This window comes from Daldinia decipiens (genome assembly GCF_022478715.1).
Source record: "Daldinia decipiens strain CBS 113046 unplaced genomic scaffold F4813scaffold_3, whole genome shotgun sequence".
NCBI lineage: Eukaryota > Fungi > Ascomycota > Sordariomycetes > Xylariales > Hypoxylaceae > Daldinia > Daldinia decipiens.
The window spans coordinates 122153-224529 of record NW_026054546.1 but is presented as its reverse complement, the minus strand read 5'-3'; the positions used below and the strand labels follow the sequence as shown (position 1 = coordinate 224529).

Here is a 102377-nt window from a genome sequence, read left to right as displayed (position 1 = left end):
TGTAGCACGTTTCGCGTGATCGTGTGCTGAGGATCCAGGGACAACCCGTGTTTCTATACATAGGAGACTAACATCAGAGACTAACATGGTCAAGGTAGCATGGCTCAAGCAGTTATGGAATTTGATAAACGTAGTGTGGGGGAGAGGAGAAACCGTCGAGAGAAGCCGGATTGCTAAAGAAATAAAAGAACTAAAGAGGGCGCAGAAGCCGTAGGACCCGTGACTATGTAGATGCAACCGAGAATCGGATCCAGAGTCTCGTTCGCCTAAAGGAAATCCGATACGATAGCTTGATATAGCGGTTATGGGCAGTTATGGGCAATTATGGGTAAGATGTCGTCATTCTCGTCGACTTCGTAAGCACCGCGGCACTACCGCGCCTCTCCCGATACATACAGGACACATTTTCTAAACTGCCAAATCGGTGTTAACGATTCAACGGGAGAGGTTCCTTAGCTGTTGAATTCTCCATAGCTTTCTCACCAATCATGCGTTTGGATAATCCCTGTTCCGAGAAAAACTCTGAGAATGGGACAAGTGGGAAGCGCTTGATGAAGCAACTCAATTAATTCATCTGGTTTAATCAGGGAAACAATATATGAATATAAATTGTGAGATTGATTTCGCGAAAGAGGCGAGAAAGTCGGGCCCTGTTGCGCATATAAGTCTCATGCACTTATCGATATTTTAATATATATAATAATATTGCAGAACAACGGACCTCTATCATTTTCGTGGAATGAACTTTAGAGGATAAAGATATAATAATGAAGATAATAACGAAGATTTGTTGGAGAGGAAAGAAGAGGGCTTTCAAGTCGACGCGCAGGGCGATCCCGTCGTTTCAAAGCCTACATGCGTCTTTAGAGCGTTGATAGGTACATAAATATAGGTGCTGATAGACGCTTGCTTTAGACACTTTTTAGGCACAAGAAGTACTAAACAGGTCTCTCCCACTGTGGGAATTCTTTTCAATATACCTAGCTGGGTACCGGCGGGGTACGGCACGGTACAGGCAAGGTACCTAACGTTCCTAACGTTGTAAAGAGATACTCGTAACCCAAACTGGGCGCAGAGGGCATGGCCCCACTAAAATCCATAGTACCTTCCACCCATTCCCTGCTGCACCTCAACCTTCGCACACCAATCCATTCGTCTTCTTTGAACCTCCTGAGAATTACAGTCTCCAACCTTCCTCCTCTTCCCTTTTTTATGCCCTTCTCCAGGCTCAAGTCTCCTTCATATCCCCCGCCTCTAGATCATACGTAGATCTTTAATGGAGCCTGTATATTGATCCTGATCCGTTTGGTCATTTGTTTCCGTCCCGACAAGCCCTTCATTTTTTTTTCTTCCTTCCCACCAATTCTTCTTCAACGGGGGGTTTTTGCTAGGAAGGAGAAAAAAAAGAAAAATACAGGGAAGGCTAATCAAGAAATTGTCCTCCGTCAGAATCGGTATTTCACTCCTAATTCGAATTGGACATTGTCCTCGGAAGACTACGACACTCCTTGTATTTTTCTGCCTTCAAACCCTATTATTTCAATTGTTTTATCCAAGTCGACATAGCTTCGACCTAGCCCGGTCGCTTGCCTCCTTGTAATAACCCCCAGGTGCCGGGAAAGCAGAAGAGAACTTGTGGGATCACTATCTTCGATATTTTTTTCTCATTCCTTTGACCTACATTTCTCCTACGACGCCGTGTGCGATATTCTAATCTACCGAGCACGCCTGGCGATCACTGGTGCGGCTGATTAAACACCCCGTCGCTGTAGTTGTCAAATTACTATAGGACGAGATCCAAAAAAAAAAAAAAAGTTGCCCACCAGCCTGACACTGCGTCATTACGAACTTGGTCGACTTCGTTACCTATTTACCTCACGAAGTAAAATTGCCCTTAACTATCATCCGTGGAGAGCCATTACTATTGCTTCTCCTGATGAGGGTCGGATGAAATAATCGATAATGTCAACTGCTAGATCTGAACATTTGACTATTGGCTACCCCCCTAAGACTGCCAACGGTCGCTCTACCTCACCAACTACCAACATATCTCCGGTCGATCCATCGGGTGCATCTACCGTTAGATCCCCATTCGGCATGTCTGGCGTCTTAAACCCATCCGGCAAGATGGCAGGTACCACGCGTTCCGGGGCTGGTTCTCCTTCGCACGAGGCTGCCGGTTCAAGTAGACTCTACTCCAAGAGGTAAGTTTTATTGCTACCTTGGATGCATTGCACTAGCGTGTCCTGACAAACTTTAACCGTGATGCGTCTAACTGTCCTAAATTAGAGCGAGAGAAATCCAAGCTCAAGAGGGTGTTGCTGGCTTGTCCAACAACCCCTGGGGTGGCCCGCCGACTAGTGGTAACTCGACGCCTTTACGAGAGAACATTCCCGAGTCACCGACCGACGGATTCCCAGACTTTGCCCAACTACCTACGCCTGATAGTTTACCTTCGACGCGGCGGGCGCGAGCAGGCACTGTTCCATCTCGATTCCCTGCTGGTGGAATAGGAAATGGTCTTCTCAACATCCCTTCAATTTCTTCTCAGTCCACTCGACCCACGCCGTCTCAGAGCCCCTTTAAGTCACCATCGCCCAACTTGAATGATGGTTCCGACTCTGCTCGATCCTCGAACCTTTTGTCAAGACTTCGGGCTGGTTCTATGCCACAACGTAGCCCCTTTGCTCACGGCCCCGGCAGTAGCTCGCCATTCGGTCCATCAGTCTTCAGTACTTGGAACCCCAGTGGTGGGCGTGACAGGGGGAACACCCTCGCGAGCATAGCGAGCATTGGATCTAATGGGCCAAGTTCGCCAGCTCAGTCTGCATTTTCTAAGGAAGGACCTGGAGACAATGACGTTCATATGAGAACTCTTGATTATCTAGGTCTGGCCGAAACTCCGCAGCCAGCCCGTGCTCAGTTGGCCACTCCTTACCTGCCTGGTCTGGCTGATTTCACTAAGCAAGCTAACCGATTCCGTTCTTATTCGGTCAACAACAAGGATAAGTATGCGGACGAAGAAGACGATGGTTATGATGATGATAGCATGGCGCTCGAAAGCCAATATGCCGCGCACCTCCAGGATCAGTTGGCCGCCACTAATGCTGCTATTCACAGTCACAATTTGGCAGTTCAAGGGCTTCAAGCCTTTGCGTCCCAGGCCACGGTCACTCGGCCCCGTGCCCGAACAGCTGGTGTTTTAGAGCTGCAAGGAGCAGGTTCGAGGTTGATGCGAAACTACTATCCTACTCCTTCCCGTCTTGACAGCTCGATGACAGCTGCCGAGATTCGATTACCAGAAGAAAAGGAGTACGACGACCTTCCCACAGCCGTAGCAGCGATGAATCTGGGTAGGTCAAACAGCCGGAACAATGGTCTTCTGACGGCAGAGGAGGCTGGCCTTGAGGGTCCTACGAGTGCACTCTGGCTTGGCAGTATCCCAACTTCGACAACCACGTCAACGTTGACCGAGATGTTTAAGTCGTATGGCCCAATTTTGTCTGCAAGAGTTTTGACGCACAAGAATTGTGGCTTTGTGAACTTCGAGAGGGTTGATAGTGCTATTTCGGCGAAAGCTAGCATGAATGGGAAGGAAATCTTCCCTGGAGCTGGCCCGATTCGGATCAACTTTGCTAAGCCACCTTCTGCGTCGAACACCCCGGGTCACGACGGAGTGTTCCCGAGTCCAAGCCCTGATCCCTTTGCCAAGAGCCAAGATGGAACTGCTTCTGGTGGCATTGCTTCCACGGCTGATAATGCGGCAAACGCCTCGAACGCGGCGAATGCAGCGCCGGCAATCGCACCTTTGCACGAAATGACGGCAGATATCCTCCAAATCGTCAAGTCCTTTGGCGCCACAGACGAAGACACATACCGTATCTCTCACAATCTTCAGCAAGCTATTCAGTTCAATACGTTTGCTGACGAAATTCCTCCAATTCGAGAGCCCACACATACAAGAGTGCATGATGCGCCGAAATTGAGGGATATCCGAAAGCGTATTGACAATCAAAGTTTGTCTCAAGGGGATATAGAACACATTGCCACCGAGATGCTTCCTGAGATCGCCGAACTATCCTCGGACTATCTGGGCAATACCGTCGTTCAAAAATTATTCGAGCACTGCTCAGACAACATCCGAGATCTCATGCTAGCCAAGATTTCTCCGCACATGGCAGAAATCGGTGTTCATAAGAACGGTACCTGGGCAGCTCAGAAGATTATTGATGTGTGTAAGACGCCTCACCAGATGACCCTGATCGTTCAGCACTTGCGAGCCTACACCATTCCGTTGTTCCTAGACCAATACGGCAACTATGTCTTGCAAGGATGTCTCAAATTCGGCGCTCCATTCAATGATTTTATATTTGAGACTATGCTCAGTAAGATGTGGGATATTGCTCAAGGCCGATACGGCGCGCGAGCTATGCGGGCGTGTCTTGAGAGTCATCATGCTACTAAGGACCAGCAAAGAATGCTTGCAGCAACTATTGCGCTCCACAGCGTACAGTTGGCGACCAACGCGAACGGCGCCCTTCTATTGACCTGGTTCTTGGATACCTGTACATTCCCCCAGCGGCGTAGTGTTCTAGCTCCCCAGCTTGTCCCCTACCTTGTACATCTCTGCACACATAAGGTAGCGTATCTTACCGTTCTGAAAGTCATTAACCAGAAGGCGGAATCAGATGCAAGGGACGTCATTTTGAAGGCTTTATTCTTTACTCCCAAGGATCAGACGCTAGAGGCTATTTTGAGCGACCACTCATGCGGTGCTACATTGATCTTCAAAGTTCTCACCACGCCGTTCTTTGACGAGAATATAAGGGGTCAGGTGGTAGAGAATGTGAAAAGTGTTCTCGTCCGCATCAAAGCACAGCCTAATCAGGGCTACAAGCGTCTGATGGACGAGGTTGGTCTATCTACTCGCAGTGGTGGCGGAGGAGGCGGATCCCGCGATCATTCTGTGGGCAACAACCCGTCGACTGAACGGCAACGACCCGCATCTCGCCAGGCTCAGGCTAACAACGCTGCTGTGCAGCAAAATTCTCAATATGGGAACCAATATCTGAACCCGCTCAATCCTACCAGTAACACCTCGAATTTTGATATGGGCGGTTTCCCGGTACCCAGAAGTGAGAGCACGGAGTCTGGAATGTCTGCATTCCCGTCGTATGGACCTCAGGGTCCTATGTACAATGCAACTGGCGGATCGATGGCACCACCGGTTAACATGCAGCAATTGCAGTACCAGCAAAACATGCTCCCGCGCGGAACACAGCCTATGAACAACTACTTCCCGCCTATGCAAGCAGGCTTCGGAGGGTACAGCAATGCAAACCCCTCGATGGATCAGTACCGTGGGCAGAGCGCAGCCAACGGCAGTCCTATCCAACCGCCCGGGGCCCCCGCCGGCTTCGGCCCCCCTGGCTTCGGAATGGGAATGGGCATGGGAGGCTATGGCTACGGCAATGCAATGCCCTACATGCAAGAGCAACCGGTCAACGCCAGGCGCGGACGCGTAGGTCAACCCCCTCAACGGAAGAGGTCACCTCGACCGTAATTTCCGACGGTGCTGACAGATGACTTCAGAGATGATCTCAGAGGTCATCTTGACTGTTTCACACGAGATTGGATGGCTCATCTACGTCCTTGTGCGTTTTACTATTCCGAATTGCATGATTGTACAGATAGGGGTGTTGGTAGGCTTGGCATGTTTGATTTATATTCTGAAGTTTGTGGCAAAGCAGTTGTGGGCAATCCACCGAGACCCATCTAACAGCACGGCCTGGTACGCTGTGGAGGGCTGGAAACCACCCTGGCAGTACTTGGATCTCTCTATACGGTTACCTTCGTTGAAACGTGACCGTGACCGTTGAGCAATTCTTAGACGGGCTTTATCTCGCGGCTATGTTTTGGAACCGCGGTGAGTGTTTATGGACGAAGGGGTATTCCGCCACGTTTATTATGTGTACGAAGTCAGTTGCTCCGCGCGGGCCAGCCAAAGTTCAACCGGATTTCTTGAACTTTGACGCGATTCTATCATCAGCAGGCGATATAGAGAAAAGCAACTAGGGTTGACGAAGCATATGTGGCACGGAGTAAGAGATGTGTGCGGAGAAATTGGATCTCTGCTCTAAAAGGCTCTCCTGTTGCAACGGAAGACTTGCTCGCAATTGGCTTTCGCTTCGGCTTCTGTGACGACCCCATCCTAAGCAAGGGAGAGACACCAACTCCTGAGTGGCCAGAGGGACTAGCATCACTAAGCCGAGTAGATGGATAGGAAAAATATTTTAAGAGACGAATGATTTTTATTTTTTTTCCATTTTCATGTCGCCTATTCCGGCTTCGTTCTTTTCGTGATACTAGAGTTGTGAATGGCGGTGTGAGAGGAGGTGCTTTCTCCTTAACTCTAACTGGAGGGTTGTTTGTCACCGCTCCGACTATGTGATTAGGTAGGCATTCAGACCGACGATCCTGGCATATTTTCGTATGGCATACATACTCTCTAGTATCACCTTGCGGACACCGACAACGCGATACGGCGAAGTCACAAGATGACCGCCTTTTCTCCAGTGTACTGTTTTACTTTCTCTTCGATGCTTTCGTAGTTTATTGTTTATCTTGCGCGTGTACTTAGGTATGATTAGTATGCACCACGATGTTGTAGTAAAGCCTCGTTCGGCTATAATTCGATACTGCCGAGACATATTGCATCATCGCCGGCAGTTTTTGCTCGGGCTTACTAGCTAGCTAGCTATATGTAGGTAATGAATACTCACTTGCTGATTACTTGCATCCTCCCTTGCCTTGCAATGCCCATTTTGTCGTCGTCGTCGTTGTTGTTGTTGTCTAGGCTAGACTCTACCTACCTCTACAACCACAAGGCTACCTACCCTGCGTACGTACCTCCCGCCGGCCTCCCGCCGCTGCTCTTCGTGACTCGCGTAGGGTCTAAGTCGGTAGGTTAGGTACTTAGCTAACCTAAGCTGACATAGGGGCAGGGTAGAGTTTAAGGGGGCGCTGTGCTTATTGCTTGTAGGCTGGAGTTAGGTATGTATGTATGTATGTATGTATGTATGTATGTATGTCGTAGATAGCATGTAGGTTGCGGGTAGACACGTACATACGTAACGTATATATATCTTAGGTAGGTTAGGTAGGTAGCCAACTATTAATTACTCCTATTCCAGCCTCCTTATATGCTATCTACCTAACCTGGGCACTATGTAGCGGCGATGATCCATGGATGATGATGGCTTGGGTAAGTCGAGTCGACTAACCCGCCATCTCGATTTGGGCCCAGCCCGCCGGGACTCGGGGTTACGGAACTCGGTGTAGATCCGGTTGTATTTTTAATTATTTATCTTTTCCTCTTAGTTGCGTACCCCGTTCGAGACAAGACACCGCCGGTTTGCTTGCTTGCTTGCTCGTCTCGCAGAACTGGCCTAGGTTGCCTGCTTAGAATTACCTATAATTATAGGTGCCTAGATATATATAAGTTCCGATCATACTGTCGGGTTAGTCAGTCTTGATTCTTAGTAGCAGCGCTATGTGCTAGAGGGACCAGCCACTTATTAAAAACCGGTCAACGCAATATAAGTCCGGGAATTACAGGGAGAGAGAAAAAAATCTGCGTTTCCTACTACCTAGTATACGAACAGGCGACTATAGTTACTAGGTAAAGCTAGCTCTCTAAGTGCAACGATCCAGTTTTCCCTCCCCTCACGTAAACGCCGATCCGCGATCCGCCTGTCCACTCGCATGGGTTTTTGGCTTTCTCTTGCTTGCTCTTGTCTTGTCTTGTCTTGTTTTTTTTTCTTTTTCCGGGGCTCCGAGAAAAGGAGGGACGAGACAATGATGTCGAGAGATCGGTCGGGCAAATGGAATTAAAAAAAAAACAAAAAACAAAAAACAAGAGAATCAGGTCAACGAGGAGAAAAAATCCCTGGGCCCGGTCCACACTCGCCGAGTTATTCCCTCTCCGACTGCTTTCCTCTGGACTGGGCTAGCCTGTGGAGGTTGTCGAAAAGAAACCAAAATCTATGTTGACCGAGGGCTTGCAAATATGAACAGAGTGAATGAATCCGTCGAAAAGAATTCCCCAGCATCTCGAGAGTTTCGTGATTTGCCTGTTCCTACTAATGGCACTCCTCTCTGCCCTTGCCTGACTGCACGCGTATTCGGTCTCCCCCGTCCTGAGTACAAATACACAAATTGAGGCCGGCGAAGACCATCTTCTAGTCTTCCATTATCGCCTTTGAGATGATGTTGAATGTATGATGCACTGTGACCCGTGATCATGTCGAGAGTCGAGATAGGCCCCATTTCAAACAGGGTCCCAGTGGATATGATATCCGTTTGCAAATGCATAAGGACTAGAATAGCTTAGGTGGTGAAATCACCTTTCGCAAATATTTCGTTTCCAACGGCTTCCAAGGAAACCCGATAACTGAGAATCGCCATGTCATAATGCGAATGAAATTAATGCAATTTCCGTCAAATCATGTTGACGGAGTAAAGAAGATTAGTACGATCCGATACCACGAATACGAAGCTTCGATATCTTTCATGCTCGGTTCGCAGGTATCGAAATTCATATAATTCCATGGTCTGGGGCAGACAAGATTCTGCCGTAACCATTTCAAAGAAAACGTAAAACATTGCAAAAGCAACAGCGTGCGCGGCGTACGGAGGGATGATGTTTTTAGTCGATCTGCATTGTAGAATCATCGGCAGTGGGCTTGCGATCATGATCGTCAGAGTCACGAGCGGCGTCTTTACTCGGAGTGCAGTTCTTATCATCTGCAACAACAGTCTTGTCGTCTTCAGGGCTCTCGTTTGAAAGGGGTATCTCAAGCTTCGTATCTTCGTGTGATGCTTCATTCGCAGCGCTTTCCGAGCTATGCTGATTTCTGCCCTGCAGAGTCTGGCGGATAGCCTCTCTCATGGAATCCGCTTGAAGAAGCATAGCCTCAAGACTAGCAGTGTCAACCGAGGACAGACTACCGGCGGCAATGCGTGTAGCATCCCCGGCTGCCATGAGGGAAAGAACACTAGGACTAGCTTGGGACTGTATACGTTATTAGCCTCACAATATGAACAAAGTGTATGATTTGGCTTACTATCATGGCTTCGTGTAATATACTGAGACCATCGTTAGGACCGCCAGCCAGCTGAGCAAGGTTCAATGCCGCTTGCTGCTCCTGAAGAGTCCGTGCATTGGATTGAACCGCAGGAGCAGGGCTAGACGTACCAACCCGGGTAGAGCTTTGTTGGCGGTTCTGGCGTATACTAATTCATAGATTAGCATCTTGTTAGTTAAAAAACGCGCCTTGAGTTATCTTACCGGGAGATGAAATCCAGTTTGATGCCCTTTGCGGACAGTCGGTGGACCTGGCCAAAGCCCTTGTGCCGTCGCCAGGCGTCTGCATCGTCTTCGCTATCGTCGTTCTCAATCTCTATCCAACCGTCGTTGGCCATCCCTCTACCGTAGCTCTGCTCGATGACCGGTGCGTTCTTGATCTTGCGGTGGCGATGTGCCGGTGCCAGTCTTTCAGGCAGCTCGCTAAGCATGTCGTCAACGTGGCACGGGCAGCGCCAGGTCCGAGGGACGGGCGGGACGGCCAGAGGCGGATCTAAGCATTCAAGATGCCAATTGAGCCCGCATACCGAGCAGGGAATAATGGGACGGTTATCCGATACTCCCTTCTGGCAATGGTGACAAAGCACTGCGCCATCCGCGTTTCTGACCTTGAAGAAGTCAAAGGGCTCATCGACACCTTTCTTGTTCGTCCTAGAAGGGGAACGCATTAGCTACCTCCCTACCTACCTAGGTACCTAGATATACGAAGCAGGGCAATTTAAACTTACTTGGGCTTAGGAGGGGCAATCTCTTCATACTCGCCCTCGGGCCCCGTCCGGACACCCTCAAAAAGATCTCTGATGTCTTCGGGAAGACGAAACGCTCTGGGGTTCTTCCTGTCCAGGACAGTGAATAGGGAACGCAAGGGTCCATCGTGCTCGCTGAAAGGTGGGCATTGGCGATGCTTGCATTCGTTGCAATACCATTCATCAGGCATGCGGCCTTCGTCCATCGGAGGATCTATGCATAGGAAATGGAAGGAATAATTGCATCCATCACAGCAGACCAGTTCGCCATTACCCCCACAGGTATAGCAGGAGTCGTCATTTTCGTCCTAGCGGATCTCGTCAGCATGAATACGGACACATGTCACGGGTAGCTGATGCAGCAGTTTCGGGTCCAAGCGGGAACCAAGAGGATCCAATCGCCACCGCTCCGAATTCGCGCGTTTGCAGTCCTAGGGCTAGGCCTCCCTTGGCCCGCCGCGGAATAAAGTCGCACAAGCGCACATGGTATATGGGAAGAGGAGCGCGATTGTCTACGTCCGTAGAGACGAGGGCAATAAGGATAGAATTTCTGCTCACCTGGTTGTTCGGTGGTCCGTTGCCCACAGGGCTCGGCCGATCACCATTACTACGAGGAATTCCCGCAGAAGTGCCCTTCTTTTTCATCGGTCTATCATGTACAGCAGGCGTTGGTTAGTGAATGCTCCCTTGCAACGTAGATATAGGCCTCGCGAGTAAAGTGAAGGATTTCCACGTAGGAATTAAGTTTGGCCCGATGTGAAATCATGTGGTGCCACATCGCCACTTGACTGGGCCTTGCTTTGTGACAGCACACCTCATTCGGTCGGACCGCGCTGTGATAATTAAACAACACTACAACACGACACGACACGACACGACACAACGAAATACAACGCAGCAATAGATTAGGGGGAAGTGAGGAAAGGCAACTCACGAATTCTTCACGCGCAGTCCTGCTCGGGGCTTCTTGTTGGAGCGAGGGTTGGAAGGCGTCGCAGCACGCGAACCGCGGGCCGAGGACGGCGGCTCCAGATCGGCAGCTCTGAATGACAGCGCAGTAGGTGAGATGGAATCATCAAGGTCGTCATGATGTCTCTTAGCCGCCCTGGCAGCTCGCGAGCTCAAAGCTGGCGTCCGCGATAGGCGGCTCTGCTCCGCTGCATGAGGAGGCGGCGGCGGAGGCGGAATAGCCAGCTCGAAGGGTGAATCGTCAAAGTCAAGGGGCTGGCGGATGAAGCTATCTTCGCAGATGTCCTTGGTGGTACTGGTATTCTCCAACTTCTTGTTCAACTTTTTGCGAACAAGCAGATCAGAATCATCTACTTCTCCAAATCTGCTTGTAAACTTCAAGCTGGTAGATGCTTGCTGCTTGTTCTGATGGTGATGGGGCGGATGGGGCGGATGGGGGGAGCCGTTAGCAGTAACAACAGCGGGCATACTCGAATCACGAGAGGGAGGGTGTGAACGGGTAGTGTTTTGTGAGGGCGGATGCTTGGGTGATGCACCATTCTTCTTTTTCGCGGCGGGTTTCTTCTGGTGGCTGCTGATTGGCTGGCTTGAGCCTGCCGGGATTTGCGCATTATTTGGCTCGGCAGCTATGGGACGCGCGACACCCAGGTTGTCATCCACCTGATCCATGTACTCTTCATAGTCATCGGGTACATCGTCAGGAACTGAAGATAGAGATGACGAGCTGCTGACAGATCCTGATCGCGGTTTTCGCGACTTTGGAGACTTTCGTGGAGACTTTCGTGGTGATTTTTGTGGTGACTTGGTGCTTGTGAGACCTTTAGGACGGCTGATTCCATTGCCATTGCCATTTCCATTGCCATTGGCTTTGGCTTTGAGTTGAATGGAAAGGTTGCTGCGTTCCTTTGCCATGCCATCTTCATTTTGATCAAAATCAAAATCAAAATCTTCATTCTCTTCATTCTCTTCATTCTCATCAAGATCAAGCTTGACTTTCTTACTGACATGCTCATCAGCCGTGTCTTCAGGAAGAATGCTTAGATCCATTTTGACCAGCTCTGCATAAGGTGCAGGCTTCGGCTTGTGAGGCGTAAAGCGGCTACCCGTCGACGGAGGCACAAAATAGTAGCAGCCTTTGTTATCCTTTTTGCCGTCCTTTTTCTTGTCGGATACAAGCCTGTTGAACTCTTTGATCGTATCTATGTCTGCTCGTTGGTGATAGATATCTTCAATCATAGACACAAAATGAGGGTCAGATGAATTTTCATCGTAGAGTAGACGAAGTGCCCAGGCTGTGGGGTAGCGATAATGCCTAAGAGCCTCGTCTACTGCAGCCTCGACAACTTTATCTGCAAATTCTTTGTCGGGTTCACGATGGTTTAGAATAGAAGGAGGGGGATGAAAATGAGGAGAAGAGATTGCGGGTGTATTTGTTGTATTTGTTGTATTTGCTGTATTTGCTGTATTTGCTGTTGTTATGGTTGCGCGGTGAATGTGAACAGGTGAAGAATCAACTGGTGTAGGACTGGGTCGTGCACTTCGTCGCCTAGAAGAATGTCTTCTTGCCGCGTTGCTCGGGGTGACTTGGTCGACTTGGTCGACTTGGTTGACCGGGTTGACCGGGTTGGAAGTTGGTCGCACCTTTGATTTTTTAGGCACATACTCTTCATCTTCTCCATCGTCCATAATTGAAATTGGAAGGAGAGGCTGGGATAATGGCGATAATGGTGCCGCATCCACTGCATCCACCGCGTCTACTGCGTCCACCATATCCACCTCAGCACCCGCCTCTTCGGCCGATTCTTCTCTTCTGCTCGGTATCCTCTCCCTAACCGTCGGAGTAACGTATGGTTTCTTTAAAACAATCCGCGTCTTCACCGGAGGAGTTGGCAATGCCTCTCCATTTACTGGGGATTTCTTATGCATAGCTGCCTTTGGTAATGTACCTAGAGGAGCCATATTTTCCACCACTCCGCCTCGAATCAGTCCTGCCTCCTGGAAGCTGGCTTTGTTCTGCACTGGCGGTTCGAGCCACCTTTGCATAAAACTCCTTTGACCATTATAACCGGAAGGCGAGCTCGAATGTAACGGACTGGAGAACCGCGAACGGATGGATTTGTGGTTGGAAGCCATTTTTTTTTTTTTTGCCTCCTTCTCTCGCGTTTTTTTCTTTTCTCTCTCGACTGATTTTTAGGGGAGGGGGGTTGTAACACCCCTTTTGCCTGGACCTCGCTGCGCTCAGCACTGCGCGACACAGTATTGAATTAATTGTACAGTAACTATAAAAGTATTAGATTCGTACTCTTCATATATTGATAAATTCGCACTCACAATTGTTTTACGCTGGATCCAACGGCAAGGGGATCACGTCGCGCTTTTATGATGATGGTGTTTGTCCTACGCGGTAGGGCGAAGGGAGGGTTATGCGAGATTCCAGAGCTCCAAAATTCGGAGTGGACGGTGGCCCGCCACGACCAGCACGACCAGGGGCAATAACATACGCTACCCGGGGCAATGCTATTATACTGTACCCCCTCTAAACCCGCCTGGTCTACCGTCTACCGTCTACTGTGCTTAATACTTAACTAACGCTTACTACATACTTCTACTTCTACTTCTACTTCTACTTCTTCTTCATAAATCCCTAGGTTATGTTAGATCATTTATTACCAAGAATTCTATTATACTCTTTGCAGTTTTATTTCTTTTTACTACCCAAGTTACAGCTTTTTTTAACCTCGAAACTTCAATTTTCTGGTTTTCCTACTTCTAGTTTTCCTACCCTTGCTTTCTTCTTACTCCCCCTGAATTCATCATATATCCTTCACTTTTAAGAAAATAAGTAGGAACCTTGGACGTTCTCCTGTCTGATTTAATCACTACTGCTACTCATCATATGCCCCCTTTTCAAAGGACACCTCAAGATTTCCACCTTCAACTTGTTTTCTCCCCACCTTTCCTGCTGCATCTACCCCCTTCCCTATTTTTGTTGCCTTAAAGATGATCACGCCACCCGGGAGCCCGGGGTTCTGACTCATATACGGAATCAGAAGGTATCTAGGCGAGAATAACACTGTCTTACTCCCGAGCCTACGAGGTCTGCCTTCTTAAATCCGCCGCGGCACCCAAGCGCAATAATAACTATCAACTTTGGCTCCTATTTTTCCTTAGTGCTCACTATACTGCCTGGGCGTTAAATAATCAAAAGCAGAGGTACCAATCAGCGTAGGATCGGTGCGTCAAGCTTTCTCATAGCATTAGAGAGACTTCCAGTTAGGATAAATTCCACATATGTGACACGTATCTCAACGTATCTCAGCTCAAATCTTCTTCTCTTTTTGTTTCTTTTTTTCCCCTCTACGGGGACTAATGATACATAAGCTGAGTCCTATGTAAACAGTTTCCCTCCGACTGCGTGGAGTCCACTATACATTTTTCTGTGCCAGACCGCCCTGTGTGGCTCGAAGCAACACGCCATAATGCCGAACTGGATAGGCACGCAAGTCATATCGAATCGATAAACGAAGCAATTCGGAGCCCACACCACTCGCCTGGCGTAGTGTCACCTATGATCAAGGCACTGCCGGTTCGCTTAATACGTGCCCCCGGAAGAGTGCGCTGTAGACAGGCCTACTCCTCGCTCTCATCCTCGCTCTCCTCGGCTTCTCCATCCTTCGCCTTAGCGGCCTTCTTTGCCGGCTTCTTCTTCTTCTTGTTCTTGCTCTTTCCCTTATTCTTGCTCAGGGGCTGCTCTAAAATCTTGAGAATCTCCTCATCAGTAATCTTCTTATCTGACTGGAACTTGCTTAGATCTAGTGCAGGCGGCGCACCGAGCTTCGTAATACCATTTTTGGTAATGGCTTCCTTATCGTTAGTAATATGAATGTTAAGAAAGATTTCTTAGACGTACCGAGCGTAGTTAATAATCGGGCCACTTGGGCACTATCCTTGTCACCAACTAACTCATACTGTCGTAGCACGCCTTGACGGACACCTTCGTACACTCCGACCTTGTACTTGGTATCTCCACCTTCCTCCTCGAGTTGTCTCAAGCTGAAAGGGAAGTGACCGAATTTGCTCTGGATAGTAGACAACGTCTTGCGCGCGGTTTGCGACTTCAGGATGTATGTATTGTTCGTGCGGCGGAGTAGCGTTGCCCGCTGGTCGATCGTTTTGACTTTGCCAGAACCCAAACTCAAGCCCATCTCCACACCCCATACCTCGCCTATTTCAGGGAAGCCCTCTCCCTTAGTACCTTCTGCGGGAGCAATCACGATTTTTTTCTTGCCTTCAATATCATTGCGGTCGAATAGCCAGGAGGTTGTGCTCTCTACCAGGTTGCACTCGTAGCTCTTGGCAACCTTGTCTAAGAGAGAGGTAATCTTGGTCTGAGTAGGGGGTTTCACTGCTGCAGCTTTCGCCTTCTCCTCATCGCTTCCGGCTGTTAGTAATCCGGGGGGAACCAAGAGACGTAGGAGGAGCTCATTGGCGTAATACGTGGCGAGTATTAAGTCGGCAGAGCGACCGGTGATGACATCTTCCGCTCCCTCCTTCGGCGGAACGATAATTGTGTCGCAGACAATGGAACCAAATCCGTCTATCTGCGCACCGAGCTGGATCTTTACAGGTTCGCTTGCCTGAAGCTCGACATTTGCTTCGGCGCTATCGGATGCCAAGGGGGTATAGGGAGTCACGTATGAAGCCGGAGAGACAGTCGTGGGGTGGGAAAAGCCTACACAGATATGACATAAGCAAATATTTGGGTGCGCAGAGGGTCTGTGTAATATCTGATAGTCTTAGGTATCTGATAGTCTTAGGCACTTACCCTTAAGCTTAGTTGTGCGGTAGACTTTAGCAACCTCTTCTTCAATGAGCTTGTCTCCTTTCTGGCAGATAGTGACAACCTTCTCGCCTGCAACACACAACTTGGATACGGCGGCCAGAACTTTCTCCGATATAGTGGCTGCGACCCTGTACTTGGTAAGGGTGTCTGGGTTTGCTAGCGAGTAGTCTATGAGTTAGATAAATTAGCTATTGCTCGAGTTTACCGAGTCTCGTGAGGTCCAACATGATACCCCAAGGAAGAGTCGGACAGAACCGATGGCGGGGTAATTCACACGAAGCTCTTAAGAGAAGAAAGGAAAATATAATTAGGGATTGATGATGATGAACGAACCGGTATCCTTTTCGTCGGACATATTTACCACCTAGCCAATTATGCTGACTATTGCTGGCTGGAGAAGAATTGGGTTGGCTTCTAGTTTATGGTAAAAAGGTGAAGCTTGAAGTAATAAGAGCTTGAGGTAGTAAGAAGTGGGAATAGGTAAGGCAGGTTAATGGTTAATAAGGTATTTTGGTATTTTCATTAACTGCGGGGCTTTGTGGGAGTGCGAGTAATAAGAGAGAGAGAGGGGCAGCACCTTTTGAGCTGGCAGCTGGTGACGTTCTTTACTCTGCATTTAGTTCAGGGCTGCAGGTCCGTGTGCCCGGACCGCCGTTAGGCTTGTTGCGACGGAAGGCAAAAATCGAGTTATGATAATACTCCATAATTAAATTTATTATATGAAATACAAGAGATTATGTATTTAAGAGTATATTATGCTGCTTACGTTACAAACGCACGGACGTTAGCCTAGCACTACATAGGTAGCACCTAGACAGTTTTCAGTAAGGTACTTGTGATTTGGCTGGAGAGACTGCGAAAATAAATGTTCCTTTAACTTATTCGGTCGCGGTTCGTCGCGTGTCCAGCCTTCTTCCGTTGCGGTTGCTTCATCAGCCACGGTCGAGACGTTCTGCTCTCCTAAAAAGTTGAGCGCCTATTGAATAATTCATCGCAACAGCACAACAACAACATCACAACCACGGTGCGCAGTCAATGACCTTCCTGGAATTTCCCGATACCGTCCCCGAGTCCCCGTGCACTGCAGCGCCAATCCACAATTCCATTCGTCTTCTACAATACAAGACAGGATTAGACAGGACAGTAGGAGAACAGTGAGAGAGGATCGACAAATTGAAATCGCTCTTCTATCTTCTATCCCCGTCAAGTTTTGCCTGAGATATCTTACTCTATGTGATATTTCAAACAGATAGTCATGGCAACTCAACAGGATGCAGAAGCGGCTCCAACAAGTGCTGCCGGTTCTACTGCCGGCGCGGTCTCTTTATCCAAACCAGATCGTTCTTCTACCTCTACCCCTAAAAATAGATCAGATGCGCTGGACGATTCACACACCGGCGCTCATCTGGGTCGCGACAAAGATGCCTTCAAACAAATACTGATAGGACAGGCTATTGCCCGAGATCACATACACTCTGCTGCTATGGTTAGCGACAAAGACCGGCAAAACGAGCATAACAAATACCAATTTAAGATGATCAACGACTATAAGCTTTTACGAAACGAATACAGAGCATGGTTTACACCCAGTAGACTTTTCGGAGAGGGCTACAGTGGTTATGGCAATGGGAGAACAGAGATCGGACAACAGTCGCGATTGATGTATCCAGCTCAGAAACTCAGGCCGGGTAAGCGACAAGCGCCGCCTCTGAAATGGAAGAGGAAGGATATGAAGCAGCAGGCCGAGCAGCATGAAGAGTTAGTTCCCGTTCGGCTAGATGTAGATTGGGACAAGATCAAGTTGCGCGACACCTTCACGTGGAATCTCCATGAGAGAATTGTCGGTGCTGATCTATTTGCGGCGCATTTAGTAGAAGATATGGGACTCAAGGCGCCTGCCGCTCAGCCCGTATTCGAGCAGGTTGTGCAGCAGATGCATGAGCAGCTCAACGACTTTTACCCCTTTGTATTCTCCGATGAAGATGCGTTAGACCCCGAGTTACCTTACTCGGCTTGGAAGAATGACGAGATGAGAATATTAGTCAAGCTTAACATCACTATCGGGCAGCATACCTTAGTAGACCAGTTCGAATGGGAGATCAATAACCCTCTCAACTCGCCCGAGGAATTTGCGGCGAGCATGGCCAAGGACCTTGCACTCTCCGGAGAGTTCACCACGGCCATTGCTCACTGTATCCGAGAGCAGACGCAGCTTTTCACACGGAGCTTATACAGTATAGGACATCCATTTGACGGCAGACCAATTGAGGACCCGGATTTAATCATGGCTTTTCTCCCATCACCGCTGCCTTCCGTGTTCCGGCCGCAGCAACAGGCTAAGGAATACGCTCCGTATCTATACGAGCTCAGCGAGGCGGACCTAGAACGGAACGAGATGGTATTCTCCCGAGAGCAAAGAAGACAAAAGAGATCCATAAATAGACGAGGAGGACCAACGCTACCAGATCTAAAGGAGAGACAGAGGACAATCCGAACTCTTGTTGTCTCTTCTACACTGCCAGGTGCAGCAGAAAACGTAGAGGAAAGCAGACTCTATAAGCGAGTCGCGGGTGCGCCAGGCGCAAGCACAGGCAGGAGGAGAGGACCTGGAGCACGCGACGGCGATATATCAGATTCCGACGAAAGTGACGATTCGGGTCCTGATTCACCTGCCGCTTCACAATTAACCGGTACGGCGAGAACGAGAGGTATGAGAGGTGCCGCAACTGCTGCACAGCAGCGGATGGCGAACCTCGGCCGGTCCGAAACCCCCGAAGCCACGATACATCACCACGAAACTCGGACATCAAGAAGATTTGGGCGTGAACTAACTAGGGAAGATACCGAAGAACCCCAACAACTCCAGGTAACGCTTAGGGTTACAAATAAAGAGAGATTACGGAAGATTCTATTACGCGATCCCAGATTGAAGCAAAGCACACCAGGCAGATCACAGACACCATCTCAATACCATGCCCGTGCCCATAGTGCCTCTGTATCGAATATCATGCCTCCTCCCCCTTCTACTCCGAACGCCTCGGCATCGGCAGCTATTGCGACAACCCCTTCCAATACTATACCACCAGGACAAATCGGCCGAGTTGAAGCCCCTGCATCGGTAGCCGGGGCGCCTCCCCCAGTTCCCGTAAGACATTTTCCCCACCCATCCCAACACCACAATCCCTCGATCTTTAGATTCTCCAGCAGTCGTTATGATCTGTAGCTCCGATCTATGACTTGGCAGCCCCCGACCCCCCTCTCTTTTATATCTCATCTAGCGCTCATACTCACAACCTCTAACAGCCCCCTCCTCCCGCATGGCTCGTCACGGCGCTGGAGAAGTTCAAACAAGAACCGGCGTATGCAAACGACAGGTTTGAAGGAATCATGCGGTATAGCTCGGTCAATTCCAACACGGGCGCGCCAGTCCCCCTGCCTCAGCAGGGCGAGCCGATCCCCCCGCACGTGCGATTTTATTTCCTCCCGCGGATCCGGTGTCTCGACTGCCCGGGTAAGCTGTACACACCGGGGCCAGATATATCAGCTTCGAACTTCGAGGTCCATCTTAAGAACAAGGTACATAAAGAGAAGGTGGAGCTCCGGCTGGCGTTGGAAGGCAAGGCGGGCGGAGTGCAGTGAATATAAACGATGCATGGCGTGTGTAAAGAGGTGAAATGTGAGCAGAAGAGCCTAGGACTGCAAAATGTTTATAAGACATGGTGTGGAGTTACGGATTGGAGAATATTATCCTTCCCAAGTGGCCCCTTTAGATATGCGCCTCGACCAGTTTGGTACTGGTTAGTTACTACGGGGAGTTATTAAAATTTGCAACGGGGAAGCGCGGAGTTTGTATTAATATCAGCTCTCGGCGTCGTATAACAAGCCTTCTCTCGATAGAGACGCCCCATGTTGAAAACAACTAGTTGTTTCGATAGTTAATTTAGCTAACCTAAAGATATGAGGTCGAGTAGGTCTGTTCGAGAACTTGTCTGATGGCTATATGAGATGAGATGAGATGAGATGATATGATGGGTGTTTCTAAGTTGACTATCTACATATGTGCTTATATCGTCTGATGTATCTTGGGCTCGAGAAAGGTCCATTTACAATATGTATTGTACATACATACATGTATAGACCAAGTTATGTTAGGTACATACCTAGGTTAGGTAGTTAGGTGATACCTAACTTGAACTTGGAGGTTAAATATTATCTCCCCCCTTAAACAGCTCTTAAACAACCGGTTAAACCCAGTTTGGCTAAGGAGGCTTGGCACATATGCTTACCTATGTAGGCTAGTGGGTCACTTGGCCATCTCCTGCAGGGATCGACCCTCGATAAGGCCGATAAGGCTCATGGCGGCGCAATTCCCATCAGAGTTTCGTAGCCTTGTTCTTTCCGCGGTGTAGCAATTAGAGCATACCACTTTCCCTTATGTACGTTACGTTTTTAGTTTGCGATGGACATATTTTCGATAGCAACTTCTGATACAGACGACGACTTAATGCAATGAAGCTCGCCTATTACGTGAATGTGCTCCTTCATTCTCTTTACACAACCTCTTCTACTTAATATTTCCTTTTCTTTACCTTTACCTTTACCTTTACCCTTACCTTTACCTTTAGCTTTACCCCCGTGTCGCATCGCGTTGCCCGTCGAAACAAACACTCACTACCTTTTCCAATCTTTACATCTCGATTCGCCTCGTCTTATCTTCCTTAAGCTCTTACGTCGCCCACCATGGATTTACCTATACGATCCATCGACGAGCCAGGCATTAAAGTCCCGGGCGACGTAGCTGCCGGTCTGCGCCAGGATGTAGCCAACATTCTTCATCGCAACTCGACCGCGTTTCCCGGCGCACAACCCGTGAGCTTTACGAGAAAACACCTGGATGAGCTAACGAGAGAGGAGTGAGTGCATATTCTCGCTTTCAAACTTGTGTACAATTGTCGGTTTAAGGGTCTAACGTATGTGTCTTGTTCTATAGTTATTATGTATGCGAAAAATCAGATGGCATTCGATATCTGCTATACCTAGCCGCCGACGAATCCGGCCAAGAGAGCCACTATTTGATCGATCGCAAAAATGATTATTGGTATATTCAAGAAGGTTCTCTACACTTTCCCCTCCCAGGGAATCATCAAGCTTTCCACAGGGGAACTGTTCTGGATGGAGAATTAGTTGTAGATACCCTAAGCGATGGGCGCCAGGAGCCTCGATATCTAGTCTTCGACTGCCTCGCGTTGGATGGCCAATCGCTGATGTCGCGAGAACTCTCAAAGCGGTTGGGTTACTTTCAGGAACAAGTCTTTAAGCCATATAAGAAACTACTCGATGAGTTTCCAGAAGAGAGGCAATACCAGCCTTTCTTCATCGACCTGAAGTCTATGCAAATGGCATACGGTATTCGCATGATTTTCGAGGATGTAATCAAGAATCTCAAGCACGAAAATGACGGCTTGATATTTACGGCTCTGCATAGCGAGTACAAACCTGGCACCGACCCGCACATTTTAAAGTGGAAGGATGCCGATGAGAATACCGTTGATTTCCGGTGGAAGTTGAAGTTCCCCTTGGTTGAGCCGGACGAGCAAGAGCGAGCCGAGGGCATTACAGAGCCCTTCATCGACTACGATAGTACACCTGCGGTAGACCTGCTAGCAAATCACGGTAGTGGTCAATATCATGTCTTTGATACGCTGCACCTGGAAGATAAGGAGTGGGAGATCCTGAAAGGACTGAACGAGGCTCTGGACGAACGAGTAGTAGAAGTATATATGGACAGCCAAAAACGATGGCGTTTCTACCGGTTCCGGGACGACAAATCAGATGGGAATCACATCTCTGTCGTTAATAGCGTTATGGAGAGTATTCAGGATGGAGTAACCCGCGATGAGCTCCTAAATCATAGCAAGAGTGTGCGGGACAACTGGAAAGCCCGGGAGAAGGTTCGAAAATGAGCGTGTATGGTGAATACCACCCGGATGTTTAGAAAGGGGCATTTGCAGCCCCTCTCCTTATCCCTTGGCATGTAGCAATTCTTGGTTAAGACACGACAAGCTTTTTGCTTTTATTTCTAATATGTACAACCTAGAGAGGCGGAGGCTATTGGACTAAAGATGACGATACCACATAATAACACGGCACCCAGGTTAGGAAAACCACAAAACGTGTGGTCCGGATGGAGTTTGGAGAATATGGTTCTTGTTTAGCGACTTGAAAAGCATCTAGGTTAGACTCTTCTATAGGTAGAAATTACAATGTTTCTTCTACTAATACCTATCGTGTTGGCTGAGGTGCTCCCGTCCAGCATAAATAAGTGCAACAGATACGGTGTACTGCTGTGGCGTGATCTAGTTTATTATTCAAATCTCCTCATGAGTTGTGATCATAACTACTTGACACGCTATTGTCGCAGTATTTACATATATATAAAGAACTGTTCCAACTAGGCTTGAGAATTTCAGCAAGTGCTCATCGTATTATACACATCGATATCATATAAGACGTAATCAATATTTCCTCTTTACTGATTTCCTTTTATTTTCTTCCAGGCTGACTAGATTGACTGTAACTAATACACTCTTCTCATGGTGAGAATATCTAGAAGTCGGACCAAGATACATTTCCATTTCTGCATTATTGTAGCAATATCTACTCGTGATTTTTACAGAAACTCAGGTAGAAATACGCCAGCAAAAACATTCTTAAGAGCAAAAACACTCCATGCCCCTGAGCATAGCATTCTGCAACATCGTACATACATATACCATGTCGTATTGCAAGTCCACTTAACCATTACGCACGCAACTCAAGATGAAGAAGGGGAGCTCGAAATTATCGCACCATTGCAACGAATTTTTCACTATATGATCTTCTCTTCTCCCTACACGAACAAGGGTATAAAAAGGAGGTTGAAGGTATTTTAACAGAAAGCAAAAACAACAACTGTAAGTCAAAAGACCTCATCCGCGAACCCGACCCTGGATCAACCACCTATCTCGTTATCGTATTTTCGTCTTGTAATCCGGAGCTACTACTCCTACACATTGGAGAGAGGACAGAAACCTGGAGACGAGTCATGAGCTGTAAATTCCACTTCGCATATCAGTCAGGATTTTCTCCTCCAAACCCTAGTGCCTCTTCTGTTGCACTCGTGTCCACCGCAGCAACCAGTCTGTTGAGTCCCGTTTGTAGTTATGGGCCCGCCGCCTTATTCGGAACCTCCACCCTCATCTTCATCCTGCGTCGCAGCTCTCCTCGATCTCGTAGATCGAGTGCTAATGGGTCTGGCCTTAGGAACCGGTTTTGCTTTTGCCTTGGATGTAGCAGGCGATTTACCCTTAGCCGTGGTCGCTTTTATAGCAGGCCGCGAGGCTAGGACTTTGGTCTTCGAAACGGGAGACGAGGTAGCAGCGGCACGACTTTTCCTCCCGTTCGTTCTCGGCGGCGGCGACGATGGAGGAACTTCCTCCTCTTCATCACCAACATCGCTAAGCTCGCTTTCGTCTCCCTCGGGTTCATCTGCTTCTCCCTTTTCGGTTGCAGGCTCGGCCTCGGGCTCTTCCTCAAGGTCAGATAACTCTGAGGAATCTTGATCTTCGTTCTGTACAGGATTTCCGCTGCCGTCATAGTAGTCCCATTCCGCTACGCCCGCAAGCATGTCTTCGTCGTCTTCTGACGAGTCTCGCTCGATATATGACGAGTTCTTTTTTGAGCGGCCACTACGCCTACGGTCTGCAGAATCTGCGGCGGGCGATGATGACGCGGCAGCTTTCTTAGACTTCGATGAACTCTTTGCGGATTTAACAGCAGGCCTTTTTGATGAAGGTTTTGTAACCTTCGGCGTTGTTCTCGGCCTCGTGCCGGTCTTTGGCACCGCTGTCCTAACCCTTTTCGAGGCAGGCTGCCCTTCAGTACGTTCGTCTGCACCTCTACGTTTCTGCAAACCAGTAATGTTAGCTCGGAACATAATAAAGAATATGTAATGTTTTGTAGCTGTACCTTCTTCTTATCTACTGATTTTAATAAGTCGTCCAACTGTTCGTCGAGTCCTTCTGGGAGGTATTGCTTCTCGGCAATCTCTTGCGCTACGCTATGGCTAGGAAGCGCCGTATATAGACCTATGGGTAAACCAACCTTGCCAGAATATGCCTGGAAAGTCCAATTCTTCTTTTCCTGCCATTTTCTTAGGATGCTCTGGGCGAGATCACTGATGACGTAGAGTCTTTCGCTCTCCGTAGGAGCAATACCATCCCTAGTCTGCTTTACGCGTTCGGCGTATTTAAATATCATCCCATAGTTAGCTTCTGTAGCAATGTTGCTGACATAATATAGCAGGTATCTAGCATGATCTATCAAGTCGTCTACTTCCGTCCCGTAGTCTGGATGATGCGCCAATAAGGAGATCAACCTGCCCATTGTCGATTCCATGACGTTTTGTTTGACGTCTCGGAAGAAGCGAGCTCTAGACCGTATCCATGTTTCAATCTGGCTCTTGAATGCCACATCCGGTTCGAAGGCCGTCAAAAAGATCATGGTGTAGAATCGAGGTCGCAGCTTGTTTTGTACGAGATACTTCTGGAGTTTCTCAACAAATAGGCGACGGACCATAGCGCTTGGGTCTTGCGTTAAGAAGGCCAGCTGGTTAAAGTCGGCGTGCGAAAATATTTCCTCCAAGTGCTTCGAGGTACACAGTTTCAAAAAGAGCTGGCCAGCAAGTAGCCGCAGGCGGGCTTTGTGGTGTTTAGGGGTGTCCTTAGTCTTACATAGTTCGCCAGCTTGCTTTAGGAGACTTCGAAGAAGCTTGAAGACTGGTACGGCCAGCTCTTTTGCCTCTTCTAAATCTCGAATACCTCGAAGGCGATTGACTACTAGCTTGAGTGCCCAACACTTGACTTGACACTCCTCATCAAGTTCAGAGTCGGCAACCCACTCAGGGTCTGATTCTTTAGCATCTGTACGAACTTTAAGTAGTATATCCTCTAGCGCTGTGTCAATAATTTGATCGTTGGCATCCGCTGTCACCTTGGGCGCTAGAAGCTCTAGCTGGCTGACAGCCGCAAGTTTAGTTAGGAAATGAGGCGAGGTATATTCCCAATTTTTCATGATTCTTTGCAACAAGTCCGTCGCCGAAACCATACTTCTGTCGTCTTTTCTGGCCATCATGACATTGACTGCGTATTTTGCGGCTTTGGCCGGCTCTCCGTGCAACGCGTAGTTCATCAGTGCCTGAATAAACTTGCGGTCATCTGGAAGTTCATTGGGATACTTTTTCGAATACGAGGAGCAAGCTTTCAACGTTTCGACCATCGTGGCCTCATTTGTCCGATCAGTGGTTGGCGCACCATCTGCCAGGTCTTTGCAAAGCTGTCCAACGTGTGTCTTGAATAAGTCCGGATTGTTTTGGGAAATCTCGGTGGTAATTTCCTGAGCTGCCGCTCCAAGCCCATCTTTGTCGCTCTTCGAACAGTCCATGTAGGTCGAGAGGTGACTCTTATTCAACACAATATAGGCAGAACGGTAAAGAAGAGGCAATAAAGTGTCCAACATATGAGGTTTTGGTGAGCCTTGAACCCTCTTGACAAATTCCTTAACGGCTCTATGCACCGTCTTAAAATCGCTCTCCGCAGAGACTGCAAATTTAATTAGCTGGTAACAGCGACGGTCGTGCCAATTGGCAAAGTTATGTAGATCTGCCTCGACCTTGATTGCATCGGGGAGGAACTGGCATAAGTATTGGATCGTCTTTTTGAGATTTTGATTGATTCCATCTGCATTCCCCTCTGGATTCCCTCCGTTGAATGCATCACATTGGCGAACTAAATTTTCTAACACCTTTGAAAACTGGGGTTGCCGTGCTTGCAATGCGTTGAAAGCCCTTCTAGCATTACTATCCAGATCTTTCACGAGTAGCAAGATCCTTTCGGCGCGAATCCTATCTTGGTCATAACCAGAATCAACAACCGACTGAGACTGAGAATTGCCGTTTGATGACTTGGACCCTTTCGCCTTGGGAGGCGGAGGGAAAGAAAGGGGGATGAGACATTCGAATACGACACGTTCCAATAAAACGTTCAGTTCTAAATCGTTTGCGTAAAACGTGTTGAATATGCGGGTAGGGATACCAGACAATGCCGAAGCAACTAATTCTTGTCCGGTTGCTAATTCACCACTGCCCACCGCCCAGAGTTTGCCTAGAAGGGCCATTGCTTCGACACGAATAGACGACCTTTTATCTCGACAACGATCTGCGAGAGTAAACAGCACTGTGCCCTCCTTAGTCACACCTCCAGCAGCAGCTAGCTTGGTGACGATATCACGGAAGCTGAAAGTTTCGATGGCCTTTACGGCAGCTAGTCGAACTTTCTCATCATTGTCAGTCAACTTATCTCGCAGGCCATTGACGAATACTGATTCGTCCTCCCGGCTGAGCCCAATGCTGCCCGCAGATGTCGAGACGATGTAACCTGCAGCTATCGTCCATGCTGCCCGAATTAAAGGAGATTTGTCATTCTTCCTGCCAACGAAATTGTGGAATGCTTGAGAATGCGTCTGTGCGAAGGATAGGGGAGATATCGGGGTAGTGAGAATGCTTGTGGCGGGATGGTCTGGAACCTCATCATTCAGCTTGAGAGGCGGGTATGCTGCCGGGTCGAGCTCCGGGGAGGGGGGTGGTCCAGCAGCGCCAATTCCAGATATCATATCCCCTAAGGTTTCAGTTGCTAACAAACGCAGTTGAATATTATCGGCAGAAAGCTCAGCATCAACTGGGGGTATGACATTGGGCAATACCGTAGGTGCTGCTCGCCAAAGCTCGCGTAGAAGCTGATGAGCCTTTCGTAACTCCTTAAAATCAGACTCTGAAGGACCCGCAGGACCATCATCATTATCTGAATCGTCATCATCCCTATGTCCGTTGGCATTTCCATTGTTTCCAGAGATATCCATAATTACTTCACTAAAGTATTGGCCCACATAGCGTGCCATCTTCTCTGGGCATGAATTACACACCGTTTTAGCCATGACATATGCCTCCGGCTCCTCTTTGGGCAGAAGAGTGGTTTGCTTGCCATTGGCATCAGCCTTCTCCTTGTGGCCTCCCGGGGGCGCTGCTCGTAGAAATTGTGCCATAATAACATCTAGTACAGCGGGCGGAAGCGAAGGACTTTCTTCAACCAAGGTCACCAGAATATCCGTCATGTGAAACTCGACATCCTTGGCGACTTGCTCTCCCGACGCTGCTTTTGACGACCCGGAAACACCATCGAAAAAGGACGAAAAAAGGTGAAGTAAAAGCTCCTCTGCATTTGTAACATCGTTGATCAAGAGAATGCTCTTGACCTCAGCAAGAGACGTCAGGACATACTTGTGCTGTGTATTATAAGCGTTACTTGGATCCCAGAGCGCAGGGAGGATCGTTTTGACAAAGAGGATGAATATTTCCTATAATCGAGAAGGTATAACAGTCAGAACAAGGTCAATCATATTAATACAAATAGCATTTCTAAACGAACCTTGAGCTGCTTGGGCGTGAATGGGGCTTCTGGGGCACATAGTTTCAGTATGTCTACTAGGCAGGCTGCGGCAAAGGCTTTCACTCCGGCTTCCCTATGGGTAAGTAGGTTAGGTGAAGCCAGCTCTTTCGCGACATGATTTAGTGACTCTTTGTCAATAGTCTCTTGATCCAGATCAACTAATTCCTTAGAAAGTTTTTCTAGACGTCGGAGAAGCTCGCCAGTTGCGATTGGCTTTCCTGCGCGCCATGATAAAGGCTCATCGAATTGGAGCGTCACAAGCTCCTCTTCCATTTCCTGGTCCTCCTCCTCTGGGACCTCGTCCCTACGCCGGGCCATGATGGACTAGAAATGAATACCGATGCCGTATAGATGCAAGCAAGGTATAGTATAGAGTAGTAGGTAGGTAGGTAGTCTAAGGTAGGAAACTCGGAGCGTAGGATTTGAATCTGGTCTCGTCTTGTTCGTCTTCTTCGTGAGTGGGGCGCGAAAGAGAACGATGCGGGTAATGGACGAAGGCGCGCAATAATTTGAAATGAAACTAATTAAACCGGGAGTAAAGAGGTGTCCGAAAAAGAAGACGGTGAAGATGTGTGATCAGGTGGAGGGGAGGAACTAGAAACATTGGCAGGTTGGCAGAATGGCAGATTGGCAGATTGGTGGGACAAATGCCGGGAAGGACTTTTGACGATGAGATGTTCTTTTATCGGGGAGGTGTTACGCGACGGGCTCTGCAGGGTCAATCAATCAATTTGCAGCGTCGCGTTGTGGCGTCCTTGCACTTGACCTTGTTACTATGTATGTAACCTACTTCCACTAACTATCCACTATGTATCTTTGTATACGCGCTTCACCCCGGCGTGATTTTAATCGGAATTTCAATCAGAATAGTGGGTATGGGGCAGAATCAGTATGTACATCTGAGGTACGAACTTTAAAACACGCACTAAAGAAGGTACGATGCCAAGCTGCATATTGTTAGTGCATGTCACTTACGATTTGCGAGCAGGTGTGAACGGGAGCTTGGACCAACCGATCCGATCATCAACACATATGTAGGTATTGACGACTTACATAACCTAACTCGCAACTATCTAACCTACATACATACATTAGGTAGTTAGGTACCTTCTAGATGTACTTCGTTCCCGCCTTACGCTTGTACCTTTATTGTACTTGAGGCTCTAGTGATCCTTGAACCTCACATCGTGAAATCAAACAACATCAACACTTATTTTCGCTCATTACTACTTAGGTACATTCCAGTCAACCTGTAAATCAAATGTTTTATTTTAAATCTGCTACTGTGATATCAAATCTTGTACAGTCAACTACAATCCTTTCATGTAAAGATGTACCTGTCTACTATCAAGAATTGTAAATTCAAGACTTGGATATGGTTTATGATCAATGTAGCTATATCTCCAGAATAAAGCTACTAGATAATAATTCACATTGGTAAGATACGTAGATACGTTAGGTACATATTTATGTAACTCTTAGTACTTGATCTAGTACTTTGAGGAATTTGTAGCCCAGTGACAAGTCCTGTAATATTGCTATATTAGCCATTTCTCTCGTCTTTCTAGGGCTAGCAACGGTCAGATGCTACGGTTACTAGGCTAGATATCCATTATCGTCAAGTTACAGCCGGCAACTTAATAACCCAGGTGTAGGGTCTAGCGTTCTTTCCTGTAAGTAGGTTGATTGTACAAATTTGCCCTTCGTCTGAAAATCAACCACTCAGGTGATTTGCCGGAGTGATTAGGGGAATGTCAGATAGAAACGGGTCGATAATAATAATAAAACCGACTAACTACAGCTGATTAAAGCCCGCGGTGTGCCTAGAAACCAAGTACTTACACCTCTTGTACCCAATCTTAGTTCAATCTCAGTTCAATCTCAGTTGTGCCAAACAAGAAGAGCAGGTTCACGGACCACGCCGGCGCCGACAAGAATCAGTCTGCCATCCCGCACAACAATATTTAATCAAGTCGACTTTCCCAATCCTACTTGTGAACTTTGATTCTTCCTTTTACATCCTACACATATTTAACTCGGACGAGTCTGCCTTTCTTTAACCAATCCCATCCTTCACCAGTCCACCATCAACAAATCAACCACTCGTTTATCTTTCCCGAGTTTGTTGACATCTGGATTAAAGGATACACCAGTATTCCCCCTCGATATCGTAAGTACATGTTTCTATTATTAACTTACCTCTCTTGTTCATTCCACCTTCAACTACCACTCCGTACCACTCGCGTTTCTGCCGTACATACACCCTCACCCTTATCGCACTCTACCTCCCCCGCCTTCGCGTCTATATACAACCCCATTCTTAACACGTCGCCCTCTTTTTCTTTTCATCTTCACAAAGTTTCTTTACACCAACCTCTATCAACCAGAACCCTTGTTTATTTCCCAAACCACCCATCCTTACTTTATATCACTTCATATTGACCTTCCTTTCGCCCCCTCTCCTATCACAACTACTCATATCAGAACTAGTCGTCCCTCTTGTGGATTTTGTTCCTCCGATAGGTGCTTTTCAGTATCTCAAACCTCAAACACTGTTCAAAAGATTGGTAAGTCTTCTTTTCTTTCTTCTATCCCCGGTCGCGTGGTCTAGTATCTTGTCTGCCTAATGGCACACCATATACCAATGTATAACATATTGTATAACATATTGTTTGTCCACCCACAGCACACTCCTTACTAACCTTCCCATTACCCATTACCCAATACCCACATACCTCTACCCCTATTTTTTTTTCTCTTCAGCATTATACAATACTGCTATTCTTTTATATTTATACATCATCAGTCTCAATCAAGACTAAGACTATTCACTAACTACATGTTCCCACTATAGGACTTAACAGTGTCGAGATGATTTCCGAGAAGGAACAGAACGTCGCGCCCGGCGTGGCCCTCCAGGAGCAGCCTGGTTCTCTTGGTACCTCTACCAAGACTTGGCGTGAGTATCTCGGCTGGATTTACTCCGTTTCTCCTCCCGAGCCTCGACAGCCCGTCACGCCCCAGCTTCAGCAGGAACCTCTACCTCAGGGCTATCAGACTGTTCGCTTCTCAGGCATGGACTACAAGGTCCAGGACCCCGAGGTTGCCTATCATCGCAACAGTAAGTGCCGAATGTTCTCAAGACTATCACTCTGTCTGCTTATTACTATGATATAACTAACCAATGTTCACTAGGCCGCATGAAACTTTTGGTTCGAGTATGCCGCGGCCTTTTGGTCACAATCATGATCCTCTCCATTGGATTGATCATTAGTATGTGCATATACAAGACATAGTCATCATGCGGCGCTTGTTCATAGCTAACTATTTCTTAGCCGACTTGTATGTCAGTGTTCATCACAAGAGCACCGCTCAGTCTGAGAAGTATCGACGAGAGGTCACTGGCTATGGAGAGTACCCCGGTCTCACTGTGACTCCTTTCATGCCCACCCCTGGTGACATGAACGCCACTGCGACTGATTACCTCACCACTCTGTCCCACTCTCACGTCATTGTCCCTGTTACTGTCGAGGCGCCTACCACTGTTTCCTCTTCAGTTGGTGCAAATGTCACCCAGCTTCTGAACAGCACTACTCTTTCGGCAACTGCAACTGTTAGCATGTCTAGCGGTATCCCCAATGCCACTGTCACCTATACAGGCTCTCAGTCTAAGAACTCTTACCCTGCCAAGACGACCCTGTCCGAGATCACTGGTCGACCTACTAGCTGGTACTTTGGTAATAGCACATCTTCGTCTCAGTATGCAGGCGCTGGCACTGGCACTGGATCATTCACTGTTGCCTCGGTTTCTGATGTCACTGTGACCGTTACTCCCATCCCAGTCTTGACCACCGGAGCCACAGCTGCCATGAACATCTCTGGTTCTTTCTCTAGTTCTTCTTCTTGTTCCCAGTCGGACCTCTCGGTTGGTGTTTATAACACTACTAGCACCCTTCCTACAGTCTACCAAACAGTCACCGAGACCTGGACTTCTGACAACTGCACCCTGGATGCCTCGAAGACTGCTTCTGTCCCCAAGACCATTTCTTCTACTGTGACTACGACTGCTGGGTATGTAACACTACTTTCTCCATTAAGATCAAAGCTAACATCCTACAGTACCGCTGCCATGTCTGCAAGCACCTCAGGAGCACTCGAGTCGAGCACCCAGGCTGTGGCTACGCCAGTCTCCCAGTCAGCCTCAAGCTCTTCTGAGATGTACACTAGCACCGAGACCGAAACCGTGACTCCTATCAGTACTATTGAGAAGACTACCACTATTGAAGAGACTCCCCTTGGTACTATTACTATTCATCTGTCCCAAGAGTCTACTGTCACTCAAACTGGTTCTCTGACCGGCATTCCTACCTCGTCGGCTGGAACTTGCGGTGCAAAGGAAACTGAGACCACCACCGTTGTCATCTTCTCGACTGTGTACGCCAACTCTGCCTCGACCGACACTGCCTCTACTAGCACCGTCTCTAGCAGTTGCACCTCTACCAGCGCCGTGGCTAGTGCCACTGAGAGCAGCACTTCTTATGTCGAGCCCCCTGCTGTCCCTTACACCTACGAGAGCTCTCAAAACTTGACTTTGATGACGTCGACCATGACTTCTACATCAACCTCGACTATTTCTCTGAACACTACCCAGACCGTCTCGATTGGTTGGAATACTACTAGCACATATGGTGTTGAGGCTGTTAGCACTTCTTCTAGTTCTACTCCTTGCACTCACACTGTTCTCGTGACTGCTAGTCCCAACTCGACTGTGTCTGCTACCCAGTCTTCTTCTGTTACCTCAAGCAACACCACTTCTGTGCCTCATGTCACTCCGGTCCCTAAGGTTTCTTCATCCACTACTGATGATTCCGACTTGGTTGTGAGCACTCTGATCAGTACTATGATCACCACTTACAGTCTGCACCCGCACTCCGTGATGGATATCAGCACTCAGTCTTATCCCACTGCATCTGCATCTGCGATCGTCACATTCCACCCCTTTGCAGTCAACGGTACAGGAAACGGCACCTCCAACTCCAACACCTCGGTGCCCGAGAACATCCCTTTCGGCCCCGCCTCCCCAGACGGAGTTGTTCCTTTGAACTTCACCATCTCAGGCAGCACCAGTCCCCCTCGTCCCACCTCTTCCGCTATTGAGACCAGCGGTGCTAACTCAAAGGCCCGCTCCAACCTGCGAAACCGGGACCAGGACAGCAACTATGACACAGTGACCTGCATTGTGATGCTGTCCACCGTGGTGGCCATTGCCCTGTCGATCTAAGGACGAGCGACACGCTAAACACTTTTTGGCTGATACAATCCTATGTTCACAAGATGCCACACGACGCACACTACACTCCAATGGATGTCTAGTGGGCCTTCGCATATGCCACGGGGGCTTTCCTAACCCCATCAACTCGAACGCACAGATACAAAGGACAACTTTGTCACACAGGCATGGAACGGCATATCCAACTCAAGGAGGAACAGTACAACAGGATTCTGGTTTCTTTTTTCTCTTTCCTTGTCTTCGGTTCTTTTCATCACAACTAACACAGTCTGATGATTTGATTTGACGTGCTGCTTTCTTCCCCTTTAGGGGGCTTTCTCTTTTCAGGTGTAAGGAAAAACAGGATGGACCGGAAGGAAATTTGTTGCTAGCAGGTTAGGAAAGGCAAGCCATGCCGCAGATGCCCCCTGCTCATTTGTAACTTTGCATTTTCGTAATACGAAATTCTCTATTAGTAAATCTTCTGCTCTTCGTGAATTTGTATGTAATTCCAGATTGAACAACACTGAATTGATGACCTAACATCCCCATAGAAAGCTCTCGAGTTTCCTAGCTAGCATTCGTATTAACATAATTTTACAGCAACCATCAAGACCGGGAATGAAGTCCTTTCTACCAGACGTGTTGGACTCGGGTAGGCACAGCAGGCTCTTCTTAGGGAGGCAAAGATAGGTTCTTATTGTAGTCTCCTTGGATTTCATTCATCTCCTTGTCACAATACAGAGACAGACAATATTGCTACGACTAGTTTTATTCAAGTATGATTTACGCTTTTATTGTAACATGGCATCCAAGCTCTCTCCCAAAACCCCCTCAATGCCTACGATCCAGCGATGTGTCTCACGCTCCACATCCTCGTCGTCGTCATCTTGCAGCTCGCTAATGTAAGGAAGCATCTCCGGTAACATAGATAGCCACTCCTCGCCTAACCTATTTGTGAGAGCCTGTTCGCATTTGACGGCTGCAAGACGAATCGACATCTGTTCTGAGCGTAAGTGTTTTAGTAGGGCACCATTCAGCTCCTTCTGATGTTCCTGGGAATCGGCGGCGGCAGCAAGTTCGACAATGGCCGGGATAAGGTCTTCCACTAAGTTGATAGAAGAAGCATGGGTGAACTGAGTGACTAGAGTAGGCGCTATTGCATTAAAGTGTGCTGGGGCTTGCCAAAAGTCATCCTGATCATTCTCGAATGATTTGGCGAGGGTGTGCAGCACTCTCTTCCATAAATCACGTTCCTCTGCTTTCTTCAGACTTGCGGTGCGGAGAACATCGACGGCGCTGTCAATGATGTAGGATGTGTAGCTGGTAACAATAGATTTCAGGCTGGCGAAGAACGACAAGAGGAACCCGTAGACACTCAACAGACGGAGACTTCTGCCTGCAGTATCCTTCTTTGGTAGTGAAACAGCCCAATCCATCAGCTGTGAGAAAATGGGCCGGAAGGCTGCATCGTTGAGTTTATATATCATCTTCAGCGCAACATCGTTGGTGGCTTCTTCGATGCGAGGCATTTGTCGCAAGAAATCCTCGCTAACCTCGGTCTTGGACAGTTCTAATCTACGTAGGTCGAAGGCACTGAGGAATATACTTGAAAGGGGACCGGCATTCTTGGAGATATCTACCTTTGAATGCTTGTCAATTGCAACTCCGAGAATGTTAATATATTCTCGTGTAGCCTGTCATTGCTGTTAGTTTTACGACGACGACGATTTGATGTGATATATCAACTTACAGCGGAACCAGAGTCCTTCGTGGTGGTCCAATTTTGTTCCAGGGCGGAAAAAAGTATCTTAGCATCAACCTGTGTAGCAAGTAATCGCAAACATTGAAGCCTAGCATCGTTGGCTTCATCACCTAAGTTAGCACTAGCAGATTTACTGGAAACCGCTAAAAGTTGGCCTAGGTAAGCGCCGGAGAGCATATAGGGGAGATGCTGTGCCAATGCTGCTATGAATGCGTAGCTAGCATTGTGGAGTGCGTCTCCGGGTACTTCGGTTTTGATGCTTTCTGTTATATATGAGAGAGCTTTCGGGATGGCAGATAGTAGGACAGGTACGATGCCATCCTGAAGAACATCAACTAGGGAAGCCAAGCAGAGTAAGGCCATGACACGGAGTTTATCATCATCTTGACCTAAACATTGGTCGCTGGCAATTGTCGAGGCGGCTGCAGTAACGGCTTCTGGGTCCTTCTTTCCGTACTTTTCTGAGATCTTGTCCACACAGCCCACGGCGATGTGCTTATAAGCCATATCATCAGATACTCTAATGATGGCTGTTAGGTGAGGTAGGAATGCGAGCAAAGCCGCCCTGGAGTTAGCATCTCCTTGGTTCTCCTCGTCGATTCGAACCTCGACAGCTCGGAGGACTTTTCGGCGCAAGACAGTATCGGGCCGATCCAGAAGTGTTTCGACGGCTTTGATAAATTCTCCAATGGAAAGGAGATTGAGAAGCTTCGAAAGTGCCTCGCCGCAGCGGTTATACAGGTTCTTCTGCTGCTTTAACGAGTCCGCCAAAACCAAGAGGTCTTCTAGTAGAGTTGAATAGAGCTCGCGGACTTTAGAAGCCTCCATATCATCCCGTTCAGTGAGCTTGGCGATTTGCGTGGTAAGCTTCCTGCTAGATAAAAGATGTGGTACAAGACCCAGCTGGCGAAACCCGATTTTGAGGGGATCTCGGTCGCCTTGTTCGCTCGTACCAAGAAGGACGGCAGAGAGATTAGGTCTCGGCTGGAATATGTCCCCAATAAGGTTGAGTAGTTTTATCAAAGACTGGAGCTGGACTTCGACTGGGAAGTAGTTGAAGACTTCGGTAGCAAATGATAACACCTGATCGGTAGTGCCATACATGTTCGTAAGCATGGCCAAGAGCGCAAATAGGAATTCTTCAGCACCGAGCGTCTCTACAAGGGATACGAATAATCCAAGTCTTCGATGAGATGGTATATGCTCATATGCGGTCGCAAAACTGAGTAAAAGCTCAGAGGCTCCTGCCAGCGGACTGATCTTTCCTTTACGGAGTGATTGGATCAGTGGTGGCACGACCTCCTTGACTGTCTGGTTGATCACATGAGCAGAGTAATCATCGCTCTGGCGGAGTACCGAGCCTCCCATATGTGTGAAGATCGGCATCACACTATTAAGTACCAAGCCTGGAGCGACGTTTGCTAAGCGTGCGACAAGTAGGAGTGCAGTATTTTGCACTGATGGGCTCGATGATTTCTGAATGCAATTCACAAGTAAATCACCGTGTCCACCCGTGCTATCGATCTTCAATGACTTGTCGTGCTTGTACGCAGGGACCATAGCCAATAAACTCCGAAGAATCAGATTCTGAAGATACCCAAGTTCTGAGCCGACAAGCACTCTGAAGTGTTGCAGTTCCGAAAGGGCGTTGAAAAGAGCATTGAGTAGTTCTGGGTGCTTTTCAGGCTCAGACCCCTCGACAAGTTGTAACACAAAGGTCACTTGCCTGAGTACCGCGCTCAACTCTGGGGTTGGTTGCGTGCCAAGTCCCCGATGGGTTTCCGAGGAACTGGTTCTCCTCCGCTTCCCCGACGGGGGCTCGATAGCCATCTTCGCTGCTGGCTGCAAAGACTCTAGGAAGAATAGGAGGATATCGGTCGTGAGTTCAACACTCCTTAGAAGATTGGCAGCTTCACTGGAGACTACACCACTATCACTGGACAGATCGTTCTGTGACAACTCAAGCATACGTTTGGCAACCATATGCCTCGCTTCCATTTTCATAGAGGACCATGAACCCTGAATGCGCGAGAAAATAACGTGGAGGAGGTTTAGCCTAGTCAGCAGTTGCTGAGACCCCACAACATCTAACAAGAACTCTAAGCCATCTTTATCATTTGGAAGTACAATTCCGACACAGCTTTGATCCAAAGCTGACTCTTCGACCCCGTCCCGAGAGCAGGTATGTGTAGCATCTTCGGAAGACAAAGAAGACCACCATTTGAGTAATGGTGAAAGTAATTGGGTACGGGTAGTGCCCGATACGCCCTTAACTTGGTTTAGAGACGCGAGAAGGCGGATCTTGAGAGTCATCAGTGGCGTGTGAATCGTATGGGAGGCGAGGAAAGTCAGCACAGAACGTCGCGTTCCATGAGAAAGGTGGCTCTTCTTATCCTTATTTTCATCGGTCGGAGTTTTCGAGCTACTATTCAATACGCTCTGCAGAGCTTCGATAATGTAATCGGCACTCAATACGCATTCCTCAAGGCTAGGGGTAATGACATTCCGTAGTAGTTTGTGACAGACGTCTACTGTCGTCCAAACCGATGCGTCAGCATTATCATACAGGTGATTGTTAGCCCAGCGTGTGTAGTTCTCAGATTTAACTAGCTCCTGGAATAAGTTTTCTAGCACGATGGCCAGGTCTGCGGCAGCGCGTCGTACCCTTTTTGACGGGTCATTTAATCCCGCCAGGGTATATGGCAAGAGAGCCTGGAAATCTATGCTACTGCAATCGCTGCTCTTTAGGCGTAGTTTTGCCATATCCAGAGCTGCGACACGGGCTAACACGGGATATGGCCCGCACCAGATTCGCATAAGGAACGTGAAGAAAAAGGGAGTTTCGTTTGCTAGTTTATGCTGTATAGGTGCCAGTTCCTCGAAAGCCTTGAGTTTATCTGGCTCTGCAAGACCGGAAAGGAAAACAGAACATAAATCAGTAAAAATATCAAAACCATTAGCTTGTAGACACGAATCCGATGATGAGACCGATAATTTACCCACTCGCTGGAGGGCAGAATTGAAGTCTTCGACGGGCGCGGGTGTTGATATTTCATTATCCACCATTGCAACATCTTGTTGAGGCTCGATCGCAAGTCGTCTCGCTTGAAGATTAGTACCAAGCCTCAATTCTAGTGCATCCACGTCGATTTCAGTCTCATTAATCGCCTTAATGAAGATCTTCCCGGAGTCTGTCTCTAATTGAGAGAGCTTGATGATTATGGATGCGAGAGCCTTTCGTACCTCTCCTTGTGCATCAACGCTGTCCTCGACTTTATGAGCTGCCAATAATAAACTCTTGAAAACGACAGCTCTCTGTTGCTCGTTAAGAGTGGAGCTCAAGAGCAGTGCCTCGACTACTGATAGACCCTTTATGTCACTTTTCTTGTGAGCCCTCTCAACCAAAGCTAGACAGAGTCCATTTGCTAATTTCCCGATGCTATGTTCTCTGCTAATCTCAGCAAGGAGGCTAGACAGATTTGGGATTTTAAGTAGCGCTCTGGTTACTTTTCCTGACATTTGCTTTGCAGAACGGTACTGGGCAAGGATTGAGAGACAGACAAGACCAGGACGGAGAGACTCGGTAGTCCATCCAGCAACGAGCTGGTCCATCAAGGCACTGATAGCAGCATCGTCGAGGTCACCCTTCGCCACGAAAACAGAGATAACCATATAGCAAGCTATTTGCAGACTAGGGACCTTGTGCATTACTAACGCTTCGCTAAGAGTTGGACCAATCTGGTGTAGGAGAGTCTGATCGTTGCTTCGTTGGATACTGCGGCGACCGGATCGCATCCTGTCTAGCATGCCATTCACTGCTTCGGTCATAATACCACCCCAGAATGATATCAGAGCAGGATAGTGTTGTTGAGCCCTGCATGCATCTAGGGTGTATGTCGAAAGCGCAGCAAGGAAGTCGGGATGGTGTATAGCTTGATGAACGAGAACAGATCTCGGCGGCTGGGTTAAGGACCGAACGTAGGGATCTAGAAACTTGTATACTTGCGGTATCGTATTAGGGAGGATAGATAGAAGAGTCACGAAGGCCGGGATGGTATGGTACGGTAGAAATGTCGAAATGAGCATGGCCGTGTTATATTCGTGAATCCTATCGCAATGTTAAAACTCGGATCCAGTAGTACATACTTTGCGCGCCTACCTGAACCTCCTAATAAGCCATTCGATGGCCTTGATAGTTGGCATGAGCCTTATCCGCGCACCAGCTAGGTGAAGAAAGGAGTCTATCTTCTTGTCAAGTTCTGCATTCTCGGCGATAGTCATCTGAGTCCGGTCCTCATTTTGGCTTTGCTCGCTGAATATAGTAGCGCCAAAGGACACAAATCGTGAGTCTAGTTGACATAGCTCTTCATATCCTTGGTAACAGATACTATATAAGGTCTGAAAATTTTGTGAGGCGGCAACTCGCGGCTCGAATATCAACGACTTCGAATGTGCAGCTTTTTGCGCCTTGATATCAAGTGTCGACTTCGAATTCGCAGCGATCTGCGCGAGTTGCGCAGCCAATGCTGTCGTCATCTTAGTGTTCGTATTGGAAGCGCACTTGTTTCCATTAGAAAATCCTGGCCTCGAGATTTGGGAGTTGCCGTGACTAATAGGCGCGCATTCAATTATCTTCCGGGTGACTTTTCGTGATTCGTGATTTGCAATTGAACTTTTTCTCCCAAAATTTTAGCGGGGAGTAAAGTTTCCTAAGCAGAGGCGTTTGCCGATAAGAGGTTTGGCGAATCAAATAATATGGATAATAGGAGTTCCACTTTTACCAACTTCTAATGTCTTACAATTTCCGAATTAAGCGCTAACAACTTACAAGATTATGTACCTATGTACCTATCCTATAGAAAAAGAAAAAAACTCCCTGCTGAAGAGATGTAGGTGGCTTTCGCTTCTTTCTAATGACGATCTTGGTAACGTCATTATGTATGAGGGTTTAGGCTATAATTTTTCAGTGCTGTAATCTTGCGTCGAGATAATGTATGTTGTCATCACTTCCTGTCAAGTATAGAAGCGGCAGTCTTTTTACTAGCTGCTATCTATATTGTCGTTCTTAACATTGCTTTTTATGATACGACCTTCTTTCGGAAGCTTTATCTAACTTATTCTAATACGACGAGATGATGTAGTTTAATTAGATCCGTAAATATCTAACCATGTAGGTAGACGGATCGGTATTATTAAGTATCAATGTGTTGGCGAAAATCTAATCTAAACTCGATACTATAACCTTCACGTGTTAACAAAAGGAACGAGCTTCACGAGAAGCTCCTGATGAATATATTGAAAATGGAACCATAGTGAAACATTAATAGTATTAGGCATTAACGAAACCTGAATACAAAGCATGTTGATATCAGAATAAATGTAAACTCTTCAAGGTTAAACAGTTACGGGGCTAGAGGCATATATTATACGGCGGAAATCGAGAAGTGATCATTATTCCTAACTCCTGATTGGCGGGTGCGTTCCAGTTTCAACGCCTTCGGTGGAAATACTCCCGCAGTGATCGGGCCGTACCTACCTACCTAGGTATCTAGGTTACTTACCTACCTATGCATGCGTTGCGACCGACGCTCCCCTCATCCCTCTGTCCACTATTTTAGCTTGAGTTCGTCCGGTACCCAGGCAGTTGGTGGGCGTGGCCAGTTTCAATCTCAACCTCGCTACCAGTGCTGAACAACTTACATTCTTCTAAGTACATAACTCAGTCGAGACCATGGCTGTGAGTGTCACGACATACTCTCCCCTTCTTACTCTCAAGCTCATGCTTCGGAATCTAATGTACGGGTTAGAAACCATATAATCAAGTGGTCCTTTTTGGGGATTCGCTCTTCCAAGGCGCTAGCGAAGTTCAAGATGGCTTCTCGTTCCAAGGTGCTCTACAAAGTCGTATGTCAACACATTCTCAGGCAAGCTTATCGTGCTTATTTTCGAATCGTTCATAGAGTGTATGCGACACCTAGACGTGATCAACAGAGGATTCTCCGGCTACAATACCAAGAATGCCTTGCAATTGCTTCCAGAGATATTTTTGCCGGCGTCACCCTCAAATCCGAGGATCAAGTACCTTGTAAGTGATGATATTTGCTTGCCTGTCCGAGCTCTCGTTCGTTGTGCGCTTAGCGTAATTATGCTTGCAAAGCCTGACGATTGCGTATTATAGCTAGTCTTGCTAGGTGCGAATGATGCGTGCATCGATATTCCGACCAACACCCAGGGCGTTCCAATGGATCAATATAAAGAGAATTTGACTAAGATAATCACTCACGAATACATTCAGGCCCACGGCCCTAAGATTCTGCTTGTTACGCCCCCTCCTATTGACGAAATCCGAATTACCGAGCTTGACCTGGCCCTCGGACATCCGCAGGCAACGCGGCAAGCGGCCGTTAGCGCTGCTTACTCTGAGACGGCTAGAAAGGTGGCGGCAGAAATTCCCGGGGTGGTGCTTATCGACCTCCAGAAAGCTATCCTGGATAAAGCTACCTCCTTAACGGCGGATTTCGACGCGGGCGGCTCTCCCTTGGGATATCCTGGAGGCAAAAGAGGTGCCTTGGAACAACTTTTGCCAGATGGTTTACATATGAGCGGAGAAGCTTACAAAGTCTTATTTGACATTGTCAAGCCACATATCGGCCCATTCCCAGAGAAGCAGGGAGTTTTCCCAGATTGGCGTGTGCTTAACCCCGGAACGTTGTAATTGTTCACACAGGGTAGATATGACATACATAGGTAGGTATGTACCGTAGAAGCCCTTGGGGTTTCTTGAAAATAATAGTCTAGATTGCCCAAATGCGACTTTCCTACATGAAACTCGTACAGGTGATGATTATTTACATGTGTAGTTGTAAAAGATTGAAATCCGTAAAACATCCATGGATGCAAGACATACATTACATGCTTATTGCATTAGGGGAATTGAAGTTGTTATTCGGAGATTTTACTGTAGGGTTCCTGGTTTGGTACCTCTAGGTAGGTACCTAGGTACTGTATGTCAGCATCAGCCCAGTCAGCAGCCGCTTGGCCAGTGCATTAGGAAATAAATAGGTACCTACCTACCTAACCTACCAAATGTGGTCCATTTCGTGGTTTTGTGGTTTTGTGGTTTCGTAGTTTCGTAGTTTCGTGGTACGTACTGGAAAGTTGATGCGCGCTAAGGAAATCCAATGGTGGGTAAGTGCCTACGAACGTGAACGGCCACTGCTACTCTAAACCGCCATCCATTTTTATGAGAATCCGTAACCTACAAGCAGTCATCATCCAAAACTTCAAACCCTCAATTTTAGCAACCGCCCTGTTCTCAGAAGTTCCCGCCTTCTTCGATAATTTTAATTCCTCTTTCTTTTTGCCTTGCACCACATCTTACAAGGTAGCCAACCTGTTTTGATACTCCATCTTGTTATCCGTCCAATATATCCATCTCGTGTGCCATCCTGAAACTTAGGACACCGATTGGACTGTTTCCTTTTTCCTCAGTCGCTTTATCTGACTTCGCCTTCGACTACTTAAAAATCCTACGCCCGTAGATCACCTGCGAAACCCGGTCGCCACCGCCGATTAGACGAACCTGACGTCGTCCATCCTCTACAAAGAGTTCGATTGGCGTGTAACTTAAGTTTGTGATTGTAATATATCGTTGCTACGCCGACCTCGTCTTTGGTGCTACGAGAAGTGTCTCGCCCTCCTCGACCACAAAAGATACTCGAGCCTCTCTAACGATAAGGTCGCTTGATCGATACTGCAAATTAACACCGCCTTACCGCGCCGTCCGTTCCATATCTCCGCCGGAAGCCCTCGTGTTTCGACCTTGAACAACCTCCACCATTAAATATCAACATATACTAAGATTAGAACATAGTAATATTGCTCTACACAGTAACCCGCAAAGTGACCATTCGGTCCTCTGCGATGAGGAGGTGGTGGTGGACTCGGTCTTTCACATACTAAGGATAGAGGTCGCATCAGTTCGAACGGGGAGTCGATTGCGCCGCAGAGCACCTTTTATAGAACTATACATGAAGTCGATGGGCTACAATTTGGCACATCATCACAATTTGATGATACGAGTCGGCCATCCAAGCTCCTTAAAAGTCGACCTTCTGATCCCGTTGTTTCCGATCTCTATCAAACCCCCCCTAGGCAGACCGAGCCTCTCCTTCCATTGAATTTAGTCAAGCCCGTTTATCCTGTTATCAGTCTTTCTTACTCACGTTGTGACGTTAATAATTCGGGTTGGCATGGATCCCCGTTTCCCGGTTTCCCGTGACGAATTCTACAGTGTCCAGATGGACGTCAAACAGATGCAGATGATACAGAATAACCATGCTGAACGAATTTCTCGGTTGGAGAAGCATCAAGCTAACGATGCCGCGATCAAATCCGTTTGGAATTCGCCGTTTCCTAGCGCTCTAAGCGGTACGCCACAGCATGGTTCGTTCCTCTCGTGTTTATCACGGATATATAGCTACTATAGATTCTAACAGCTTTTTAGGACCACTTCAGATGCCTCCAAACGAAATTTTTGACGATTTTGAGGAGCAGGGCCAGAGTCTTCTGGGAAGTTTGCACTTGGATGCTGAAGATGAACCGGCAAGGCGCGGCGCGGCTTCTAGAGCGAATAGTGTTCGCTTCGATGAGAGTGCTCTCCAGGGTTCAAGCTGGGCGCAAAATGGTCGCCATTCAGGTGACTTCGGTCCAATCAGACCCGGCAGCGGCCTTGGCAACCATAACATGATGGAACGCTCTCTGTCTCACAAGTCGGACGGCAGGCATAGCTCTGCCGGTCATTCGGTCCATTCGGTCCACTCTCACCATTCTATTGCCTCCGGACGCGGAAGTAGCTTAGGTATAGACACCACGTTTACACCCGCCGGTCAAGATGACGATTCTCCGATTGGGATTCCAGAGCCGCCGCCGAGCCTGTTTGTATTGGGTTCCGTGCCTTCAATTATCCGATGCTGGCTAGCTCCTAATTTTGCGCACGATACTCTACTCTACGCAGTCGTGTGCACCGGATCGCAGAAGTCGGTTGTCGAGTTTTCTCTGATCAAAGAATTGGACTTGACACGTGATATTCATCGCGATTTGGATGGTGTTCACCGAATTCGTTTACCCGTATACTTGACAGAGGCAACCGTGTCGCAACCGAGTTCTCGAGGAATGAGTCCAGCTCCGCAGATACCGAGTTTGACGTGCACGTTCGAAGTAGCAGGGGTAGATCTACCCGACAATATCGAAGCTAAAAAGACTATCCGCACCTTCATTGGTAGCGAAGCACTGAGAGAGCATTGTGCCGATATTCTGTTCTCGCAGAATCGTATGACTCTGTATAGTAGCGAACGTGAGAAACTGTCTGTACCCTTCGTCCGCCCCGAAGATAATGGAATATTTAAGAATATTCGTACGATGGCTATCTTCCCTGAGAAACCGAAGTTGAACGCTACAGCGCGCCCATTTGTCTTGGGCGAAGCCAAGTCACAAGCAACCACGGCCACGGAGTCTGACAGAGCCCAGACGAGAGAAGTACATGGAGATGATGACGCCCGAGCACTTGCATCGCCATCTTCAGAGCTAGCGAGCCAGCAGGCCGCGACTACCGGGGCAAGTAGCATATCAGAAAGCGGCGGTGAAAGCGAGAGGCACTATAAGGAGATGAGTAGCTCGGAGTCGGGTACGAGGGAGTCCCAAGTTCAGCCGAATGATGCACCAAGTGACCACCAGCGGCGATCCTCAGCGGCAGGGAGCATCTGGAATTCGTGGCGCCACGGACCTGCTCTGAATGGCAACGAACAAAAGGATGCCTCCCCGTTGAGTGGATATCAACCTGCTGGGCGTGGGGTTCGGAGTATGAAGGTTTTGAAGCCAACAAAGTCAGCAACATCCTCATCCTCGGCACGAACGGGGACATCTTACGAACCAGCTTCGACGCCCAAAGGTAACGTCGAACCTAGACGTAAGAGCCATGTCGGGGCAGACAGTATCAGCAATAGCAGTACTAGCATCCGGTGGGAATCGAAGCGAACAGCGTCTAGTAGCGTGGAACCGAAAGCGAACGCAACTACGCGTGAGGTTCGAAGCGCATCGGGAACGCCGCGTACTTCTACAAACCCTATTGGTAGCGCATCAGCTTTTTCGTGGATGAGTTCGTCGGGCAAGCCAAGAACGCCGACTGCAGCAGCCGAGTAAAGAGCAGCACACTTAGATAGAAGCGAGCTCTATGAGATAACGGAGTAATGCTTGATGATGGTTTGCTGAGCTCGAGTGTTAATGCTCTCTGCTATGATTCCAGTAGTTCTACTTCGTCGTAGGTAGACATGATTAGGAAAAGAATAAAAAGAAACGCCAAATAGGTAAATGACATCAATCATGGCTAGCAACTGGTGGCTCATGAGCTTTCACGTACTTGGGTGCATTAGTTCGGCCCAGACCTGCCTATCAGATAGGGTATGGTATATTGCATGTGACGAGAAGTTGACATGTGGAAATGTGGAATAAGTTGAAGACTAACCCCGCTAGTTACATATCTTCCATAATACTAACGTTATAGACGGATGATTATACAATTGGGGTGTAAATTGTCACAAAAGGCCTCGTCGTCACTAGCTTCTTACCAGCTTCTTGCATGCTAGAAAATGCCGAAGCACGAGATCGATTACTCTTTATATCTGGTGACAGACTCGACGTCTGCTATCCTCGGTGATGCGGATATTTGCGAGGTAGTCGAAGCTGCTCTAAAGGGTGGCGTCACATGTGTTCAATACAGGGACAAGACAAGCGACACAGGTGTACTGATATCAACGGGCCGAAAGCTACACCAGATCACCAAGAAGTACAGTATTCCGCTACTCATCAACGATCGCATAGATGTTGCGCTTGCCGTTGGTTGCGAGGGCGTGCATATCGGACAGGATGATCTTGGTAAGATGGTCTTCCCGAAGATGGTTTCCCAAAGATGGTTTCCCCAAACCCATATTCCGATGACGTAACGCGCCGGTAAATTGACTGACTGGACGTCTATATAGATCTACCGACAGCTAGAAAGATCCTAGGAGAAGACGCTATTATTGGCGTTACCGTGAGCAACATTGCCGAAGTAGAATCTGCGGCTAATGGAGGTGCTGATTATCTGGGGATTGGGACTGTGTTCGCTACATCTACGTAAGAAGCCTCGAGATCATTAAGACTTATTTAACTAATAGCATTATAGAAAAGAAAATACAAAGAGTATTATCGGAGTAGAAGGCCTCCAGGAAATTCTACTTAGGATCGCAGCCGAGAACTGGCCCGTAAAGACGGTATGCATTGGCGGCATCAATGCATCCAACGTATCACGCGTAGTATGGCAGAGCTCCGTAAGAGGGAAGTCCCTTGACGGCGTTGCAGTCGTGAGCGCTATTATGGCAGCCCGAGCCCCAGAGGCAGCCTCGAGAGAACTCCTCCAGCTGGTCAAATCACCGCCTGCGTTCGCAAAATTTGGTGTGACGCCAAGCCAGCAGACGAGATCGCCCAAGGAGCTGCTTGCCCTCGTGCCATCTATTATTAAATCCATCAACAACAAAAAACCGCTCTCCCATAATATGACTAATCTAGTTGTCCAGAACTTCGCTGCCAATGTTGCGCTGAGTGTTGGCGCCAGCCCTATCATGGCGAATTACGGCGAGGAGGCTAAGGATTTGGCGAAGCTGGGAGGTGCGCTGGTTATTAATATGGGCACGGTTACGCCGGATGGGCTGGCGAATTATTTGAAGGCTCTGAAGGCATACAATGATGCTGGGCAGCCCGTTGTGTATGATCCCGTGGGGTAAGTCTCAACATGCTGTGCTTTTGAGTCTTTACATACAACAAGTTAACGAATGTGTATAGCGCCGGTGCAACCGCTATAAGACGATCGGCCGTCAAGACTATTCTTGGCGGTGGCTACGTTGACGTCCTCAAAGGCAACCAATCGGAGATCCTGTCTTGCGTCCCCGGAGGATCTACCGTTCAACAACGAGGCGTGGACAGTGGCCCCGGCAACCAGAACCTCCAGGAGCTGGGGTCCGCGATTAAGGAACTAGCCCGGCTCCGCAGACATGTCGTTGTAATGACCGGGAAGACGGATCTAGTGACGGCCGGGGACTCAGTGTTCACGATTGAGAACGGCCACGAGTACCTAGGAATGGTGACGGGCACGGGATGCTGCTTAGGCACAGCCATCTCAGCTGCAGTCGCAGCATACCCTGACGACAAGCTTGCCGCTACCATATCCGCGATATTGCACTACGGCATCGCAGCAGAGCTGGCGGCGGAGAGGCCCGATGTCAAGGGTCCAGGCACGTTTGTGCCGGCGTTTATCGATGAGTTGTATAATGTGAGGAAAGCTACGGTTAAGGGAGATATGGAGTGGTTGAAGAGGGCTAGGGTTACGGTGGTATCTTGAGCATATGGGTTTACTTGGATATAAGAACATAGACGGTGGGTTACATAGTGGCTTCTATGTTAATAGTCTATCCTTTTGGAATGATTCATCTTTTGATGGTTGATTTTTATCTTGTATTAAGTATGCAGGTTTAAGAATCTGGGTCTAAGATTGATGATTCGATGTAATGAGCGTACAGCAGGCCCTGATATGAGATGCAGGTATATAATTAGAGGTAACTATAATAATTATAAGTATCTAAGGTTACCTACCTATGTATAAATAACTCGGGTATCGATAAGCTATACATTTCTCTATCCCCGCTCGTTCCCGTTCCCGTTCCCGTTTCCGTTCCTGCCCCGCATTCGGCATTGATACTTATTAAATGTATAATCCCTAAACTCCTTCGCTCCAAACTCGGGATTCTTTATTCTAGTCAGACGCTATATTCCATTACCAGCGCATCCACTTGACCGGCGCGGTATGGTGGAAGCAAACCGGGCTTTGATGAATTTCGCGAGAACATCTAAATTCACGCTTGCTAAAGGATTACGGCGACAGCCGATCGTATTCTCGCCTCTGTACCCTTATACTTGCCAAGCCGGTCAGAAATACACCAGGTTTTCCACTATGGCGGATCAGCCGCAGAGACGTTTTCGTGAGTCTGCGATTAATTGGTTCTCGTGACTAAAGGAAATCCAAAGGGGATAATGAGGCTAACAGTTTACAGAACGGCCGGCGGTCTTGTAAGTGTTTCGCGCCTTGTCTACGAGATATCAAGAAGCTGACTGGGGATACCGCACAGCGTCTGCGACATGCAGGAGAAGTTTCGCTCCGCAATCTGGTCGTTTGACTTGATGTATAGAACCCATTGCTATTAATGTACTGCATATTATATCTATAACCTAAAATCTAGACCGAGCCTTTACATTATACCCGAAGATGCTTGTCGACGAAGACCCCCCTAATTACAGCTCCTAGTTACAGCTTGACCACTACTAACAACACCCACCAGCCTCCAGACAACGCAGAAAGTCCTACGCGCGGCCCAGATCCTCGACATACCCGTCATCGTGACGACGCAGAATGGCGCAAAGCTCGGGCCTACCGTCTCTGAGCTCCAGGAGTTAACGGCGGGTGCTGCAGTCGACGCAGATAAGACGGCCTTTAGTAGTACGTATTACTAAGACCCCCTTCCCCTTCCCCTTCCCCTTCCCCCTTTTCCAAGCCCGGAGGCTTCTCAGCCAGTGGCAAAGGCATCATCGCCCCCAGGGACCATGTCGCAAACCTCTAGACCCCTATAGACTCTTAACACTTACCGCTGCAGTGTTGCGCGCCCCGGAAGTAGCTTCTCGCTTCCCGCGCGCAGACCCAACGGGAGCCAATGGGCCCCTGCCCAGCGAGGTCGCCATCGTAGGCATCGAGACGCATATCTGCGTCACGCAGACCGCTCTCGACTTGCTCGAGCGCGGGCACAGGGTGTACGTGCTTGCGGATGGCGTCAGCAGCTGCAATCAGATGGACGCGCGGGTGGCGTTTGCACGGCTGCGAGCTGCGGGGGCGGTGGTGACGACTAGTGAAAGCTGGCTCTACGAGTGCATGGGGGATGCGGGGATCCCTGAATTCAGGGAGGTGGCGAAGCTGGTGAAGGAGACGGGGCCGGGCATGAAGGAGGTGCTGAAGGGGTTGATGAGTAACCTGTAGGGAAATACGAGATGTGTGCATTGCTTCTGTTTTGGTCTCGGGTGTGAGATACTTGGACTTACCGGCATAAGGTCGTGATAGATATTATTACCCTTCCATGACGCCTTAGAGGGGTTTGATATTCTAGATCCAGTTGCATTCCAAAAGCACGTGAAAGGATCTTGATATGCGTTCGGGTTCGGGCTCTCCTTATGTCCCAAGTAGTAGATCTTACAAGGAATTCATAGAAACTTGTAAGATCTCATAGCTAATAGATATTCCATTCCATTCGTGAGTAACTGTAGAACTAGCTAACTTCACATGAACTTTTATAAAAAAAAGAAGAAGAAAAAACTCCAGGCAAGTAACCCAGACTCAACTCTCACGCCAACCGCCACCCACCCAGACTCCCCTCGCTCCTAGCAGCTGGGGGCGCAGGCGCCGCCGGGATATGGAAAGTAGTAATAGAGCGGGCGGCGACGCTACCAGTAACAGAGCCGCTGGCGACAGTCACATCGATCCGCTGGCAATCGTGCGTCTGGTCCGTAACCCAGCCCGTAGCCTCCGTAGCATCAGCCCCGTTAAGCTTGACGCTCACGCTACTCGCAGAGCCCCCGGTGCTAATAACCACCACAGCAACGCTCCCGTCGACGTTCCTAAACGCAGCGCTCTTAACGCCGGAGCCGCTGCCGCTGCTCGCGACGCGGACGGCGCCGGGCCGCACGAAGCGCGACCAGTTGGCGAAGGCCCACAGGCGCTTGGAGACGTCGTAGCTGTAGGGCGCCTGCTGGTCGACGCGGATCATCTTCTCGTTGGTGGCGGGCGAGGGCCACTGCACGCCCTCCCAGTACACGTACCCCGAGACGTTGTAGTTGACCAGCGCGTCGTAGATGTTGTTGGCCCAGGTCAGGCCCTCGCCCGCGCCGCCGTAGCCGTACCACGACGTCGTCCATTGGCCTTGCAGGTCGCATTGCTCGGAGAGCCAGACGGGGACGCCTGGTGGTGTGTTAGTATGTACGTACGTGTTGTCAGTAACTATATAGGATAGGTGAGGGGGGGGGGGGGGGTGGTTATGCGCCATATCCGAGAAAAGGGTAAGGGGGGAGGGAGGGTGGATCTTGGTAGGTAAAGGGGGCGTATATCGTACTATGAATATGTTAGCTTCTGTTTAATAAATCTTGCTTGGGGAATATAGAATATCACTACGTACCGCGAATTCATTGGACCGCTCGGCCCACCGGTATAGGTATGCGAAGTAATCGTAGCGAGCAGGTCCTCGGCGCCAGCAGACTTGATGGCGTTAACCATATTCACTTGGTTGCCCCAACCCTCTGATTCGCAACACGCGATGCCGACCTGCGAGGTCAGGTTAGCTGCTACGAGCGAGGCGTGTAAGACCTTGATAAAGTCGGCCGCTTGCGCCCCGTTGGAATTCATCGACGCGTAGCTTGTCGTGAACTCGGGCTCGTTGAGGAAGCCGATCCTAGGAATAATTTACTTAGTTTAGTTACCAGTACGGGGACCGGGGACCTTTTTATTTATTTATAGGAAATATTTGTCAACTCACCGAGTGACGGGAACGCCAGCTTCGGCATAGTACTTGACATATTGGACGAGATAGTCGGCATACGCCTGTCTCCAGTCGCCGGTCCGGCAGTTAGTTCCGGAGACGCCGCATAGAGTGCCGCCATTAGCTTCGTTGCCGTTGGACTACCGCGAGTTTTCAGCAGTTAGTTTTGTCTGTTTCGAAGTGTCAGGAGAATACCTTCATGTATCCCGGGGCGCTCCAAGCATCGCCGTAGATCTGGCGCACTCCGTACGTGTTATACGCCTCCTGAGTTAACCACAGCTGGCCCGAGTCCTTGCCGTCCCACTGGTACTGCGGCGTGGCAGTTGGCCCGCCTGGATCCTTCGGCGCGAACGTGTTCATGTGGTCGGAGCTGCTGTCCGGGCTGGAGCCGATGCCATTGCGGATGATGGACAAGCCTGCCCCGGAGGTCGTGTTGAAGAGCAAGTCTAGGAGTTGCCTCTGCTTGGTCTTGTCCGACATGTTCGTGATCAGGTTTGCTCGCTGGAAGGCAAAAGAGCAGCCGAACCCGTCGATGGTCTGGTATGTCTTCGACAGGTCGACGGTGATTGTCGATCCCGACTGACGACGGCTCAGCCACGCCGGTACTGCCGATGCGAACGGCAGGGTACCGGAGGCGACGATTAGATCTGTGAACCTCATAGTCGCTACGTTGAGACAATGATCATAGTTACTCTGAGAAGTCTACATTTTACAAAGTCCACCCTGGGATACCCCCGTTTTTATCATTAGAGCTACTCCATGGGATACTCCCAAGCAAGACAGTGACCGGTATGCTCCATATTTGCCGGTGACCCTATAATAAATTGCTATACCTCGTTCTAGATCGTTGATGTATTCTAACGGTAGCATCCATGTACACTAGGTTACCATCTGACACTCCTAGCACGTGGAGAAGTAGCTGATTATCTTCGAAAACCAGGTGGTCGTCGTGTTAAGCTCCGTGAGATGTGACCTCCGCATCTTGACTGTGGGGTACGCGAGACTACTCAGATTAACGACGCTTAAGCCAAGAACGGGTAAATAGTCGAGGTGAGATCCTCTGCACCGAGTTATGTGTCTATTTAGCCACTGATCGTTCTCCGCGAAGGCAACTGGTTCTAGCCTCTTGAGAACGAGTCGAGTCTAAAGATATCCTAGTATGCTCGGCGTGGAGTGACGGTTGTCCATTGCCAGCTTACCAGATATTACCCAATTTTAAGTCGAGACTTACGTTTCTATTTTCTGTGGCAGCGACAGGAAGCTAGGGGTCGTGTTAAAAACCCGTCCAGATGGAGGGGTTAGTTTGAAGTACATAGGAAGTATATAGGGGGCTAGTAGCATTAATGCTACGTTCGTAGATAGACTAATGAACTAGACCCCTTTCTACTCTCGATTTTACTTACCTCATTCATACTAACCGAGATCGAAGACGACTTCATATAGTTATTCGCCACATTAAAGCAAGTACTAGGTGTCACGTATACAAAGATCAAAGAAGTAGTGTGAAGTTCAATGAGCGTTATCCATTCGACTAGCGAAATGGCGCTGATTGTATTGTTTTGTAAATACTGTTGGGTTCAGCTATATGGTTGGCCTTGGTACTTAAGACGATAGTCTAGTCTTTGTAGTACGGGCTATGTTCGAATCAGATCAAAAATTTAGTATCGCATACTATCAATTCTTCCGCTACGCCCGAAAGAACGTGGATTAGGTCCGATGAGCTCCCCTTTTGCGGATGTGTATCTGTCTACGCCGAGACCAGGATGCAATTAGGCGGTAGCGCTCACGCCCGTAGCCAGGTTCTCGCGTTCGAGCAGAGTTTCCATGAAGCCATTAGCTGGCTTCGATTCCTTGATTTCTTTGGCGATTTGTTGATCGATCCCGAGCTGCTCGTCAGTCCAGAGAGGTTCGGGCGCGGTAACACCAGCTTCACCAACACCAATGAAGCCACCCTCAGCCGCCCATTCCGAGGTTCGCTTAATACCGAGCTTAGTCCAGATTTCATCGACCGCAGCGACTAGCTCATCACGATATTTCTTCGTATGGCCTGGAGTCGGGGTAATTCTCAAACGCTCTTGGCCTACTGGTACAGTCGGGTAGTTGATAGATTGCACATAAATCTGGTAATCGTTCAGTAGCATATCCGATGCTTGTTTCGCAAGCTCGGCATTCCCGACTAAAAGCGGAACGATATGTGAGGGGTTCGGTATGACAGGGATATCCTTGGCACCCAACGCTTCTTTAACAGCACGTGTGTGTAGTTGTTGGAGTCGCCTGTCGTTATTGTGGTCGATCTGGTACTCAATAGCGACCCTGGCACCAGCCATGGTAGCCGGTGGAAGAGATGTCGTGAAAATAAAACCAGGCGCTAAAGATCGAATCATATCCACGAGTTTCGCACTTCCGGCTATGTATCCACCAACACATCCGTATGCCTTACCAAGAGTACCGGTTATGATGTCTATGCGATCCATAACCGTCCCTTCGGGTCTGCCTTGTTTGTGGGCCTCGTAATCCAGGTGTTCGGCAACACCGGCACCCTTCGGGCCATACATGCCAACAGCATGGACTTCGTCGAGGAATGTGATGGCTCCGTATTTATCAGCCAGATCGCATATGCCTTCAATAGGCCCAATTGAGCCACACATGCTGTAGACCGACTCGAAAGCAATAATTTTCGGAACATGGAGCGGCAGAGAAGCTAACTTAGCCTCAAGGTCCTCTAAATCGTTATGTTTGAAGACCATCTTTTTGGTCCCCGAATGGCGAATCCCCTGGATCATCGACGCATGGTTTAGACTGTCCGACAAGATAACACATTCGGGCAGCTTGCTCCCAAGGGTTGCGAGCGTCGCATCGTTTGCAACATAGCAGGAGCTAAATACGAGCGCGGCCTCTTTGGCGTGCAGCTTAGCAAGAGTTCCCTCAAGTTCGACTGCGTGTTTGTTATGGCCCGAGATATTTCTGGTGCCTCCTGCGCCTGCACCATACTCTTCGAGAGTCTCGTGCATCTGCTGCAGGACTCGGGAGTTACGGCCCATGCCTAAGTAATCATTGGAACACCACACCGTCACCCGATCTTCCTTAGTAGCCCCGTGAGCCTGGGGGAACTCCTTGGCCAGGCGATTGATGTTGTTGAAATAGCGGTATGACTTGTCCTTGTGCTTCTTGTCGAGTTCTGCATCGTAAAAGCCATTGTAATCGAATTTACCATCTAAGCTCGACGATTTGCTCAGCGGAGTTGTCGCATTGGCTTTGCGATTGGCATGGACGGAGGGAGAGAACTGGACTAAAACCAAATTGTAAGTATTCGGCCTCGATTTAAATATAGTAGCGCATATATACCTGATTCGCGCGCATTAAACACGGGGGAGTCTAAAGGTCTAGCCTCGTGCGAGCGGCTGGTGTGAATCTTGGCCCTCCCCGGCTTTGTCTGACTGGAGTAATTGCGAATTCCGCCCACGGTGGCGGCACCGGCCATCGAAGTCCTACCAACTCGAGCAGATTGGATAGCAAGCGCCTTTCCCATAACAGGGCAGCGCTGGCCAAGCAACTGCAACTTGGAGATAGTACCGCCGCATTGAGAAGCTTGCGGACGAGTAGAGGTTGACAAAGCACGAAGAGTGGCGGGAGAAGCTTTCTTTAAGAAGGGGCACATGGCCTTAGACTGGCGAAGCACAGCGTCCATAGTGACGATCACAACAGGTCCAAAAAAAGAAAGTAGTTGTAACAAGTAGTTTTAACCAATTGATTTGGTGTGGAACACTTGTGTCGATTGGAAAGTTTGTTAGTTTGGGGAAGGAAGTTTTTGATTTATGTACGTCCTCGTGGAAGGTTTTAGATTCTCTATAACTACCTAAGGTACCTAGGTAGGTAGTTAGGTAGTATGTACCTACCTTATGCAAGTCTCTAACAGGGTATCGCCGGAGACTCGGCGACCCACCAAATTGGCAGTTGATGACTGATGGGCAAAATATGATTGGGAGCCAAACTTATCCAAATATGCAGGGCAGAATAAGCGGCTTAGATCTATGTATGTACATATACAATAAGCCTCTTAGGTGAAATCGGGGATAAAATCCGCGCAGAAAAGGACCAAACTTACGAGACTAGGTACACATTAGTAACATATGTAACATACATACATACGAGAGGCAGGGTTTTATTGATGCCTGCCGTATGCACGAACGGCGGGAAACGGGATGATCCTTTTTTTTTATATGTCAGTGGCGGCTCTTTGCTCTAGATTGGAAGCTAGCTGAATCTTACATACATTTAACTTTAGGTAAGTAAGGTGTTAGGTGCACTACGTGTATTGGGTTGATCGTATAATATACATAGCTGGGGTGGTAAGGCTTACTGTACATTACCTAAGTATTCAAGTACCTATTCTGTCTACTCTTCCCCTCGGTGCCTCGGTGTCCCTCATTCGCCCCGCCTACGTGGCTTTCCCTATTGGCTAAAACCACTATTTCTTACCTAAAGGGGAACTTCCACGTGCTGTACCACACCTAGCTCGGTCTGTCTGGTCTGTGAGGCATCGTATGTTATTAGAGTCCTACATATATGTAGGTTACTATGTAGCCCTACGGCTTGGATGCCGTTAAGGACGGATGCGAGAATCCGATGTGAGAATCCGATGTGTATTAGCGGTGTATCCCGCGTCAATTGGTGGACTAGAGGCCACATTGCTTAACGCCGGTGTTCCATGCCGATAGTCCCCATTAGGAAGTGTTTTTGAGATGATATAGCCTAGGTTACAGAAGTCGACATCGTAAAGGTTTACGCAAATCACAAAGTCCGACTTAAGCACGAGCAGCACACCTTTCGAATCTGTTACTAATTGTAATGCCAAATATATTACATAGCCGACCAGATCGGACATTCACGACTCTCCGATACCGTTCATCAAGTTGATCGTTATTTTAAACGGCTACTGGCATCAGACCACGGCTGCCTAGTTTATTGAAACCGGGGTGTTAGACGGACATGAAAATGTAATGGTTAGAGGGGTAAACGTTGAGACATTGTATTGTGTAAGTTGGTAGGTAATACTTTCTGGCTTATACCATAACTCTCTGTCTATATAAGGGGTATAGAGGCACACAGATAACTCATAATACTCGTACATGCCTGTCCAAACACTTTGGCAGTCATAATGAACTGATTCCTTTGGCGGAGATGTCGTAGCTCGTAATACTGCAAGATTTTTGCGAGGATACTGCTTTACTATTTACTTTTAAGTCAAAGAGTTGACAGATTAAACCCGAATACTTACTTATTTCCTCTCTAGCTACCTACCTTATCCAGTAGTTCATAAATACCTACAGTGGCACCCTTATTATTGAAGAAACTACAACTATAGGAAAGTTCGTCTAGTACTAGTAGTCTATCCAAGCTCTCAAGGCAGGGTTTGGCATATTATCGGCCTGCTCTATTAAATCATAATTATTCACGTTCTAGAGTAAGTTCATGTTTAACACTATCTCCTAGAACTATACTAGCACTACCGAATACTTATGAGTACTCATGAGACCGGTCTGCTGGTTTGCTGTGGTTATTTACCTATATACGATTCTTAACTTTTGTGCGATGCGCAACGGGGTCCTTTTTAGTCCCGAAAAGCCCATACCATTAAGAATGCGAGTTTAGAATAGCAGCAATAGTTTCGTGATAGACATAACCGCAGAACCTGCCAAATCATAAACGAGAGGATTACCTATAGTTAGCTAGTTCTATTTGCTATGAACTAGAGTCACGCTCTCAAATATAAATCAAATATAAGGTCAACTATGATGTACATGTATGAAGCATACATTATGTACCTACCTAGGTAGTATATGTGTAGGTACCTAAGCAGCTTCCGATTACTTGGAGAGTACCTAGGTACCTCAGCTCATGGCTCGCAGCTCGATAAGGTTTTGTGGGGTAGAATCACATGCACTGTATGGATTTTCTCTAGCCGACACCCAAAATGCCCAAAATGCCCACCCAGGTGACTGGGAACTACGAAGATACAAAGCTCAAAAAAAGGCTGCCGCCCCTCAACAAATCCAACTCTGCCCAGTTGGCCAAGTTGCCAGTTCCCAGTTGCCAGTTGCCAAGTTGTCGGTGAGAAAATACTTCGTACATCCACTACTTGGAAATATTCTGCCGCAATTTTCGGTACTACGATGGGACAAGAATGGACTTGTGACTATGAAAGTAACCGTGACCGAAAATACAACCATACCTCGACTTCTGTCACAAGTGTCTAACCTGGTAGGTAGTATAAATCTATCACTTGACTCTTGACCCTTCTTTACCAGCCTGCTACGACTACTTTCGGTCCCTCCTCGCGACGGGTTCGCCGTTGCTCCCGTACAGCATGTCCTTCTCTTCGATCCTAAGCTACTTTCTCGGGGGCTATTTCGCCCTCGTTATCTCGCTATTTATGCTTTCACCCGTCGTTCCCGTAGCAGGCTTTGCCGCCCGCACGTTGTCCGCCTATGTCTCGTTATTAGTATGCGCCACCTACGGAGTACTTGCTTCAATATCCCTTCGAATAGTCGGTCGCGAACAGATTGCGCAGTGGACAACAGCGCGTGCTTTCAAATATATCATGGCTATTACGATAGGAATCACGTTCGAAGTTGACGATCCGAAGCGACATCTCGATACGGTTCGACCAGCCGTATTCATCGGAAATCACCAGAGCGAACTAGATGTCCTTATGCTCGGGTGCATATTCCCAAAATACTGCAGTGTAACTGCCAAGAAAGCATTGAAATATGTGCCGTTCCTGGGGTGGTTCATGGCATTGAGCGGCACAATCTTCATTGATAGGAAAAACTCGAAGGACGCGAGGCAGGCCATGGCTGGTGCTGCTAGGGAAATCCAGACTCGAAAACAGAGCGTATACATATTCCCCGAGGGCACCCGTAGTTACGCAAAGGACCCCGGTCTTTTACCCTTCAAGAAAGGTGCTTTCCACCTTGCTGTCCAGGCCGGCGTACCTATCGTCCCCGTAGTAGCGGCCAACTACTCGCACGTGCTCTACATCAAGAGTTATATATTCAGATCCGGAAAGATTCCCGTGAAAGGTACAATCCCACTTTTGATCACTCGTTGGAATTAATTACTAATTTCTACTAGTTCTCGATCCAATTCCTACAACTGGATTGAAACCCGAGGATGTTGACGAGTTAACTCGTAGCACCCGGGAGCTCATGTTAAAGGAGATAGTAGCGTTGACTCAGAAGGTTCAAAACAGACCCATCGCCGTACCTGCTACGAGCGGCGATGGTGTCGTGCATGCTAGTGGAGCTGACGCTACGCTGTCATAAGAGTAAACAAAATCGTATTAAAGCTCTACGGCACTGCATGCATGTTGTTTACATGCACGGCCCACTAGTATAGCCTACTGCTCTCTGCTTCATTTGCATTGCTATAGCTATTACTAGGTGCCTGTTATAGTTGGTGGCATCACTCGGAGTACGGAGAGTGCATACGCATTGATACCCCTATAGATTATCCATATAGGCGCATAATGGATGCACAACTGGAGACGATGGTCTTTAGAAGACGCTAGGAGGCGTCGATAGTGTTACCTGGTAATACTCATTATAAGGCTTATATTTATAAACTCTACATTTAGACTGAATCGGATCTTGAAGTCCGAGGAAGAGTAGCGACTTAGGGTATAATTATAGTATACGGCAGAGCTATCTTCTACCGAATAAGTATTCAAATATCAACAAGTTCCAAGAAATAGAGACTAGAGAACGACTTACCTTGATACCTCGGCATCTGTTTGCTTTAATATAAACACCTGTCACCCTATCAGTGATTATTTATCGGGATGGATGAGTGCTCGGCTACCTTAGGTAGGTACCTAGGTTAGTATGTTGCCAATGCCGACATGTACGCTCTCCTATGCTTCGTGAGTGGGTAGTTTATAAATACGGAGGCTGTCAACTTATGTGCCTCTACCCCTAGTATTTAGCTTCATCTATACCCGCTACCTACCGATCGACTATGCCGAGATGTAATTTTTGATAGGTCTAATCTCATTAGATCTCATCATCTCATCATTTCATCATAAAAGTCGCGCGGTTCTGGCCAGATGCAAATCCTTTATTTCCTTGGCACAACGTGGCTTAGCTTGCGAATCTATCAGATCATCCCCACCCACAACAACTGACATCGATACATACTCTATACATACATACGTCACGATCCCTACATCATATGTATATGACGTTTAATTAACGTTTGTAAGATACATACATATGTATAGGAAAGCATCAACAGTAAACTCTGCATTATCTGCCGCATTTGCCTTTCTAACAGCGGTCGAGTATGTAATAGCTAGTTCCGGCACTGTCCAGCCAGCAGACTTAAACAGCGCGCGCCAAATATGCAAGCTCTGTGACCTACTTAGCTACCTTTGCCTAAACGGGAAATATTGGAAGACCAACGCGATCTAGAAGCTAGAGGACGCAAGACATCTTTGTAGCAAGGTGATACTTGTTACCATGCCACGAGGGATGACGAAATGACGAATCGACCTTAGCAAGTTAGACTACATCTTGTACGAGTAAGTTTGCTGATATGACTGGTCAATTTCTCCCAAAACCTGCTCTACGACATGTAGTTGCGCTCGAGAATGATGCAAGGAGCTGAAATGGGCTACCTCGGACTAGAAACCATCAATATTGACAAGTAATACACAGGTCCGAAGTCCCCGAATTCACCGGGGCAGCTGAAGATATCCACCATGACGCGCTCGCCTTCGCCGAACTTGGACGTAGCTCTTTGATCTATTGACAGAGTACTAGTGACGTTGCGCCTTGTAGCTCCGAGACGAGCTCCCTCCAAGCGCTTTCCCCTCGTTTAGCTGCGGGCTTGTTCTTGAAGAGTCTATCGTATATAAAACCCCCTCTCTTTCGCCCTTGCTCGTACCTGATTCCTATTCATCCCAAGCATCATATCTATAAAATTCTCCTTAATAATTGATATACTAGCCATAAATATGTCTTACAACGACGACAACAACAACAGCGTAAGCATATCCCGGAATTCTTGCTAATTACGGCAACTAACATGATATTTAGTCGAGCTACGGCGGCAACGACAACTCCGTATGTAGTATACATAGATTCTAAACTTACCACATTGTGTCTAATGTTTTAATTATAGTCCTCTCGTAACGAGGGAGGGTACGGGTCTAGCCGCAATGACGATACCAATGCCACCTACGGTAGTAATGACCGATCGGACAATTCCTACGGGTCCTCAAACCGCCGGGACAATGACAACGATAATAACAACAGCTCCTCAAACTCATACGGGTCGGGAGGCAACGATTCCTTCGGTTCCAGTGACAACACATATGGCTCGAGCAACACTCGCCAGGACGACGACGATAAGATTGGTTCTTCCCGCTCTGGTAACAACAATGACAGCTATGGTTCGAGCAACACTCGTCGAGACAATGACGACAAATCTTATGGCTCAAATGACAACGACAACTCTTTTGGGTCTAGCAAAAATAACACCAGCAGCTACGGCTCAAATGATAACTCATATGGGTCGGGTAACAACACCAGCACTTACGGATCTAAGAACACTGGTTCCGACAGCTATGGTTCGAGCGACCGCGACAACCAGAACTCTTACGGTTCCGGCAACAAAAACTCAGGGAGCTATGGAGATGACGATGACACCTCGGGCCGCAAGGGAAATAGCACCGCTGGCAAGCTGCTGGAGAGTAAGTCTGACCCCTATTTCCATTCTTGGAATTATCTACTCTACTTCTACTGTTGATATTTCATCGTCATGGCTCTATCATATACTAATTCGATCACAGAGGTTGGTTCAGTCCTCGGCAGTGACCGCCAAGGGGAAACGGGTCGCGAGAAGCGTGAGGGAACTGGATATGGGCGTGACAACGATAACTACTAAGTACCTAAGACAGTAGAGTTCCGACATATATGAGATAGAAACATATTTAGCAATCCCTCTCTATCTACTAATTTGACAGATATATATGCCCTGACCCGGGCTCTGTATTAGTTTGCAATAGGACACCATAAGCAATATATGTCAACACGGTCATTTAATGAATAAAACTTGGCGGTTATCATGAATTAAGAATCTAAGTGACTTAGCAGGTTATTGGCATCATGCAAATTTATACTGTTCATCAGACTTAATCTATAGCAAGCTAGCTAACCTGCCTGTGAAACCACCAGTATTAAAGTATCATAGGGGATATAATTCACAGGTTGAATATCAAAACTTTCCTTTTTTCTTCTCCCGCGAGCGAGGTTTTCCACAATTGCACTATGATACACGAGGTCACTAGCAATGGATGACATTGAGAAGCTTCTCAGGCTTTGTTAAAAACCAAACACAATTTCAAACGCAAGTTGCATATAGCTTGTCAAAGACATGCTGGCGACTCCATTAATGGATATCCCGTCCTGCAAAAAGTTAATTCGGATAGTTTGCAAGCCGCACTATTAAACAACCGCACTTTTCCCTATCCTATATTGTAGTAAGCATGTAATTCCGAGGTTTTCCTGAAAACCACGCGGTACTTACATCCACCGTCCTGCAAATATCGGCAAACCAGAGGGGAGGAAATAGTAGTTGAGACACTGAGACGGCAAGTGCATTTACGAAATATCAAACTCTTCAATCTTCACCCCAGACTCCTCGATCTTGACGGGCTGGTGCACCGGGTGGCAAGGTATTTTCTTGACCTCGTCAAGGATCTTGTCGACAATCGACTGGAGCTCGGTGTGCTCAGGAAGGTATTTGTTCCACTCCTTCATCTGATCCTTGAACATGACGAAGTGGTTGATCCAGAACTTCATGATGAGCTGCACGCTTTTCATCTGAGACGTATAGCTGATCCAAAGCTTCTGGAGGTGGCCGTCGGGGCCGTCGGGGCCTGTGCCAACAACGAGCCAGAGCATACGGAGGGCATCGTCGACGGCGTCGTTGACCGCTTTGATGTCGATGCGGAACTTCGTGCGTTGGTCTGGAGTCAATGCTTCCGCGGGGTCCTGTGGCATGAGCATGGCTCGGAAACACTCGTACTTGGCTTCTCGTCGTGCCATTGCTAGGTGCACCTGAAGCACTAATTCGTCGATCACGGCTTGATCAAGCAGAGGATAAGCCGGCGGGCCGGACTCGGAGTTGGGGACCGGCATGGCTGCTGGGGCCGGGACCGGAACAGGGACCGAGACTGGGGCGGGTACCGGGGCTTGAGCCGGGATTGAAACGGGGACTGCAGTTGCAACTGGGCTGGGGACTTGAGCTGCAGCAGGTGTGGGCACTGCAGGAGCACCGGCGGACTGAACAACGTTGAGATTATATAAATAAATCTTTTTCTGCTTCATGCGAAGATGACGTTTTAAGTTTGAATCATTCTTGTAGGAATGGGAACTGTTGATCGCGTTGCAGTTTGGCCAGTGACACCAGAATTCACCATTCCTATAGCCACCCCCGTTATTTAGGTTACAGAGGGACAGCTCTTGGATCATTGCACAATCATCTTCTACGGCGAGAACTAGGCTGGACCCTGGGAAGTAGCATTTAACGCCCAAGTGGCTTGTCTCCAGGTGCTCATGCAGGGATCGTAGAGTGAACGACTGCTGGCAATGAGGGCATGGCTGGCGAAAGGGATTCCCGGGCCCTGGGGCTGCAAGCATCTTGACGCGTTAAACGGCGTGCTAGGCGCCTTGTGCTTAAATATCTTGATAATTCAGTTCTCGTCCACGTCGATATTCAACCTGTTTGAATGATAATAAGTGGCTGGCACGATGTTGGCTCCTAAAGCCCGTGCAGGTGAAGGTGGTGTTCGGAGAAAGAAATCCAATTTTTGCAGCGCGCCGTGAGGAATTTGCCGTAAGCTACCTATTTACAACGTCGTTGCCAGGTGCCTAAAGAGGTCGCCTGGCCCGTTTGATTCAACGCTAGTATTAGACAGCTGTCAAGATCTGGGTCCTTGTTTGTTCCGTCTGTCTATCGTATATAGGAATTGTTACTTATCCTCAAGCTTCAGCTTAAGGCAATTGGATCTTGCCTGGTATGCTTATTGTTTGTTTCTCCATGCTGTTATCTAGGGGTTTGGGGAGTATGAAGGAAATAAGTTTTGAGTCCCTACTTGACGTATGCCCTCGTTACAGCGGTCGTTAATAGCAAATAGAATTGAAAACTGAATTAATTACCTAGGTATCAATAATAAAGATCTTATAGTCTTATCCTACCATCGCCTCCGAACCATCGACGTATGTCCGAGTCGCTCCGTCCTGCTCTATTACTACTCTCGCCAGCTTCGTCATTACCACCCATCCATTTCGGCTTCTTGAACCCATCTCCAATATCCTGGATCCACCTTGGAGTGTCTATGGTATCAAATGTATTTTTGAATCGATGCCCTAGGCTTGTAAAGAAGTTATCGTCCTCAGGCTCCGAGCCGTTGATGTCGGGTCGAGAGGGTCGAGAGGGTCGCCCTGTCCTTCCAATAGGCTCGTCGTGATATGATGGTGATGTAGCAAAAGGTGTTCTAGTACCCTCGGCTCTGGCTGCCGGTACTGTTAAGATAGGAGCGGCACGGCGTTGACCATTGGAAGACCTAGACGCAGCCTCATCTAACCTTCGCGAGATCGATGTCCCGTTTAGCTCCCGCTCTATTAAGTCTCTCCCCTCGCGCCACGAGCCGCTACCATAGCTGGGTTGATCTTCTTCGTCCACAATGTCAACACCAAACCCGAAGAGTCGCCTCACCTTACCGTATAATCCAAACAAGGTAGCGAATACTGGGACGAGAACAAAAATGGGGAATAGATAGTCAAACCATTTCCCAAGCGGAGTAAGGTCGACGTATTGCCCCAGGATACTATAGAAGGTAGTCTCCTCGTATATCGACCGAGATAGGAACGTGACAAAATTGTAGGAAAGCGGGACGCTGAGCTTTGCGACCTGGCCCGCGTACCAAAATGCCGATTCGTGGGCGGTATTGCGACGCACTAGAGCGCGGCCGCGCCATACTTTGACTTCAGTTACAGAATGAAGAGCTGCGGCGCACATGTACATTATCCAAAGTGCTGCGATAACTTGACCTGCGAAGCCAACACGACCACTGTCACCGGTCCAATGATGGACCACAGTTAAACGGATAACTGATAATGACGGTAGAGCTGCTTTTACTAATTCGGACCATATAATACAAGCTGATGCTAGCGCCAGGAAGCCGCCAAAGAGAATACGGAGACAAGGTATAATGTGGAAGTAAAGAAGATACCGTGTATGGGGAGTGAGTACGGTAGTCTTCTCCCAGAACGAGGAACCTGGTGAACTTCTCCCGAAGTCGAGTTTCTTTGAGGCTGCAGAATCCAGTATCGCTTGTGTTTTTGAAGCGTCGCGGAGTAAGCGATCCCACTCGTCGACGTATCGCGACTTAGTATGCCTCGCTCGGGTTAGCTGGCGTGTGAGGTCCGCCAAATACTTCGCTGTGATGACTGTCGGGATTATGCGAGCGTCATTCTCTACTCGAGGGAGAACATTTCTAGGTCTAGACTCGGGAATATTGCATATATCCGACAACTCTTCGATCCAGTCTTGGAAATCCCTAGCACTTCCAGTTTTACGCTTGCTTAGTTCTGACACTTGGACCTCCAGATCTTCCAAGTTAAGGATGGCATCCTCCATCTTTTCATAGAGCTTCGGCGCATAGCTCTGGAGCTGGTGTAGTCGGTGACTGGCACTTGCATTTTGGAACAAATTTCGGGGAATTGCAACAAGTCCATGGCCCATGAGGTAGATGGCCAAAATCAAACCCCAGCAATAAGCCAAGGCTAATATCAAGCCCTTTAGCGATATGAATGAAGGGCCATATGATATAAAGAAATATACAAGTCCCAGTACGGCCGAGCCAAACACGAGTGCGTAATACTGAACGTTCGATCGCAGCGAGTAGAGTATTCGATCTTTCGGTTCGCGGTAACCAGCATCTGAATATTCGGCAAGTATTGGGAGTATGAACCTGGAAGAGTGTTTCATCAGCAAGAGGATTTAGATAGCTACGAATGTGATGCGACTAAATATTACCAAGTCAGGACAAATGTTAGCCAATATGAAATCCTCCACGACACAAGCAGTGCCCTAGGGGGGAGCCAAATGCCTCTTGTTGCTTCATCATCGGTACTGGCGTTCGATGCTAAATCAATAGGGACCAATAACACGATACTCGCAGGTAGCCATAGTGCAAAGAAGACGGGCACTAGTAGGTAGGCTGGCGTTGTTCGTAGTGGGAGGTAATGTCGCTGGATTAGGAGAACGATAAGGGATAGAACAAGAAGCGCAAGAAGCGCAAATATTTCGGAGGGCACCGGCGACGGACTGCTCGAGATCTGCAGCATCCTGAAAAGCTAAGAATGCTCTAAATGCCCCATGGGAGTGGGCTTCAAGCTGAGTTGAATGAAATTGTAGATGTTAGAAACGCGGCTTTGACGGAATAATAGGTGCATATTAGTTGCGTCTCTGGACAGGCGCTGACGTCGACTTTACTTGTATGAACATGGCTTGTGCTCAAATTGCAAGGATCAATGCGTAGGGCCCGCTCTATTGGATGCGGCTAAAATTATATTTGCATGGTCCTATGTATGTATGTATATTTGTAGCCCTATGTATCATGACATTGTGGCGTTCCATGTGGCTGCACCTTTTTACTACATACCGTAGGTACTCGTACGACCTATTTGAACTTTACCTAAGAGGCTACTTTGGGTACTTTACCGAGAACTAAGCAGGGGTAGCTCAGCGAAACAAGCTGGCCACTTCAGGAAAGCGAACCCCGGATTTATTTTCGCACGGCTGAGGAGAGGCCAGCTATCATTGTGTGTTGAATGTTGAAATCGTCTAGAAACCATCGACTTCTCACACGATCAATTCAATTTACCACCATACGTCCCCCCTTTCGCCGCATTAGGTCGCATCCCAACCTTCCTTTTCTATTTGTTCTTTCTTCGCTTCCCCTTGCATATTATTGCTATATTATTTTTTTCGGATTAGATCCTACATCCCGCCTCCCGAGTACCGAACCCGACAATGTGGTTTCCAGCGCTGTCAGCCCTATGGCTGGCGGCTACGGCTTGGGGTGCTGTAGGTCGCGATGAAGATGGCAATATTAGGACTATATCTGTAAGCCTTGCGCGCGCTAGTTAGGCTGTTCGGGCTGTTGCTGACGAGTTATTTGTCTTGCAGCTTCGGACCCATACGTTGAAGCAGCCCTACTTGGACTCCGAGATGCAAAGCCGGTGGTACGATTTTGGAGGCGATACAATAGTTCGAACGGATTCGTAGGTTACCACCTAGTACTCGATAAATCGAGCACACCTTTTAATTTATACTTGATAGGTATATCCGTCTAACTTCGGATCGCCCGTCGCAAAATGGATGGTTGTTTTCTCGAGTACCCATGACCGCTACGAATTGGGAAATCACTGTTGAATTCAAGATCCACGGGACCAACCAATTATATGGCGATGGCTTTGCGATGTGGCTTACAAAGGAGCGAGGTCAGATCGGACCGGTTTTTGGACATGCAGACAACTTCGAAGGCCTTGGAGTTTTCATTGACACCTACAAGAACAACCGACCTGGTGTTGTTTTCCCATATGTAATGGCGATGGTTGGTGATGGCAAAACAACATATAACAAGGACAACGACGGAAAGGACACTGAATTTGCTGGCTGCCCTGCCCGAGGCATTCGAAACGCGAACGTTCCTACTAAACTAAAACTCACCTACTTTCAGGACAAGTCATTAAAGTTAGAACTCCAATACCAGTCCGAAGATGAATGGAAGTTGTGCTTCGAGACGAACGAACCCCCGGCGATTCCTGCTGTTACATACCTTGGATTCAGCGCCGAGACAGGCGAGTTGAGTGACAACCATGATATCATCTCTATCGATGCGAAGAATCTTTATGTGACGGGAGGCTCAGCTAGCAAACCTACGCCTGGAAAAGGAAGTGTTAAATCGTCCCAGCCTAAGGAAAGCGGCGGTAGCAGCTGGACCTGGTTCTTCTTTAAATTTATTGTCTTTGGATTAGCAGTTGGTGGATCATACGTCGGCTTTACGGCATACCGAGCGAACAAGAAGAGGAGCCATCGATTCTGAAGAGTGAACTTAGAGATATCTGATGTTGGGAGGTGGAGAAAATGCCAAGAACGACGGGCGTACATATCATCAGCATATGACAGTGCAAAGCAGTGGGCTTTCTACGAAGCCTCATGGGTTCTTTATGTCTTATATGGTTGGCGGGCGTCGACTGGCAATGTAAAACTATGGAGTAGCGCACAATACAGAAGAAATTACGAATTTCATTCCAAGATTTCCAGATCGGATTCAGCTAGCTAAAGTGTAACATAAGATGGATGGTTCTTTGTTCTGGTAGGTGGCTTAGCTATCTGTGGCACGAGGTGTAACTATCGGGACAATAGCTTTGTTCGTGATATGGCCTCATCTAGTTTTCTCGTCAGAGGCTTACTTCTCCATGATCACGGAAGGCAAAATGGTTACCAACACCCTCCACTATACTACTATATATGAGTAACGTGGGGTTGCACTGCGCGCTATTTTATACCACATAACTGCTAAGATGCCATCGGCGATGCCCATCCGATACTACAGATTTTTATTAAAAATATAGATGCCGGAATGTCTCACCCAGGTGTTTAACTATTTGCTTAACGGCCGTACTAAATTCGCGAGTCATTTTTACTCGCAACCTTTTATATACTAATATACCTACCTACTTACCTTTTGTGTGTGTATATGTACCTGAGGTGTTTATATCAAGAGCATCCAGCGTCGATTGATTATTACAAGCAAGTATATTACAAGCAAGTACCGTTGAAGCAAATAGGACACTCCGTACCTACGCGTAGGTAGGTTAAGTACTATTCCGTATACACACTTACACAGGCACTTATACAAGTAAAGACCAATTATTTCGGCGATATAAAAATTACCCCACGTTAATACCGTTAAGTACCAGTATACATCCATATATATACCCAGATACCTAGATGTACCTACTCGGTAGTGATCTGATATTTATCTATCCATTCATACCACTTCACGCCTAATCCAGCATCGTTAACACTACAAGCGCTTATCTATCGATGTAATCGATGTAATGTAAAGTTTCTAAAAAAAGGAAAGAAAAGGAAAGACCAACTGTACATACAAATAGCAATGCTACTGTTTGGGATCTTACTAGGTATCTAGTTCCGATCTTAGAATGATGAAACCCTCCCCCCCTCATTTTCACTCACTTTCTAACCTAGTCCACTATTATAAAAGATCTACGTAATGCCCACATGCGATTCTTTTAAGATTCAACCCGAAGCCCGACAGGGTATTCTGTTAGATGTTAGAGCTACCGGGGAGATGCGGCCTTTTCCCACCCTTGGGCTTCAAAAGCTTCCAACCAATATTCTAGCCAGTCTATTAGGTTAATTGTTTTCAGGTCGTCACAATCTTCAATCATTATTAACCCCGCTTGTCACATTGGTGATTGGTACAAGGTACAACAGGAAGACAACTTTAGTTGGAGAGGAAGGAAAGGGAAACGGACCCCACCCCTTTGATCCTCCTCTTGGTGGTCTAGCATGATCCTTTTCCACGCCCTCACCAGCTTCCTCGTCTGAAGAATCCCACGGTTTTAGAGCTTCCGCCTAGAGATTTCGCCACGAGCCGCTAGACCTCTTCTAATTATATAGCATCTACATGTATTCCTACATGTGGTAGGCTATGTGGGCTTGTGTTACTATTGTACAGCATTTTATTTACCATCTCCTTACCTTAGGTAAAGTTCACATACTCTTTTACTCTTTTTTTTTTTTTTCTTCTCACAATTTCTTCCCCTACCGTATCAAATGTGTAAGCTAGGTACCTAGGTCCTAGGTAGGTACATGATCTACCTAACCACCCCTAGTATTAACCTAGCATTACTCAAATTCGCCTACCTTCGCACGAAGCAGGCGCTGTATTTGTGCATACTTAGCGTCTACAGGCTCTTTACCTACCTGGGTTAGTAGGTTAGGTACCTCTTTACTTTACAAGTGCAGGTGCTTTCCCTAGTCCTCCCCGCTTGTCTTGCCGTCATTCAGCCCACTTTGCTATCGCCTCTTCGGGTCCTTCTTTTCGGGTCTCCTCCTGCTACCAAGATTCAAGGACTTACAGACTTGCAGACTTACAGACTTACAGACTTACTACCTCCGTCTAAGCCCTCTACTTGCCTGCTCGCCGCGCTGTATTGCATCCCTCAATCCAATATTCTAAATTATAGGTATCACTCCGTATCTCTTCAGGTCGTGGTTCCGAACGCCGAATCTTCCAAAAGTCCAGCGCATCCTATTACATCGGCCCCGCGGCCATCTTTCTTGTGCAATCCTTCGGAGAAAGAGAACTTAGGCTGCGCAAAAGTTGGAACCATTCAATTGGTTCAATTGGTCTCTTCATCTCTTTGTACCGGGACGACTTAGCATCTATTCAGCTGCTAGAAAAGAACGAAGTTGGATTCCTGTTTTCAAAGTTGTTTGTCTTATTACTAGAAATATTAACAGCTGTCACAAAATTACATGCTCAGAATAGCTAGCTACCCGTACCTTGAAACCTTCCGCCGTCGTCAGCCTCCTTCGAACACTCCAGCGGAGGCGCGTTACAAATCATCCAGCTCCAAGACCATTCCCTCTCGGCCATTCCTTCGACTACCTACGTGCCAACCTAAGCATCGCTATCTAGCAACTACTCTATACCTGTTAAAAAGATACTCGGTCGGGGGCCATTGCGTCATCTGATATCGACAGCTGGCCTGTATCCAAGCCGGTCTTTACAACATCACACTATTTTAACCTGTTCACCGTCACGAAGGGCACGTCCCCTCACTTCCCTAAACATATCATATGCCGACGTTAGGATCGTTAGGATTTCTCAAGAAGAAGCGGACGAAAGAGGAGAAGCCGGACCCTTCTTCCAGTCAGCCCACGAGTCCTGTTACACCAGTCACTCCGACATCTTCGAGGACATTCGGGTCGAGCTCCCTGACCACCGTCCCAACACATAGTACAACCGCGACAAGCATAGCTTCCCAATCGCAATCGACGACGAAAAGCACTCAGGAGGCACCAGCTTCTGCTGGTGGGGGGTCACAAATGAATTCACCAGCAGCCCAAGCCGTTCCTTACGGGATCCAGCCTTCTCTGAGCCCCGCGCAGACGGGAACACCGCAAAATTTACCGAGTATCAATAACCTAATCAACCTACCGCAAAATGACGGTAAGGGATGACTATAGCTATAGCTAAGTAATTTTTATCTAACACAAAAGGCAGGTCACCCCGGAGCGCCCCCTACGCATCAACAACACCAATCACAACCTTCCGAGGTTAGGGTAACGAAGGGAAAGTACTCGCTTACCGACTTCGATCTCCTCCGGACACTTGGTACGGGAAGCTTTGGGCGTGTTCATCTGGTCCAGTCGAAACACAATCAACGATTTTACGCCGTTAAGGTTTTAAAGAAGGCCCAAGTTGTCAAGATGAAGCAGGTGGAACACACCAATGATGAACGACGGATGCTCGGTGAGGTTAAACACCCATTCCTCATCACTCTATGGGGAACCTTTCAAGACCCGAAGAATCTGTATATGGTTATGGATTTTGTTGAAGGTGGCGAGTTGTTCTCTTTGCTAAGGAAATCAGGCGTATGTCGACGGCCATATTTTGGGTGCATAATGTCGCTAACTTGTACCAGCGATTTCCAAACCCGGTAGCTAAATTTTATGCTGCAGAAGTCACTCTCGCCCTTGAATACCTACATTCAAGAAATATCATTTATAGGGATCTAAAACCCGAAAATTTACTCCTGGACCGCCACGGGCACCTCAAAATAACAGATTTTGGCTTTGCCAAAAGGGTTCCGGATAAGACATGGACCTTGTGTGGGACTCCGGACTACTTAGCACCAGAAGTGGTTTCTAACAAGGGTTATAACAAATCGGTCGACTGGTAAGTTTCGGTTCGCAGAGCGATGTTGATAGATCGGTTTCTCACGTGGTATTTACCATAGGTGGTCTCTAGGCATCTTAATCTACGAGATGCTTTGCGGCTACACGCCGTTTTGGGATAGCGGTTCGCCGATGAAAATCTACGAAAATATCCTAAGGGGCAAAGTCAAGTATCCAGCGTATGTCCATCCTGACGCTCAGAATTTACTGGAGCTTCTTATCACGCCAGATTTGACAAAGAGGTTGGGTAACCTCTATGGAGGATCACAAGATGTGAAAAACCACCCGTGGTTCGCAGAGGTCACATGGGATAGGTTATCAAGAAAAGACATTGACGCCCCATACACACCCCCGGTTAAGGCCGGTGCTGGTGATGCAAGCCAATTCGATAGGTACCCTGAAGAAACAGAGAAGTATGGCCAGTCAGGGAGTGACGAGTAAGTCAAACGAATCGAATCGTGACGAGATATGTATATGCTAACATCTGCAGGTATGGATACCTATTTCCCGATTTCTGATAAGCCGGTGGGCTTGTTCTATAAGTGAGTACTATTGGGCGAGGCGCATTGCAGATTCTTAGATCAGGGCCTATCAGCTGGGCTAGACTTGGGCAAGGGTTCAATTTGTTGCTTTGTCTTTTATGGACACCTTGAAAAGAAGTGACAGCAGTGGCTCTTATGGCGTAAAATCGTACCGAACGCGATGGCACACGCTTGAAAGGGGTGATGGGTGAGGCGCGCGACTTCGCATCTGGACGAAAAGTTGTGAGGTTGTCATGGGGCTTAAGGCGAATAAAAAGGGGGGCCTAATAGAATTGGGTGTCAACCTAGCCTTGGAAATTCTACATACGAACATTATAGGTTAACAAACCAAAGACTCAAATGTCGTGGTTCGTAAAGACTACGTCGTTGTAGGTAGTGTGGGAGTGTTGTATTGTAGTGTTATGCCACGAAGGTGATAGATGATTCTATGAAGGTCGCGCTGTTGCCTACCACAAGGAATTTGCCATTTGGTATTGCAATATCCAATGACCACGGGAAAAATGCTCACCGGACACGTCGATGCAGAGACCCGCATGAGGCTCTGTTCACGGTTCTCTGTAAGATGATTTCTCCAAGCCAAGGTCCCCTTCCCCTCCCCCACCATACATAGTACCTTTTCGTCTTACAGGTTCGATCTATTTTATATTCAGGGTAAATGATACTGTCTATCTTATTACGAAAGATGATTACAACTCCTTTGAGACTCATGTTGAGTAAGACCTAATGTACATATTGACCTTTAAGAAAGAGACACGCATCATTCTCTAAGCAAGGTAAAGATATCCCTGTGTGAAGTTATGTAATCTACTTTGGTATGTAGGTATTATATGTAGGTAGGTAACTATTATGTAGTTATTACCGGGTAACCTAGGTATGTAGTAGGACGAGGAAGGTTTCAAAGTCTTAAAGCCCTAAAATGGGACGGATGTTCGGAAGACGGCCGCGACCCATAAATCCCCACCCAATCCCGTGTCGTGTCTCCACAACTTGTTACAATTTAGAATAAGCTTCTAACCTAACCTAGTCTACCCGCCTCTCTCTTATTTCTCCTTTAATCGTTAGCTTAAATTATTTTATCTGAAGAAGTTTGGGGGGGGGAGATCGTTTTCTTGGTTTTCTTGCCCGCTGGACTCCGAACTGCAATCCCGAGACAACAGGACAAGTTCGGTCAAGTATCGCCTCACGACCCTCCGCATCGATTCGGGACTGCGCCTCGATCTGCTGCACGTCACAAGTTCATGAGTCTTATGGAAGCTTAATTGAAGATGTTTTGATGCCGTGTTGCTTCGATAATTATTCTCGATATAGATGCTTGTCTTTGCCCCCTTTTGCTGTATCATAACGTAGTTTGCATCTCTTGACCGCTATCGATATGGACGACTATCTATTCCGCTGGCATCTTGACCAATGCAAATCTGTCGAGGAGAAAACGACTTATTTGGAGATCTTCAACTATTCGGTGCGTTTTTACTCTGCTGATACGAACGTATCAGATTTGCTTCTATCTACTCTCAAGAATTTGCCAAGCTTTCATATACATCAGGTATATATGTTACATGAGTAGACCAGCACTGACTTCAACATTAGGATCCGGCTTATAATAGTTGCGAGGACCATTCTTTACTAACAGAGGATGACTTTGAAAACTTCCTTCGGCAAACTGTAAGTCGACCGTCTCATACTAAGTCTTACGTTTCTTAGATGTATCGTAATTGTGTTTGCATATATTCTAGTGACTCCACTTACTATCCCTCCCAAACTATTCATCAGGAATCATTGGCATTCTAGACTAACACAACAGTATTTCTAGGGCACATTCTCTCCCCAACCGCTTAAAGAGGGAGTGAAATTACAAGATGGAATCCGTCTGATGTGAGTGAGAGCGAGATTTCATCCCAAGACTGAGGCTAAAAACTGCGTGACAGAATTCAAAAAGATGCCAACCACGCCAATACATTTGCGCCTGATTATATATCTTTACAGCGATCTACTTATGAATCTATGGTTAGGGTACGTATACCACCTATATATCCATTATTCTTAGTCCTGGTGATTGTTACTTTTGGCTTAAATCTTGGACATCTATCAAGTCCTAGATTCGTGCCTTGTAACAAGCAATGAACCCCTAGCCTAATTATTACTTAATATACTAATTATGAGTGATATAGACATGGCGTCTTCCATTCCGAGCTATCGAGGGTAGCAGTATTGTTGGGCCCTTTTTCTGGTGCTCTCATGATCAAGATAGAGACGATCGCCATCTACGTAAGCATACCTCTCAAAACCCTGTTGCTTGCCGAAATAGACAAAGAACTGTATTCAGATAGTATGTCTAACGCTTCTTAGAAATTATCTTCCGGAAATCTGACGTGCGTAAGAAAGGCAAGACTCGAGGATGGGAGATCAGTATGTTATTCTACTTAGACTTATCTACGTCACCACCCTATCAAGCATGATTCCGAGGTTTCTTGCAAGTTGCGCGTACTAACTTATGCTACTGCAGTGCTCTCATATTCATACAAGACGCGTATAACTTCGGGATTTGTTAAAGGGACTGAGTCGTCAGATATTGTGAAGTCGCTGAAGCACTTAAGCGCCTGCCGAGCTGAAGTCGGCCACCCACTTCTTCTTCCAATCATCATTCTCTCTCACGATCTTTCATCCAAGGGTGACAAAAGACAACGCGATGCACGGGATTGGCTACGTCGCCTTGAGAATGCCATCACTATGCGAAATGAGATTGACCTAGCGGAAGTATATTCCGAATTTGATGTGGATGGCATCAATCGGGATCTTGTTGAATGCCATTCCCAGGTCCTCTGGAAACGGCCGCAAGCATACCAAGAGATCATCAAAGAAATCAAGGAGGCAATGCGGAAGTTTATGGAGTATGAGCCGGATGGGGGCCAAACATATGAGACCCGCGCTTTGAACGATAGTATGCTAGCTAGACTGGATTTCTACCGAGTGAAACTCACGGGTATGGAACATTACATACATACGACGTTGGAGAGGTTACACATACAACGACAAGCCGTAAGTTGTTATATCCTAGTAGCTAACACGCGCTTTACTGACAGATGGCAAACAGTTGTATAACATCATGGCTCAGAAGGAATCCAAACTTAACCTCGAAATAGCCTCGCAACAGAGGAGAGTAGCACATGCTACTAAGCGAGACGGCACCGCTATGAAGACACTGTCTCTTCTTGGTGCTGTGTTCCTCCCTGGGACGTTTATGGCTTCCGTCTTCAGCATGACTTTCTTTGATTTCAAAGTCGGTAAGTAGTTAACTTTCACCTGGCCTCCTAATCCTTCACTTAGGGTCGACAGGTTCCTAGCGACTAGACTTGAAAGCTTACTTCTCTAGGGCCGGATAGCGATGGCTCCTCGGGGAGCTCCGAGGTTTCGAGTGAATTATGGGTGTACTTCGCCGTCACAGTACCGTTGACGTTCTTGATCGTGCTAGTTTGGTGGATTATAGATCACAGGCGCGAGAGGAAGTATGCCGAAGAGGACATTGAAATCGAGAAAGGCATCGACACCATGGAAAAGGATATCTTGGCCATCATGCGCAAGAAGACTATAAATAAGGCCTCTACATGGAACTCTTCCGGTACACCTGCGGCGACGGCGTTGGCGAAAAGAGAAAAGCTTCTGGCGTTGAAATCACACGACCAGGCCCTCGAATTGATTTGATAGGCGCTTGAGATTTAGTACAGTCGAAGCCAAGGATGACCCACGCTAATTTTCCGGTTCATTGATCCGGAAACAAGGCCGGCGTTGTTGATTTTTGAACATTCACTTTTTGCCGATAGACCTGACGACGCCACGGTTTTACGACTGTTCACGAAAGTATATATCACGTAGGATAAAATCTGCCTACCCTAATGCTTCTTCGATAAAGATTCACGATATAGCGTACATATTGATTACCTAATAGATGAATATTGCGGCCGCAGATTTGATGTCTTCATACTTCCATATATATATATATATATATATAACCTCCTTATCTCAATTCTGAAATCAGAGTTTTGCTTCCGAACCCCTCGCAGCCCCGGGGGGTAATAACTCAACATCGCGATACGGCAGCCCAAGGAAGGCATACACGTGACTCCACCTATCGCTACCGAAGAAAGGCTCGCTCTCCCCCGTCGCCGCGTTCGTAACCCACAGCCACGGGGCGCCGAACGCGCCCTGATCCAGCGCTCTCTGCGTCGTCTCCCGGAGCGCGTTCTTGTACTCGGCGGACTTCTCCGCCTGCAAGATGCCCGCGACCTCCGGGGCCGAGAACAGTCTTTCCCCGCCATCCCCCGGCCCTAAAACCTCCGGCGGAGACGAACCGGCGGCGTTGGTGCCGGCGGGGATCCCCGCGAGCGTCTGCCCCAAGGTCTCGGGCGTGATGGGCGGCCGGTGCAGCGTCCAGAACGCGTGGAACAGGGCCCGCCACGTCGCGAGGTACGTCGCGGCCGGGCAGTGCGTCTTGATGTAGAGGAGCGCGCGGAGCGGGACCATGGTCCGGCCCGCTTGCATTAGGTCCCCCGGCGGCGAGACATTGGCCAGTCCGACGGCGCGCAGTGAGCGCTGGCTGTCGTGCACCCCGTAGACGGCTTTGGCGGGGAGGGTCCAGGGGGGTTTGTTGCCGGAGCTGGCGTTTACGGCGCCTAGGAAGAACGGATGGATGCTGGGTTGGTTATTGTTAGTTGATATGGTGCCGTAGATAGACGTATGTGCCTGTTCACCCAAGGCTACGTGTTAACGAGGGATGAACTAACTTGATTTCTACCGAGTGCTGTTTTAGGAGATCTTGAGTTTTTATAGCTTGGATAAGTGCTATGTAGCTGTACAACGACGCTGACGTTTTTTTTCGAGAGAGTTAGCCGTCGGACAGGTCTCATATATGATAACTGATAAGTGATAGATATACGGCCTTTGCCGTGATTAGGTACTTGGGAGGGGGGTGAATTACCGACGTCGAGGTACAAATCAATATGACCACCCATAGTGATAGATCAGATTACCGATTTCGAAGCTGTGGTCGATTAGTAAATCCGGAGAAAATGAAAAATGAAAAATGAGATCCAATGTGATGAAGTTGGTGAGAGGTTGTATAAGATGTATAAGATGTGCTAGGTATTCATATATAAGGTATCGATCGACTTTAGTAATCAACCTCGGTTGCGGGATACCCCCCACCCACAACCGAAACATGGTTAGGAGCATATTTGATAAAAGCAATTGCTCTATATTCGTACCTATTCGTAGAGTGGAATTCATGAAAATCAATCGCGATCGTTACATGTATGTAAGAGGGACCTCCTCTAAGCAAATCATCCCGATATTCGATAGCCAAGTAATTGATGCCGATGTGCCCCCCTTAATGCAAATCCCACCTACTTGAACTTACTAACACCCTTACCGCCCGTAACTCTTACGCCGCCTGGTATCGATGCCCTGTATCTAGCCGAGAGTCCTCACCCTTTGTACGATGCAATTACTCAAGATTGTATGGTTCCATCCGTACCGGGCCGCGGCGCACCCGTAGCTAGCTTGCCCATGAATCCTCCACTGACCAGGTTCATGGCCGTCTGGAACGGATCTATGCCGCTCTTGTTTGCCTTTTCAAGGCCAGCAGCCTTGAATGCCTGCTCGAAATCGCGCCTGATGTCTTCGAAGTCCTCAATGCCTAGACTGACACGTAGAAGATCGGCTATTCATCGAATCTTCAAGTCAGCAATGGTCTCTTAGATACGGAGAGATGATGGAAACTAGGGCACACATACGCGTCACACCACCCTTGATCTTTTCATCATCGGGCATCTGCTGGTGTGTAGTCACCCAGGGGTGAATGATGAGAGTCTTGCAGTCTCCAACGTTGGCCAAATGGCTAGCCATCTTGAGATTGTCAACCACGGCACGGACTTGCTCAACTTGTCCAGCCTATAGCTAACGTTAGCTGGCAATGCTCTAATTATTCAAAATGCCTCGCGTCTTGAGGTTACACGAATAAAGGGGTGAAAGTACGTACCACACCAAAAGTCAGGACGCCACCTGCTCCCTTCGGCATAACCCTCTTTGCCAACTCATAGTCAGGATGCGATTTTAATCCCGGATATAACACCCAGTTGACACAGGGGTGGCTTTCGAGCCATTCTGCGAGCTTCTGTGTGTTTTCAACAGTTCTCTGACCCCGAAGCGGGAGCGTTTCTAGTCCCTGAAGGAATAGCCAGGCATTGAAGGGGCTCATGCAAGGGCCAAGATCACGCATGCTATCCATTCGCACTTTAGCTGCCAACGCCTTCTTTCCGTACGTCTCCCAAAATCGCATGCCGTGATAACCCTCTGCGGGCTCTGTGAAGCCCGGGAACTTTCCCGATGCACTCCAGTCGAAGTGTCCGCCATCGATCACGATACCGCCCATGCTAGTTCCGTGGCCACCGATCCATTTCGTAGCGGAGTGTGTAACGATGTCAGCTAAAGAGTCGTGTCAGCTTACAAATTTTATTTCAGACAAGTCATATGTTGCGGTCTACATACCTCCAAGCTTGATAGGCTGGCATAGATATCCGCCCATTCCAAAAGTGTTGTCGACAACCAAGGGGATGCCATGCTTGTGGGCCACAGCGGCAAGTGCTGCAATGTCCGGAACGCTATGTTTCGGGTTGCTGATTGTCTCGATGTAAATGGCTCGCGTGTTCTCGTCGACTGCTTCGTCAAATTTCGCGGGGTCGTTTCCGACCACCCATTTGACGTTAATCTTAAATTTGCTCAAATACACACGGAATTGGTTGAAACTGCCACCGTATACTATTCGTGACGAGGTATTTAGGTTAGTATACTTGGTCAGTAGCCACATTTCTTGTAATTTGAGACTTACGCCAACTAGTACTGATGAAGTTGTGGCCGGGTTCACAGCATTGGGTCAAGGCCATGAACTAATAATACCTATTAGCATAGGGCAGTGATGACTGCATATTCGATACAATGTAACTCACCTGCGCTGCGTGACCAGATGCGGTAGCCACTGCTCCGACACCGCCCTCCAGCATAGCCATTCGGTTTTCAAAAACCGTGTTGGTGGGATTGCCCATACGTGTATAGACATATCCGTCTCGAGACCAGGCGAACTTGCTTGCTCCATCAGCAGCGTCGGAAAAGTTATACGCAGCAGTCTGGTAAAGGGGCACGGCTCTTGCGCCGTTGATCGGATCAGGCTCCTGTCCGCCATGCACAGCAATTGTGTCGAAGCTAGGCTCCCTATTTTTATTTTTATTTTTATTAGAGGTCTGTTTTCCTTTCCTCATCGAGAGTTTATAGCAACGTACCAGTCTAGATTGCTAATTGATCCCGGAGGAGACATCTTGAAGTCGAATGAAAGACTCTTGTTAGGATGGTGATATCTAAAGAGGATAGTTTGAAAGTGTTGAGGAGGCTGATGTGTTTGTAAGTTTCGTCTGATACAGAGAGGCTCTCGGCTTTAAATGTATAGACGTTGAAGAAGGTGCAAGGCGTTCAAATTGGAAACGATTACAGATTACATACTTCCCTACATACATGCCTACATATGTACATACCTACTTAACCTTAGGCATGTACAGAAGTAACGCCCCTCAACCTGCAGCTTCCTCTCGAGCTAGAGGTACCTACATACGTCAGATAAGGCAAGTACACCTTGCCTCCATACATACCCGGTTGCCGTTGGTTATTGCCAGACTGCAATGCAACACCAGCAAAGCCCGAAGCTTCCTTAGTCGTCGTATGATAGGAAGACCCACTACTCCTAGGGTCCCAGGGTCTCTGTACCTGTGGAGAAGGTCTCATGCATTATACAATCCCAGAAAACAACATGCAACGCCTACATAGCGATACGCGATTCACGATACGCGATTCGTACATGTGGACATGACCTCCCTACCTACCTAGGTAGGTACCTAATCATAGGTATATGATGTGAAGCACGGCGTCCCCCGCACATTCATGTCATGCGTGTTAACAGCCGCCGCAGAAAAGAAAAACCTGTGATTGCTGACCGCCGCCACTGACACCATAGATACTACTACAGATGCCAGGGACGACCCGAGTTTTCGGTCCCCATTTTGCTTGAGACACTGAGACACTGGGACAATGAGACACTGAGACGCCGAGCCTCAAGATCCCGCGCCACTCGGTCATTGGATAAGTTCCACGTGCTTAGAATTCCTTTAAGGGAGATAGGTTACACATGTGCAGGCGAGCAATCATTCTCGAAGGAGTCGCCATGGCGGGTCGTTCTGTGGGTACAAACCAGGTTTTTTCTATTCATGGTTGTACTCTACGTACGATCTATGTAGATGGAAGTCCAGACTCGGATGCTCGAACATCCACTCTATCGGGCCACATGCCTCCTATATTGATCAAACGGCGTTATCCCAAGTTTTCTACTGCCTAGCTCGCTTCTTTACTTTATTTGGTAAAGCTTACACTTGTCCCTGGCTTGGTATTCACCGTCAACGTGCTGTGATGCGTTAGCTGCCACGTTTTGTTGGACTGGTAGAGTTCTAGCCCTGGCCGACTACTTACAACACGTCTGGGCGAGCGTAGCTACCAACCGGGTCGAAGTCGAGCTGAAAATATATTGTTAGAGCGTTGGGACGAGACGTCAATCGGGTTTAAGATGTTTACTTGCTCTTGACTCCGTTACTTCGGACATTTTCAAATCGGCATAGACGATCTCTTCTTTGTCCCATATCGGCTCGGTTATAGGAACTCCTAGAGGTCCTACAATGAAGGACCCTCCGTGATTAACAATATCGTTAGGCTCCCACTGTGAGCCATCTGGCTTCCTATCATGATGCTCAGGGGTAAATGGTGGGTAATCCTTCGGAAAATCCGAAACCTTAACCATTGAATTTACCGAGACAACAAAGCAGCGTCCTTCTTTAGCAATATGCTGCATTGATGCGATCCAGGATGGTAGATCATCCGCATTGGGTGCTAAGTAGATTCTGTTGGAAGATTTGTTAGCAAACTTCGACCATTTCCTCCCTAACCAGTGGATATATTTTCTTACTCGACTCCTTGCTGGTAGAGAGCCATCCGCGCTGCGGGCATGTAGTTCTCCCAGCTAAGACTTCATTAACAACTCAGAGTTCATTTCGAGGCATATAATCTCACCATATCAAGGTGCCAATTTTGCCAATGTCAGTTTGTACGACTTCAAGGCCGTCTCCTGCACCTCGTCCCCACACCAGGCGCTCTGCAGCCGTGGGTATCAACTTATTCGCGTTTAATTTCCGTGGAAGATTTTACGAAGGCTCGGCTGTACTCACTTTACGATGCTTCAACAGTACTGATCCATCTCGACCAACTAATAAGGCCGTACAGTACAGAGTGCCTCCATCTTTCTCGATGATGCCGACTTGAATATAAACCTGGTGGGACTTGGCCGCCTTCGAGATGATATCAACTGCCGGGGAAGGCACGGCAACAGCTGAATCATAGTACTTTGCATACCATTCTCTTCCTATTGAAGGTCAATTCTGAAAATTACTCTCCTATCGTAAAAACTCTTACCACGCGGCTCTCGAGCACCAATCGTAGCATCAAACGCATATCTCCACGGATACGCGGACAAGAATGCCTCACTGCATAACCACTATTAGCAACTCATGATATTGGTTGAGTATGCATTGCATTGCTTACGGAAACACGATAAGGTCTGCCCCGGCTCCAGCCGCCTCACCGACTATTCTAGTCAGTTTTTCTAGACTCTTATTGAGGTCAAAGGAGACGGGCGCCGCTTGAACGGCGGCCACTTTCACAGCCCGAGCCGTAGCCATGTTTTCTGAACTAATGTGTAAGTCAAAGCAGTTGTATGCTTATCAGAATATAAGCCAGGAAGATCCCGTAATGTGGTTCGGGGTTCTCTCTATCGGAGTTAAGGGGCAATGAGATTTAGGTTCTAGTAATGATACCTGAATAGGGCGGTAGGTGCCGGATCGACGGTGTCAGTCGATTCCTGCCCCTTGGCCCGCGATACCAATTTAAGGACATCGTGATAACCCATGGTAGTGTTTGGTCAATAGAGAAAATCGCAGATTGTGGAGCCGAGGCACAGCATGCAGTACGACGGCGCATACTACTCTGCAACACGACGCAGATCCCGAAGTACCAAATCCCGGTTCGCTAGGCGGTAGGCCGAATACCGGATCAAGATACGTACTTTTTACCTCCCCGTCTAGAAGATCACCCTTGGATCTTCCATTGCAACCGTCTTTGTGTGGGGTCGCATATGGCGTATGCAGTTTGCTGCCCAGCTATTCGGGACTTGGTTAATACCGGGTGTACGCGGAACTATGCACTACTATATCCATACATAGTTACGGATGTGGCGCCAGGGTCGTCTATCTATTGCTCAACGCTGCCCAGCTTGTCTTCATTGCTGAATCTATCTTAGTAAAATCCAAGTAAACTTTACATCAACATGGCAACTCGTAAGTGGACCTCTTCCAGCTATCTTAGAAAGTATTCTCACGCATCACAGTCCTGGATCATGATCCAAACCCTCAGAACTTCTACGCAGGCCTCATCCAGGGGCAGAAGTTCGCCGTTATATCAGAGCTTACACTCGACTCGGGCGAGATATTAGAGTCTTGTCCGATCGCCTACAAGACATGGGGTCGACTCAACGACACCGCAGACAATGTCTTGGTGATTTGCCATGCTCTTACTGGTAGCAGCGATATCAGTGATTGGTGGAGTCCGCTTCTTGGGCGCAACAAGGCGTTTGATCCAGCGCACTTCTTTATCTTTTGCGCGAACGTTCTCGGATCACCCTATGGTAGCGCATCGCCGCTCACCATCAACCCTCAGACGGGACGGAGATACGCTAGCGAATTCCCGCAAACAACTGTCCGTGACGATGTGCGGTAAGCTTAACCCCTATTTATCATGGGTATGACTATATTGTTCCTGTCAAGTAGGTACTAATGCGATTTCTACGTGGGTAGGGCACACAAGTTCGTTCTCGACGCCCTAGGCGTCCGCTCGGTGGCAGCTGTAATAGGGGGTTCGATGGGCGGAATGACAACTCTTGAATGGCCCCTTTGCACCACCCCTGGCTATGTTAGGAGTATTATCCCGATCGCGACTGCAGCAGACCACAGCGCCTGGGGCATTTCATGGGCTGAGACGCAACGTCAGTGTATCTACTCAGACCCTAAATTCGACGACGGCTACTATGAGCCAATTCCCGAGGGCCAGCCATCGGCGGGTTTGGCCGCGGCGCGTATGGTGGCTATGCTCACCTACCGTTCATCCATGAGCTTTGACTCCCGGTTCGGCCGCAAACCACAGCGGCAAAAGCCGAGGCCCGTACAAGAGCCGCCCCTAGATCTCCCACGAACAGACGTCCCTGTTGCGACCACGGGGGCGGCACCGACATCCGCTAAGGAGCGCTCGGAGCGGAAGAGCTGGACCGCAAGACGGGACCCCTCATTTTCCGCTCAGGGGTATCTACATTATCAGGGACAAAAGTTTATCCAGCGTTTCGACGCCAATTGCTACCTGCACATCACCAATAAAATGGACGCGCACGACGTGACGGTAGATAGAGCGCCCGCCGGTGAAGATTCGCCTCCTATCGATGGCGATAGCGCCTTGCTCTCCGTGCTGTCCGTAGTACCGCCCGGTGCCCTAGTAGTCAGTGTCGAGACAGATGCGCTATTCCTGCCCGAGCAGCAAGAGCGGCTAGCGGCTTGCCTTCCTAATGCTACACTTGCGATGCTCAAGTCTTCTGACGGCCACGACGGATTCCTACTTGAATTTGAACAGCTCGGGACGCTACTTCTAGGAAAGCTTACGAGGGACTTTCCGCATTTTTACATGTCTACCTACGACGACACTAGCTTTTCCGGAGAACACACGGCACAACCTAGCGGTGCCAGTTTGACTGGCGAGGTGGAGGCTTGGTAGAATGGCCAGGAAAGTGGCCGTGTACAGTGTCTTTACAGTGTTATTGTATATCAAGCGTGTTTTATTATAGGCACCGGAGGGTTTTCGGGGGTTGGCTGCTTGTCAAGGTGCCATTTTATTCCAGAACTTACTACAGCTGAAATGTTTTTCATATTAGTGATCTAGTAACACCGCATAAATGGGCCGATGATGATACTACTACTAAGTAACGGACCGTTTATAGGAGTCTCGCCCATTTCTCACGCTCTGATGCCAAATTTTCTTCAGCTGACGAAGAGCATACCAATATCTTCAAGCCGGTGGCTTGTAAAATGGCGGCCTTAGGGGCAAAATTGTGTGCAACATTTCACAAGACGGGCTAAGGGATGAAATCCTTTTAACTGAAGACCTCGGAAGCCTCTCTCCCTTACTACGGAGTAAAGTAAGCTCCGCGAGAAAAGGACGCGAGTAAGACGGATGATGCAGTAGATTCCAAATGATGACATCCCCCGCGGGGCAAATAAAGTGCTTAGAATACTCTACGTTGCAACGAGACGTGAAGGAAACTGACCGACTGGAGGAGGCTGTAATGTAGGCTCCTCGGATACAACGAGACTGGGTGGCAATGGTTCCGGCGGTTCCCGGCCGTATACGACTATAGCACCAGCATCGTATCTAACCCGTTTCCCATCGTGTCATCGTGTGATAGCGAGGGAACGAGCGAGCAAACAGGCTAACAAAGACCCCCCCTTAGAAGCCTAAATAAAAACTTGGCTTCCCGGCCGATTCAGGAAATAATGAAGTTCAACACTAGCCGTAGGAATTCAAACACCGCGGCCCATCACGTGGGCCGAAACGAGTAAAGTCCGGGGAAAAGGGGGCACCGCTTTGGGAAAGGAGGATCTGCTCGGTGCATACTTATCACGCATGACACCTATCATAAATGCCGTCCGGGATTTGGGAGTGCATCTGGCTGCCTCCATTGTGGTCTTCCCCTTTCCCCCTTTCCCCCTTTCCCCAGTATTTGCGGCTAGGTGATGCGTTGTATCTGTAGGTACGTATGTGGCAGACATCGTGCATGGTGTTGCATTTCCCAGAAGCCAACCCGACCCAACCCTACCTGGCGTAGATATTTCCGCTCGGGTATTCGAAATCCTGATTTTCCTTAGCTTGGTATTTTTGCTTTCCCTGGTATTCCGACGGCGTGTGATTATGGAGTTGTGGTCGGCCCACGCCGTCCCGTCTCGTTATTGTCCATTCTATGTATGTATGGCCCTCCTTTCGATATTGTCGGCAACGTATCCCGACAAACGCAACCCCGTGGATCTATGGTTGGCTTGAACTTGTAAATCTGGCTCTGCTGGCATTTTACTGTCGCCCCTCCTTCCAATTTGAGCCATGTATGGCTTTTGTGCTGACACCTATAGAGTCAGTTGGGAAGAGAGCATAAAAACAAACGTTAGCCAGGGTGGATAGCTTCCAATCTATCGGGTCAAGACAATACAAACCACTCCCTTCGAGTTCTTAGTCTCTCTCCGCCTATCTCTATTCTCTATCTTCAAATTCCATAGAGACGATCGTATAAGCGCCATAGCAATCCTTACCATCACCATCGTCATGGTGGCTGCGACAAAAACTAAGTCCTGGTTGGTCCAGAAGTATGGCGGCACTAGCCTGGGAAAGCTGTTAGATACGATATGCTGCAAAATTATTCCCCAGTACAGCACTGAGAACAATCTCATTGTTGTATGCTCTGCCCTCTCGGGAACCCTCAAAGCTAGCGGGACGACAAGTTTGCTGCTTCAATGCATAACATACGCCGAGCAGGGCTTCGATGCTCAGAAACAGCTAGTCGACCTGGTAGACTTAATCAAGGATAACCATCTGAGTGTGCTAAAGTCATTTATGAACTCTCCGGCACGGATGGCTATCCATTCGCAGATTTACGAAGAGACGGTTTCCGGTATTCAGAATGAATGCGAGGGCCTCAAGAGGTTTCTACTCGCCGCCCAGGTAAGCTTCGCTGAGTAGAAAGATCATTTATAACTGAAGCTGACTTACTGGACTCAGATTGTCGGAGAGTTATCGGCACGATCGAAAGATCGCGTCATCTCCCTTGGTGAAAAGCTCTCGTGCATGATTGTCGCGGCTTGTCTGACGAACAATGTACGTTCCTCTCAAGCCAGGAGACCGATCAAAGTCGATTCAGTCAGTGAGCTAACAAGACTTTACCTAGGGCACACCAGCGAAAGCAGTATTTCTAGATAGTATCATATCATCTGCTTTTGGCAACTCTATCCATGACCAGGTGGCTGCGTTCGAAAGGCTGGGCCCCAAGCTCTATCAGGCATTGGCCAGCCAAATAGCTGGACGAATTCGAGAATGCGGAAGCGCAATACCTATCATAACAGGTAAGACTCTATAAGAACTGTGACTCTATAAGATATATGCTAAGGCTGTAGGCTTTTTTGGTATAATGCCGGACTCGTTGCTTCAGACAGTGGGGAGGGGGTACTCGGACCTCTGCGCAGCTATGTGCGCGGTAGCAGTAGGAGCAGAAGAGTTGCAGATTTGGAAGGAAGTCGACGGTATATTCACGGCAGATCCGAGAAAGGTGCCCTCAGCACGACTCCTGTCAACAGTAACAGCCGAAGAAGCGACAGAACTGACATACTATGGAAGCGAGGCCAGTCCGTCTACTCCAATATGAGACGAAAGTAGACTAATTCAACTCACAGGTTATCCACCCGTTAACAATGGATCAAATCCGGGACGCTGGCATACCGTTACGTCTTAAAAATGTGTTCAAACCCTCGGGAAATGGCACCATCATATATCCATCAATGGACAGTTCAGTCCCTAATAGCCCAGCCAGCGCATCGTCTTGTAGCTCAGAGAACTCTTCCCGAGTAATTACGCCCTTATCGAGCTTTATGCTGGAGAACGGCTACCACGGAGCTCAGCAAGAGCGCAGGAAACCCACCGCAGTTACGGTTAAGGATGATATACTCCTTATCAATGTCGTCTGCAACAGGAACACCAAGTCGCAGGGGTTTTTGACGCAGGTGTTCGACCGTCTCGAGAGGAATAAGATCCCCGTAGATCTGGTAGCCACGAGCGAAAGGCATGTTAGCCTTGCGGTCCAGTCCCCGGGTGATCCCACTGCATTATTGAGGCTGAGGGAGGAGCTCGAACGATTTGGTCAAGTTGCCATCACCTCGCACATGTCCATCGTGACGGTAGTCGGCCACAAAATGCGCAACATGGTCGGCGTGTCTAGTAAGTTATCAACGAAACGAACGCTGATTTCACAGAGGGATAGGAATTAGAGATTGCTAACTCAACACGTCTTAGACGAGATCCTATCAGCGTTGGCCTCGGCACAGATTGGCATCTACCTGATAAGCCAAGGCGCGAGCAAGGTCAACATATCCCTCGTCGTGGACGCGGACAACGCCCTCGCGGCGATGAAGGCGATACACAGCGAGGTGCTCAAGATCCCGACGCATAGGGAACAGGAAAACCGGTTCATCCCAGGTAAGACGAGTTTGATCCTCCCGGGCCCCGGGCACGAGGCACGAGGCACGAGGCACGAGCTGCCCCTTACGTACGGAGCTAATACGATCGAGTAGGACCGTGGCTATATTAAATCGCTCACCGGAGCAGGCGCCCGGAGTAGGACAGAGATGGGGACTACATATGTCATATGTAGGTATGTATCACTACCTAACCTAGATGATAGACATTACGAGGCCGGGAGTGGACAAGTTTTGGTGCGTCCCAGCTCTCGGTTGCATAGATCAGAAAGGGGGGGGGACCGCTTGCGAGGCGTTTGATTAGAAACGAGGTTTGGGGAATTGATTGTTTGGGGGAATCGGGGATACGAGTGACGACCGAGAAGGAAGAAAAGGAATACCCCTATTTGAATATGTACTACCTGGTACCTATGTATGAGCCTTCGAGTATATAGCCCTTAATTGCATCAGGCTCTTCGCTTTTGATCGCTTTTGACCATATTATGCTTTATTGCCTACCCCGTTTGGCTTGCATATAGAATCGAACTATATTGAATTAAGAAGAGAGTATGCTATCCGGTGGGTGGGGTCTACTTACTAAACCAAACCAAATTGAACCAAACCAAACCTCGGCTGCTCCCGTATGTAGACCCACTATATTCATCATACCTACTTCGTATGTACATATAAGTCAAGTAACTTATAAGTCAAGTAACTATCAACGATTACTGATCGGTTCGAGTATACTTTACTTTATTACTTATACACCTCGGGTCGCTTAGATATTAGAAATCAGAACAACACGTATGTAGTACGGGCCCTCTCGCTCCTCCGTGTAATGATCAACCTAGTAACCTGTTGACGTTGTGTTAGTTAGGTAGTTAGTTATACGTTAAATGGATTGAGTACCTAGCTGCCCGCAATGGCAGACACCCAAGGAAACGTTGCGCTCGTCGTCGGTGCGTCGAGAGGCATAGGAAGACAAATCGCCGTGGACCTAGCGAAGAACGGATATTCCGGTAAGCCCGTCTATTACAAGCCAGATATAGGCTATAACTTATAAGCAATCGCGGTCCTAATCATATATACGCGCGCGCGTGTGTCCTCTTAGTCGTCGTCGCAGCTAAATCAACAAGTGACGCCCAGAGCGTCGTTCCCTTCCCGCCGGACCCCAACTCTCCTCAGTCTACTATTAGTACCGTTGAGCGGGAGATCCGCGAAGCCGGCGGCCAAGCAACAGCCATACCGGTGGATGTCCGGGACTTTGCCAGTGTGCAGAAGCTCGTGGACAGGACCATCGAGGTCGGTAGCGCTTTGACTCCATACACTCCCTTGCACCAAGTCCACTAACACCCACCCCCCAGACCTACAGCCGCCTCGACGTCCTGGTCTACAACTCGGGCGCAATATGGTGGGCCTCGGTCGACGACACGCCCATGAAGCGGTTCCAGCTCATGCAGCGCGTGAACCCGGAGGGTCTCTACGGCGCCATCCAGGCCAGCCTGCCGCACCTCAAGCGGCGCCGCCGCGGACGCATCGTCGTCGTTAGCCCGCCCATCTACAGCCGCTTTTTCCGCGGAAAGACGGCGTACGCCGTGGGCAAGGTGGGCATGAGCGTGCTGACCAAGGGGCTCGCCATGGATTTCGAGAGGCAGGGGTTGCGCGAGATGGCGGTTACCAGTCTCTGGCCGGCTGCCGTGCGTATTTCTCTATTTTCCATCGTCTACTACTACTACTTCTACTACTACTACTACTACTACCACTCTTACCCCTTTAGCCAGTCGTTGTCCCGATTTTCTGAGTGTGTCGTTGGTTGTATGACAGAGTAGCTTACTCGCTATTCCTCTAGGCCATCGAATCCGCCGCCACCGTCAAAGCAACACGCCCCAACCCCTCCGAAGCGCGGGACCTGCGCCGCGCAACCATATTCTCAGACGCCGTGCTCGCCGTCCTACGCGCGCCCGCCCCCAGCGTAAACGGCCGGCTCGAGCTCGACGAGGACTTCCTGCGCACCGAAGCAGGCGGACGCGTTGCCGACTTCTCCAAGTATGCCGTCGTTCCTGGTTCGGAGCCGAGGCGCATCATGCCGGCTGTGCTGCCGGACTTGACGGTCGCGGAGCAGGACGACGAGGGCAAGAGGATGGATAGTGCTGCGGAGAGGAAGAGGGCAAAACTGTAATGTCGTGGGCTGGGACCGAGATGTTTCAGGGGTGGGGTTCATTTATTTATTATTTTATTGTATGGAGGTTAGTTACGATATAGAAGTACGTAGATATACGTATAAGCTATATTATTGAATGATGAATCAAAAATAAAAGAAGAAACATTTATTACTTTTGCGGCCTGAAGCTGTAGTAGCCTCCAAAGATTATTACACCAAGACATATTATTAGTGAAGCAATTCCATTTATGAAAGCGAGGCTACTGTTATTAGAGTAGTAAATGGAGCCAGTATGAGTTATGGTGCCAAAAAATCGTATTTGCAAGAGCAACACTACCTAGAGAGCTATGATCACAAGTGCAATGTAATAGAAAAACACATCAACAAAGTTCACTTTCCAGTCCTAATATTAAGCAGCTATTGCTTGAGTAACATGTTTCTGTCCTATGAGAAACTCTCAGAGTCAATGCTTGCGAACCTTTTTTGCCAAATCGGAAAAACTTCCCCTGTACCAGTGCGTAATAAAGGTGAGAGTATGCAAATGCAACTTAATAGGCCCTAGAATACATCTCCATTGATCATTAATCCTGCTTCATCATCATCCATGCATGCAAAAGCAGTACCACTAGTATGGTTGTGTATCCACAGAAATGAATCGAACGCGTGAGATCGTAAGAACATTTTTGCCCTGTTGCGAAAGTATCCCTATCAGGCAGCCTTTTCTCTCTCCTTAGATATAGTTGATTAGCATGATGAGCATTGCTCCACCGAGAATTCCGCTCATGCCTAGGGTACCAATGGGCAGAGAAGCAGCAGCCGAGGTGGGAGGGGCACTCTCAGAGGGGCTAGGAGTAGGCTGAGTGCTCGAGTGAGAGTGAGGCTCGCTGGTGGTCACGCTAGAGGTGTGAGAGGAATGGGTCTCGGTGGTGCTGCCACTGCTGGTGACGTAGGTTGCGGTGTTGGTAGTCTCAGTGACAGAAGCAGTGGTGCTGCCGGTTCCAGTCTCGATGGTTCCAGTCTCGGTTGACTCGGTGGTCGACAGAGAGAGAGTCTCGGTGGCAGAGCCGATGACGGGAGTGCTGGTCTCAGGGCCGGTCACGTAGGAAGAGGGAGTAGCAGTCACGAGGACAGTAGACGGGGTGCCCGTGGGGTAGCCGGGGTAACCACCACTGGGAGTGTAGACCTCGCCAGTAGTGTCAGTAGGGGGGACCGTCTTGGTGACCGTAACGCCCTCGCAGGTGCAGGAAGACTCTTCCTTCTTGACAACCTCAACGTTGGATGTAGCCTATTAGGAATAACGGTTAGCCGTCAGGAAAAAGGTTAAGTATGTTAATAGTTAGGCAGCGCATAGGGAAGCGAGGGTAAATAGCGAGTCAAACGCTTCGGTAGACGAGATGAGAAGGTAAATTAGACAACAGTTGAGAGTAGGGAATGTAACTCACCATGCCGGTGGCGATCATGGCCATGGTAACGAGGACCTTAGAGAACTGCATCTTGGCGACTTGATCTAGTGTACTCGAAGAATATTGTAGAGGATGTTTGGGTTTGCGAACTGCGACAAGTTGTAAGAATTAGGAATGATCTAACGGTCCTGATGATCGACGAAGAATATTTGTCTAGGACGTCGAAGGTGTAAGGAAACGGTCGATAGATTGGATGATAGACGTGAAGAAGAAAAAGGTGGAAGAGAAAAAAAATAGAGGGACAGCTTGACGTGTTTGTAGTACCTCGTACCTTGGATCAATGTCGGGAAGGTGGGTAGATTTGTAGAAAGAGGGAAGGAAGGGTTGTGGGTGATTCACAGCAGAGATACGTTTATATCTGGCAGTTGCGTCTCGACGGTGATTTTGGAAGGCACGAAGCAACCAGGGTACTTAGACCCGAACAGGAAGTAGATATTTAATTTTTAGTGAATAATGCCTACCTACAGGTATGTACGAGCAACTAATTTATAAGGAATCTGATGTTAGGTAGCTAGGTAGGTAGGTAATCTAGATCGATTCATCCCACTTCCATGGTTACCGCAAGGAAGGTATCTTGAATCAGCATGTGTACCTACCTCCTATACATCCATACCTACCTATGGACCTAACTAACCTATTGGAACATTAGTACATTACCCCTGAGGTACATATTTATGTGTGTACTACCTACATTAGGTACATGTATATCCTTCCCCCCCTTTTTTTTTCTTTTTCTCTATCTGATCCTTTTGATCTTGAAGTTCTGCTAATAATATTTCCTGCCACCACCCGCTTTCCCGCAGATCAAGTGTTGCCTCATCTAATTTACCCGTTTGCTACCCGCCTAGTAGATATACTTGATTTATAGTACTGTTACCTAGGTAGGTAGTTACACGCTTGATTGGCATACTTTGACTTGTTCATGTACTACCGTCTACTAAGCCATCGTCTCATATCGCTGGCTACCTACCATCTACTTGCGACATATCGAATGACAGTTAACCGTTCCCCAAGAATTCCTTCCCCGGTAACGAATCTCGACAATCTAACTAGCAAACCCCTGCTCCTTAGATAGGATGTCTTACCACAAGTAATGAATTTCAGTTAGGAGGTGGTTCGTCGTCTGCTGGTCCAATCTTCCTCTGGTCCAACTTGACGTACAACCCTACAAACCGGGCCGATGCAGTGTACAAATCTACTTAACTTGATGCATCTTGTAGTCCCTATATCCAGCCTACGAGATGAACTGACTACGAGGCAACTTGGAATTCTTCAGCCCTGTCGTGATATGTGACTGAACCTCTATCATATAAACACTGCATGAATTTTGCATACAATTTAGTGATATGATAGCCTTATTTCCCAACTCTGGATCCTCATCCTAGGGGGTACAGTTCTCGTAGAGTGGACCTGTTACGAACATGTCTAAAACAGGGACCTTCTGAACTGGTAGTTGGCAAACTGACGCGCCTATGAATTAAGTCAGGGGCTGCAAGAGATGCATAGGTCCAACCGCCAGGGTGATAGTAGAATACTTCATAACCTAGGGCGCTAGATAATGGATCAATATACAGACACAGGGCGTTAATTCACTAGCTCAACAACAATTATCGTTTATATATAGTTACAGTTTTTAACACAGTAGTTTTGACTGGGGTTGTTAACGAAATCAGGGCGGGTTCCGGCTGAGATTCCGAAGAAGCCTAGGACAATGACGTACGAGTAAGGGGAAGTGCATTAGACAGATTCCATGATTCCATTGCCTACCTAGGTACCTAGGTAAGTAGGCCAGGTATTCTAATACTAATAAATAAGTACTTGCTTGAGCATAGATCAAGTACCTATCTAATTCTAAGAATTTAGCTTGGTAGAGAAGCATGCTATTCCTATAGGGCTAGGAGGATCCGGGAGCATATATTGATGGTTGAATATGTGCTCAGCGAGATGAAAGATCACATTGCTGTTTTTCAAGTCTGTGTATTGTGTGACGAGCAGTCTGCCACAGACGACTTAACTTTAGACTCCTTAGACTAACATAGGCCGAAGCTCTACGGGCTAAAACGGAGTTACAAATAGTTGGTACATAATAGACGGTATCTCGTCAAGACGGTATCTCGTTAAGACATCCATCCAATATACTGGAACAGATAGATATACTGTTGAATCATCACGAGCCCAACTTAAAAACTTACCGGCAGAACCGCTTGCTCTGGCTACCTAGGTAGACTTAGGACGTCCGGACTCGAGGCATTTCCCCTTAGGGCATTTCCTAAATGTCCCTGTTATAGGGAGAAATCCCCTTCTTAAGTTCATGTACGATCTCTGCTGCCTCTTGAGCACTCCTCGCTTCGAAATCATACCTCTTGCTTTCTGTGGCCTTGTATACTAGTAGCTAGTCCGAGTTTCAGCATATACACCATGCGTATGAGTAGGGGATCATGTTGACTTACTTTAAAATTGGTCGGATGGCGACGTGAAACACTACATCCGACCACATTGCTGAAGTGAACCGTCGTGGTCTTTCCTCCTTCACGTATTGCCTTGCCTCCGGATGATGGCTGTATGTATACGTACTCGCCATCGATTACGAGGATTCGCTCGTTCATACCAACAAACCTCATCGTCTGTTTGCGCCAAACCGTATATTTCTTGTACTTGACGTCACCGCTGCCGGCTTCGTCTTGCATTATGTTCTCCTGGGCAAGAGGGTGTGGCGTCATGAGCTTCTTCTTTCCCTTTAGGGGTGGCTCGTTCCATACGTGCGGCTTGGGGGAAGGACTGCTAGGGGAACCAATCGTTAGTGGACCATCCGTTGCAAACCGGCGACGATGAAGTTCTAGGTCCTCAACATTGCCGATGGATGAAACAGTACGGTCTACGAGAACTACAGCTCCAGAGTCGGGGAGTTTGAGCACGTGGGTGTTCTTATCCAGTTGTCTCTTACGGCAAACTAGATCAAGAACCTCAGCAAGATACATATCCGTAGTAACATCAAGGGTTACCATTTGCCCTGGAGCAGTGTTGGACGATAGAATATGGACTTTTAGGAGCTTATGTTGTCCTCTATTCGTAGCCGGGGCAGAGGCTTGAGGCGGCGGCTTATCAGCTAGGGGCGTGTCCACCCGGTAGGTTGTAGTAATAATGGGATTCGACCGCGGATGTGCTGTCGCTAGCGGGGAAACTTGTGGTTGGGGCGTACTTTTGGGCGTTGCTTCTTCGTCATTCACGTCTTCTGCTACGTCTTGTTGTTCGTATTGTGGCGTTTGGGTTTGATTCTCCGCGAAACCGGCCTCTGAAGCTTGCACTAGGGCAAATTCATCGTAGGCTTTGGAGGCCGATCGCGATCTCGCCGCTCTATTGTTTGCCGTGGTGAAGGAATTTACAGGCTTCTTACGATCTAATGGTTCGAAATCGTCGTCAACCTCGCCACCTTCTTCGACCATCCGTAAAGTCCACCAATTCACGTTGAGCTTATCGGCAGGAACTGGAGGTTGGAGCTTTTCGGCATGGTACCTCCATAGACTCAGACCAATCAACTCAGCAACGGTCACTGGTCTGAAAGTTCCATCTGCCTCCTGGATATTGCGTCGTATAGGAACTTCAAAAGGTGTCTCTGGATCTTCGGAGAACGGCGCATAGATTCGTATCCTGAGAGGGTCGGGGTCTCCTTGGCCTGACAGGGTTGCAAACGCATCAAAAGGCATAGCTGGCTTCGTCTTTTTCGCATTGAAGGCATCTGAGAGCAGGCTACGAGGTGGGGCCATGCTTAGAGGCCTAATAGTACTCATAGGTCGAGGGGGTGGAAGAGCTTGGAGCACCTGTGGCTGCGATGGCGGCGCCGGCTTCCTGATTGTAGACTGTCGTAGTAGTTGTTTCGGCACGTTACCGACCACCTGTTGGCCGGGAGAGGTACCAACTGCCGGGTTCTCAACCGTATCCAAGATAGAAGTTGAATCAACACTCTCGACAAACGCCGAGGAAGTGTCCGACATATCAGAATTCTCCTCTTCTTCGGCAAGCAGGTCACTTTCATGATGTCTGATGCCTTGGCTGGATTCTGGGGTAGTTCTAGAGTGTGATCTCATTGCCCTCGTTCTTGTAGCTTCCTTGTTTTTGTGATAACCCGAAGCATCAAACTCGTTGTCAGACGAAATCTCGCTACTGGTGACGGTATCCCGCCGCGGCCGTTCCTTGACCGTCTCCAAAGTTGGCTGCGATCCTCGTCGAGGTACCGGGCCAGCACGTGGAGATGACATATTGGTGGCTTGACGTAGATTGGACGATTGGATAGGCGAGGATCCAGCTCGACTTCGGAGGGGCATCTTTGCAAATCTTATCTGCTGTGCAGCCCTCTGATCCGCATCGTCGTCACTCTCGTCGCTCAGGTCACTACTGTCATCTTCCTCCATTTGCTCTCGGCGCCTTTCCCTGCGCCGCTTGAGAGCGCTTCCCGGTCCCAACGTATCCCCGCCACCAGTCAGCATACCCCCCTCTTCGGCCTCATCCTCGAGCGTCAAGCCTGTAGATCTCGGGGCAGCCTGGAAGTATTCAGAGGCGATAGCAGTAGGTATCGGGGGCGAGTGGGTTCGCTTGATATGTGATGGGTTCGATCGCCAGCCAGCGGCTTTAAAAGGAGCAGTGTTAAGGAAACTATCGTTGATCGTAATGAGGCGCTCGCCAACGCCATCAGCAACTTCGCTAAGGTAGCTTGTCCGTAATTGGTATGACACCAAACTAATTGGCAGATTCAATGTTAGCGTATTCATTCATTATTTTATTATGAGGGGCTACAACCTACTCTTCAACTTGTATCAACGACATCCTGAATAGTAGACCAGCTTACTTGACGAGAAGAAACCAATTGTATTCATTCTCGTGAGGTGAGAATCATGCCAGGTTTAAATACCTGGTATGAAGTAAATTTGAGGTGCGTGTCTGCGACACAACTGGCGCAATTATAAGCTGATAGTCTTTGTTATAAGTTTAGGAACGGGAGTTGAGTACATAACTCCTATAGGTGTGTTATCGGGTGGTTATCAGGGGGTTATCAGGGAATCAGGGGGTATTGGCATTGGTATCGCGAAAATGGCTCGTGCACTCTGTTACCTAAGTGTACCTGCCAACACCAACTTTAGCGTCATACACATGCACTAATTAGCTAATGCAAAGTTACACGGCCACCAACAAAACCTTAGGTACTGTGGGATGGGATTACGTAATTACTGGCTATACTGAAAATTAGTGGGCGAAGCCCACTAATCATAAACCCTTCCTAATACAACATCTATTCCAACCCCATAGTACCTAGGTTCCAGTGATACGCAAACAATTCTACTACCTACATGTATACTGGAGGTATAAATATTCATCAATATCATTGTAGCATATACCTAGTATATGTGCTATATATATGCTATGTACCTCTCGTGATATAGGTAAAACACTTTATCCACGCCACACAAACTCGACCACAGAAATAAAGGTCAAAGGATTAGCGTTGACATGAGCCAGCTCAAATCGCTCATCAGCATCGCGGAAAATCTTAGCCCACGCGTCAACAGGACGCTCCCTTGCATTGAAGAGCGCCATTATTCTTAGATCGGAAGCCGTACCCATGTTTTGGATCGAGCGTGCCAAGGCTGGTTCTTCGGTCTCGCCCTGGTTGCCAATATACTCGATGAGGACCAAACGAGCTCCCGGCTTTAAGCCAGGGATCATAGCTCGTAACATCTTGACTGCCTCGTGATCCGGCCAGTCGTGGAGGATCAGCTTGATTATATAGATGTCTGCCTGGACAGGTTGCGGCTGAAAGAAGTCATGCGCTACAAACGATACGCGGTCTTTCAAGTCTTCAGGGACATTGGCCTCGAATACCGTCTGCACTTGCGGCAAGTCCTGCACTGTAATGGTGAGTTCAGGGAATTTTTGTGCTAGCGCGAAAGCATCATGACCAGCAGAGCCCCCGACCTAGTTAATATTAGCCATATTTCTAACTAATTTTATATTTCGTGATATACATAAATATAGTAAGGAATTGTAAGGAATTGTAAGAACTTACATCAACCACTGATGCCTTTCCTACGGCTTTCCAATCATAAGCGTCGAGCACTATCATATTGAAATTAGTGAATGCTAGCCAACTCGCTGGCTACCGAAGGACTTGTGTCTCGACGAGGCTTTTGGGCTTTGACAAAAACCAAATAGTGGATAACAGACTTACAGACTCCTTCAAGATGGAAGATCTCTTTTATATAGGCCATGAATGAGACAAAATCTCTCTGCCGCCAGCCCTTGTTCTCTCCTTCGCCATCGTTCTCAAGCAGATCCCAAGAAGTTTTATGGTTTCCGAGTTTCCCTCCACTGTATAGTAAGGCAAATGATGTCTCGTCCATGTCCTGGGTTAAAGCCGGCTTTCCACGGCTATATTTTCTCAATGCTTCAGGCATGACCATCATCGGTGCACTTGCGACGTCTAGGACTGAGGATACAAGTGCCTTTAATCCAGCATTCCGTGCTAATGCTGCTGACCGAGAAGTGTGACGAATATTCGATGAGGATTTACCAGGATCTGTTTCTTCGAAGAGACGAAGAGTCACAGCATGCCGTAGAACTCGCCGAACGACATCCTCAGGAAGAGAAACGCGCTGGGCAATTTCGGGATACGAGGCGGTGCCGTCGAGGGGGACGGCAGACCAGAAGTCGAAATGGTTCAGGATATTGAGTGCTGAGGCATCGGGTATGCACTATACATGTTAGGATAAAGGGGATTTGAAGGTAACTAGATGATAGGATGAGAATTCTCACGCTATGAACATAATTATAAATACTCTCACTCGGACCCTGTGATAGATACCATAGATCTGATAGAGCATCCGCTAACAATTGGCGAGTTACGAATGCTTCGGGCGACAAGCTACTATAGCTGGTTGGACTATCGGCCGCAAAGGTCGGCTGTTGGATATTATTGTCCTTCAAGTAGCGCGTGAATGTCTCCGAGAGTTCCGTAATCTTTGCCGCAAGGCTGTTTAGTGTTGGTTGCGAATCTGCCATTGTATGGATTGATCACCCGCGCTCTATTCTCACCAAAAGGAAGACGACTAATAAAAACAGGAGCACGGCTGGGGCCTGGAAGCTAGGCGGGCTTTTATATTAACTAAATCCCAACCATGATCATCCAGGCCCTTCGTGATTGTAGGAGGTCCGCAGCCGGAGCTGTAAACTAAAAAAGTTGTCTTGGTATTCGGTCTTGGTATTCGGTCGAAAGCTTCTTCTTTCATAAATTCGTACGAAGGATGAGTGACATGTGAGCCGATTGATTAGATAATGGTAATCTTATCAATCTAATCAATCTCATCAAAGGAGAGACCCGGTAGGTACGTGGAGCACCCCCATTCCAGCCAAGCCACTAGAATTACGTGCAAACGTAAAAAATATGTTGATCTTGAATGGTGAATTCCGGGAAGTGTCGTCGAGATCGTCCACTTATAGTGATTTGAGGTTCCAATTACGTATAATATGTCGCTCATCTCCACTTACTCACCGACCTACCTGCCTAAGGTAGCTAGGTGGACATCTGACGTGACTATACAGATCGATCTGGAAGCTCTCCGAGATGGGCCATGCAGTTCTAGTTTGCTGAATTTGCTCTTGATATTTGCTGTTATAGTACGAGGTATCTAGCCCTTATTGCCCTTGAAACTAAGTTATATACTTATAGTATAAAATTTAAATTATATTCTAACTGAGGTACTACAAAAAATCATTAGCATTGTTTGCCTTGGATGTGGTATAGAACAGATTCCTACGACTGTAAGTGGGAGATAACTTTGGATTCGGTTTAGTGAAACCGCAAACAGGTAGGTATACTGCGGGTAAATTCGTATTCTCGCCAAGCTTTTGACTATAACCGTAAGTAAATTTCTCCAATTCGTAGTTCTTATTCGACTACGGATTATTAGAGGCCTAGCTCATCAGAAATTCAGTTGTGCTGAGAAGAACCTCGTATTCCATAAGTTTTTCTAGCCTATAGTACTTAACTAGTACTGACAAAGAAGAAAAATATTAACAAGGGTAACAGTAGGATATGCGGTTAAGTAGATTTTATTCCATGAAGGGAAAAGGAGCGGAAAATTTGAAGACTCTGAAATAGAGATGAAGTTGAATAAATCTAACTTTGGGTACTTGCATGTACATGTGCCTGATAGAGCTATATATAGGTAAGTGCCTATCGTGTACCTTACTAATACTTAGGTACTTATATAAGCATATGACGCACGGTCCATCTAAACAGCCACACTCCACATTGCATATGCCTTATGACGCCACATTAACCTAAGCTTTCAGATATTAGACATTGGAACTACATCATCATCATTATATTCTACACCTGGCCAACTCTTACTTCATTACGTGAAAATGGGGCTCGTCGACTATTCAGACTCAGACTCCGACTCCGAACCCGTCGCCAAGCCCGCGCCCCCCTCGCAATCGGTAACCGCTCCAGGAGCGAGCGGCAAGAAACCATTCCAGAAAGTAGTCGACCGAGCGAAACCAGGCAAGATCCTCGTCAACCTTCCGCAGAGCTCATCTAGTCGCGACAAGAGCAAACTTGCCGATGGAGATAACGAACCACCCCCGAAACGCACAAGGGTTACAGGCAGAGGAGGCGCGTTCAGCAGCTTCAACTCATTCCTCCCGCCTCCAAAGAACGTCGGGAAGCCTGCGGCGTCGAGTAGTAGCGGGAAGCCCGCGCCAAGGCCTGGTATCAACCTGAAGACGGGTGCTACCCCTGGTTTCAGTAGGGAGATGGACGGGAATGAAGAGGGGGGGTCAGACGAGACATCAAAAAGGGGTGAAGACGCAAATTCTTCGGCAAAGCAGCCATCTATACCCGCGGAACAGAAGCCAGCAGACGAGGTCAAACTAGTCGGCAAACCATTAATGTTCAAGCCGTTATCAGTATCGCGAAAACCAGGCAAGAAGAGCGCGACCAAAGCATCAAAGACCGCTATTACAACATGTACACCGCCAGCTCCTCAGCCAAGCGCGGAATCACAGTCACAGTCACAGTCACAGGCACAGGCACAGGAGAAAGACAAGGTGGAACGACCTCCGAAAAGGCAGAAAATATCACTATTCTCAATATCCGACGATCCAGAGACGGAAGCAGTAGAGACCACCACATCCAGCACCGGCATCTACGAGCCCATGTTCAGCACCCCCACTTCCGCAGCCGACGACTTCGCCGCATACGACGCGCAATTCGCAGCATCCCACAGCGCATTACCACCCCAAGCCACGCCCTCCAGCGCCGACACCCTCGACTCCATAGCCGCAGACATGAACCTGTCCGCCGCGGCGCGACGCGAGCTGTTCGGGCGCGGCGGCGACCCGTCGTCCTCGTCGGGAAGCCGCGTGGTGCGCTTCGACACGGACCGCGAGTACGCGCACAACGAAGCGCTGCGCGCCGCGGGCCAGCTGCAGCCCACGTACAACCCCGTGCGCTCCATCGCCCCCGGGAAGCACAGCCTGCGGCAGCTCGTCACGCAGGTCCAGAGCCAGCGCGACGCGTTGGAGGAGAGCTTTGCGAAGGGGCATGGGAATCGGAAGGAGGCTAGCGCCAAGTACGGCTGGTGATGGGGGTAGGGGTGGGGGTGGTGGTGATGGTGGTGATATATCTCTTGACGTAAAGAAAGGGGGGAAATTATTTATATTGGTTTATGCGTATGGACGTATGTACGTGCATACATCCAGACGGGCGAGATGGAGAGTCAAGCAATGGAGAATGAAAGCGGCTTTGTTTGGACTAATGGCAGAGTACTATGGCATGGCATTGGCGTAAATCGTAAATCGTAAATCGTTGTCCTCCGAGGCATTCATCAAATCAAAAAGTTCATAACTAACCAGAAAGAGAGATATCATGAGTTATTTCTTTATCCATTATCATCCTACCCAGTGAAGTAAGCGCCTGTCCTATCCTATCCTAATTCGAATATACTTACACGACGCCGAGAATCAAACCGTCGGGCGGGTATCTAACCTAGGTAGGTAGCTTATATAAAAGCAGGTATATATATATATATATATATAGGTACCTATATATGCAATCTCTGTCCACAGCATACAGCAACCAAGTAACCTAACCTAGGTATATATGTAACTTAGGTAGTATCTACCCATCCAATCCCTAACAAGTCTCCACCGCCGCCGTCTTCCCCAGCTGCCACCCATCGCCCTTGAACAAAAACCCCCACTCCCCGCGCGTCACCGGCGATATGTCCTCGTACCCGTTCGGCGTCAGCGGCCCCAGCCGCTGCGACTGCTGGCTCTCGCGCAGCGACGACGACGACGACGACGATAGCAGCATCATCGAGTCGATCGAGGCGCTGCTCCAGAACGCTAGGCCCGGTGCTGGGCGGGCCGTGCGGTCTCCCTCGCCGTTGGTTTCCTCTCTGCTTTCGCCATCGTCATCGTCATCGTAGAGAAAGCTGGAGGAGGGTTTGATTTCTGCCTGTTGTGTATCCCCCGCGCCGTGTGGTTTGTCGGCGTCGCGCTTATCTGTGTTTGCTACTACGGGTGCTTTTTGCGCCGCTACCTGAGGCACAAGTTTAGCCGTCGGCTTGAAGATTCGTGTCGTTGTGGCGGTTGCTAGTTGGGTGTTTAGCTTCAGCACGGGTGTTGTCTGTGTTCTGGGCGGTGTCTTGGGCGGAGGCGGTGCGCCGATTTTTATCACGGGTTTTGTCTCCCGCTCCCGCTCCCGTTCCTCGTGGGTCATTTCGAAGGCCCCGGTTCGGTCCGGGCCTCCGTATGCTCGTCTATACATGCTCTCCACATCTTTCAACGCTCGCGAGTTTACCCCGAGCCAGTCGTAGCTCCGGAGGAGATCTGATTTCGATATGGGCCGTCCGCCATTGGCAAGGACAAGGCGCCGTAATGCATCTACCGCATCTTCAAGACGTGTGCTATCTGGTGTCTTTGCAGTGGGTGAGATGGGAGAGTGTAAAGTAGCGGTGCCGTATGTGAAGCGCGCATAGACGGCAAGGGCGGATTTAAAACTATATAGTCTGTCGAGACCAAGTAACGTTAAGCCTTCCGACGAGAATAACACCTCGTTTTGCAGCATACTTCTGCGAACAAGATCTTCGTTTAGGCCGCATGCGGATGCAGTCGCGGCTGGAGGCAACCAGCTGGTACCTATACGAAACCTTCGCTCCGCTTTGAGGATGGTAGTCCGTAATGTCTTCTCGGCTTTAGGGGCGAGTAAGCTGGTGTGGATCAACCGAATGCCAAACTCGTTTGGCCCCTGTGTTAGGGAGGTCGTCGAGGAGGCTGTAAGGACGCTGGATGGCGTTTGGGGTGTCATCGGCGTGCGAGGAAACGGTGTACCAGGTGTTGGGGGCACAACCCAACGACGAGGGCTAACAAGCGGCTCCGTGGGTGGAGGCGGAAATGACGAAGACGACACAGCTGTGCTAGGTAAAGAGTCTGATGTTGTAGATGATACTGTAGACGTCGAGTTTCCTGTGCCCCTTCGGACCAGTTGCCTCAGCCCTATGACAGGCGAAGCAAAGCGTGGAGACATAATCCCCGGCGTAGGCGGAGGCGAAGTAGGCGTGGGACATGGTGGCACCACGCTCGGGAGTTGATATTCCTTCCGAACAACAACCAGGGTAATATGCAAGGCTTTCCTCGCAAGCCTCTTGGACGTATACTCTAATGCTTCTGTTAAGTGAGAAGGTAGGTTGTAGGCATCGAGAATCGAAGGTCCTGCCTCTAAAGGCGAAGAGATACGTTGCTTCGACAGCGACATGACGAGCGATGAAGGGACTCCTCAGTAAGAGGCGGTATAGACAATGTCCTTGGATCTAGAAGGATGACCTGCTAGATATAAGTTTATAACAGGTAAATATATCACGACGCCAACCTAGGGATCTTAAGATGAGATCGAAAATAGGAAATGAGCAAGGCCAGAAAGAAGAGGCCTTGCTACAGAATAAGTGTGGATATAAAAAGAAAGGCGCTTCGAAACATGAAACGGTGAAACGATGAAACGTCGAAACAATAGAAGCAAAGAAGGTCTGTTACGTTACGAAGCGAAGCCGAACCCCACGAAGTATTCGTGAAATCGGAAGAAATGGGGGGGTTAAGGAGGAGCATGATTATTATTATGATGTGTTTTCCCGTCCATCCCTTGCTATAATTCATGATTTCTATACGCATTCGGCGGCCATGAAACTTAAACGTCAGGCTCACCTTGGCCACCGTCTTTGGCTGGTAATGGTAGGTTGGCGGTTAGCGGTTGATGGTTGATCTGCCTCGTTTCAGGAGAGAGGAGAGGGAAAAGAGAAAAGAGATATGTGATTCGTTAATAGACCTAGCTAATCTGTCAGCTAATCTGTCACATGCAGCTACTGTTTAGATGCAGATACAAGTCAGGCGTAGGCAAGGTCCTCTTGTCTCCAAAGAGAAAACAAAGTGTCTACTTGGACGTTACTTAGACGTTATTAGTCCTAGTAGCCCTAGTAGCCCTAGACTTGTCATGCATGGAGGACCGAGAGGTACGTAGGTGTGATAGTGATCAGATGGTGTGTGCTGGGACCTGCAGCTCACAACCACGATATTTCCTCCACTCATCTTAAAGATATGTATCAAAACCTCCAAGTGTTGGCCAACCACATGCCCTGCGGCTTTCTCCCCCGCATCTTGTCTCGGCGGCTACAACAATCAGAATGACCCAAATATAGATGCCGG

At 48.2% G+C, this 102377-nt stretch overlaps 32 protein-coding genes across 32 annotated transcripts; 17 read left to right on the top strand and 15 right to left on the bottom strand.

Annotated features, from left to right (window-relative positions):
• Positions 1-1616: 1616 nt before the first annotated feature.
• On the top strand, positions 1617-5754 carry F4813DRAFT_166109 (uncharacterized protein). The gene is made up of 3 exons (XM_049239138.1): positions 1617-2204; positions 2290-5521; positions 5593-5754. The coding sequence occupies exons 1-3, from the start codon at positions 1963-1965 to the stop codon at positions 5596-5598; spliced, it is 3480 nt and encodes a 1159-aa protein (XP_049103575.1). The 5' UTR covers positions 1617-1962; the 3' UTR covers positions 5599-5754.
• A 2786-nt stretch (positions 5755-8540) lies between these two features.
• F4813DRAFT_166079 (uncharacterized protein) lies at positions 8541-13481 on the bottom strand. The gene is made up of 7 exons (XM_049239137.1): positions 13192-13481; positions 10826-13139; positions 10450-10540; positions 9874-10199; positions 9350-9796; positions 9126-9294; positions 8541-9073 (listed from the first exon to the last, which is right to left on the bottom strand). Exons 2-7 carry the CDS (start codon positions 12991-12993, stop codon positions 8708-8710), a joined length of 3567 nt encoding a protein of 1188 aa, XP_049103574.1. The 5' UTR covers positions 12994-13139; positions 13192-13481; the 3' UTR covers positions 8541-8707.
• Positions 13482-14092: 611 nt separating this feature from the next.
• F4813DRAFT_166050 (Creatinase/aminopeptidase) lies at positions 14093-16273 on the bottom strand. The gene is made up of 4 exons (XM_049239136.1): positions 16037-16273; positions 15686-15871; positions 14771-15592; positions 14093-14720 (listed from the first exon to the last, which is right to left on the bottom strand). Exons 1-4 carry the CDS (start codon positions 16056-16058, stop codon positions 14491-14493), a joined length of 1260 nt encoding a protein of 419 aa, XP_049103573.1. The 5' UTR covers positions 16059-16273; the 3' UTR covers positions 14093-14490.
• A 320-nt stretch (positions 16274-16593) lies between these two features.
• F4813DRAFT_344999 (SNF5-domain-containing protein) lies at positions 16594-19677 on the top strand. Its single transcript, XM_049241717.1, has 2 exons — positions 16594-18848; positions 19007-19677. The coding sequence occupies exons 1-2, from the start codon at positions 16959-16961 to the stop codon at positions 19340-19342; spliced, it is 2226 nt and encodes a 741-aa protein (XP_049103572.1). The 5' UTR covers positions 16594-16958; the 3' UTR covers positions 19343-19677.
• A 427-nt stretch (positions 19678-20104) lies between these two features.
• On the top strand, positions 20105-21982 carry F4813DRAFT_344997 (mRNA capping enzyme, alpha subunit). The gene is made up of 2 exons (XM_049241716.1): positions 20105-20616; positions 20694-21982. The coding sequence occupies exons 1-2, from the start codon at positions 20444-20446 to the stop codon at positions 21664-21666; spliced, it is 1146 nt and encodes a 381-aa protein (XP_049103571.1). The 5' UTR covers positions 20105-20443; the 3' UTR covers positions 21667-21982.
• Positions 21983-22777: 795 nt separating this feature from the next.
• Positions 22778-27664, bottom strand: F4813DRAFT_166020 (armadillo-type protein). Its single transcript, XM_049239135.1, has 3 exons — positions 27223-27664; positions 23711-27151; positions 22778-23648 (listed from the first exon to the last, which is right to left on the bottom strand). The coding sequence occupies exons 1-3, from the start codon at positions 27559-27561 to the stop codon at positions 22920-22922; spliced, it is 4509 nt and encodes a 1502-aa protein (XP_049103570.1). The 5' UTR covers positions 27562-27664; the 3' UTR covers positions 22778-22919.
• Positions 27665-30114: 2450 nt separating this feature from the next.
• On the top strand, positions 30115-32524 carry F4813DRAFT_398203 (uncharacterized protein; the record flags this gene model as incomplete). The annotated part of the gene is made up of 4 exons (XM_049248022.1): positions 30115-30364; positions 30439-30516; positions 30579-31314; positions 31363-32524. The coding sequence occupies 4 exons, from the start codon at positions 30115-30117 to the stop codon at positions 32522-32524; spliced, it is 2226 nt and encodes a 741-aa protein (XP_049103569.1).
• Positions 32525-33270: 746 nt separating this feature from the next.
• F4813DRAFT_344995 (uncharacterized protein) lies at positions 33271-38936 on the bottom strand. The gene is made up of 3 exons (XM_049241715.1): positions 38437-38936; positions 34266-38385; positions 33271-34209 (listed from the first exon to the last, which is right to left on the bottom strand). The coding sequence occupies exons 1-3, from the start codon at positions 38811-38813 to the stop codon at positions 33307-33309; spliced, it is 5400 nt and encodes a 1799-aa protein (XP_049103568.1). The 5' UTR covers positions 38814-38936; the 3' UTR covers positions 33271-33306.
• A 702-nt stretch (positions 38937-39638) lies between these two features.
• Positions 39639-41258, top strand: F4813DRAFT_344993 (SGNH hydrolase). The gene is made up of 4 exons (XM_049241714.1): positions 39639-40014; positions 40085-40181; positions 40238-40362; positions 40456-41258. Exons 1-4 carry the CDS (start codon positions 40009-40011, stop codon positions 40990-40992), a joined length of 765 nt encoding a protein of 254 aa, XP_049103567.1. The 5' UTR covers positions 39639-40008; the 3' UTR covers positions 40993-41258.
• A 1271-nt stretch (positions 41259-42529) lies between these two features.
• On the top strand, positions 42530-44477 carry F4813DRAFT_385280 (uncharacterized protein; the record flags this gene model as incomplete). Its single annotated transcript, XM_049246228.1, has 2 exons — positions 42530-42722; positions 42784-44477. The coding sequence occupies 2 exons, from the start codon at positions 42530-42532 to the stop codon at positions 44475-44477; spliced, it is 1887 nt and encodes a 628-aa protein (XP_049103566.1).
• Positions 44478-44802: 325 nt separating this feature from the next.
• F4813DRAFT_165681 (TMP-TENI-domain-containing protein) lies at positions 44803-47033 on the top strand. Its single transcript, XM_049239132.1, has 4 exons — positions 44803-45209; positions 45314-45449; positions 45499-46092; positions 46155-47033. Exons 1-4 carry the CDS (start codon positions 44924-44926, stop codon positions 46708-46710), a joined length of 1572 nt encoding a protein of 523 aa, XP_049103565.1. The 5' UTR covers positions 44803-44923; the 3' UTR covers positions 46711-47033.
• A 1-nt stretch (position 47034) lies between these two features.
• Positions 47035-48574, top strand: F4813DRAFT_165682 (Isochorismatase hydrolase). The gene is made up of 5 exons (XM_049239133.1): positions 47035-47347; positions 47420-47435; positions 47495-47548; positions 47705-47862; positions 48017-48574. Exons 1-5 carry the CDS (start codon positions 47173-47175, stop codon positions 48391-48393), a joined length of 780 nt encoding a protein of 259 aa, XP_049103564.1. The 5' UTR covers positions 47035-47172; the 3' UTR covers positions 48394-48574.
• A 180-nt stretch (positions 48575-48754) lies between these two features.
• Positions 48755-50602, bottom strand: F4813DRAFT_378682 (glycoside hydrolase family 30 protein; the record flags this gene model as incomplete). The annotated part of the gene is made up of 4 exons (XM_049245360.1): positions 48755-49368; positions 49599-49855; positions 49940-50082; positions 50138-50602. 4 exons carry the CDS (start codon positions 50600-50602, stop codon positions 48755-48757), a joined length of 1479 nt encoding a protein of 492 aa, XP_049103563.1.
• Positions 50603-51445: 843 nt separating this feature from the next.
• On the bottom strand, positions 51446-54150 carry F4813DRAFT_344973 (5-aminolevulinate synthase mitochondrial precursor). Its single transcript, XM_049241712.1, has 2 exons — positions 53288-54150; positions 51446-53231 (listed from the first exon to the last, which is right to left on the bottom strand). The coding sequence occupies exons 1-2, from the start codon at positions 53628-53630 to the stop codon at positions 51712-51714; spliced, it is 1863 nt and encodes a 620-aa protein (XP_049103562.1). The 5' UTR covers positions 53631-54150; the 3' UTR covers positions 51446-51711.
• Positions 54151-55941: 1791 nt separating this feature from the next.
• F4813DRAFT_344970 (1-acylglycerol-3-phosphate O) lies at positions 55942-57955 on the top strand. The gene is made up of 2 exons (XM_049241711.1): positions 55942-57024; positions 57077-57955. The coding sequence occupies exons 1-2, from the start codon at positions 56310-56312 to the stop codon at positions 57265-57267; spliced, it is 906 nt and encodes a 301-aa protein (XP_049103561.1). The 5' UTR covers positions 55942-56309; the 3' UTR covers positions 57268-57955.
• A 921-nt stretch (positions 57956-58876) lies between these two features.
• Positions 58877-60256, top strand: F4813DRAFT_344967 (uncharacterized protein). The gene is made up of 4 exons (XM_049241710.1): positions 58877-58985; positions 59038-59064; positions 59123-59693; positions 59793-60256. The coding sequence occupies exons 1-4, from the start codon at positions 58956-58958 to the stop codon at positions 59885-59887; spliced, it is 723 nt and encodes a 240-aa protein (XP_049103560.1). The 5' UTR covers positions 58877-58955; the 3' UTR covers positions 59888-60256.
• F4813DRAFT_344966 (uncharacterized protein) lies at positions 60257-61849 on the bottom strand. Its single transcript, XM_049241709.1, has one exon. The coding sequence runs from the start codon at positions 61642-61644 to the stop codon at positions 60604-60606; it is 1041 nt and encodes a 346-aa protein (XP_049103559.1). The 5' UTR covers positions 61645-61849; the 3' UTR covers positions 60257-60603.
• A 97-nt stretch (positions 61850-61946) lies between these two features.
• On the bottom strand, positions 61947-64548 carry F4813DRAFT_344965 (LMBR1-like membrane protein-domain-containing protein). Its single transcript, XM_049241708.1, has 2 exons — positions 64046-64548; positions 61947-63980 (listed from the first exon to the last, which is right to left on the bottom strand). The coding sequence occupies exons 1-2, from the start codon at positions 64354-64356 to the stop codon at positions 62186-62188; spliced, it is 2106 nt and encodes a 701-aa protein (XP_049103558.1). The 5' UTR covers positions 64357-64548; the 3' UTR covers positions 61947-62185.
• A 183-nt stretch (positions 64549-64731) lies between these two features.
• Positions 64732-66698, top strand: F4813DRAFT_344962 (concanavalin A-like lectin/glucanase domain-containing protein). Its single transcript, XM_049241707.1, has 3 exons — positions 64732-65137; positions 65201-65295; positions 65354-66698. The coding sequence occupies exons 1-3, from the start codon at positions 65045-65047 to the stop codon at positions 66117-66119; spliced, it is 954 nt and encodes a 317-aa protein (XP_049103557.1). The 5' UTR covers positions 64732-65044; the 3' UTR covers positions 66120-66698.
• Positions 66699-68911: 2213 nt separating this feature from the next.
• On the top strand, positions 68912-71238 carry F4813DRAFT_398201 (Pkinase-domain-containing protein; the record flags this gene model as incomplete). Its single annotated transcript, XM_049248021.1, has 6 exons — positions 68912-69146; positions 69177-69284; positions 69339-69709; positions 69760-70013; positions 70075-70449; positions 70503-71238. 6 exons carry the CDS (start codon positions 68912-68914, stop codon positions 70528-70530), a joined length of 1371 nt encoding a protein of 456 aa, XP_049103556.1. The 3' UTR covers positions 70531-71238.
• Positions 71239-71624: 386 nt separating this feature from the next.
• Positions 71625-74418, top strand: F4813DRAFT_164471 (uncharacterized protein). The gene is made up of 9 exons (XM_049239128.1): positions 71625-72013; positions 72142-72216; positions 72365-72426; positions 72480-72564; positions 72723-72819; positions 72901-72960; positions 73058-73590; positions 73646-73835; positions 73925-74418. Exons 1-9 carry the CDS (start codon positions 71927-71929, stop codon positions 74251-74253), a joined length of 1518 nt encoding a protein of 505 aa, XP_049103555.1. The 5' UTR covers positions 71625-71926; the 3' UTR covers positions 74254-74418.
• A 142-nt stretch (positions 74419-74560) lies between these two features.
• Positions 74561-75658, bottom strand: F4813DRAFT_344955 (thioredoxin-like protein). Its single transcript, XM_049241706.1, has 3 exons — positions 75527-75658; positions 75333-75411; positions 74561-75241 (listed from the first exon to the last, which is right to left on the bottom strand). The coding sequence occupies exons 1-3, from the start codon at positions 75558-75560 to the stop codon at positions 74584-74586; spliced, it is 771 nt and encodes a 256-aa protein (XP_049103554.1). The 5' UTR covers positions 75561-75658; the 3' UTR covers positions 74561-74583.
• A 149-nt stretch (positions 75659-75807) lies between these two features.
• On the bottom strand, positions 75808-78014 carry F4813DRAFT_164570 (putative o-acetylhomoserine sulfhydrylase). Its single transcript, XM_049239130.1, has 7 exons — positions 77883-78014; positions 77553-77814; positions 77435-77492; positions 77095-77364; positions 76586-77031; positions 76341-76497; positions 75808-76267 (listed from the first exon to the last, which is right to left on the bottom strand). Exons 1-7 carry the CDS (start codon positions 77915-77917, stop codon positions 76056-76058), a joined length of 1440 nt encoding a protein of 479 aa, XP_049103553.1. The 5' UTR covers positions 77918-78014; the 3' UTR covers positions 75808-76055.
• Positions 78015-78999: 985 nt separating this feature from the next.
• F4813DRAFT_385267 (carbon-nitrogen hydrolase) lies at positions 79000-80375 on the bottom strand (the record flags this gene model as incomplete). The annotated part of the gene is made up of 8 exons (XM_049246227.1): positions 79000-79051; positions 79117-79160; positions 79238-79541; positions 79607-79660; positions 79711-79811; positions 79866-80059; positions 80110-80180; positions 80239-80375. 8 exons carry the CDS (start codon positions 80373-80375, stop codon positions 79000-79002), a joined length of 957 nt encoding a protein of 318 aa, XP_049103552.1.
• Positions 80376-80798: 423 nt separating this feature from the next.
• F4813DRAFT_164634 (homoserine O-acetyltransferase) lies at positions 80799-82673 on the top strand. The gene is made up of 3 exons (XM_049239131.1): positions 80799-81029; positions 81080-81464; positions 81546-82673. The coding sequence occupies exons 1-3, from the start codon at positions 81020-81022 to the stop codon at positions 82507-82509; spliced, it is 1359 nt and encodes a 452-aa protein (XP_049103551.1). The 5' UTR covers positions 80799-81019; the 3' UTR covers positions 82510-82673.
• Positions 82674-83929: 1256 nt separating this feature from the next.
• Positions 83930-86580, top strand: F4813DRAFT_164506 (aspartate kinase). The gene is made up of 7 exons (XM_049239129.1): positions 83930-84501; positions 84559-84654; positions 84725-84899; positions 84951-85174; positions 85227-85767; positions 85843-86025; positions 86121-86580. Exons 1-7 carry the CDS (start codon positions 84106-84108, stop codon positions 86135-86137), a joined length of 1632 nt encoding a protein of 543 aa, XP_049103550.1. The 5' UTR covers positions 83930-84105; the 3' UTR covers positions 86138-86580.
• A 64-nt stretch (positions 86581-86644) lies between these two features.
• On the top strand, positions 86645-88336 carry F4813DRAFT_344942 (short chain dehydrogenase family protein). The gene is made up of 5 exons (XM_049241705.1): positions 86645-86807; positions 86877-87022; positions 87115-87305; positions 87368-87700; positions 87853-88336. Exons 2-5 carry the CDS (start codon positions 86926-86928, stop codon positions 88180-88182), a joined length of 951 nt encoding a protein of 316 aa, XP_049103549.1. The 5' UTR covers positions 86645-86807; positions 86877-86925; the 3' UTR covers positions 88183-88336.
• Positions 88337-88894: 558 nt separating this feature from the next.
• F4813DRAFT_398197 (uncharacterized protein) lies at positions 88895-89666 on the bottom strand (the record flags this gene model as incomplete). The annotated part of the gene is made up of 2 exons (XM_049248020.1): positions 89607-89666; positions 88895-89449 (listed from the first exon to the last, which is right to left on the bottom strand). Exons 1-2 carry the CDS (start codon positions 89655-89657, stop codon positions 88895-88897), a joined length of 606 nt encoding a protein of 201 aa, XP_049103548.1. The 5' UTR covers positions 89658-89666.
• Positions 89667-91701: 2035 nt separating this feature from the next.
• F4813DRAFT_164396 (SIN1-domain-containing protein) lies at positions 91702-94657 on the bottom strand. The gene is made up of 3 exons (XM_049239127.1): positions 94426-94657; positions 92078-94361; positions 91702-92019 (listed from the first exon to the last, which is right to left on the bottom strand). The coding sequence occupies exons 1-3, from the start codon at positions 94446-94448 to the stop codon at positions 91897-91899; spliced, it is 2430 nt and encodes an 809-aa protein (XP_049103547.1). The 5' UTR covers positions 94449-94657; the 3' UTR covers positions 91702-91896.
• Positions 94658-94901: 244 nt separating this feature from the next.
• F4813DRAFT_164371 (S-adenosyl-L-methionine-dependent methyltransferase) lies at positions 94902-96822 on the bottom strand. Its single transcript, XM_049239126.1, has 4 exons — positions 96432-96822; positions 95848-96370; positions 95686-95735; positions 94902-95594 (listed from the first exon to the last, which is right to left on the bottom strand). The coding sequence occupies exons 1-4, from the start codon at positions 96675-96677 to the stop codon at positions 95073-95075; spliced, it is 1341 nt and encodes a 446-aa protein (XP_049103546.1). The 5' UTR covers positions 96678-96822; the 3' UTR covers positions 94902-95072.
• A 1160-nt stretch (positions 96823-97982) lies between these two features.
• On the top strand, positions 97983-99545 carry F4813DRAFT_344937 (mitotic checkpoint regulator, MAD2B-interacting-domain-containing protein). The gene has a single exon (XM_049241704.1). It carries the CDS (start codon positions 98043-98045, stop codon positions 99261-99263), a length of 1221 nt encoding a protein of 406 aa, XP_049103545.1. The 5' UTR covers positions 97983-98042; the 3' UTR covers positions 99264-99545.
• On the bottom strand, positions 99539-101524 carry F4813DRAFT_164332 (uncharacterized protein). The gene has a single exon (XM_049239125.1). The coding sequence runs from the start codon at positions 101434-101436 to the stop codon at positions 99814-99816; it is 1623 nt and encodes a 540-aa protein (XP_049103544.1). The 5' UTR covers positions 101437-101524; the 3' UTR covers positions 99539-99813.
• Positions 101525-102377: the final 853 nt, after the last annotated feature.

Excerpts from the sequence above, each read along its gene's own strand:
- F4813DRAFT_164332 (XM_049239125.1), bottom strand. The coding sequence starts at position 101,436 with ATGTCGCTGTCGAAGCAACGTATCTCTTCGCCTTTAGAGGCAGGACCT.
- F4813DRAFT_344995 (XM_049241715.1), bottom strand. The coding sequence starts at position 38,813 with ATGACGACAGCATTGGCTGCGCAACTCGCGCAGATCGCTGCGAATTCG. Across the intron at positions 38,386-38,436 it reads TGGCTTATTAGGAGGTTCAG|GATTCACGAATATAACACGG; the intron begins GTAGGCGCGCAA and ends ACATTGCGATAG. Across the intron at positions 34,210-34,265 it reads CGAAGGACTCTGGTTCCGCT|GCTACACGAGAATATATTAA; the intron begins GTAAGTTGATAT and ends CAGCAATGACAG.
- F4813DRAFT_164570 (XM_049239130.1), bottom strand. The coding sequence starts at position 77,917 with ATGTCTCCTCCGGGATCAATTAGCAATCTAGACTG. Across the intron at positions 77,493-77,552 it reads CATCTGGTCACGCAGCGCAG|TTCATGGCCTTGACCCAATG; the intron begins GTGAGTTACATT and ends AGGTATTATTAG. Across the intron at positions 76,498-76,585 it reads GCGTCCTGACTTTTGGTGTG|GCTGGACAAGTTGAGCAAGT; the intron begins GTACGTACTTTC and ends CGTTAGCTATAG.
- F4813DRAFT_166020 (XM_049239135.1), bottom strand. The coding sequence starts at position 27,561 with ATGGCCCGGCGTAGGGACGAGGTCCCAGAGGAGGAGGACCAGGAAATG. Across the intron at positions 27,152-27,222 it reads TCACGCCCAAGCAGCTCAAG|GAAATATTCATCCTCTTTGT; the intron begins GTTCGTTTAGAA and ends TCTCGATTATAG. Across the intron at positions 23,649-23,710 it reads AATCAGTAGATAAGAAGAAG|AAACGTAGAGGTGCAGACGA; the intron begins GTACAGCTACAA and ends ACTGGTTTGCAG.
- F4813DRAFT_164506 (XM_049239129.1), top strand. The coding sequence starts at position 84,106 with ATGGTGGCTGCGACAAAAACTAAGTCCTGGTTGGTCCAGAAGTATGGC. Across the intron at positions 84,655-84,724 it reads CGGCTTGTCTGACGAACAAT|GGCACACCAGCGAAAGCAGT; the intron begins GTACGTTCCTCT and ends GACTTTACCTAG. Across the intron at positions 85,768-85,842 it reads CAACATGGTCGGCGTGTCTA|ACGAGATCCTATCAGCGTTG; the intron begins GTAAGTTATCAA and ends AACACGTCTTAG.
- F4813DRAFT_166109 (XM_049239138.1), top strand. The coding sequence starts at position 1,963 with ATGTCAACTGCTAGATCTGAACATTTGACTATTGGCTACCCCCCTAAG. Across the intron at positions 2,205-2,289 it reads AGTAGACTCTACTCCAAGAG|AGCGAGAGAAATCCAAGCTC; the intron begins GTAAGTTTTATT and ends GTCCTAAATTAG.
- F4813DRAFT_344955 (XM_049241706.1), bottom strand. The coding sequence starts at position 75,560 with ATGGGTGGTCATATTGATTTGTACCTCGACGTCG. Across the intron at positions 75,412-75,526 it reads TGATTTGTACCTCGACGTCG|CGTCGTTGTACAGCTACATA; the intron begins GTAATTCACCCC and ends AAAAAACGTCAG. Across the intron at positions 75,242-75,332 it reads CAGCACTCGGTAGAAATCAA|CATCCATCCGTTCTTCCTAG; the intron begins GTTAGTTCATCC and ends TAACCAACCCAG.
- F4813DRAFT_164471 (XM_049239128.1), top strand. The coding sequence starts at position 71,927 with ATGGACGACTATCTATTCCGCTGGCATCTTGACCAATGCAAATCTGTC. Across the intron at positions 72,427-72,479 it reads CAAGATGGAATCCGTCTGAT|AATTCAAAAAGATGCCAACC; the intron begins GTGAGTGAGAGC and ends ACTGCGTGACAG. Across the intron at positions 73,591-73,645 it reads TACACATACAACGACAAGCC|TTGTATAACATCATGGCTCA; the intron begins GTAAGTTGTTAT and ends GATGGCAAACAG.
- F4813DRAFT_344967 (XM_049241710.1), top strand. The coding sequence starts at position 58,956 with ATGTCTTACAACGACGACAACAACAACAGC. Across the intron at positions 59,065-59,122 it reads ACGGCGGCAACGACAACTCC|TCCTCTCGTAACGAGGGAGG; the intron begins GTATGTAGTATA and ends TTTTAATTATAG. Across the intron at positions 59,694-59,792 it reads CGCTGGCAAGCTGCTGGAGA|AGGTTGGTTCAGTCCTCGGC; the intron begins GTAAGTCTGACC and ends ATTCGATCACAG.
- F4813DRAFT_344970 (XM_049241711.1), top strand. The coding sequence starts at position 56,310 with ATGTCCTTCTCTTCGATCCTAAGCTACTTTCTCGGGGGCTATTTCGCC. Across the intron at positions 57,025-57,076 it reads CGGAAAGATTCCCGTGAAAG|TTCTCGATCCAATTCCTACA; the intron begins GTACAATCCCAC and ends AATTTCTACTAG.
- F4813DRAFT_165681 (XM_049239132.1), top strand. The coding sequence starts at position 44,924 with ATGCCGAAGCACGAGATCGATTACTCTTTATATCTGGTGACAGACTCG. Across the intron at positions 45,210-45,313 it reads TATCGGACAGGATGATCTTG|ATCTACCGACAGCTAGAAAG; the intron begins GTAAGATGGTCT and ends ACGTCTATATAG. Across the intron at positions 45,450-45,498 it reads ACTGTGTTCGCTACATCTAC|AAAAGAAAATACAAAGAGTA; the intron begins GTAAGAAGCCTC and ends ATAGCATTATAG.
- F4813DRAFT_164371 (XM_049239126.1), bottom strand. The coding sequence starts at position 96,677 with ATGGCAGATTCGCAACCAACACTAAACAGCCTTGCGGCAAAGATTACG. Across the intron at positions 96,371-96,431 it reads TTTATAATTATGTTCATAGC|TGCATACCCGATGCCTCAGC; the intron begins GTGAGAATTCTC and ends TAACATGTATAG. Across the intron at positions 95,736-95,847 it reads CTTCCATCTTGAAGGAGTCT|TGCTCGACGCTTATGATTGG; the intron begins GTAAGTCTGTTA and ends TCAATATGATAG.
- F4813DRAFT_344962 (XM_049241707.1), top strand. The coding sequence starts at position 65,045 with ATGTGGTTTCCAGCGCTGTCAGCCCTATGGCTGGCGGCTACGGCTTGG. Across the intron at positions 65,138-65,200 it reads GCAATATTAGGACTATATCT|CTTCGGACCCATACGTTGAA; the intron begins GTAAGCCTTGCG and ends TTTGTCTTGCAG. Across the intron at positions 65,296-65,353 it reads ACAATAGTTCGAACGGATTC|GTATATCCGTCTAACTTCGG; the intron begins GTAGGTTACCAC and ends TATACTTGATAG.
- F4813DRAFT_166079 (XM_049239137.1), bottom strand. The coding sequence starts at position 12,993 with ATGGCTTCCAACCACAAATCCATCCGTTCGCGGTTCTCCAGTCCGTTA. Across the intron at positions 10,200-10,449 it reads ACGGACCACCGAACAACCAG|GACGAAAATGACGACTCCTG; the intron begins GTGAGCAGAAAT and ends GAGATCCGCTAG. Across the intron at positions 9,797-9,873 it reads ATTGCCCCTCCTAAGCCCAA|GACGAACAAGAAAGGTGTCG; the intron begins GTAAGTTTAAAT and ends TTCCCCTTCTAG.
- F4813DRAFT_344937 (XM_049241704.1), top strand. The coding sequence starts at position 98,043 with ATGGGGCTCGTCGACTATTCAGACTCAGACTCCGACTCCGAACCCGTC.
- F4813DRAFT_344999 (XM_049241717.1), top strand. The coding sequence starts at position 16,959 with ATGGCAACTCAACAGGATGCAGAAGCGGCTCCAACAAGTGCTGCCGGT. Across the intron at positions 18,849-19,006 it reads GGGCGCCTCCCCCAGTTCCC|CCCCCTCCTCCCGCATGGCT; the intron begins GTAAGACATTTT and ends AACCTCTAACAG.
- F4813DRAFT_164396 (XM_049239127.1), bottom strand. The coding sequence starts at position 94,448 with ATGTCGTTGATACAAGTTGAAGA. Across the intron at positions 94,362-94,425 it reads TCGTTGATACAAGTTGAAGA|TTTGGTGTCATACCAATTAC; the intron begins GTAGGTTGTAGC and ends TCTGCCAATTAG. Across the intron at positions 92,020-92,077 it reads GCCATCCGACCAATTTTAAA|CTACTAGTATACAAGGCCAC; the intron begins GTAAGTCAACAT and ends AACTCGGACTAG.
- F4813DRAFT_344966 (XM_049241709.1), bottom strand. The coding sequence starts at position 61,644 with ATGCTTGCAGCCCCAGGGCCCGGGAATCCCTTTCGCCAGCCATGCCCT.
- F4813DRAFT_344997 (XM_049241716.1), top strand. The coding sequence starts at position 20,444 with ATGGATTTACCTATACGATCCATCGACGAGCCAGGCATTAAAGTCCCG. Across the intron at positions 20,617-20,693 it reads GATGAGCTAACGAGAGAGGA|TTATTATGTATGCGAAAAAT; the intron begins GTGAGTGCATAT and ends CTTGTTCTATAG.
- F4813DRAFT_344973 (XM_049241712.1), bottom strand. The coding sequence starts at position 53,630 with ATGGACGCTGTGCTTCGCCAGTCTAAGGCCATGTGCCCCTTCTTAAAG. Across the intron at positions 53,232-53,287 it reads GTTTAATGCGCGCGAATCAG|TCCAGTTCTCTCCCTCCGTC; the intron begins GTATATATGCGC and ends ATTTGGTTTTAG.
- F4813DRAFT_165682 (XM_049239133.1), top strand. The coding sequence starts at position 47,173 with ATGGTGGAAGCAAACCGGGCTTTGATGAATTTCGCGAGAACATCTAAA. Across the intron at positions 47,549-47,704 it reads ATCTGGTCGTTTGACTTGAT|CCTCCAGACAACGCAGAAAG; the intron begins GTATAGAACCCA and ends AACACCCACCAG. Across the intron at positions 47,863-48,016 it reads AGATAAGACGGCCTTTAGTA|TGTTGCGCGCCCCGGAAGTA; the intron begins GTACGTATTACT and ends TTACCGCTGCAG.
- F4813DRAFT_164634 (XM_049239131.1), top strand. Across the intron at positions 81,465-81,545 it reads ACTGTCCGTGACGATGTGCG|GGCACACAAGTTCGTTCTCG; the intron begins GTAAGCTTAACC and ends CTACGTGGGTAG.
- F4813DRAFT_166050 (XM_049239136.1), bottom strand. The coding sequence starts at position 16,058 with ATGTCCGACGAAAAGGATACCG. Across the intron at positions 15,872-16,036 it reads GTCCGACGAAAAGGATACCG|ACTACTCGCTAGCAAACCCA; the intron begins GTTCGTTCATCA and ends TCTAACTCATAG. Across the intron at positions 14,721-14,770 it reads CCGATTATTAACTACGCTCG|CCATTACCAAAAATGGTATT; the intron begins GTACGTCTAAGA and ends ACGATAAGGAAG.
- F4813DRAFT_344942 (XM_049241705.1), top strand. The coding sequence starts at position 86,926 with ATGGCAGACACCCAAGGAAACGTTGCGCTCGTCGTCGGTGCGTCGAGA. Across the intron at positions 87,023-87,114 it reads AGCGAAGAACGGATATTCCG|TCGTCGTCGCAGCTAAATCA; the intron begins GTAAGCCCGTCT and ends GTGTCCTCTTAG. Across the intron at positions 87,701-87,852 it reads CCAGTCTCTGGCCGGCTGCC|GCCATCGAATCCGCCGCCAC; the intron begins GTGCGTATTTCT and ends CTATTCCTCTAG.
- F4813DRAFT_344993 (XM_049241714.1), top strand. Across the intron at positions 40,182-40,237 it reads CCAAGGTGCTCTACAAAGTC|AGTGTATGCGACACCTAGAC; the intron begins GTATGTCAACAC and ends AATCGTTCATAG. Across the intron at positions 40,363-40,455 it reads ATCCGAGGATCAAGTACCTT|CTAGTCTTGCTAGGTGCGAA; the intron begins GTAAGTGATGAT and ends TGCGTATTATAG.
- F4813DRAFT_344965 (XM_049241708.1), bottom strand. The coding sequence starts at position 64,356 with ATGCTGCAGATCTCGAGCAGTCCGTCGCCGGTGCCCTCCGAAATATTT. Across the intron at positions 63,981-64,045 it reads CTAACATTTGTCCTGACTTG|GTTCATACTCCCAATACTTG; the intron begins GTAATATTTAGT and ends ACACTCTTCCAG.